At 37.7% G+C, this 132221-nt stretch overlaps 7 protein-coding genes and 2 pseudogenes across 12 annotated transcripts; 4 read left to right on the forward strand and 5 right to left on the reverse strand.

Moving 5' to 3' along the window:
- The first annotated feature begins 9662 nt into the window (after window positions 1–9662).
- On the forward strand, window positions 9663–12679 carry LOC137739795 (pto-interacting protein 1-like). The gene is made up of 8 exons (XM_068479507.1): window positions 9663–9913; window positions 10253–10341; window positions 10490–10740; window positions 10824–10950; window positions 11198–11471; window positions 11711–11843; window positions 11983–12069; window positions 12282–12679. The coding sequence occupies exons 2-8, from the start codon at window positions 10257–10259 to the stop codon at window positions 12411–12413; spliced, it is 1089 nt and encodes a 362-aa protein (XP_068335608.1). The 5' UTR covers window positions 9663–9913; window positions 10253–10256; the 3' UTR covers window positions 12414–12679.
- A 2001-nt stretch (window positions 12680–14680) lies between these two features.
- LOC137739828 (uncharacterized) lies at window positions 14681–19323 on the forward strand. Of its 2 annotated transcripts, XR_011069120.1 has the most exons (4): window positions 14681–15278; window positions 15959–17447; window positions 17539–18514; window positions 19026–19323. XR_011069120.1 is itself a non-coding variant. In XM_068479548.1 (3 exons), exons 1-3 carry the CDS (start codon window positions 14987–14989, stop codon window positions 17723–17725), a joined length of 1968 nt encoding a protein of 655 aa, XP_068335649.1. In that variant the 5' UTR covers window positions 14681–14986; the 3' UTR covers window positions 17726–18844. The 2 variants fall into 2 exon arrangements, 1 of the variants encoding a protein (XP_068335649.1); XM_068479548.1 differs by lacking the exon at window positions 19026–19323 and having other exon boundaries at window positions 17539–18844.
- A 5906-nt stretch (window positions 19324–25229) lies between these two features.
- On the reverse strand, window positions 25230–33601 carry LOC137739694 (uncharacterized). 5 transcript variants are annotated; one of them, XM_068479361.1, is made up of 14 exons: window positions 33455–33601; window positions 32869–33151; window positions 32352–32468; window positions 31515–31579; window positions 31186–31303; window positions 30590–30661; window positions 29887–29946; window positions 29630–29759; window positions 29348–29541; window positions 29010–29194; window positions 28193–28320; window positions 27397–27692; window positions 26712–26952; window positions 25232–26308 (listed from the first exon to the last, which is right to left on the reverse strand). In XM_068479361.1, the coding sequence occupies exons 2-14, from the start codon at window positions 33130–33132 to the stop codon at window positions 25533–25535; spliced, it is 2646 nt and encodes an 881-aa protein (XP_068335462.1). In that variant the 5' UTR covers window positions 33133–33151; window positions 33455–33601; the 3' UTR covers window positions 25232–25532. The 5 variants fall into 5 exon arrangements, with proteins under 5 accessions (XP_068335464.1, XP_068335462.1, XP_068335461.1 ...); XM_068479360.1 differs by having other exon boundaries at window positions 33298–33601; XM_068479363.1 differs by having other exon boundaries at window positions 25230–26308; window positions 29348–29499; window positions 32869–33601.
- Window positions 33602–35174: 1573 nt separating this feature from the next.
- Window positions 35175–37640, reverse strand: LOC137740789 (uncharacterized; annotated as a pseudogene).
- Window positions 37641–42064: 4424 nt separating this feature from the next.
- Window positions 42065–44618, reverse strand: LOC137740087 (two-pore potassium channel 5). Its single transcript, XM_068479886.1, has 2 exons — window positions 43379–44618; window positions 42065–42721 (listed from the first exon to the last, which is right to left on the reverse strand). The coding sequence occupies exons 1-2, from the start codon at window positions 44443–44445 to the stop codon at window positions 42574–42576; spliced, it is 1215 nt and encodes a 404-aa protein (XP_068335987.1). The 5' UTR covers window positions 44446–44618; the 3' UTR covers window positions 42065–42573.
- An 815-nt stretch (window positions 44619–45433) lies between these two features.
- LOC137740790 (L-type lectin-domain containing receptor kinase IX.1-like) lies at window positions 45434–46841 on the reverse strand (annotated as a pseudogene).
- A 25696-nt stretch (window positions 46842–72537) lies between these two features.
- Window positions 72538–72999, reverse strand: LOC137740792 (uncharacterized). Its single transcript, XM_068480592.1, has one exon. The coding sequence runs from the start codon at window positions 72997–72999 to the stop codon at window positions 72538–72540; it is 462 nt and encodes a 153-aa protein (XP_068336693.1).
- Window positions 73000–75525: 2526 nt separating this feature from the next.
- Window positions 75526–82461, forward strand: LOC137739940 (ABC transporter B family member 21-like). The gene is made up of 13 exons (XM_068479696.1): window positions 75526–75789; window positions 76544–76939; window positions 77241–77295; window positions 77411–77586; window positions 77704–77925; window positions 78012–78250; window positions 78450–78975; window positions 79070–79343; window positions 79707–80590; window positions 80685–80951; window positions 81067–81330; window positions 81455–81748; window positions 81832–82461. The coding sequence occupies exons 2-13, from the start codon at window positions 76607–76609 to the stop codon at window positions 82186–82188; spliced, it is 3891 nt and encodes a 1296-aa protein (XP_068335797.1). The 5' UTR covers window positions 75526–75789; window positions 76544–76606; the 3' UTR covers window positions 82189–82461.
- Window positions 82462–111728: 29267 nt separating this feature from the next.
- On the forward strand, window positions 111729–117776 carry LOC137739732 (protein transport protein SEC23 A-like). The gene is made up of 6 exons (XM_068479417.1): window positions 111729–111911; window positions 112079–113002; window positions 113307–115127; window positions 116730–116846; window positions 116952–117023; window positions 117158–117776. The coding sequence occupies exons 2-6, from the start codon at window positions 112529–112531 to the stop codon at window positions 117293–117295; spliced, it is 2622 nt and encodes an 873-aa protein (XP_068335518.1). The 5' UTR covers window positions 111729–111911; window positions 112079–112528; the 3' UTR covers window positions 117296–117776.
- Window positions 117777–132221: the final 14445 nt, after the last annotated feature.

Raw genomic sequence — 132221 nt, forward strand, 5'->3', positions numbered from 1 at the left:
CCCACCTAGTCACCTACCTAATTTGCAACTCACTTAGACAGAAAATAAATGACTTTCATTTTGTATGTTATTTTTTTTTTTCAATAAATTGTAAGAGACTTGTTCAATACTTAGATGAAACACACATTATATGTTTGTTCCCCATTTTTTCATTATGTTTCAATACTTTATAATGTATATGTCATTCTATTTTGCAGTTTATAATGAATTATATATTTTTTAAGTATAAGCAGACATTTATTTGTACAATATATAATAAATTTATTTAAATCCGCCTAAGTCCACTTTTCCAACAAGCCAGAAGTTTTGCTGGGCTTTTTCCCAACGGTCTGCTTACCTGCAGCATGGGCTGCCTGCAGCAGCTTTGCTGCAGGGTCGTGTCTTGCATAGCAGCTAACACAATATTGTTAGGCTGCCACGTTCTTGACCCAATCCAATTTTTAGCCTCTGTTGCTTCGCAACTACACCCAATTACGTTGGGGTGTCCTTAGCTAAACCTTATATCCTATTAGGCTATATATTCTTACTCGTTTGGCCTGAAGACATCCAAAGATGACCTGAACAACATTATTATTATTTTTGCTTCCACGATCGACCTCATATGATTCCGATCTATTGAATTAAATTAAATGACCAGCAGTCTATTAATTCGACATATTATTGGCCCGCATTCCACTATTTAAAAGTTAACGATTCAATAATTTATTTCTTTTCCTTAAATCGTTGACATCCTTTTGTAGTCTCGAAGCTACTTATACTTGGGTTACTAAAGCAACCCAAATTCACTACACTTGAGGAGGCTACAGACGTACCATAGGCAAAGCTGAAAAGCTACTGCCATGATTTTCATCTGAATACACATGCATGATGCATTGCAAATAGAATACCTAGCTGAAGAGGATCTATGCACTCTCTGGCTCGCTCTGGTAGAGCACTTCAATCACCAAAAATATATATTCTTGCCTGAAGTAAGACATGACTGACAGCACTTACGCTTACAAAATTTTGAGTTTGTGAATGAATACAACTTTGAAGTTTTTCAAATTTGATAATTGTCAAGTTTTGTATTGAGAACTTGACCAAACAGGATCTCGTGGAGAAGACTTATTTGACCTACCATGGCACAAATATTGTCTTGCAGTAACAATATCGAGCACATAAGTTCACCAAAAATTTTGGATTTGATCTATGTTTACTTCACGTTGAAAATTTGAACTAACTATTGATAAAAATTACCAAGCTCGACCCATTGACTTGAACACTACGCCTGAAGCGCAAGTGACTATTTCTCAAGGCTGAAAAAGACGTGAAAGGCGTCATGGCCGTGGAAAGGGACAAAATTTCCAGTCATGGGCCTAAGGTCTACAGAGCAGATGCTCGTGATTGGAAAATTATGTCTCTTTCCATGGTCATGTCGCCTTCCGTGTCGTTTATGACCTCGAGAAATAGTCGTTTGCGCTTCAGGTGTAGCGTTCAAGCCAGTAGGTCGAGTTTGGTGATTTTTCATCAACAATTAGTTTTGCTTTTAAGTGAGAAGTAAGATAAAGATCAAATCCAAAAATTTGGTAAACTTATGTGCCCGATATGTTGTTGCAGGACAATAATGGTGGCATGGAAAGTCAAATAGGTCTTTTCCAGGAGATCCTGTTTAGTCAAGTCCTCATTACAGAACTTAAGCAATGATCAGATTTGACAAACTTCAAAGTTGTATTCATTCATAGACTTAAAGTCATGGAAGCGTAAGTGCTACCAGTCATATCTTGCTACAAGGATGAATATATCTTTCTGGTGATTGAAGCACTCTGTCAGAGTGAGCTCGGAGTGTGGATCATCTTCAACGAGGTATTCAGTTTGCAGTGCCTCATGCATGTGTCTTCGAATAAAGATCATGGTGGTAGCTTTGTCAGCTTCACCTACCGATACATCCGTAGGCCCTTCAATAGCGGCTCTGAAACTTTTAGAGGTAAGGTGGAGCTTCACTTCTTGAACTCACTTCAAGTAGTTACTTCTGGAGACTTCCAGAACGGTACAATCAAGCTACTTATGGAAAATCAAAGATCCATAAACACCTAGTTAGAACATTTGAGTTTTATGGACATGTATTGGTTTAATTTAACATGAAAACTTCAGGTTTCATGTTGTATGTTTTGATTGAAAACTTCGCGTTTCGAAGGCACTAAATTCAAATTTACAAGTTCGAGTTTAGTATGAACTTTAGATTCGTAAAAGAGGTACCTACAAGAACACGGAATAAAATATATAATTCAAGTGTAGTGAATTTGGGGTTGCTTCATGAACCTAAGTTTGAGTAGCTTCGAGACTACGAAAGGGTGTCAATGGTTCAAAGAAAAAAAAAATATTGAAATGGACTGTGGGCCAATAATTTTGGATTTTTGTCGAATTTATGGACTGATGGTCACTTAAATTAATTTAATAGATCGGGATCATACAAGGTTGGTCGCAGAAGCAAAAATAATAATAACGATGTTTAGGTCATGGTAGCTTTGGATGACTTCGGGCCAAGCGATTAAGAAGATATAGCCTAATAGGGCTTTAGCCGAGGACACGCCCAACATAATAGGTGTGGCTACGAAGCAACGGGGGCTAAAAATTAGCTTGGGTCGAGAAAATGTGATTCTGGCTGCTGTGCAAGACACGACCCTACGACAAAGCTGCATGCATTGGGCTTGGGCAAGGCTGCTAGTGACAGCCCATTAGCATGCAAGGAAGCTGCAGGTAAGCGGGCAGAGGGTAAAAAACCCAGCAAAGCTTTTGGCTTGCGGGAAAAGTTGGACGAGGGGCTTAAGGTATAGAGCAAGCTCTAGGCTTGGTAAAAAAAGATCTAGAGGTGCTGGACTGGGCTCGAGGCGCATCAAGGCAGCAAAACTAACTAGGGCCACATAACCTAAATGTCCAACAACATCGTTTTGCGTGCGAGATGCTCGAGCAGTCAGCTCGGCTTGACACGGCTGCAAGCTAGCGCAGTGGTTCGCGACTCGGCATGGTTTCTAGCTAGCAAATGTGACTCGATTTGGCGCCACGGCTCGACCGTGTTTCTTATTCTTTTTTTGTTTTTCTCAGTTTTAAGGTTTTCAAAACCCTGATTTGTGCTTCTATTTTTTTTCGGTTTATTTGACTCACAAAATTCACACATAACAATTTCATCACAATAAGCAAATATCAATTGCGTATGCATAGACATGCTTATATATATATTGGAAAATATATGCAATATACAATATATATATATAGTGAAATTATGAAATATTAAGTTGAAGGTTCATGCATCATCGGGAATACTTTCATGCAAGCAGGGGCATATAAATATCAAGTTTATGTTTTATGGGAACCTAATTGGCAGAAAATGAAATTGAGCCCTTCAATTTGTAGAAGAATCTCTTCCACGAACCTTCAGTTCCTTAGCATCTAGTTCTTTATCGTCAGCAAGAGCGTACATGTTATAGGCCGTCAGCAAGAGCGTACATGTTATATGCCTATTTAACTGAGAAATTATAAGAGGGAGAGAGGGGTGCGGCAACAAAGAGAGAGAAACTTTGGTGAATTCTGAGGTGTGTGTTATTTCACCTCGCCTTTATGTAGGGAAGGAAAATCCCTTTCCTTTTAGGTATTACAACTGAACTAGGACACCATCTAAAAGAAATCATAAATTACGATTTCCACAATCACATTCCTAACCTAATTAGGATGACAACAGTCATCTAGTTGTTGTGATTTGTGCATAAAAATAAGGCTTAAATATTAAAAAGGTCTCTGTATTTTAGTCATTAGGTCAATTTAGTCACTGTGTTTTCAATTTGATCAATTTGGTCCTTGTGTTTATCTTCGTTAGCTAATTAAGGACATTTCCATCTAATTTATGTAAAAAATTTATAAATTATTATAAACTTATTTATAAAATTATTTATTTGATTTATAATATCCAAAAATGAAATAAAATAATTTGTTTTAGGTCATCAAAATTTTAAAAATTAAGATTGAGTTAATTAACATTTTGTGCTTTGAATGACATATCAATAAATATAATTATTATTTCCATTCAAAAAAATAAAAAATGAAGATAATTATTAGCAAGGGGTATTGACATTAGTTGAAAAGATTCTTTTGCATTGATCTTAATTGAAGAAAATAATAGGTTCAATTAACCTGTGCTAGAGAAATGAAGATTAACTTGTACCGAAATAAGAAATTTGTTGATGTACAGAAGGTTTTTTTTTTTTTTTTTGGGTCAAACGAGATTTTTGTTAGATTAGATGATAAATTAGTTACCAGCGGGATTTGAACTCACATCGTCATGTAAGGGCTCAACACCTTTCTACTGTGGTAAATGGCTACTTGCATTGATGTACACAAGTTGGTTCAACGTACATTACGATGAAGTTAACCTTTGCAAGAATGAATAACTGTGACTTGCCACCAATTGCCTTTTTTTTTCTTTTATAAAATAAAAAATAAAAGATAGAGAGACTAGATGGCCTGCAAGGAGAAGTGAATAAGTATCGAAGGGCATTGATGTGGGACCAATCGAAGGGCCTGTTTGGAATTGAGGTGATTAAAAAAAAAGCTACTACGAAAAAAAGCTATGAAATTTTTTGGTGTTTGGTAAACTTTGAAAAACAGCTTTGTTTCAAAGTTGAGGGTGAAAAAAAGCCCAAAACCAGGAGATGACAAGAAGCTGCAATTTGCAGCTTCCAAAAGCAGCTTATTTTCACCCACACACGGGTGAACAGTGTACACGTTTAATGAAATATGAATAACCCAAGACTGCCCTCCCTTTCCCTTCACCTACGCTCTAACCTTTCCAGAGCTCTCTCGCACGCTCTTCACCTCAGAGCTCTCTCGCATAACCCGAACCAGAGCGATCTCTCTCGTTCTCTCGTTCTCTCGTTCCAAAAACTAGCGAACTCGTTCTCTCGTTCTCCAGGTTTCTCCAGGTAAGCTTCTCATTTATTTGTTTGGATTTTTCAAATTAGGGATGGGGAGATTAGGGAAAGAGGGGTGGGAAGAGCAAAGGGATGAGGGTATGGGTGTCGGGAAAAACAATTGGGGATGGAGGGTGGGGAAAAATTAATTGGGGAAGGTGATATGGTTTGTGGAAAAAATTAATTGGGGAAAAAATTAGGGTTTGTGGAGGAAACAAAAAAAAATTGAGAGAGAAGTTTGATTACTTGTGATATTTGTGATATTTGATTTGTGCTATTTGATTATTTGTGATATTTGATTCTTTGGCGGAGATTGTAAGACATGTGTTAATTATTTGTGATATTTGATTTGTTTCTGTCCATTGTTCCATGATTGCTTGGTTTCTGGTTTTTCTCAGTGTGTTCTCATGCTGTCTGCATTATCTTTTTTGTGGTACGGTCTAAATTCTGAGTAGAGTTTCCTACTTTCAGTAGTTTGTGCACTCCTGAAGGCCGTCTTTTGGTGCAATCAGATTTTAATAAACAAAGTGAACAACATAATGCTAATTGAAAAAAAAAAACATGAAAACAAGAAAGAAAGGAACGGATTTAATCTAACCTGGTAACGTTTCAGGTAATGCTATTACTGTTAAAAGTATGGTCATACTGTTAAAAGTATGATCACAAGGCTTCACACATTCTGACTTGTTAGCTAATGCATTGTTAGCTCATTAATTAACAGTTTAATCTTTTGGGGTTCATTGGTTGTCTATTATTGACCAATAAAACACACACACCACTCACACTCTCATTCACGTGTAAATGCTCTGTGAATAAAATCTATAGAGACGGTTACAAGGAGTTTGATTCAATAAGAAGGAAGAAATACCAAGGATGAAGAGCAACATTGTGTACTTGCATGCTTCAGTTAATGCTGATTTTTTGGTTCTTCCGTCTCAGAGTTTTATCATTCTAATGATCAAACTGATGCCTTTCTGTTGCCTTTGTATGAAGTTCTTTTTTGAGCTGACATTTTGAGATACAATATACAATGGATTGTTTGTAATAGTTTGCGTTCTGTATTGACTTGCATTGCAGAGTGGGATCCATGGGGTGTTCCTGATGATTACGAATGTGAGGTGATCGAGAACGATGCTCCAGTTCCCAAACATGTTCCTCTGCACCGACCTGGTCCTCTTCCTGAGGAGTTTTACAAAACGCTGGAAGGACTTACTACAAACCAACCAAAGTTGGATGAGGCTAAAGTCACCTCTATTGGTTCAGAAGCAAAGGAGTAAACCATCCATCGGCATATGCTTCTAGGTACTCTGGATTCCAGATTTGAATTGAAGTCTTTTTTCTTGTATTCTCTCCTGTTTATTGCTAGTGACAATACCTGTTTGCTGGGCTGTATAAATTTTAATCATGGGAGGAACGCTTGAATTTTTCGATTTCTGCACTTGATACCATTTTGATGTTGTTTACTTAAGTTCCGTCCTTGATTCCCATTGAGAATGAATAATGTAACACAGTTTTAGCTCTTCGAGTATTGGCATTGGGATTGTTCGTGGTTCTGGCGTTATGTACGATCTCTGGTTCTTGATTTGGATCACACAATTGCATAGTTATAAACTCTTTGTTGTGGCTTTCTGAATTCTTGTAATTTTACATATTAAAACAACCAGAAAGCTCCTCTGCTGCATATACGTATATACTTAGATGCGCGTATGGAGGCGTTACACAGTGTATTGAGAAGATCGAATGCCACAGCTAACTTCTCACTATGCCGGATGGGAAGGCACTGCACATGATACAAGGGTTTTTCTATCCGTGTTGCGGAATCCAAATTTAAACTTTTCTAACCCTCCATTTATACTAATGAATCCAAATCCAAATTTATACTAATGAATCATAGCTATTCACTCTAAAATATTTCTATTAAAGTAGTTTGTCATACTAATTAATATTTAAGATAAAGTTTATAAATATTTTTCTTCTAAAAATAAAATATATTTAGTAATTCACTTTTATTTGTTAAGAAAATTAAATTAATAGCACATCTAGTAATATACCCTTTTTGGTCATTTCACACAGGCACAGCTGTTTTACAAAAAAATTTACCAAACAATATCATACTGCTTTTTTTTTTCCAAAAGCACTTTTACAAAAAAGTTTACCAAACACTTTGCTGCTTTATTTCACAGCCGTTTATTCTCACAGCACAGCCGCTTATTCTCACAGCAATTTTTTTGTAAATCACATCAATACCAAACCAGCCCGAAGAGTTTGTGGTGCTTAAGATCATTCCAAAAAAGATGTCAAATTAAATACGTTTTCTTAATTTTTAATTCATTATTAAATACGTTTTGCTAATTTTTATTGTTTTAAAACATTTATTGTAATTAATTAGTGATTGGTGCGACGCTTCCATCTTAAAATTACAATTAAACCACTCACCGGAAAACACAAACCATGGCTGCTGCCAGGACCACGACGTCGAGCCCAGCCTCCGTCGACCTAAGTCTGGCAGTTCTTCCTCCCCGCTCGCCGGCGTTGAACTTCTTCCCAACCATGACCACCATGTGGGTTCCGTAGGCTCGACCTCTCTGTCTTCGACACCACTGTAAATACGAGTCACCCCACTTCTTCCTTTTCTTTGCTCCACCAACCACCACTGTAACATCCAATAATCCACTTTTCAAACAATAGCAGTGCAAAATTGCAAACCCACAACCCAAGGCTCTTAATTTCCAACAAATTATAATAATTTGTTACTTTTATTCATTTCTAAGAAAAAAGCGGAAGCTTTGAACTAAGAAAAATGGGGATTTGAGATTTCTTCTCTGGGACAACCATTTTGTTGAAACGATATCTATCTAGACCCGCCCAGGGAGCCCAGAATTAACAACGGACTCTCGATGGCCACAACTTCTTTTAGATCGGAGCTTCCAGTGCCATCTCTTCCTGAATCGGGCATCGCGGCGGGACATCCAATCCCCACCTACCCCTTCCACCTGATGTTAACCTTCCCCTTCCCTCTGTTCCCTTCGATCTCGACGAGCTCCGCCGCTAAATGGCTATGCAACTGATTGCACCGTAGTGACATCGCCGGAGCCGACGGTGGCGAGGCTTCTGAGGACGAGGAGGGCGGCGTGCAAGCTCTAATCGGACCGCGGTGGTGCTAAGGGGTTTAGAATCGAGAAAAATGAGAATTACTCGCCGTTGAAGAGTGAGGGTAACAATGGTGTCACGTCGCCGAAGCTGGTGAGAGGGGCCGGAGACGTCAGCGGACACGATCTACTCCTCGTTAGGTGAAAACCTGACGACGATGACGGGTAACGACGACGTCAAAAGGGGAGAGATGGTGGTGTTGGAAGAACGATGACAGGACAACAGGAACAAATTTGGGTGGGGTCCACTATATTTTAATTTTGTTTTGTTTTTAAATTATACAATAACAATTATGAAAAGAAAATAGTGTAATAAAATAATAGTTTAATTTGACATATTGGGTGAAGAGCAAAATTTTAAAAAATGTCACATAAGTTGTTAAATTCAAATTTTATGTTTAAAATTTGATATCTTCTTTGAAGATGATCGGAAGGTGCTGTCAAATTTGACAGCAAGGGACAGAGCTGTCATTCCATGTCATGTCACATCAGATTTGGCTTTTTGGTTGGAAACCATTGTTGCTGCCTTTTATGACTATTAATGCTGATTTGGACAATTTAGCATCTCCAAAGGAGATGCTCTAAGTTAGCAAATTGTGTTTGGGGTGCCACGTTGACGTGTTTTATGATAATTAACCATTATCTTTAAAAGAGTGGAGGTTATCCTTTCATAGAGATGAAGTTGGAGGAACTTTGTTGTGTTGGCTAATGGATATCAATATGTTTAATATGATGTTTCCATTTGTCGCGCGTTGTGATTAATCTCCAAGTTGGAGAAAAACTTCCTTTGATTATGAAGATAGCCAATAAGTGGTTGCCACATGTTGTGGCCCCCATATTTTTTCTATAGGTTTATGATACATTCCCTTACAAACAAAATTACTTGTTGGTCTAAACTAAATTTCTTATATAATAATAAAAAATGCTATGAATACCACATTTTCAAACTATAATTAACATATACATATGATATGAGAAATGATATGTATATGTTATGTTAATTAATGAGTTTAGAACCTAAAAGAGCAGGCAACACAAAAGTATCAGTAAATATAATTAGCTCATATATAAAATGGTAACATAAATTTAAGTGTTTGAATAATTATCTAGTAATTTACGTACGTACCATTTAAGGGGAAGAAGAAGAATTCTTCCATCCATGTCATGGGAGTTGAGTTGTTCCGCGCGGATGGAAGCGATCGAACTCGAAGGAAGGAATGAAGGGGTCAATGGTCTCATTCACATTTTCTCATTCTCCGTAACCAGTCAAGTCTGGCCAACACCAATTTTTTCTTTTCTTTTTTTTTAATTTTTGTATGAGTACGTCAATATTTTTATACTAAGAGAATGAGGAGTTCGGGTAAGCCACATAATAAACAACCTAACTTGATATCGATTTCGCCATCAACGAGATTTGAACTTAAAATCTCTTACTTCTAAAAAATACCACTAGACCGTAGTACTGAATAACTGAGTGACTAGCTAACATCAAATTAAAACAAAATAAATACACATTCTAAAATTCTAAATACAAAACAAAATATCTGCTCACCCATTTAATCCTAAAATAATAGTGCAAAAGACTTCACCCTCGCTGGGCCCTCCTCTCCTTCCCTCTTTCGCTGTGTCCTACTTATCCTGCGCACCCTCCTCCCGCTTATCCTGCGCTGCGCTTCCTCCGCCGGATTTGGTGCTCTCAGATCTCTCTCTACACACAGCCACCCACCCCAACGGACAAGACTAGTCCCTTCCCTTGTAATTAGTTTACAACAAAGAGCAAGCAGCACCGACTTGTCCTTTTCCCCTAATTTTTCTTTCTTTCAGGTACCATCTCTCTGTGTTTCGCACTCTCTTTTTCCCTGTCACTACTCTAATTCTCAGCTGCTGATACCGATCTATGCATTTTTCACCTTTTTTATTTTAATTCTTTTTCTAAACAAACAAAATTCGAATTTTGCTTTTGTTTTTGGTGGCGATTTGCTTGATCTCCGTGTTCAGTGGCTGAACTGAATTTGATTACTGGTTACATAATACGTACTGAAACTTGTATATTAATATTTTATCTGGGCTAAATTTCAATCTCATTTATTCAATTTAAATCTTAAAGGTGTTTTATTTTATAATTTTAATTTTGTTTTTGCTTTTGTTTTTGTGTGGGTAAAGAATCATGAGCTGCTTTGGCTGTTGCGAAGACGATGATATGCATAAAGCGACCGACCATGGAGGTCAATACATGATGAAAAATCCAGCAGGTATTAATCCAATCCACTCTCTTATATCTGCGGCTTTGTGTCTGTCTATTTTCGGAAAGTTTGTATCTTTTACTTCATTTCTTCTTGTATCTTTTGTTCCGTCGTCAATTTTATCAATTTTCGACCGAGTTGAATTTCATCTCCACAGGAAATGAGGGTAGCCATCATGCCCCAGGAACTGCACCCAGAGGTGCTCAACCCGTGAGGGTCCAGCCTATCGAAGTTCCTACCATACCATTTGACGAACTAAAGGAGATTACTGAAGGCTTTGGGACCAGTGCTTTGATCGGAGAGGGTTCATATGGAAGAGTATACTATGGGTTTCTTAAAAGTGGGCAGCCTGCAGCGATCAAGAAGTTGGATGCCAGTAAACAACCTGATGAGGAATTTCTAGCCCAGGTTTAGACAAGAGAACCCGTTATTTATTTTTGTTATTGAAACAAGTTTAAATTCATTTCTAAATTGACGAATGACGGATTCAGGTTTCTATGGTATCAAGGCTGAAACATGACCACTTTGTTCAACTGCTTGGTTACTGCGTTGATGGGGTTTCACGTGTTCTTGCCTACGAGTTTGCATCTAATGGATCTCTTCATGACATTCTACACGGTATGTAAGAGTAAGATAAAAGTGAAGCCTTAAAGATGGGATTGAGTTTAATGATTCTAATCTGGCTGCGCAATCTTGGTCGATGCATTGTTTGTGCAAGGAAATCAACTATTCTGCTTTTTATTGTTTAATCTTATTTCTCGCAAAAGCAGTTTCTTTCATTGAGTGAGACTAGACTACTTGAGAGCTGTTGTCTTAGCTGTTTCTCGAAACTACAGTATTTGACCTGATAATTTTGCTAATGCAGGAAGGAAAGGTGTTAAAGGGGCGCAACCTGGTCCAGTTTTGTCATGGGTGCAACGTGTTAAAATTGCGGTGGGTGCTGCAAAAGGGCTTGAATATTTGCACGAAAAGGCTGATCCCCACATTATTCATCGCGACATCAAGTCTAGCAATGTACTCATATTTGATGATGATGTTGCTAAGATTGCAGACTTTGATTTGTCCAATCAAGCTCCAGATAATGCAGCACGTCTTCACTCCACTCGTGTGCTAGGAACTTTTGGCTATCATGCCCCTGAGTAAGCTTTTAATAGGTCCTTCAAAGAACACATTTAGCAACGATGTAGCGCATTTGCTATTCTAAGCTAAAAATCAAACAGCCCCCTTCTTGATTGCTGAGAATCCTTTACATTACCTACTTAAGTGTTAAAGGCCAGGCAATAACCTACCTAATTTACCAATAGTGCTCCCTAAAAGTTTGGTATTAGGGTGCATGCAATGATCCCCAATATTCATTAATTTTATTTGTGGTTTGCAGATATGCAATGACTGGACAGTTGAACGCCAAGAGTGATGTTTACAGTTTTGGTGTTGTCCTGCTTGAGCTTTTGACTGGACGAAAACCAGTTGATCATACGTTACCACGGGGACAGCAGAGTCTAGTAACATGGGTACTATACCTGTGCTCTGTACACGTAGCACGTGCCATCTGTTTTTGAAATTATAGACATAAGAATATGTTCTTGTTCTTATATTGTAAATTTTTTTTAGTCAACCAAACTGATTTTTGAAGTATTTGGGTTGTCTTAGGCTACTCCAAAGCTTAGTGAAGACAAAGTTAGGCAGTGTATTGATTCAAGACTAGGAGGAGAGTACCCACCAAAGGCAGTTGCAAAGGTAATCACCATATCATTCCATGCATATATGCACACAAGCATACACCCATAAATATGCAATTCTGGTAATTTCTTGTTTCTGTTGGCACAAGGGTGGTGTTGCTGAACATGCATCTATTCCGTTTTCCCCCATACATTTGCATGTGGACAGTGCTTTTGCTTACCAAACATCTAAAACTTAATGCTATATTCTGTCTTGAATCTTGATTATAGATGGCTGCTGTTGCTGCCTTGTGCGTGCAATATGAGGCTGATTTCCGCCCGAACATGAGCATTGTTGTTAAAGCCCTCCAACCCCTGTTAAATGCTCGTCATGGACCTGCCGGTGAATCACCAAACTTGTGAATCTCTCAATCTCCCTCTCTGTCTCTCTCCCATTGCCTCTGAAGGTGTGTCGTGTGTGCATGTATGAGTAATTCAGCATGCAATTATTGTAACAAAGGGGATAGAGTTGTGAGGGTGGTCTGGTGGTATATTGTTTGCACAATGTTCTATATGCTTCTTTTTCTTCTTCTTTTTGTCCTCTTTTCGAAAGAGATGTACTATATTGCTTCATTATTTGCGGTGTATTTGATTTGTTCATAATGCAAGGTGGTATTTCATGTTTTTAAGAGCATCTCCAATTTATGCGATAAAATAACCAAAACTTTATTTTAAAGAGCCAAATCTATAAAAACAAACATTCAACAGATTCTACAAAAGAGTTTATGTTATAGCAAAATGCACTGTCATCTTTTAAATTTAAAGAGCAATGATTCATCAACTAAAATTAATAAAATTTAGGGTGGACGTTTGAGGAAGATGAAAAGGAAGATAATATTAAAAAAAATTAATAAAATTTAGGGTGGACGTTTGAGGAAGATGAAAAGGAAGAGAGAACGTTGACTTGAAAAATGTGTGGGTTGAGTTTGAATGGTAAAAAATACACTGTTCAAAGATTGTTAAAATTGAGAGTGCTATTGGACATGAAAATTTATATTGAGTTGCTAAAATAATATTTTAACATTGTTTACCTTTTAATTTAGCGTTAATTTTTGTACTAATATTATAAAACAGGTGATAGAGATTTATAGAGAGTTCTAGATTTGATAGTCTCCTTAACAAAAGAATGTTAGTACACGTGTACTCAGTTACGTGAGGCCATTTGGTCAATGGCAATAATTCAAAGCTTGATTTAGTAGTCAAACTGATTAGTATGAATCAGCATTAGCATTGAAAAAAAATAAGTCTTAAAAAATATATTAAAAAAAAGGAAAATAAATGTGTTGTTTTTTTTTGGTTAGTTGTTGGTGTGAAACCAATGGCTGAGGCCAAGAGTTGGTAGGTGAATTGCACATCAAAATCTAGTCACTTGTAGACAACTACATTTCCACCGTAATTTTTGACAATTGAATTATGATGATTGTGGCCTCATCAATCTAAGGGATGAGTTTAATTTCACAATAGGTTAACAATAATGTAGTTCAAGTTTGTCTTTGACAAGAATCGAATCTAAGACCTCTCACTTACAAATAAAGAGGAATATCACTAAATCGTAATAACAAATGACGGTTTAGTATGATTTTGACCAAATAAAGAAAAAACAAAAATCAAATGCTTCAAAATCAAACCCAAGCCGTTGGTTTTGGTTTTGAGCTTTTGTAAACTGCCCCAAATAAAATTATACCGACCATTTTACATCTTTGTTTTTATATTATTTTATTTTTATATGTTTAATACTCTTAGGCGTTGCTTGTTAGAAAGATTAATTTGGATATGATTATTCACTATATTTAAGACATTTTGAAGGAAGAAATAAATGATAGCTTCTCTATTTTGTCTAAGTTGAAGGTGGTTTTTTTATTTTTACTTAGATATGACATGGGGTGAGGTTTTAAAAGAACAACAAAATGTGGTTTGTGCCAAATTACATTATTACTCGTGATTTTATTTTTTGATAAAAATTTAAATTGTCTTTTCACCTCCTTTTTGTTGATAAAAAAGATTTTATGCATATGTAGTTTAAATTAAATGTAAAAACCTATTTCAGTAATTGAAGTTTTATAATAATAACTTGAAAAAAATAAACTTATGTCAAGTTTTGTCTAAGTTAATATCATCGCTACAATCCGAAAAGAAAATATAAGCGGTGAAAGACAAAAGTTTCCCTCCTCGACTCGCATACCGTAATACCGTTAGGCCTGCTTGCATAAAGCAAATTAATAAAGAAAATTAATAAAAATAATTTGAAAATTTTGAGTTTTAATTAAAAAAATAAAAGGTGTTGTAAGTGAATAGTAGCATAAGTGATTTTTTAGAATAAAAATATTATTTTTCGTTAAAATAAACAGTACCGAAAATGTTTCGTTAAAACTTCTAAATGAATAACTTGTGCCCCCACGAAGGTGGTGGGAGAAAATTTTCATTATGACATGAGCATTGGTGGTACATCATATGTGTTTTTATATATATGGTAGAAAATTGTATTTTTTAAGTTATTAATATTTTAACATACAATTTTTTTTATTAGTATAATAACACGTGGTATACCATTTTTGTTCCAGTCGCATTTAAAATCCTCTCGGGGGAGGCGAAGGATATTATTTGAGTAAGCGAGTGAAAGAGAATAAAAATAAAGGCAAAAGAAAAGAAAAGAATAAAGAAAGACGGAGGAACGGCTGGAGTCCAAACACTCCAACCCAGAAGTCCATCTACCAACAAAATTGACAAGGCAGGCGCCAGACAGATCAATCTGCAATTCCTAGAAAGGAATCACCCATACAACAAGAAAAAGAAGAAGAAGAAGGAGGAGGAGAAGTAGGAGGAGTAGCGAATCAATCAGTCGGATTTCGATTCTAATTTGGTGTGTTGATGTTTTGAAGAACCGATCGTCTTCGTTCGTCGGTAATCGTTAGATCTCGAGCTTTTAGAGGGTGACAATGCGTGGGGATGTGAACGGAAGCACCACTGCGGCGGGGGCGCCCTCCATGGGTATGGCGGAGGCACAGTACGTGAACGCCAAAACGTCGGTGTGGTGGGACATAGAGAACTGCCAGGTCCCTAAAGTCTGCGATGTCCACGCCATCGCCCAGAACATCAGTTCCGCCCTCGTGAAGATGAATTATTGTGGGGCCGTCTCCATCTCCGCCTACGGCGACACCAACGGCATCCCTGCTTCTGTTCAGCAGGCCCTCTCCAGCACCGGCATCTCCCTCAACCACGTCCCTGCCGGTACTTTCTTTTTTAATTTTATGAATAATTAAATTGAAGACCTCGCCCACAAGATCGTGGCCAACCGTTTCTGGTTGTTGTTTTGCTTGGCCTGCTGCTGTTTTTTAATTTTTCCGATTCGATAATATCAAAATTTTCTTTTCTTTTCTTTGGTTTATTTTTTGAATTTTTTTTTATTTGATGAGTGAAATTGTGTGTGAAGTGTAACTTGATGGTAGTATTAGTATAGTGACCTATTGGTTTGCTTTGTCAATGATTTTGGTTAATCTTGTCAGTCCTTAATTCATAAAAAATACCCATTTTTACCTCCCACACACCCTTGTTAATTTTCTGCCATTGATCTTCTTCAATTCATTCAAGCCGACGGCCGATATTTGATAGAGGTGTGTGAAAAGTAAAAATGGGTGTGTGGATAGCACTACCCATTCATAAATTGCTTCAGTTTAACAATTAATTGTTTTGTTTATACCGTAAGTGCTCGAATTTATGTCACAACTATGTTTTTCATAGCAAATTGATCATTTCTCTTCTCGTATTCATTCTTGTTAATATGTTGTGATTATTGAATGTTTTGTTCTTATAATTGGTATTTTTCTATGGTATTTATCTTCAAAATATTTATTTTAGTTAAATTGTCATCAGCGTTATCATCTTCGTTGACCGCTCATTGTCTGAAACAGGTGTGAAAGATGCAAGTGATAAGAAGATTCTAGTCGATATGTTGTTCTGGGCAGTAGATAACCCTGCCCCAGCAAACTACCTGCTTATTTCTGGAGACAGGGATTTCTCCAATGCTCTACACCAGTTGCGCATGAGAAGATACAACATTCTTCTGGCACAACCACAAAAAGCTTCCGCAGCCCTCGTCGCTGCAGCAAAGAGTGTATGGCTTTGGACGAGCCTCTCAGCTGGAGGGCCCCCACTTTCAAGTGGGGAATCATCTCAGCTTGCAAATGGTAACAATTCTTATAACCCTGAAATGACACAGCATTCAATGCCTGAAACGTTCAATATAAACCCGCCTCCAGTTTATTATGAACATCCTTTGGGAAATCAAAAGCCTTCCACCAGCGGAAGGGTTGGTGATACTAAAAACAAGGGGAAATTCAATCGGAAAAACTCAAATCAACCCAACATATCAAGAGTCTCAAGTATGCCAGTTGGGAACCAAGATGACAAGAATACTGATTACTCTTACCAGTCAGAACATACACATGCAAAGCAGTTCAAGAAAGCTCCACACGAATTCTTTGGTTCTGGTGACACTCCAGTCTCCAATAGTAGGTCCACTCCCAATTTCTTCCATGGAAATTCTGATCCTTCAGGCAGTGATGGAAATAGTTTCCTAGGTCAACCAAACCAGTATCCTTCTCCTCAGAGGCCGAACAACTTCCACATGCAACTGAATTTTGGACCAGATAGTATGCTCCCTCCTAATTCCCATAGTTATGGTTTACGACCTATGCCTCCCAGACCTGGTGGCCCTAGATTTACTTCAGCCCCACCTACAAATGTGCCTGATATGAGTAAGTTAAATATCTCTGAGTACAACAATTATGCTCAAAATCCACAAAGGTTCCCTCATCGAAATGGGGAAGAGTCTAGTAGACCAAGGTCTAGCGATTCACTGAATTCAGCTAGCTTAAATGTGCCTTATAAAGGCCATAATATGCAGAGTGGCCAGGCGTTTCATCATGATTCTATGAACAACAGGTATCCTCGTGGTTCCGAGTACCGGCCTCCTCAATCCTCCCCTGCTGCTGGAAACAACATACCTAGCAATGGTACTTGGGGAGCTCACGGCTGCACACCACCATCTGAATATGTTCAAGGCCTTATTGGCGTTATTTTACTAGCTTTGAACACCCTGAAAGTTGAAAAAATTATGCCGACTGAAGCAAACATTACCGATTGCATTCGTTATGGTGATCTGAAACACCGCAATACCGATGTAAGGAAGGCCTTGGATTACGCAATAGAGCAACAGATGGTGGTCAAGCAGACCCTGGGTGCACTTCAGTTGTATGTTGGTAAGAATGAGAAATTATGGAAGTGTGTGAACCCTATAGGGGGTAATCTTAATCAGTACACTAAAGCAACATGGGAACGAATACAGAATTTTCTGAGTTCCTCATATGGACGATCGGCAATAATGGCCTCTCAATGCAGGTAAATGTTTATGGTGTATTATTCAGCTACTTTTGTTTCCTGGAGTGTTGAGTTTTGACAATGAGCTTTGATCATCTTTTTTCCTCTACAGATATGAAGCAGCTATTATTTTGAGGAAAGCATGCTCTGAAGAGCTTGCTTTGGGCAATGTACTTCAGATCTTGAATATGATAGTCAGCATGAAGAAATGGATCATTCATCATCAATCTGGATGGCAACCGATTACTTTTACCCTTGAAGAGACTAACGCTGAAACAGCTGCCGAAACTGGTACTTGATTTAGTCAACAACACTATAAATGCAGAGAGTGGCTTTAAAATGGCTACATCTGCAAAATATTATCAGTTTATCGGACTTTGATCAACTGGGTTTACTTTTGAAACAAAATACTGTTACTAGAAAACTAAAGGGGATGGAAACTTTTACATGTGATCCAAGTAGGATTAGATGTCCTTCCCCCTCCCCCCCCACACACAAAACCACCCCCCTCTCCTCCCCACCTCGCCGACTCCCTTTTTTTATTTGTTTTTCTTTTTCTTATGTCTTCTCTGGCTCTGGGGTGCTTGAGTAGCTTCTAAGGAATAGGTAAAAATGCTGCTAACGCAAGACCTATTATGCTATCAAAGTTCTTGCGAGCTGCCTTTTTTAGAAGTTGATTGTACCTGCATTATGAGGCTTTTTGTCCATTACAAATCAATGGATCGTTCTGCCCCAAGTGACAAAGTATGTCAGGAACAGCATCTGGAAGTGGTAATATCATGTTTCAGCATATGTTTGCATATGGAAGATTATATAGCTGTGGGCAAGTTTCAGCATGTTTTACACGGATCAGGGATTACATGATTATGTTGTTCTGGACATTATTATTCAACTGTCCTTGCGGATGAGCTCCATTGAAGACTATTTCATTATCAGGTTGTAAGACCAGTGGATGTGGTTCTATGTTGGTTCAATGTAGGGCTTGGTATTTTACTTAGTTGATGCAAAGAACGTTGGCAGAGGAAAAAGATTGAAGCAACTTCAGACATTGGAACAGCAATTGGAAGTATGCACAGAAGGATGCCAAGGTAAGCCATACTGTACCTGCAATTGCATGCACGTAGGAGGGATGTGATTTCTGGAACCTGGTATGGCTATAATAGTATATGCTTGGATGTTGCAGAGAAGACAAAATTTCGATCAAGCTTTTCGTATCCTATGTGACACTGTTTGTTTTGAGTATATCTGGGAGAATATAGTTGTATAATAACACCTAGTCTTTTATTCATCCTTTATATTTGTTGTCTGCTACTGGAGCTTTCATTTGTTGGGGTTCGGATGAACCGTTCAATTTGGATTGCTCCTGGAACTAAACTGAGAAATGATGCTATGTTAAATGTTTTCTAAGCTCCCCTTGATTTCGATTGGGTTCCCTTTGTAGATTTGATCATATAAACTGATTTTTCTCCTGAAAATTGCTAACTAAACTGAGAAATGATGCTGTGTTAAATGTTTTCTAAGCTCCCCATGATTTCGATTGGGTTCCCTTTGTAGATTTGATGATATAAACTGATTTTTCTCCGGAAAATTGCTATGCAGGTAGCTTAGCCTTGTGTCTTTAAACCTAAGATTGTGGCTCAAATTAGGGGATTTTGGTCTCTCCTGGCTTCGTCCTGCACGAGTCATATGAATGTTGGAGAAATTGTGTGGTATAATATTTTAGTGACATGGCGACAGGTTAATGTGTAGTAAGAAGGTGATGCATCAAGGTTAAGTGAGATTGGTAATTTGAGTGGAGTGATGATAGGACAGAGATTGGTATGTGAAGTGAGAAGCTTGTGTATGTGCTGACAGTGTTATGATGGGAATGATGCTCTACTAAATTAGGGACATTCAATTCATGCTGTCTCCAGTTTCTCTCGTACAGTTGACACCTGCAAGTTACGGCCATGTTTTTACTTTAAACTCAAAATAGATGATTAAAATGAAAAGATTACCCCCATAAATTCAAGGCACACTCAAGGTAGAGGAGGAGGAGTTTTTCATTTTGAAAAGCGATTAGACATGAAGGAAACTATTCTCTTCGAATCCTATCAGTTTGCCAAGGATTAGAATAAATGAGTTTTCTTCGTAAGTAATCTTCTGTCTCCAATAGTGTCATCCCTTTCACTTCAATCTTTTATACCGAATAGAGGAGTTTTCTTCTTAAGTAATCTTAACATAACCATATAAAATACTTTTGACCATCGACATAAAAAATAAAAAAATACTTTTGACCATAGCAGCAGCCATGTGAGAGAGCATTCGTTTGAAAAAACAATGAAACCCGAAATGACTTTCGAGTAAACAAAGTACCACTCCAAATTTCCAATTACGCCTCATCCAATCCGACACAATACCATTTCGCTTTTTTACCAATTCCAATTTTCTCATAGACTATCCCAATTCCCATCCCCGCCCCACCGAACCATCGAAGCCCACCACCAATTCCAGTTTTCTTCTGACTATCTCCATTCCATTTTCTAATCAATTGTTAAATGATAGCTTAGTCTTTTACATTGAGAGATGTTTTTTCTTGTAATGACAATGAAATTATCTTGACATATTTTTAGAGTATGAAACCTCATCCTGGACAAATTTAATCTTTGGAGCCTGTAAAGTTATTTATACAAAGGTTATGAATGATTTTTGTCCCCTTTTTTTTTTTTAATTTTTATTTTAGGACCACCTGATGTTAAAATCCTAGATGCGCCATTGGTACAAGTAATAATATAAGTCGAGAGTTTTAGTTTTCCTGCACTTGTATTATGACATGTAATGGATTGAGCTCATATGTATTAGAAAATGTTAATTTTGTGTGTCTAAATAACATAATTGCTTACTAATTCTTTCACGGAAGACTCTTTCTTGTAACTAAATAGCATCACTCATCAATGAATGCAAGAGTAAACTAGTTATACTGAACCACGCAACTTTGTGTGTTTTGCTTATCTTGATAGAAAATATCTGGTTAAGCAGTTCGATAAGTGATTTGTGCGATCTTTGTTGGACTTTTCAGAACATGAAGAGTAACTTATAGCTTGCAAGGAATAATGGAGTAAATGAGAGAAACTTGTTAATGCTTCGAATTGGTAATCTTCCAAGTCAAGTCCAGACGTTTGGTTCTTGGCAATTGACTTGAAAGAAACAAAGATTAAAAACTGATCTTTCGCGAGTCGGTCTGATAAGTCGCCCCACTAATTATCATTCATTATCTTCTCGATCTTCCCATCCAACTCCAAGCCAACAAACAAACAAGTGGATTTCCTTAACATGTTATCTCTTTAACCCAAACAAAAACAAAGATAAAACCACCACCACTGATTTCTCTCTCTCTCTCTCTCTCTCTCTCTCTCTCTCTCTCTCTCTCTCTCTCTCTCTCTCTCTCTCTCTCTCTAACCAATTAAACGCTAAGACCCTCCACTTGAAACAGAGACGCTCCCTTTCGAAAAAATTTTCAATGTACCAAGAATATAACTCGGTACACTAAATATCATAATACAAGTTGGTTTAATATTTTTATTCAAATATGAGATTTAAATTAAGTGCTTAATTTAACAAAGTGGTGACTGGATGCCAAATCACCATTGGTGTCTTTGACAACAATTTAAATTTTAGGATATGTTTTTGTCTTTTGACTTTCACTTTTTGTGTTTGAAATGTGAGGAAAGTATACAAAGGAAAGAATGATGATGAGAGAAAGAAGGGAAAAATTATAAAGAATAAATGAAAACAAAATCTTGAAAGTAACATAACATATATAAATTTTTTTGTATTTAGTTTTGTGTCTTCCCTTCATCCATTTGTCATCCTTAATTTCTCTCACGTACTTATTCCCTATAAATAATTAAAAAAAATTGAAAATAAAAAACAAAAGAACAAAATGATTATCAAACGAACCTTTAAGAGCAATTCACCCGTTTTGTGTCGTTGAAATGATAAAATCAATAGTTATGTGTGCACGAGATAAATATGTGATGGTGAAATACACAAGGCTATGAGCAAAACCTAGAAGATAAGGTGCAAAAGGCAAATCCTCTGGGTCCAGAAGTGTCTGGACTGAAGGGGACAGATAAACATATTTAACAAAAAGCTAACCTTTACCGCAATTAACAAGAACCTCCATATTCAAATTCAATCCGGAGATTAAATTTGATTAATAAAGGAAATTGAGGAGGAATTTGGAGTGTTTGATTCATCTCTCTTTACCTTAATTGGCTGCTTAATTAGTCGGTCTTTTTACCCATTGAAAAGTCTATGAAAGTGATGCACATGTAGAAAGATGAGGCATTGTTTTGTTTCATGATCCCAACCACACAGGTCTCTTTCTTTTATTGCAAGCTACTAACGTAGCCATTTAAAATACAATCTATTTTCCCCATTAATTATTGGGTTTAAATAGTCATCCCGTCCCGAGGTTGAGTAAACTCTAAATTATGTGTTGCCGTAGTGCAGGATCTAACACATTTGGCATCCAATGCTATAGTTTATAATTGGAAACCCACAAAAAGTTAAAATAAAATTTTGATTGGAATTCTTGGTTTGCAAGAAATGGTTTATTACTTTTTTTTTTTTTTGTCTGTTTTTTATCATTGGTTTTCCAGTTTTGACCAAAACAGATTAAAATATTTGTTCCTATGATGTCTTATTAACTTCTATTTCGGAACCACCGGATCATGGTTTAGATTTGAGTTAAGGAGGACCCAAATATATTCCCTCACACAAACTCCCTCCTATAAATTAGGGACTGGAATCATTTTTGGCAAGATAACCAGATACTCCAGACAGACACACCACACCCATCAGAAGAGAGAGAGAGAGAGGTGGTCAGAAAAGAATCTAACCCTATTTTTTCTTCTTCACTGGATGAAAGCAAGTAGCAACAATAAGTGAATGAATTGTTTTGTTGGCTCACCCTTGTTTTCTCCCTTTTTTTTATAAAAAAATCTGGTTCTGCTGCTGACATGGACGTGAATGTTTTTCCAACGCTTGTGTGTGGGTGGACTTGGGAGGAGAACAAGTTGTTCGAGCTGGCTTTGGCAGTGGTTGACGAGGAAGATCCACAGCGCTGGGACGTAGTTGCATCCTTGGTCGGAGGGAAAAAGAGTGCAGAGGATGTCCAGAAACATTATGTCATTCTTTTGGAGGATTTGCAGGTCATAGAATCTGGTAAATTGGATCACAAACTCGGACAGCAGCCGCAGCAGAATTATGTTCAAGTGGATCATTGTACTCACTCCGTGTGCTGGACTGACGAAACTAACAAGTATGTGAAATCTTTGTGGATTAAGGTCCTTGATTGCTGCAAAAAATGCTTTTATTTGCTTTTCATTCATTGGTTTTCACATGTTAATTGGACAGCTACTAGAACTCGTTCCTACCTTCCTGTTAGATAGCTAGTTTAGTCTTGATCATGTTTATTCAGTTCCATGGGAGATTTTAGTTTTTTCTGATGTTTAGAAAATGTCGTGCAACAGTTTGCTTGTTCAGTTGGACTTGAATTAAATCTCTCCGGCAAATTGCTATCTGTCGAAGCTTTCTCGTTCAAGCGTGTACCCAAAATAGGATGAAGTGAAGCTGCTGGTCATGCAAAGTGTATCAGTTTGAAAGCTCTGTCAGCAGCTTGCAAAATATTCACCCTTCTCTTCTTGTAAAACACAAGTTCAGTGAAATGCAACTCAGATAGATCGACACTCCAAACCCTACATAGGCTACTATTTTCTGATTCATCTCATATAATATATAATCACTCACTTAGTTTCTAGCTACTTAAAAATATATTTACAAATGATCTGCATCTTTATACAGTGGTATAATTTCATACCAATGATCGATCCATCTACTTCGTCTTTGATGAGATTTCTGCTATGCAAAGATGTCTGGGAACACAGCTCATTGTAGGAAATTGTATAAGACATTTACTTATTTATTTGTTTGCTTTTGTTTTGCGATCTGCTCTGTTTAAGATACATTTTCCTTTGTGAACAAGATTGCGCCATAAATGACAAGAACATTACGAAAAGAAACTATATTTGAATATTGGGACAACGGAAACAGAATTCACAATCAACCGAAAAGATAGAGACAATCATTTTATTCAGAAACCATAATTTTGCTGTTTCTTGGGGCCTAAGCCTTGTTGTATTGCAGTGCCTATGAAACGCATTCTCAACCTCCAAACTTGTGCCGAGCAGAAAAGGTAACGAAGCCTGCAAACAGTCACTTGCATATAGGCATATATGGCATTGATTCACATAGCAATCAATTCAAAGTATATGAGTAGCTGATGACAAACGGGCAGTGAGCATCTGCCGATGAATGACATATACCTAACAACGCAGTTAATGAGAGGGCCGTAAAGTTTGTTTAGGGTAATGATCCATTTTCAGACACGTAATATGTCATGTTTCGGATGGTGAATCTACATTTAACCTCAATGATAAGGAATCAGTTAAAGAGGATGAGAAAAAGGAAGGAGAGGGAGGTAAAGCCAGGGAAGAGGCAGTGCATGAGTAGAGCCACAAGAGCTCTATTTTGCTCTTGAGAACTCCATCCATGCTCTACCTCTTCCCTGTCTTATTAACTCTCCTTCCACATTACCCAAATACCTGAGTAAATTTACAGTCTAACCAACATGTAATAATATATATACTTATACCTCTTGGTTGGCATTTGAGACTGATATTTGCCTCATCTCCATCTGCTTCTTTCCAACTTGTGTGTGGGTATAATATTTGTCCCTTACTGGTGTTTGTATATAAACCACATATAGATATACAGTACACAACACACATGTACTACCAAAACCCAGTTCAATCACCAGCATTACCTACCATGTACTGCTAAGTATACGCACTAGTTGTAGTATTACAGTAGTACGTGCCTCTTTCTTCTGTCCTATCCTATGTACTACTAAGTATTAACTAACTGGATTAATTATTACAAAAAAGAAACAATGTGAAAGAGCTTTTCAAAAGATGAACGAATGAGGTACAAGTGACAACATGTACTACACTCCCTTCTTGTACTCGCAACCCCATCATCACTAATATCACTTTTAATAAACTATTACAAAAAAGAGACAAATTAGTAAACTCACATTTAGAGTAGTTCATTATTCACCTTGTTAATTTCTTTTGGGGTATTTTTTTAATTGATACCATTTTGTTTTTTTTTTGTTTTTGTTTCACTTTTTACAAAATTGAAAAACTTAAATATTGTTTGGTTACTACTTTCAGTTTTCAGTTTTTAAAAAATAAAAATAAAAACTAAAATCTACTTCCTTGGGTTTTCAAAATTTGGCCTCGAGTTTTTATTTTTTTGATTTTTAGTTAGACAAATTCGTGCATAGAACAAAAAATCAAGAGCCTCGAGCCAATGAAGACTGAAAAATTACCCAACAAGATTTCAATGTTCGGCTAAAAAACAAAAAAAACAAAAAAACAAAACAAAAAAACAGAAATATAAAATGGTATCAAACCGCCCTAAAATTGTTGTTGTTGGAAGTACTTTTCAAAACCACAAATTAGTAGTACCTAAAGTGTAATTTCAATGATGGAAGGGGCCCACAACAATTGACAAATATGGTTGCATTGCATGTGACGATTGAGCTACCTTCATCACCAAACTCATCTAAACCCCACCGCCACGCCAGACCAAACTCATCTAAACCCCACCGCCACGCCAGGTTGATGTTTGCCTTGCCTGTTTATCTGCAGAAGCCTCTTGTTTTTTCACTGTTTGTTTTTAACTAAAATTGTCAAGCTGATTTTTTGGGTAATGCAAGATTTTGTTGCCTACAGATCAAACTTCAAGAGATAAACATTACGTAACCGATTGACATTTTGGCAAACCTTCCATAAAAGGTTAGGAATAGCTTCTTTAAAATCTCAATAAACATCCTGAGTGTGTAAAAGTAAAACTTTGTTTCAAAAGGATGACCAGACACTTGAGCCAATTTCTGACTAAGACGTCTAACAACACGACCAAACAATGTAAACCAACTCCCTGATTCCTCCAAACCCAAGACGAATTCTACAAACTCAATAAACCAAAAACTCTTACACATCATTCAGAATCAGAATCTGGATCCACAATATCAGGAAATGAATCCGCATCTGAATCATTACCCAGTTCATATGCAATTCCCTTGCCCTTCTCAGGATTTGAAGCAGACGCCGAATTACTCTCTCTGCCAAGAAACCCATCACCTTTAGCCACCACCACATCATGGCTTGTAACCGTAGTGCTACCTGCTTGATCTGATGGACCATTTCCCAGCGAAACCCTCCCAAAGACTTCTTCAGCAACTGTAGTTCGAGACACTGAGGCACCTTTTGAAGACAGATCATTCTCAAGTTGCATTGCGGATTCTTGAAATTGGCAGGATTCAACCATATTTTCAGTCCCATTGACTCTCATCTCCACATCCTCAATGGGTACTTCCAGTTCCCGTGCACTTCCTCCTAGAATCTCTTTACCAAATGAACCATCTACAGCAAGTTTTTTATCCCGATGAATTGTTAGAGCTTTGGATGGCTCTCCAGCCTGCATAGTCTTGTCTAGGTCACTCCTCGGTGCTTCCATTTCTTTACCAGTTGCAAGCCAGCTATTATATAGGTCGTCACAATCTGAATCAGAAGCATCATACACCATTCCCTGTAAGTCACTTGAAAACGGTGTTCGGTGCTTTACACTACTAGAGTACATGTTTTCTGGGAGCTTGTGGCTAACTCCATCAGAGAAACCTGCCAGTGGGAGTGCCCTGGGATGTATAAGGACCTCTAAGTTCAAAAGAGCATGAGCACAAAATCCAGCAACTTTGGTTCCAGTTGCTTGCTTGCCTGCAGAAAACCACTTTCATGTGTTTACAATAACTAAGGAAATACACACAAGAAATACAAAATTCATCCATAGCCGTTTCACTCATGCATATTGCATAAAAATATATTATTCTAATTAAAGTAAAATTATTGAGATGGTTATTATCATTTCATTACGTGTCTGTTTCTTTTTCGGAAAGATGTATCATGCTTGTCATTGAGTTTTTAATTTGTAGATTCAGACCGTAGTCAGTCTCTTACTCCGTCAGTAGTTTTCCCTTATGAGTAATTAAATGTTATTAAAGAGGTGCAATTCCTTCCTGGACGTCAGTAATTAGTTGTAATACATGTCTATTTGTTGTTGATACATCCATGAGATAATCAAAATGAAATACGAGATTTCACTTATTTTTTAAGAACTTACCTCTACGGAAAAGATCAAGACCCTCAGCTAAATAAGGGGGGCGGACACAAGAAGAAAGTAATGATGCCAAAAGTGCACGTAGAGCAGCAAGCTGAAAATCACCCCGAATATCAACAGGTTCATTCAGCTGGTAAATGTTTTTGTTATTACCAGCCTGTCCCCCTTTCATAGAATTTGTAGCTATGTTCATCAGAAGAAGATCAACATCAGATCGCCATCCTTCAGATTTCAATGCACCACCCTGAGCAAAAGAAATAGAACCTCTCACTCATTAGTAGACCTTTGAGATCAGAAAGAATGATCCACAAGCATTTTAAGTTTTACGTACACAAGTAGATCGGGAACACATGAATAAAGACATCACCAAAGAAAAAAAAAAATGAACTCAACAAAATCAGCAAGGTGGGGGGATGATTATATAGTTGCTAAAATTAAGATTTGAACACTCCATTTTGAAATCTAGGATCCAACAGTCAAGCATCACTAGTCTTCTACTTGTGCAAGAGGGACTTCACTATTTTATGTTTACATTAACTATTTACCGAAACCGGATCCAAGACCTTGGATTGACATATATATCATACACAAAGATGCATTGAATCAACATTCTATTCAAGGACATACGGTGTACACTCTCTCCACAAAAGGGAAAAGGAAGGAAAAAAAAGGCATGGACTACACATACCACAGTGACAAGAGCTTCTAATGCCTCAAGTGCAGCGATTCTCACAGGAATAGGAGATATCGTATGGTTCTTGGGGTTCCCCTCTTCCAAACTACTAGTCTTACGCCACTCAAGAGATCCGCTTGAAGCTCCATGCTTCCTCTTTCTATGGCTAGATTGCGGTGTTTGAAGCAATTCTTCAGTAGAAGGCTTTGACGAGATTCCACTAGAAGGTGCACCACCACTCTCATTCACAATGGGACTCAGATCAATCAATGCGTTGTTAGCAACTTCCCGTGCCAGGCTTACTGTCATCCCTGATAAGCATAAAGTTCCCAATTAACAAAACCAAAAAATGATTTCCAGAAGAAAGGCACTAAATGGCAACCAAAATAAAGGGTATTGGGAGAAAGCTTTATGCAGATTTCCTAAACACTAGCTATCTTAAACAAATGAGGATCATGGACTGAAGCATCACAAGACCATGGCAATTTATCAGAAGTACAGAACACAGTTGAAGGGTGGTTACTTACTGAATTTGACTTTTCAATGCAAATTCAGGATGGAAGTAGCCATCTCTCGCACAAGATAGCAAGATCAATGCATATACTTTATTTCTAGGTTTTCTCAAAGGAATGGCTTTGTTTAGTAATAAGGCTACACAGATTAGTTCCTTTCTAGAGGGATTAGTCTTTCTGTGGTGGTCAACATATCTTGCTCCATCCCTGTCTATGTAATGTGACAGTATTTAACAGGCATGTTTCTATTCAGCCCAACAAAATCTAGAATAAATATATTTTCTGAAATTACTGCATACCAACACCCATGGATATCAGCAACATTCTTGTGATTAAGTAGACCTTTATCCTCAATTCTGGCAATGCACATCTCTTTAAATACACTGAAAGCAGATGCACTAAATAAGCAGCATGTGGTAAAAGTTGACTGCAAGGAAGACAACAAGATTATCAGAAAGTTTGCATTCTAACTACTCAAGAACTAGGAAACAAAGTAAAGAAGGAAATATCTTTAAGACATATAATAGCTGAGAGAAATAGAGCCTAAAAGAAACATCTCTAGCATTCCTAAGTTCAGAAGGACTTGGCACATTGAACTCACATTGTAGTTGGGATATCAAGTAAGCATCCCCCCGAGTATCACAAGTTCAAGAATTAATGTTTCACCTATTACCCAAACGTTCTATTGAACAAAACTTTATGTTGTTCTAAGATATTCATTGACGAATGCCACTAGAGAGAATTTATTATATTTCAAGCTTTTATATCAATAAATTGTCAGCTCAAAGGAAAAACCATTTGTTCTCTCATTGTTTCCTTCCTTTTTTTTTTTCTTTCTGGTTTTTTTTTTTTTTTTTTTTTTTTTTTGGGGGGGGTGGGTGGTGGGGTAGAGTTGGGTTTTGCAATTAGACAGAAAATGAGGGTTAGATTATCCACACGCACAATATCGGGCAAAAGCCAACAATAGCAGGTCCCTGTTAACAAAATTTCCAGGTAAGTATTCAACTATGTCGAAGTTAAAACCCATACCAAAAAATAACAATTAAATGGGCAACCTTCAAATTATATCAGTAAGACACATCTGGTAAATAATGGAGGAAGACATTCTAGATTTACCTGCGCACACCCTCTATAATAGCAGTGAGGAATTCTAAACCATACAGGTGCAGAAGTGGTAGTTCTGAACAAATGAACTCTTGCTGTGTGGCAGTCATAAAGGGAAGCAGAGATTGTGGCAGGGAACCATCCACAATCAGCACTCTCTCAATAAGGGCAAATAAGGACCGAATAGGAACAGTCACCTATTAGTACAAATACATTAGATACTTGTGGACCACCAAAATTCATTTACATTGTGCATAAAACATGGAAAGATAAGTGGAACCTATGGAAAATATTATAGTGACATTCAGTTATCTGTTTTTCTTTTTTTCCTCTTTTTCATAGAAACGCACCTGAACAGGGTACGGAGTTGTTATCATTGTAGAGCAGCAAACCATCAGTGCAGAGATACTGGACATTGTCAAACGCTGAGAACTCTTTCTTCCCTTCGTTGAATCTTTTCCTGACACTTTACTTCCTCCCAACCGAGGAGGGGGTTCTTTCCCTGGGGGAACCAAAAATCTAATAATTGCATGGCGTTTTGTTTCTACAATACAAATTAATACGAATATCAGTTATTTACCTTAACGCCAACACCAACATAAAAATTATCAATAGTAGTATCATAACTGTACCTTCCTCAAACCCATGAAAAACATCATTCAGGTGACCATTAATCAACAATAAAATCTTTTGAATCATTAAGGACCAGCTATCCTCATCCCCTCTTGACTTTGGTAGTAATGCCAGACAGTAAGCAAGTTTCTGAACGTTGAAACCAGACAGAAGTTATTGCAGATGCCATAATTTGGTTCATTACTAATCACTATTGTGCCAGAATATTAACACTACATTTTCCTACATAATTTGGTCCAAGCAAACAGGACTTTACCTTCAGCATATTATCACTTCCTTTTCCTGACAAAATTGTTGAAGCAATAACATCTTCAACCTGCATGAACGTACATATAGAATTCATTAGCAAGCAAGGTCTAGTGTTTAGGTGAGAAAGTCATTTCTGGTGTTTGTCCAATTAACATGGGGTCCTGAGAGGAGGGATTTAATGTTCTTGAGCATTCTTTTGAGCAACAAGAAAATCTTCTAGGTTTTTCATGTAAAGTGGATCAAATAAGGTTTACCTCTATGGTATCATTAACCAGGCTTAACATACTTATGGTATGGTGAATATGCCTCTAGAACAATTCATGAGGACATATGTCCAGCCAACCATTATTAGGTTTCTATGCATTACCTACGATGAGATTGTATGACCCTGTACAATGAGGTACTAAAGCAGTATTAATATCATTTTTCTGCTTCTAGCAGGCCACATCTCACAAAGAGAAGTGTGTAGTTGATAATTTTGTAACTTAATGTTGACAACTTAGAACTGATCATGCCCACACAATAAGAAATTAGATAGTTGTCTGATCCAATTTGGTATTTTCGGCATTTGATTGCTTTAAGAAAAGGCAAACAAGTCTCAATAACTGGAATAACACAAATAAACTGCCATCCACCAAAAAGCAACTTATTTGATAATATTTACTGTACTTCGCAAAGGGAAATTCTGCAATGGAGGACAAGGAACTTACACTATCATAATGACGATTGATGCTCAATGGAAAGAAAGATATAATTGTGCATAACAGTTGAACTGCTTCTTCCTGCATGTAACATGAAAACCATATCATACATAACTAACTAACATCAGTTTAATTAAAAAGAATAATATTATCTTACTGTATTATATATTCTACTTTAGACAAATGTAATACATTCACAAGGCTATACTAGGAAAGATAAGTCTGCAAAAACCATGATAAGCCTACTTCTTAAAGTAATTTTAATCAATCTTTAACACCTGTAAATGAAAGTTATTGGATTCATGATGCTATTTTAGCAATGAATACTGACTATACACCAGTGTTTTAAAAAAGGCACGCCTAGGCGACTTTGGAGGCGGGACGATGATGAAAACACCTCTTCTCACCTAGACGTGGTTGAGGTGCGCCTGAGGAGTTCCATTTTTTTTTTTTTTTTATGGACGTTGCCTTACCACTGCCTTCAATGATGGTCTCTATTTATTCAAAAATTCATTGAAGAAAAAATTGGCCAGAAAAAAAAACGCTTCTTTCACAGTTATATAACATTAGTAATATATTGTTAAAGACAAGATTAAGTAGCTTACCCAAACAACCTCCGAATGATCATCATCTAACAACTTCAAAAGTGGTTGAATAACTTGTTGAACGAGTTTCCCGGCATGTGCAGTTCCATCCCTTTTTGCATTTAGAGATCCACCCAACCTAAAAAAAAAAAGAAAATAGCTTCACACTTGAGGACTTGCAGAGTACTAATTTATATAGCCTTCAAATACAATGGATAAGGAATATAAATTCCAGTGCAGAATTGCTGATGTCATTTATCAACATTAAATCTTAACTTGGTATTATAGCAAGAAGACAGATATGAGTAGCAATGAAAATTCAAGGAATTGCTTCAGATATAATATACAACCTTGTGACGAGATCTGACATCGAGGCACAAGAGACCACCTTCACAAATTGAGAAGTTGTAGACTGCTAAATGAAACACAGAATAAGATTTAAGTTAAAGATTCTTAAGAGGGTGAAAGAGGAATAGTTCATTTATTATTCAGTTTACTCACAACAAAACCAAAAGTTCAAAGGACAGAATCCACACAGAATCTAAACCTATATAAATGCAGTCTGAGCTATATCAAAACTCCAAAAACAAATCGCAACAGAGGATCACGTGATTCGAAAGGACAGAGTGCAATGAATGAAATGCTTAGGCAGCCGTCCAAAAATATCTAAGAAACATATAATATAATCCCAAACCTTAGTATTTTATAGATCGTTAGGATATTAGGATTAATGTAATTTATGTCTGGCATCTCTTTGTTTTTATAATTAATTAAGATCTATAATTCGAAAATGAGCCAAAATTGTGAGCGTGGGTCTTGCTACATCAGCAGTCCTGTGAATTCTTAGATATTGATTGTTGAACATGAGAATAATTTGTTTAGTAAAGGCATGGAAGCCAAGTGGAGCGCAATTGGGCACCAGGGCCATGTTTATCATCGCAACCATACCATCAATATAAGTGCACCATAGTTTTCCTTAAAGTAGCCGGAGGTCTCATGTGTTAATCAATAATATTAATATTCATAGGAAGACTAACAAACCTAATATTGTGTTTGTTCAGGTGAATCAAAACCACAGTTGGCAATGCATTTGACGTGTTATTGTAAAAGCAATGATTTCTCCAATGAAAACAAGTATAACTACCACATAATGAATGTTTAATTTAAATAAGCATTCATCTCGGTACCTGAATATGTGATAGGAATATCTGGAACCAACCAGAGTATGATTCCATGAACCGCTCAGAGCTGCATTCCCGACAAGTCACCCCCATCAAACAAATTCCTTCCCAACATTTATCTGGCTACAACAGAAAGTGATCAAAAGAATTCACAAGGAAGACAAAGAAAACTCTCGGTAGAATGAAAACAGATAGTTCTTTCTTTGCCTCGTCGTAGCATGGTGTAAAACTGTTACTTATGCCTCTAGTTGCAACTACTAATATAAAAGGTGACTCATCCCACGACAATTATACTGGTTTGGCTTCCTCCACAAAGTGGAATTCAGGGTGCATTTTGCTAGCCTACCATTGATAGCTAAAACTGAAAGTTTGACATTCAAAATGAACATAATGGACTTTCCTATAGTACTAAACCCAATTGTTTCAGTAGACTAAGGAAAATCAAATTTATAGTTTTCAAAAATAATAAACAAACAAGTAAGTTCAGATAAACTGTAACTGTAAAAAACTAATTTGTACATACCATGTCACTGGAAACAAGCTGCGCCAAGCGACGGACCCAGGAATCAGCAGCGGATTTCCAAGTAGTGATTAGCTTTTGGTCAGTCACATCTTGTGCAGGCTCACAAAGGAGGTTGTGGGTTTTGATCGCGTAGACTACCTTCGACAGCTCCAACGGACTCCCAGACGGGTGTTTATCATCAGGGAGTTCTCTTACGAGCATTTGCAACAGACGAGGCCTTAGAGCAACATCGTACATGTCCTTGACGTGGTCGAAGGCCGCCATTGGAGCCCAAGCTTAAGCTCTGAAATAGAACATAAAAGGGAAAAACAGAGGGCCTTAGGGTTTATGAATTTGGTAGTTAAACCCTAATGGGAGGAGCTTTAGGCTATGTTACAGTTTCAAAACTCAACCCAAGTCAATAGCTTTCAGTGTTAGGAAATTTCCTACATTGCTTTCCTTCCCAAAAGTCCTAAATAGTTCTCTGCAACTCTTTCCTCCTCCTCCAGTCCAGAGAATGCCATGAATGGTTAACTCTCAAAGAAATACCCAAATTTACACTCTGCAGAATAGGAAGGAAAAAAAGGGAAATCCAGAAGAAACCTACCAAATAGCCGAGCAGGGTTCTTGGAGAAGGAGATGGAGGTCTGTAACTATGACTGAGAAGAGAATTAAGACTGATAGAGGAAAATATTTGGGAGAAAGACGGAGAGCTGCGTATACTACGACAAGTGAAGAACAAGGGTGTTGGGGGAGCCGCATGTTTAGGGGCGCCAAGCGGGATAAACTGGCGTTCGGATGGGCTTTAGATCCTTTTGGACAACAGCCCAGTCAGTGTGGTGAGCCCCTCATAAAGTTGTAACTTGATTGGCCCAATAATAGCAAATATGGAAGAAGACCTAAAACATCCACATCATCCTTCTTTTGAACAAAGTAATTATCATTGTTGTAAGTAGTAACCATGATTTTGTTGAACAAATGTAGTCATATCCTAAATTTTCTTTTTAAATAATCTTTCAGGTACAAAGTATTTGTAATAAAATACTCTTTCAATAGATTCTCACCTCGATTTCCCCTGCGTCGATTAAGGTTTAGCGCACGGCCAACTCTTGAACCACTTGTTTTTTGGTTGTGTTGATTGATTGCTTCTATCGCTTGCACCACCTGATGGGTTGTTGTTTCTCTACGCTTATGGTGTTGAGCATGTTTCATTCTTTGTTCCTCATCTTCTCCCTCATTTTCTTGCTCTTGACTCTCTTGCAACCTCCTCAAGTTAGACATTGTTGAAAGAACTTTCTATTATGAAAATCTATGGATTGAGATAGGTAGGAGGATGGAAGAGGGTTGGTGTGAGTAGATGTGGTGATTTGAAGGGGTTTAATGGAGAAATATGAGAAAATCAAAAGATTGGATACGAACACGGGACACTACGCAAATGGTTGAGAATTTTATAAAAAAAGACTAAGCGATTATTGTTAATGGATAAGGACACGTGACACTACGTAAATGGTTGAGAATTAAAAAAAAAAAATTGAGCGGATATTATTAATGGATGATGAGACGTGGATGGTTGGGAAAGCAAAGTCACGCTTATTGATCCTCGAACACATTTCACTTCTTTCAATCGGTCTAAACCCTACAACACCCACGGCCGACTTCGATAAATTGGGGTCCCTAGTCAAGCTTTCGAAGTGGGGTAGTTCTTTGATTTCTAACCCTTTGTACATTGATATGTATAAAAAAAAAAAATTGCTAAATACATGAAGAAAAAAAAATATTTCTACATCAAATATCATTAAAAAATAATATTCAAAGAAGAAAGTTATACAAACATTACTTAATTATTACACGTCTAGTGTTTTTAGACACAAATGTACTAATTAAGTTTACATAATCTAATTTTTCAACTAATTTTTTTTCAATTGATAAAATAGCTACCCCAATCAATCTTTCTTGTCACATAATTGATCGAAGATAAAATTTGAAGTTTAATTTCAAAAAACTTCTAACTGGTATGGTCAACAAATTTCTATAAGCAAAAAACCCAAGCACTCTGAAGACACAAAATTTGTATATTAATTTACATACATATATATATATATGTATATGTATATATATGTGATAAAATAAAAATTGGGAGCCCCTCAGGAGTGAGACCTAGGCAGCCCGCCCTCTGGCCGGCCCTGACAACACCTAGCTCTAAATATATTTGAAAAAACAATTGGAAAGATGAAAAGGTTTGATAAAAAATGCTAGCATGGATGTGGAGTTATGAATTATATTTGGAGGGGTGTATAAATAACGTCGAAGTCGCTTAATCCTTGTCACTAACAAAAATTTAGAGTCCACTCTGCAACTTCATCCTTGTCACTAACAAAAATTATCAATTGATGCCCATATCCTTCTTGCAGGAGTGGTGCCGGGATCCTACAAAACCACAAACAGAAAATGTAAATCAATCGCATGAAGTTATAAATGGTTTAAATTGAACACAAAATAGTTACCAAACACGACATTTTAATTTAATTAATTACCTGGTAGTGGTAGAGTTTACTGGATAGGACTCCAACATCAAGCTCCCAAGTTCTAGCATCCCCAATCCAACCCTGCCCTTGTTTAGTTGGATAGCCGTACTCGGCCCAGATGGGGTGAGGGAGCAACTGAACTATCTCTTGTGCCTGGGGATTACTGTAAGCATCACATACCCTTACAGGTTTCTCCAAATATTGAGCATTTCCCGGAGCACAGTAGAAGTGATGAGCCCCATACGGGAAGTTGGCGGTGTCGGTTCTATAAATTTTTCTGTTATCCGGAGTGATATGGTATGGCGGGCAATTGACTAAATTTGTGGGGCTGCACCAAGCAGGAGTTTCCGGGTTTATGATCATCTCCGTGTATCTGGTCACGTCCGTGAGCGCATCCCCGTCACAGGGTTTGCCATTGTTCTTCCAACACCAACAGCCACCAATGTCAAAGAGGTAAAACTGGCTCTTGGGTCCTCCTCCTTTTTTGATGTCCAAAGTCAGCCTTACTTTAAAATTAGGTGATTCTGGAGGCTGAAAATTGACTTTCAATTGTAAGTTATGTGATAAAATGGACTAATAATCCTTTTCTTCTCAAATAATCGAGAAGCAAAATTTATTAGAAAACACTGGCAGATCCAACTTCAAACAAAGATGATTTTACTTATAATTTGACACAAGTTAGTCTTCTCTACTTAATTAAATTAGATGCAGAGCCAGGTGTCATGGAACTTGCGAGTTGCGGCTTTAGGCAAAAATTCAGACTTAGCTGCTTGATTCAGTGGCCTTGTGACCTTCACTGGAAGAACATCTCCTGGGTTAGCCTAATAGTACCATTAACAGTTAAAAAAGGTCAAGAACTTGAAGTTTATAACACCGTTGACCATGGTTTGGTATGAAATGCTATCTAACAGTAACAGAATTGAATAATTAATCTATTCATGCAAAAAGGACTGAGACAGATACAAGATTAATAATTCATGAAAATCCTAAGCTGAATAAATTGACACCTGAAAAATCCAATTAGCTTAACAGATTCTCAGCCGTCCATTTGTGTCCTTGTTTTGTGAATTGGTAGTTTGTTATTTGTCATATGATGCAAGGAAAGCATATATCCTGTTTGCCAGTCACCACATTACATATTTTCTTAATCACCAAGACGAGCAATAAGACTAAACTTTGCGTATGCAATTACAAGTGTAAGTAACATAATTAGATTCGAGTGCTCAAAATTATATTCGGATGAATCGACTATTCTACTTACTGTTTTGAGCATTCCTCTTGTATCATAGTGATAGCCACCAGAATATCCTTGGGTTGCATCAGCTCTGAGGTAGAACATCAGCCATGGATAATTCTTTGAAGTCTTGAGTATGTGTCTGAACTGCCAGCTTCCAGCATCACGTTTCTTCTCCCATTCCACCTGGTAGAAAGATATCAAATCGAGCCCATCACTAGGGTTGGATCCCAGATCGTAAGTCCCACTAAAACCTCCTCTCAATGTAGTATTACCATCCAGCAGCTGAGTCTTCTGGTGGACCACAGTGGGTTGATTCATACAGCCCTTCCCAAAGCAAGGGAACCTTCCGGGATCGCTAAAAGGCGGTGTCTTTTTCCCATTGGAAGGGCACAGCCCAGCCATAGTGTCAAAGTTTCCATTTTTAGTATAATCATCCAGAACTGCCATGGTTTTGGAGAGTCTGGGACTTGACACAGAACCCAGATACAGGTCCTTCTCCACTGCATAGAGGTCTACATTGTTCAAAGCTCTCTGGCTTATCCCTGGGAATGGTGTCCCCACCTCAAGCAAGTTATCTTTTTCGCTCACCTTGTGTTTTAAGGAAGTACCTAAGTTTAACAGATCAATTAACAGAATTAATTGAGAATTACGTAGTGACCAACATTGTCAAGAAATTGGAACATTTATCAAACAAATGGTGAGCAAGTAAATAAATGATTGAAGTGAATTTTCCTCAGTTTCTTTGTTGGTTGATGGTGGTTGGGCTTACTTGTGAGATTAAAGCAATCAGCAGCTCTGGGGCTGCCCATATCAGGTGCTTCTGCTCCAACTTCATTGCAGAAGTTCCAAGCTTCCAAGGCTACTCTTAGTTCATCCCTTCTCATTCCTGGGTCTCCAACTGCTGAGACATAATCATTTTCGCCAGAGACATAATCACTTTCGCCAGAAACAAAAGCACCATCAAGGACAGTAATAATACAGAGCAGCAGAAGAATCAGACGTGACAAGAACAATGACACATGCATCATCATCTTTTTCTAAAACTTTGACATCTTCGTCTTCATGTTTTCCATATCATTACTTTTGCATTGAATTTGATGGTGTGACACCAACTGGAAGCAACTATGGATCGAAGTGCTGGAAGTGGAAGAGGGTCTGTAGTTGGTTACGAGTCGAGTGGGACCTTTTATGGTCAAGGAGGCGCTAAATTAGATTTTTCGTTTGTCTGGATGAACAACCCCGGAATAACAACCAAAACTGCAAATGTCATTATCAATATCATACATTAGGAAATGTGTGATGATGTAAATCCTAGTTAACTTGAGTTTTAGATTACTCATTATTCTAGTGATTATTTCTTGTTACACTTTGTATTTAGTTAGAGGATAAGTTACTATTTTCTCATGGTTTACTATAAATAAAAGCACATGCACAGGGAGAATTACATCATCCCTAAACATTCTACAATTTCTCTCTACTCTCTCCTCACATTTGTTTTTATACATTTTAGTCAGGTTTCATATTGTATGTTCTGCAAATGAATTTGTGTTTGTATATTAGTTTTTTGTTAAAAGATATTAAGTAATTTATTGAAATATTAATTTATCTCTAATATTAAAAAAAATATAATATAAAATATAAACGTGAAGAAAAGATAATATTGGGCTTAATCTAATAAACATGTTGTCACTTATAAATACGGTTTAGTGATATTCCTCTTCACTTGTAAGTGAGAGGTCTTATGTTCGATTTTCGCCAAATGCAAATTTGAACATTATTGCTAATCTATATCGAGGCTAAGCTCATCCCTTCTTTGTGTAGATAATATCTTTTGTTCAAAAGAAAGAAAAAAAAATAATCATGTTGTTTTTCGGGCACAGAACTAAGGTACCGTTTGGTACGTGGGATGGGACGGAACGGAATGCAGTGGGATGGGATGCACTCGTCCCACGTTTGGTGTGCCAATTTGCCTGGGACGCCCTGTCCCGTGGAACGGATTTTAGTTAATTTTTCGTGCCACCCTCCCCCTAGAACGACTTGTTCTAGCCCATGGAACACAAAATTATAACTTTTTGGACAACAATACCCCTCCTCTTTTTCATTATTTTCACTTCAAAAATTAAACAAAATTAATCAAAATTCCAAATATCTCTCCATTTCTACACAATTGGCATAAAATATTCATTAAAAATCGAAATTTACCTCAACAAATCAACTCAAAAACTGAGTTCTCTTGTTTTTTTTTGGAAAATCAAGCTTCTTTAATCGCACTTCAAATTTCCCGGGAAATTGAGTGACAAAAACCTAACAAAAAGCAATTTTCTTTGTGTTTGATTTCTATATTCAAAGAAGAAAAACAACAAAACAAAGAAAACCCAGATCTGATTAAGAGTTCCTGAGAAAGCCAAAGAGAGAATTTTTTGGGAAAAATAGGAAGAACATAAGGGTATCAGGGAAAGTTGGTGAAAGGACGTGACTGACACCGTCTCTCGAGGGATGGGACGGCGAGGATTAGACGGAAGATGTGAGGGATGACATTGAACTCGTCGACGGTGGCTCATATAAGGTCGAACTCGTCAAAGTGGATGGGTACAATTGTCATTTAATCTTTCGTTCCATTCCGGCCTGAGTGTACAACAAACGTAACATGGAACCTCTGTTCCGTTCTGTCTGCATCCCACACGGTACCTGAATGCCCCAAAAAAACCCTTAGCCGACCGTCTATAGAGAAAAGCAAAAGACTTACCTTTGACAAGACGTGAAATTTGTTGAGTTTGCGTCGGAAGGTCCGAATTAAAACATGAAAATTGAGATAAAGTCAGTTTTTAAAATTACGATAAATCGAATATTTCGAAATTGAAACAAAAATTTGATACTGAAACTGTTTTTTAGTAGACATTCGAATCACCCCTTACAATATCAACTGATAAAATATAATAAAGATTGTTTAGACTATCTGCAAATGATATGTCAAATTCTAAGTAGAATGACATGTAATTAAAATTAAAAATATAAAGAAGCTCCAACCAATAAGTTAATTCTACCTGATGGATTGACATGAGTCTTTTGGAGTCAAATTTGACGGAAAAGGATCCTCGCCGGATCCTTTTCCTGGGGATCTCGTAATAGTATCCGTTCATCGTATATCGTACGGTCAGTTTTCTTTAAGTACAATTTATATTTAATTTTAAATTTTAAATGATTTCTGACCGTACGATGTACGATGAACAAATACGATCACGAGATCCTTCGGTCTCCAGGAAAAGGATTCGGCGAGGATCCTTTTCCAAATTTGACTTATGAAAATGGTGTTGTCAATTAATTATGTGGATCCCATTAATGAACCATTTGTAAATCTTAAAAATTTATTTGAATTGATTTCTTTTTAAAAATGAATCCTACAAATATTATTTATAACAAAAAAAAAAAAAAAAAAAAAAACATATGGGTGGGAGGAAAAGAAAATTTGATATTGTCACGACAACCATTAAATTAATATTTGACATTTCCATTGGAAATACTCTTATAGGCAGGAAGTCAAGAGCGGTAATGTAAGATCCCACATCGCCTAGGAGAGTGATCCTTATATGTATATTCCCATCCCTACATAGCACGAGGCCTTTTGGGAGCTCATTGGTTTCGGGTTCTATCGGAACTCCGAAGTTAAGCGAGTAGCACACGAGAGCACTCCCAGGATGGGTGACCCACTGAGAAGTTCTCGTGTGAGTTCTCAAAAACAAAACCGTGAGGGTGTGCTGGGGGCCCAAAGCGGACAATATCGTGCTACGGTGGAATCGGGCCCGGGAAGTGGTCCCGCCCGGGTCGGGATGTGACAATTTGGTATCAGAGCCTAACCCTGACCGTGGTGTGCCGACGAGGACGTCGGGCCCCTAAGGGGGGTGGATTGTAAGATCTCACATCGCCCAGGGGAGTGATCCTTATATGTATATTCCCATTCTTACTTAGCACGAGGCCTTTTGGGAGCTCACTGGCTTCGGGTTCTATCGGAACTCCGAAGTTAAGCGAGTAGCGCACGAGAGCACTCCCAGGATGGGTGACCCACTGGGAAGTTCTCGTGTGAGTTCCCAAAAACAAAACCGTGAGGGTGTGCTGGGGGCCCAAAGCGGACAATATCGTACTACGGTGGAATCAGGCCCGGGAAGTGGTCCTGCCCGGGCCGAGACGTGACAGGTAATCCCAATGATTATTATTATTTTGACATAAGTACAAGATTAATGGGTAAAGGGGTTTTTTAACTTTAATTTTTCAAGATGATTGAAATTTAAAATAAATCTAGCGTAGATTACATATTGATTATGGTCTTTTGATGTGTTCTTAATTCAAAATAATTAATGTGTATTTTATTTAATGTCTCCCATTAAATATTTAAATTTATTAATATACAAATTTTAATTTATTTTTTGACAAAAAAAGTTTTTTTAATTTGTTAATTTTATTTAACATTCTTCAAATTTGAAGGATTCAATTAATGTACCTAAATGTAAGTACCAAAATATTAGCACTGAAATGTATTATATTAAATTAATGTACCTAAATGTGTGTACCGAAATGTATGCACCGAAATGTTAGTACCAAAATGTATCTACCAAAATGTATTATATTGAATTAATGTACCTAAATGTTTGTACCAAAATGTATGTACAAAAATGCGTGTACCTAAATGTATGCACCAAAATGTATTATCATGAAGGGTATGAATTTAATGTACCTAAAGGAAGAAGGCAAAGTACATTAAAATATATTGTATAACAAAAATTAGTTTATCTAAATGTTTACAACAAAATATATTACGATTAATGAAATGAAAATGAAAATTATAATGAAATAAAATTAATACATCAAAATTAAGAAGTAAAAGATAAATAATTATAACATCAAAATATAATTAATAAATAAGATGATTAATGTATCAAGGGACCAAAATTAGATTTTGATCTTACTCATAGTTTTAGTCTAAAAGTCATATTTGACAAGGACTAGGATAAAGTTTTCTACTATTTATTTCTTATTACTGGAGCCGACATTCGGATTAGTGAGATGTTTTAATTTAATACAAGAGTGACCAGACATAATTATGTGGTATAAATACTTAATCCTCAGAACAAGAACATGCCTGCCTGCCTTGTGCCTGCTGCAATCGGATCGAGCTTCAATACGTATATGTCGTCAATTTTCGCACACACCAGTGAAAGTGAAACCAATCACCAGAACGAAAACTAAAATATATATCAGCAATTAAGGAACCGGTGATGCCAGTTAGGTGGTGGATACAAATTTGATCAAATCATATGTATGGTTTAGACTTGGATTTGTCAGTAATTTTATAATCTAAAAACCTTCAAAAGCGGTAAGTTTTGCTTAAGTCGGCCTACACTAAAATACAAGGCTGTTAAGTGAAACACAGGTATGAACCAGGAAACTATATCATCTGCAATTCAGCAAACTACCAAAAAAATAGGATTATAGTATCAAAACAAGAAATGAAACATGAATAAGGAAAGAAAGTATATCAGACTACTTAATGAATTCAGGAGAGTATATGTATCTCCGATTACACGATGCAAGTACAGGGAACCCGTGTGCGTGCCAATGCCATCGCATGGCCTTCGTTTTTTCTCGATTCCTTTTTGTTTCAATTACAGTATCATAAGGGAAAATAGAAATAAAAGGAAGAGATTCTAACTTACTTTGGACAAATTGTCTATGCACTTCACGTTCTTCTATAATCCTCGTACAGCAGCTCGGTGCAGAATAATGTCTATCCACTTCATCTTTTGCAAGGCAAAGCTTATATGCAATGCATAAATCTTCAAAGAATAGTTTGTTAGGAATATACAACGCAAGGGCCTTTGTCTTCAACATTCCCATGCTTTCACCAGAATGAGAAAAGGAGTCTGTTTCTTTGAACGAAAAGAGCAGAATCCAGACTTAACCTTATCAAGTCTACAAGCGATGCGCCAACAGGTCAGGCAGCGTTATCTTCCCAGAGTGGTTCTGGTCAAGCTTACTGAACTGATCACAGATTTGCAGTATATCTTTCTCCCCTATCTTTCCCATCTCTTTAAGCTTGTAAATAACATACTCTGACTTGCTGAAATAAGCAAGCGAATAACATGTACGTGAGACTAATATGCAAATTGAATAACTTTCAGAATTGCTCCTGTTGATCAATACAAAGACTAAAAGGAGGATCCATATAAATCAATCTTATTACTCACATTTCTGTACCAGGATTCTGGTGTCCACTACAATAGCTAAGCATCTTCATTAGATCGATGTAGCTAGACGTTACATATTCGACTAATTTCATACCAAAATTAGAAGATTGAATCTTCAATTGCCAACTCAATTCACTCCAAACAATTTTGTCTTTTGGAGGCTCTAATTTGAATTTAGTACATTTGGTAAGTTCACAGTACATGCTCATAATGTTACATGGCAAGGCTTACACTTAATTTGCAGGATATCATTATCATTCCATCATCATACTAACAATCCTCCAGAGCAACGGTGAATACAATACTTACGCTAAACCGTCACTGTTATTCGCATCAGAATTGTTAGAGTTTGCTAGATTTGTTAGGTGAGCAGGCAGCTAATAGTTAACCGTGATGAGAAAACCATTCATCTACTCTTGTCATTCTTTACTAAATAAGCAATGATATTGTAGGTTACTTCATCAGTAACATCTAAAACAGATGACTATTAAAAAGTAGATGAAGATAGGATGGATGCAATGGAAACTCACCTGATGAAACCATGGTTATTGATGTCAGCAGCAAGCAGATCCTGGACAGTGATATCCCTATGCAAAACCCAATTCATAATCCTCCTGTGCCTCTTGTCGACCCTAGCCTCCGCTAAATACATAAACGCCCGAGCCACCGCCAATGTCGAAAACAGAAGCCACACGGCGGCAAAGAGCCTTCCTTGGAGAGTCTTGAAGGCCCTGTCTCCATAACCAACCGTTGTAACCGACATAACAGACAAGTAAACAGAATCAATCCAGTCCAAATTCTCCACAAAACACAAGACCAAAGCCCCAATGCCGACGCACAAAACCACCACTCCAAGCGCCAGGCCAACCTTGAGTCGGATCCTCATCCTGCCCTTTGCCACATCGACGATATAGTTCCTGGCGGAAAAACGATGATTCCGGGAAGTCTGACCCATTTGAATTCCAGTCAGGATCATATTTTCTTGCAAGTCGAGGACAAAATTGACAACCCCACTCAGCAAAATGTCGATGAAACCAAACCCGAAGAGCACAAAGACGCAGGCGAAAATCTTGGTGAGGGGAGTGGTAGGAGCAATGTCACCGTACCCGATGGTGCACATGGTGACTATACAGAAGTAGAGAGCGTCGACGACCGGGTGGGTTTCGACACCGGAGAATTTGTCCCGGTTGAAGGAGTAAATTACAACGCCGAGGGAGAGGTAGACGAGTAGCAAGAAGACGGCTTGCCTGATGATGGAGGTGGAGTCGGATTGTGGTTTGGGGACCTGGGTTGTTGGGTGTGGATTGAGGTCTCTCATGACGGCCATAGCGGGGGCCGTCCTGCAGCGGTGGAGAGTGCCGGGTCTCTTCTGATGGCGGGCATTCGGGGCTCCTGACGAAGAGGGCTGCGGGTCTGGTTGGTGGACATGGTGATGGTGGGGTTGTTGGAGGTGGTGGAGATTAGGCTCGCTGTGGGAGGGAGAGATTTTGAAAGAGAAATCATCAGAGTCAGGGACTTGAACAGTGGGGGTGGGGGTGGGTTGGAGGAGTTGGTGTTGGGGCCCTGTTTGGGAGCCGAGAAAAGGCTCCCTTTCCATCGGGAAAAATAAGGGAATAGATTCTCTCTCTCGGTTTGGACCTTGGACTTTGGAGTTTGGAGTTTGGATGGTGGAGGGAGAGTGGCAGTAAGTAGATAAGACGGTGGTTAAAACTCATAAACTTGCTTCAAACGTATGCTTATTTTTGCCTATTTCGATCAGAGTTCGGGACTTTGAGCATGGGCTTAGAGGAGCCCCCTCTTCCATTGAAGGGCCAAGTGACTCGTTCTACTGTTGAAAAATGAATTTCAAATCATAAATATGAATGAGTGAACTATAATTCATAATGATTTTACTATTAATTGCATTAACGTATTTTATAATGAAATCCAACATGCGTACCGTGCATGAATCTTGAAAACTGAAACAAAAACAAAAAAGAGTGCACAAACGACTTACAGAGTTAGCTATCATAAGAGATACAGTAAATTAGACACTTTAAAAATCTTTAGGATATCAAATTGTAATGAATAAAATATACGAACATTGTATTCCAAGAAAACAAAAAACTATATTACAAATCCATATAGTTGAGTGGTTAAATAATTTTGTGTTTGATTTGAGGGAAGACCAAAATAGTGGTATCTTGGCACCATGCAATAAAATTTGCAGTTTTTTTTTTTTGTTGCAATTTTTTATCGGGTGATTTTGTATGCAATTTTTTTGTCAGTATAGCAACTAGTCGTCAAAGTGGGTTTAGTGTTTCATATCATCAATAAAGAGCTAGCTAGGAATGAGAAATCGCTTTCGAAGCAATTCGCAGGGAAAGTTGAGGACGAGTCGGATATCTTGTTTGCAGCATATATGTTGACTAGAAGATGATTCGCTAATACTCAATAAGCTAGGTCATAGCTTTCACTACCTACCCTCTAGCATTGTGATTGTTACCTGGTTTACACTTACACTAGTAATGCACGATTCTTCTTGCTTTCTTGAGTATGAATTGCCCTCAATGTCGCCTCCTTTAGCTTCGGAAGCACTAAAATGATCACGTGGGGACGGGCATCTTCGCTGGAAGAAGGGGCATATTGTAATCTGGATGAGCACACCATAATCCAACAATCGTTATACACTCCATTTGCTTCTTGTCAAAATTTCCACACAATCTTGAGTCAGCTGCTTCAATCACTTTCTCTTTCCCCACTCCACCACGTTCTCTTCATTATTACTACTTGTTTCCAAAGCTGTACACGTCTGACTCCTTACTAGCCTTTCCTGTGATAACATATTCGGGACCCATGTACCCCACTGTTCCCGCTAGAGCTGTTGTTTTCGGCTCTTTTCCATGATCTACAAGTCGTGCTAGCCCGAACTTCCCCAATTTTGCATTGAAATTTGAATCCAACATAAGAATGCTGGATTTGATATCCCTGTGAAGCACTCATTGCTCCCATTCTTGGTGGAGATAAAGCAACCCGGATGCTAAGCCTTGAGCAATTTTGTACCTCACCACCCAACTCAACATGCTTTTTTCTTTGAACAAATGACAATCTAAGCTGCTTTTGGGCATCAACTCATAAACAAGTAGGAGTTTTTTTTCCATGGCACCAACCAATGAGTTGCACCAGATTCGGATGCTTAAGTCGACTAATGATCCTTGCTTCCGCTGCATATTCCTTCAATCCTTGTTTAGACCGTCTCGATATCCTCTTAACGGCAACAAATGAGTTCAAGTGTTCTATGAAGCCTCTCTAAACACCACCAAACCCTCCCTCTCCAAGCTTTTCTTCTTCCAAAAAATCATTTGTGGCACGAGCCAACTCACCATAGGAAAACTTCCTCGGGCGAGTCCCATTTCCAAATTCATCATCAATCAAGTCGCAAACCATAGCATCTTCTTCATCACTATTTTCCCCTGCGTTCCTCCTCTTGCACAAGATGAACCAAATCACAATCCCACCGACCAAGAATGAAAATCCCCCAACACCTATCCCTACTGCGATTCCTATATTTTTTCCCTTTCCTGACTTAGGTAGAGGAGAAAAGGGATGTGGAGCTTCAATGTCAACCAGCTGTGAAGTTGAGTTGAAACTCCAGGAGTTGATCCGGTGTAGGGCAGCGATATTATCGCCGGTTGCAGCGGAGAAGCCCGCAATGACCCTATCCCGCAAGTAGTCATTCACATTAACACTGTAATCAAGATACCTCATCACTTGAATTCCATTCACATAACTAGTGAAAGCCACGCTGAGATTTTTTGCCGTGGAATCATAATTAACCCTAGCACTGTTGATTTTTCCATCCACAATGCTACCATTCCATGGCATGGTAATTTTAGGCATGACAGAGTTGATGTCGATACCTTCATGTTCGCCCACGGGATCGTTGATGTCTGACTGATTATTCTGGTAGATGTCGAACTCAACCTCCACGTATGGTGGGTAGGGGAGGCCCATCCTAACAGCTTTGTCCTTGCGTTCGGTTGTAGGTGAATGGATATCCTCACCTCATGATCATTCATGGTACATCGCATTGTTAGTTTTTGTTAGATATTATTTGTATTTAATTTTAAATAAAAAAATTCAAGATAATTTCTGACCGTACGTATAATAAACGATTAGGATGTGAGATTCTCACAATTTAAATCCGGATGGGATGCAAATCCCATATGAATGACATCATCAAGTGGTAACTTTGACAGAAAGAAGATTGTTGACCTTCTCAAGTCTCACGTTGGAAAAACTGCCAATGCGGGGACATTCAATTCAAATGTATTGGTCTCTTAGAAGGGTACATACATAGAAACTCTCTTGTGACAATTTCTAACACATGAGATCTGCTAATTGGACAATTGGTTCACATTCTAGACACTTGTCGTTGTTTATTAGACGAGTGATGCCCTTAAATAGAGCATTAGTTGCGAATTCTTTTTTCCCGTCTATGTGACAAATATTGGCTTTAGCAATAATGTAATTTGTGAGAGTGGGTAAAAGCTTGAATAATTATTATCACAACAATCGACATGTCTGGTGGTTCCATATCTATAAGTCAGTGGAATATAATGAAGAGGAAAGGTTTTGTCCGAGCATGGAAAATGCCGCGAAATTTTTGGCTAAGAAAATATCTCTCTTTATTTTCTGGTCAAAGGTTAAAAAAAGATGGAGATTAATCGGGGATTCATGTCATGTACACAGTTTCATGGGCCTCCTCAACGTTAAAAGTGAGGAAGTGACAAAAATGATTTATTTCTTGTTATATATTCAATATGCAGCATGTGTGAGTGTGCAGGTGACTGGTGCGTTTATATACATTTACAAGAACATACTGAGGAAATTGGTTAGGAACTTAAGCTTAGTGTTATGTGGCTTAAATTTTTATGATTGTGTAGAGGGAAGTCTTCTATATGAGCTGTGTATGTGGAGCTGCATACTGTAAGAATAATCTGACCTTTTTGAACCCGAAAATGAAATCATTGGCGACTTCAATATATAGTAGGTTTTTGCTCTATTACAAAAATAATATGCTCAATTTACAACACGTCTAAGTTCAATAATGAACGTCATTTTCTGTGATAGTAGCGACCAGTATTTATAGAGACAAATATGATTCTCCTATTAGAATTCACATAGAACACCAATAATCTCATTATCAAACTTTAAGTGGTAAAAACCAGTTTACATACTAAGTCTCATTCCATGTAAATTAGGACAAAGTAACCTTCTTCTCATAAGACTTTTCTACACTAATTTGGATAAACTGGCTATAGCAATCACTTGCATACTCATATTCGTACATTCTCCCACTTGAGTATGAACCATGTTTCTAGCACAACTTTCAAATTATAACATAAGTGCTAATTTTTACCACCTGCAAAAATATGATTAAAAACACCTAAAAGTACTTGTAAGAGAACAAAATAATTGTAGTATAAGCGGCTCAAGTAAGATTGTTATCTACAACGATTGAGATGAATAATTTGTATATAAAATAAACTCATAGTTAACTACGTCAAACAAAATTTTGAAAAGATTTGAAGTTGTGAATTGAAATAAAATAACAAAAAGTATAATAATTGAAATTGCGTTTTGTGAAACTAGGCAACACAGAGAAAACAAATTAATTTTAGAAAAACAAATGTAAAAAGCAATAGTATTCAGCCCTCGCCATTAACTATCCTATGCAATTCTATCAATCACTTATGAATTACAAGTACATGTTTTGAAGGTTAGATTTTTCTAATGCATATTCTCTTCGTGATATTCAAGTATGAGCGTATATCTATTATACAATTGTATGTGATATTTGGATTAAATATAAACATGTAAGACTCATTAAGTTTTGTGAAAACCTTTTGAAAAATCACAAAAATGTAATAATCATGACCACAATTTCTTTTTCGGAACTCAAAATTCATCTTCCTGTAGAAATTTGTTCTCACAAACAAATCATATATCCATAAGTTGTCTCACCTCTCTACCGTATTTAGTTTAAGAAATAGTCAGTTGTGTTCAATTTCAGAAATATTGTTTGTGCTCAGTTTCAAAAATAGTGTAGCTATGAAATCCCGTTCTTATATTTCACTGTTATAATCTACGTATTGGTATTATTGAGATTTTATATTATTTTTTGGGAATTTAATTAATTTAATTGAATTTAGATTTTAATTAAACTAGTTACAAAGTTTGAAGTTTGGAAATTAGTTATTTAAAATCTGTAGGCCTTTTGAGGTCATAATTTATGTTTTCGAATATAGCTCGATCTCATGAATGCGTAAACTCAAATCGTTCGTGAAACGGAGCTATAATGAAGGAGTTATTAAAGTTTAAAGTTAAGGACATTTTGGTAATTTTCCTTCACTTTAGAAGGCTCTAGATTTTTTGGAGCAATGTGATGTGCCACGTGTGTGGCTAAGATGAAAGGAAAAGAAGAGAAAGGAGAGAGATGGACAACTGGGAAGAAAAGGAGAGGAGAGAAAATGGGGGCTACCCAATCAGAAACAAGAGAAGGGAGGGGAAAAGAGAGAAAAGAAAAAGAGGGAATCAGATCCCTTTAAAGACCCGCGACCTGACCCGAGTTCCAGCGACATTCTTGATGGTTTTTTGTAAATTTTTTTAGCGATTCACGGCTTACCACTCCTACCAAACACCTGCCCAACCTCCCCTCTACCATTTCCACCTAAAATCAGAAGAAATTTAGTTGTAGTTTAGTGCAAAACCCACTGTGGGTGCCACGAGAAACCTTGCCTGAGATCCTCCACTTGTGAAACAATTTTCTTCAATCACCACCACCATAACACTTCTCTTGAGGCCTAGAACTAAGCCCAAACATCCATAGGGTAGTGGAACACTGGAGGTGACGGATCAAAGCCACCCATTTCTAGGGTTTCCAGCAGGTTCGAGGAAAATTGGAGCTTTTCCCGGCTAAATTGGACTTGGCCACAGGTATAAAACTTTCTTTACTCATTAAGATCTACATTTCTATGAAATTTGGTAATTTTTAGAAATAGTTGAATTTTCCGGCATGTCGAGGCGGCTAGCTGCTGCGTACGGCAGCACGTGGGCTGAGGCCCCACCTGACCATTCTAGGATAATTTTGATGCCCTGATTCCATATTTGACATTCGTTTAGTGAAATGCTAATGATTTACTATAGTTTCGTAGTTGATTGCATTTTCAGCCGCCATTTGGTTATTATATGAATTGACGATCCAACTGTTAGATCGTTACCAAACCTTATAAATTATAATACATAATATTTGAGGACCAGAGGAACTGACGGATTGGGAATCTGACGTATGGATCTTCCCAAATTGAATTATCAAATGTTGACCGACACTTAATTTTAGAGATTGGCGGAGATCCAACTGAGGGATCGTAATAAAATATTAGTATGTTGTTCTAGAATAGTAGTGAGACTCTTGGGAAGTTACGGATCATAAATCTGATTGGCGGATCTTCTGGTTTAGAATTCTATGGTTATGGACCCTATTCTCGATCTTGATCGACGGTTGACTTTTTAGTCAATTTGTCTGTGTTATTCTAAGGTGTCGTTTATCTTAGAGTGTTGTTGAGAACTCATGGAGTTTAGTGGGCTCATCGCGTTGACATGTGTCTCGATTTACGTACTGGTGACTTTAATATATGTGATTTTTATTGAACTGTTATTTTTATACTTAGCCATCATTCTATGATCCTTAATTGTGATTTGATTGTGGATTGGAAACATTTATGAAATGTAATTTGATGTGCATGTTTAAAATGTGGTTGCATTGTATGATTGACATGATGTGATGAATTGTGAGGGCTAGTAGTGGACCGTTAACCCATTATCATAGGGTTTGTTGCTTCGACACTTGTTTCACATATTGTTTCCTTATTTCACTTCTTGTTATGTTCAACCCTTCTAAATTGAGTACTTGGTTCTTGTATTGTTTCTTTGAGCCATTGATATATTCCTTGGCCTTTCGCTCGGTTTCGTTGAGTGATCTGGGATTGGGTTTCCGTTGGGGTTCCTTTAAGTGATGGTCTGATTCCCTGCTCCATATGGATTCCGTTGAGTGATGGTCCGGTATCTCTTCTACTCCGCGATTCCATTAAGTGATGGTTCAGAATTGTATCCACTCGGATTCCGTTGAGTGATGGTTTAGAATCGTATCTACTCGGATTCCGTTGAGTGATGGTCCGGAATCGTATCCACTCAGATTCCATTAAGTGATGGTCCAGAATCTCTTTTACTTTGCGATTCCGTTGAGTGATGGTTCGGAATCGTATCCACTCAAATTCCATTGAGTGATGGTCAGGAATCGTATCCACTCGAATTTTGTTGAGAGGTCTGGAATCCCTTGTACTCTGTGATTCCATTGAGTGATGATCCGGAATCCATTATACTCCACGATTCCGTTGAGTGATGGTCCGGAATCATATCTACTCGAATTCCGTTAAGTGATGGTCCGGAATCGTATCCACTCAGATTCCGTTGAGAGGTTTGAAATCCCTTTTACTCCACGATTCTATTGAGTGGTTCGAAATCCCACTTGGTGTTTTAGTTCCGTTAAGTGGTCCAGAACTTGATGTTGATGGATATCGTTGAGTGGTCTGAAATCGTATCATTTGACTTGTTGGCTCCGTGGATTCAATTTCAGCTTCAGAGATGTAGGCTTTGGCTGAACTGTGTCACTCTAGCCCTGCATTTCGATGTATTGTATGTGTTATTGATTGCTATGATTATCGAATGGTGTTTGAAAGCATAGGTGTGTGTGAATGGCAAGATAACTAGAGAATATTATTGTACTTCGTTGAATGTTCCTTGAGGTGCTACATGCTTGAATTGTGTTATTATGTTGAGACATAATGGTTTATGCGATGGATGTTCGAGAGTAGTGAATGATGAACTACGAGTGACTTGATCTCTGTTTAGGGTACGTAGGCAATCTAACGAGGAGGTTAGATGCAGCCATAAAGTGTACGAAAAATTACTACGCGGTTTGATTCTTGAGTTGTGCTTTGCCCATATCCCAGAGGCGGGGTATGTTAGAGATACGGGTATTTGGTGACGTCACGTGTCGATCTTGGACATATGTCAGGATCGGGGCGTGACAATAGTACCCGTGTTCAATTTCTAAAATAATGTAGTACTCGTATTTAGTTTCAGAAATAATTAGTGATCAGTTTTCAAAAATAGTGTTCAGTTTCAGAGATAGTTTAATACCTTTGGTTTCAGAATAGTGTAGTACCATTTAGTTTCAAAAATAGTGTAGTACCATTCAGTTTCAAAAATAATGTGTGTGACTAGAGCGCAGGGTCTTGCGCATTAATTTATTTATTTTTATTATATTAAAGTTTTGTCATTTTTTTTAAATTTAAGTCATTTTCAGTAAAGTTTAAGCCTTGAGGAATTTGTACTAGAAATGATAGTTGTTTTGGGGTGATAGAGGAGGCTTGGGATACACCTGTCTCCGACGTTCCTATGTTCTAGGTTGCACAAAAAATTAAAATTACACGGATAGCTTTGATAAAATGGTAGTATGTGGAGTTCAAGTCCTACAAGGTGGAGAACTCTTAGACTTGAGCCAAACTGGGTGCAATCCTTGGCCTCCCTCTAACTAGTTCGTCTTTGGCGGATCATGATTTGCTCGAGCAAAGGCTAGAAACCCTGGTAGGGGAGGAAGAATGTTACTGGTGTCAACGCTCTCAAGTGTTGTGGATGAAGGAAGGAGACCGGAACACCTGTTTTTTCCACTAGAGGGCAAATAGTCGACGATCAAAGAACTGGATCCTGAGAATTAAGGACTCCCGAGGACACTGGCAAGATACGGATGCGGGTGTTGAAGGGGTGGTTTTGGACTATTTTCAGGACCTTTTCAAAACATCATACTCTGGTGATGATTATGAGGTAATTGATTGTATGCAGCCCAAAATCACAGCTTAGATGGAACCCATTCTGCTCCGTGATGTCACTATGGAAAGTCAAAATGGCCCTATTCCAGATGAAACCCTCCACTGCTTCTAAACCTGATGGAATACCTTAAGTTTTCTTCCAAAAATATTGGGAAATAGAGGGTCATGATATTGCGGCTGCCATCACCTCATCCTTTTCAACTGGGAAGATTTTAAAGTAGATCAACTTTACTCAGGTTTGCCTTATCCTGAAAGTGAAAATATCGACTAAGATGGCCCAACTATGAACAATAAGCTTGTGCTTGTTATATTTAAGGTTGTGGCAAACCGCCTTAAACTTATTCTACCTAGCATCATCTCGCCTCAGCAATCGGTTTTTGTGCCGGGACTCAACATATTGGATAACTCAATCATTGCATCGGAAGTGGCCAACTTACTTTCAAAACATAGGCGGGGGAAAAATGGATTGCTCTCACTCAAACTGGACATGAGTAAGGCATATGACCGTATTGAATTGTCGTATTTGAAGTGGGTACTGACTAAATTGGGCTTCCCTATTATCTGGATCAATTTGGTGATGACTTTGGTTTCCACTGTATCGTTCTCTTTTCTGGTCAATGGGCGTCCTAAAAGTTATATTTTAGCATCTTGGGGCCTAAGGCAGGGCGACTCATTGTCACCCTACCTATTCCTTCTATTTGCTGAAGGATTCTCAGCCATTATTGCGGCCAAAGAACAGACATGTCTTATCAGAGGAATATCAATTGGTAATGGGTCCCCAGAGGTGAACCACCTCATTTTTGCCGACAATAGCTTCATCTTCGCACGTGCCTCTATGACTGATTGCTACTAGATTTCTAATATCATATCTGTCTATGAGCGGGCCTCGGGACAAAAAGTCAACCTCCACAATAGTGAGGTGTGTTTCAGTCGGAATGTCTGCAGCACCTACAAGGCCCACCTGGCTTCCGCCCTTGGTGTGAAAGTTGTGATCTTCTATGAAAAGTAATTGGGGCAGCCTACATTGGTTGGTTGAAACCGAGGACTTTGTTTCGATTATATTAAGGAACGCCTATGAAAACGCCTCCAAGGCTGGAATGGGCGCCTGTTGAGTGCAGCACGTAAGGATTTACTCGTAAAATCGGTGGCCCATTATATTCCTCTATATCTCATGAGCAGCTTTCTATTGCCCAAATACTTTTGTGACGAACTAAACAACTTAATTGCGACTTTTTGGTGGAATAGGCCAGGCGGATAGAACAAAATACACTGGCTTTTCTGGGACAAACTTTGCCAACCCAAGTCCGAAGGCGATTTGGTATTTCAAAATTTCCATGCTTTTAACTTGGTGTTTCTCTCTAAGCAAGTTTAGCGCCTAATTTTTTAGCCTGATTCTTTGGTGGGTAAAATCCTCAAGGCAAAATACTACCCCATGTGTACAATTTTGGAGCTAAGCTTAAGCCAAATTGTTCATTTGTTTGGCGTAGTATCTGTGCCTCAAGGGGTGTTATCAATCGCGAGGTAAAATAGCTTGTTGGCTCCAGATTAAAGGTGCGAATCTAAGATGATTCATGGATCCCCCTGCCTTACTCATTCAGGCCATTCTCCCCAAAGCCGATGGGGAACACTTTGTCTTTAGTGTCGGACCTGATTGTCTTAGCTTCGCCGAATTGGGATCACAACCTGCTTGTTGCCACTTTCTTGACCATTGAGGTGAATGTAATCAAGTCCATCCCTTTGAGCATTTGCAACGGTGAAGAATGTCTCTCATGGAATTTTGACTCTAAGGGAAGATTTTCTATTAAATCGGCTTACCATATAGCTCGGGAATGGCTCATATCCTTTGTGCAATGTCAACATGGATCTTCGTCGGGGTCTACCTCCTCTTCTCTTTGGACTGCTTCGTAGAAGGCCAATGTTCCCCCAATGGTTCGAATGATGTTCTGGAGATTGTGCAGGAATATTGTTCATATCAAATCCAACCTATCTTCAAAATGAATCCCAAACAATATGTTGAGTACTTTCTGCAATGCCTTTGGCGAGACCACATCCCACATTATCCAAGATTGCCATTTTGTCCATTGTGCATAGCTTTCCTCAGTTCTTGGTCTCCTTCATCATGAACGTCACTCTATTTCCTTTCATGATTAGGCTTCAGATTTCGATGCCTCTCTCCCACATGACAAGTTTGAATTATTCATGGTTATCTGCTGGGCAATTTGGAATTGCAGAAATGCAAAGCTATGGTGCGACTTACCAGAAGTGGCGGCCTCTCGTGCAACAACATGGTGGCAGGACTTTGTTCGAGTGAATGCGAATCATCCATCCCTCAGTGCTGCAATTTCATCCCCTCCCGATGGATCATCCCCACCCTGGTCAGGACGCCTGAAACTCAACTTTGATGGGGCTTGGAATCGGGACAACTTGATTGGAGGTGTTAGGATCATTGTTCATGATGACAATGGTAACTTTGTGGCTGCTCTCAGTAAGAACTACCCTAACGTTTTATCCCCTCTACAAGCAGAGGCTATTGCAGCTAAAGAGTGCGTGGTATGGGCGACGAACAGGGGTTTACATAATTTATTAATTGAAGGTGATTCTTTTTAGATTATTGGAGCGCTACGTAATCCCTTGACTAATCTGTCACCTCTGGGGTAGATTATCGAAGACACTAAGGCTTTGCTCCCTTCAATCACTGAAGATCTTTGTACCCATATCCATTGTCAGGTCAACAATGTGTCACATCGACTAGCTTGTTACAGTTTGCCTTTAGGTAGCGTGTCGGAATGGCTATCATATCCCTCTCCCTTTATACTGGATCTTCTTGTAGAGGAAAGTTTATAAGGGGAGGGGGTGTATGTGCTATTTTTTCCCTATTTGATGTCTTGATGTACTATATATTTCTGGGTTTGAGGTTTTTCTTTGGAACCTTTGCTAGCTATCTAATAAACTATCGATTTCCACAAAAAAAAAAAAAAGGCTTTAATATAAAGGGATTGGGCTAAGTCCTTGTAAAAGATGATAATTTAAAGGGAAAAAAAAAAACCTAGTACTAGATTACATATTCAATTTAATACCTTAAAGTGTTGTTTTATTAAAATTTATATTCTATTTTTGTTATTTAATGTGTATTTTTATTTAATGTCTCCACATTTAATTTTATTAATATGCACATATTAGTTATTTCAATTATAAATTATTATAAATGAGAAAATATTAAAAGAAACTAGAGACACATAAATATGTAAATACATAAGTGTACCGAAATGTTTGTATCGACATATATTATTATGAACCTAAATGTATGTATTGAAATGTATTATATTGAATTAATGTACTTAAATGTCAATACCGAAATGTATGTACCAAAATGTATTATATTGGATTAATGTACCGAAAAGTATTATATTGAATTAATGTACCTATATATTTGTATCAATTGATATACCGAAATGCAAACATCAAATGAATTAATGTACCTAAATGAAGATTATACAAATTGTATATTCCTATATTATATAAAAAAAAATTAGTTTACCTAAATGCAGACATCAAAATATATTATGATGAACGAAATGTAATTAATACATCAAAAATAGGAAAAAAGAAAGAAATAAAACATCAAAATACAATTAATAAATGAGATGATTAAATGTATCAGGGACTAAAATTAAATTTTAATCTTACACAATGTTATAGTCTAAAACGCATCTTTTTTAAGGATTAAAAATGAAATTTTCTAGTTTTTATTGCTCTTTATTATTTAAGACCAACTTTAATCCTTGAAGTAAGTCCTAAATTTTCCCTTCTATTCCCTTCCCATTTCTCTCAAACCCTTGTTCTAAAATTGGGTTAAGTGTTAAAAAAAAGAAAAAAAAGAAAAACATAAAGCTCAAAGCCCCCAAGATTTAGCCCAAAATTAGTGGTAGAGCCCACATGTGAGAGTGGAATAAGGAAAGTGGACTAAACTAGCCCAGCCTAGATGCGCGCATGGCCCGCACGCACTAGGCTACTCAGCTTTCCTGGCCCACCCGCATGGGCTTGTCTTTTGGTTGTCTAATGGAAGTGATGAGCCTAACGGCTCTTTATGTGATCATGCGGCCATAATCAAATGGGGTTTTGGCTGATCCAACAGTACACATTCAAACCTTTTTTCTTAGTTTTATATTTATATATTTATTAAATCCAACAATTGAGTCGAATATAATTAAAACTAACGATATAAAAAAAAAAAAAGATCTAATGGCTCAAATTTAAATCTAACGGCTAAAATAATTAAAAAAAAATTATTTAACTCAAAATTCACCCAAATATAAATCTCACATTCAAAGTCTTCCATAGATTTTCATGTGACACACCCCGATAGGAGTCAAGACGTGCTGGCCGTCACCCGAAGGTGACGTAACCAAAAGTGTGAGTGATGTAAAAATGTGGATAAATTAAAGGGATTTTTAACAAAAAGCCCGCGGTACTGTTCACTTTAACGGAAAACCACATTTTTACATTAAAAGTCAATACTGGTTGTGACATCCCGTCCCGGAAATATCGAAATGTACATTTGAAATTACAATTTTACCCCTAGTTCGTTACATTTACGTGTAGTGTTGTGTTGTGTAGTGTTGTAGGACCACACACACACTCACACACTCTCTTTCTCTCCCGTGATTCCCTCTCCCTCTGTCTCTTTTCTGTCACTTCTCTCTCTCTCTCCCAAGCTCCGTTCTTCCTTCTTCTTTCTTCAAAAACGTACGGACAACACACAAATCACCCAAACCTTGATGGATCGAAGAAACTAAGGACACCATCGAACTCGTGAAGCTCGTACGAGTGCAACCATACCATTTTCAGGTGAGAAATCCTTCGTTTTCGTGTCGATTCGAGGTATTCCGATTTCGAGTACTGTTCATGAAAGATTAATCTAGTTAGTTTTTGGACTTTTGAAGCTTGTAGATGTGTTAGTGAGGTCCCAAGGAGCCTCGGAGTACTTCGTTGGAGAAGTTTGGACGTCGGGATCGTCGTGTTCAAAGTTGGCCGGAGCTGTCGAGGCTTTTTCCGGCGAAACCACGGCGAGTTAGGGGTCGAGACAGGTATGGATGTGTTCGTCTCGTCAATACCTTCATTTTGATATATAGTACGTCGAAAATGGTTAAGAAATGAAGAAGTTATGACACTTTGAAATTTACCCAGAAATTCCGGCAAAACACCACCGCCGGCGAACCAGTCCGGCGACGCGAGGAAGAAGACGCGCGCGTGGGCAGCGCGTGAACAGTGCGCGTGGGGGCGCGTGAGAGCTCCAAATTGAGTTCTGAAAATTGTCACGCGTTCGTGACGTCGTGTAGATCACCGTGGTATATTCATACACCCAAATTGAGCAACGTATGAGAAAGTTATGGACGAATGTTTGGTGTATGTGCGTTAAATAACGTCAATTTGGTTACTTTTTGTATAGGTGAAAATTATACAAAGGAAGAAGGTAACCAAGCTAGGGGAGGTTCAGGGACCTATGAGACGTCGATGTGATCTGTGAGTGGGCAGTTATTTTTCAGTATATATATATATACGTATGCTTGACGTATTTCCCAGAAACGTATTTTAAAAGAAATACGAATTAATTATCCTGTCATATATGCACCATATTTTAATATGTGCATTACCATAATTATGCATACTGTTGCATGGTGCTGAGGAGGCCCAGGTAAGCTACGATTGAACTACTATCATCACATGCATTGGTAGTAGCATACATTTATATTTATGTGTATTTGGTGCTGTGGACGCACAGGTAAGTACCAGGTAAGTGGTATTCATGGTTGTATTTCATTAGTAGTTTGAGATGCTTAGAGAGCTCATAATCTGCACCCCCGGTGTTAGTGCTCCCGCCCAGAGAGGGGCAGAGTCCTTCACGTGTATGTTCACCAGCACCACACGCTCGCCTTGGATCCAAGTTAGGTGCAAGCCTTGTCGTGGAGACCACATTAGGTGGTTCCGACTCGTAGGTGACCCGCGATTATTCGCACAGTCTTCACGTGATCGTAGCACTAGAGCGTATATATTACACCCAGTCCTGTCGTGCAGACCACGTTAGGTGGCTCCGACTCGTGTGCAGATTCAGATATTGAGTTGAGATTGGAGCTCTATCATTATATGTTATTGATGTGAATTATGCTTGAGCATTTACATTTATTATGAGATTCTAATGTGGCATATTCTCAAGCATGAATGACATATTCTCAAGCATGAATGGCATATTCTTGAGCATGAATGATATACCCTTGAGCATGTTTGGCATATTTATACATACGTATATATGTTTATTTTCTGGGAAATTATACTTGTTTTACGGCGAGGGGTTACAAAGTTTTGAGAAGTGTTTGGATTTGGAAAAGAATTGTTTTGCTGACCCACTCAACTTTGTTTTGCGCCCCTCCAGGTTCAAGAATTGCAAAGGTGTGGTGACTACGAGGAATTTCACGGTGTTCTGACAGAATGGACCAAATGAGGACTCACCTTCGGGTGTTTCATCTTAGAAATTGTGTATCTTTAAAGCTTCCGTACTGTGCAAATGGTTACGTCACTCTCACGTGACGGCCAGCATGCCCTCCTTCGGGACGGGGTGTGTCAGTTGGTATCAGAGCCTAAGTTTCAATCTTGGACATCTTGAGAAGTTCTAGTGAATTCTGTCAGAACTACACCGCCTCGTAGCAAACCACGTAGTTAGAGGAACTTAGTCTCCCTGATTTAGCTATTAGGGGAAACTATTATTTTGGTGATTCAGTATATTATCAAAAAGGGACATTTTAAGATGGGTTATGAGTTGAATTTGAATCACCTTATGAAATGATGAACCTGAGGGAGCAAAGTGATGGATTAACCAATTGGAAAAGATGTTTTAGATTATGCAAGTCAAAGGAATCTTCCTTTTGACAGAAGGGTTGAGACGACTACCTGGTTTGAGTTATGAACTTGTATCCTGGTGGAAACAGGAGTATAATTTGTTGTCACCGGAGGAAACAGCCGGTTGAGAATTGTTTAAGGATTTGTTTAAAGAAAAGAATTATTTCCTTCGACATCTTATGATAGTAGAAAGCAAGAGTTTGCAAATGTGAGACAAGGAAAGATGACGGCGAATAAGTATTATAGAAAGTTTACGGACTTGCCTTATTACCATCCGGATGTTGATGATAATCCGGCAAAGATGTCTCGTCATTTTAGGCTGGGTAATAAGAAGAAGTGGCGTTCTTTGGCGACCACTACCTATTGTAATTATTACAAGGAGTTTTACGAGATTTTATTAAGAATTAAGGACTCTGAGATTATGTCTAGCGATAATGATGAAGAAGAATAAAGGAATAGGAATCAGAGGAATGATGACAAGGATAAAGGCCAGTCATCTCGAGAACCTCGAAAGATTCGGAACTTCAAAAGAAGTGAAGCTAATTCTAGTTCTTTTGGCAAAGGTTTTAATGCCATTGACCAGAGGTGAAGTGATAGATGTATTGGTAATCTCAGATCTCAGAGACAAGGTGATTTTGGTAAAAGAAATGTACCTTTGGGCTGTAGGTACAATAATGGACACCTTTGAGAATGTAGGCGAGAAAGCAGTGGACGCTTTACAAGTGGATAGATGGGACATAGAACTGCAAATTATGTCCAAAGCCAACAGAAGCCTTAGCAGTCTTCTTTGCCACAACTGGTGTCGATCCAGCAAGTTCCTGGATCTATTAATTATGGTCAGTTAGGCCGTGGTGTACATGAAAGAAGTAGTTACACTAATAGAGGTTGTGGGAGACAACAACAAGCCCAGGGATGTGTTAACTACACATCACTGCAAGATACTCAGAATTATTTGGATTTGATTAGGGGTACGATAATTATTCTTAATGACTTAGCTAGAGTCTATTTGTTAATAATGTAGAAATTTTACGTTATTATTGTTATTGCCTAGAAAGTAGTATTTAAACGCGGTTGAGACGTGTGTATGTATTTTCTAATGAGTGGCAAAATAGTAATATTACACCCTCGAGAGTTGTTGCTTACTTATCGAGACAACGATGATTTATCAGTATTGCGGGCTGCAGACCGTAATATTAATAACTTATTCGTGGATTCGTTAAGCAAGTAAACCGGTAGGTTATCTTATGTTAGTATCGTACTTATTTAGAGTGCTCAGTAATAGTAGAGTATATATTGTTGCCAGCTACTTTTGTTTCACTAGATTGTGGATTTCGATGTTATTCTAGAGCATATTATGTTATATACAGTGACGAGTTGCAGACCACGCGAGGTGGTACTGAATGTGTGCAAGATATACAGGATATGATGAGTTAAGTATGAGTTATATATGCAGCCGAGGGCTGAGTTGATTAGAATGAAAGAGTATGAGCTATGTTTATAGCTGAATGTTGAATTGATTATATGTTATTTTCCATCGGTCTGGATGACTAGAGATTACTTTTGTAAGTATGCAAAGTGAAGTGAGGCAGACCGTTAATTATGCTGTGAGAGCAAAGAGATTATTATCAAAAGGCTGCCAAGGATATTTATATCATGTGGTGCTAAGTGATGTCACTCCTAGTAGTGTGGAAGAAGTGGGAGTAGTCAAACATTTAACTGACATTTTCCCTGAGAATTTACCTGGATTGCCGCCAGTCAAAGATGTAAAGTTCACTATTGATTTATCTCCAGGTACAAACCTTATATTATAGAATGTTGCCTTTTGAACTAAGAGAATTGGAAATTGGTTGATAAAGGTTTTTATTCAACCTAGTACATTACGTTGGGGGAACCCCAGTTTATTGGTGAGAAAGAAAATAGACGTTAAGGCTGTGCTTTGATTATAAGCAGTTGAATCGAGTAACAATTGAAAACCGTTATTCGTAACCTCACATTGATGGTTGTTTGATCAGCTTCTAGGTGGTTGTATATTTTCTAAGTTTGATTTGAGGTCTGGATATTATTAGTTGAAGATTATCGGTGAGGATGCCCTTATGATAACTTTCAGGATTCGTTAAGGTCATTTCAAGTTTGGTGATGCCATTCGGAGTGACGAATGCATCTACTACTTTATGAATTTGATGAATAAAGTATTCCAATGATATCTAGACCGATTTGTTGTTGTTGCTATTGAAAAGATTGATAAGACAAGAGCAAAGTATGCTAAACATCTTAAATCGGTATTGCAAAGATTGAGGGAACGTCGATTATATACTAAGTTTAGCAAATGCTAAAGTTAAATGAATCAAGTGGCATTCTAAGATTTGCTATATCTGCTGAAGGTATTCAAGTGAATCCTTAAAAGGCAGCAGGAATTGAGAATTTAGAACAACCACGAATCGTGATTGGGATTTGGAGTTATCCTAGCTTAACAAGCTATCATGGACGGTTCGTGAAAGATTTTTCAGTCATTGCTTTGTCATTGACGAGATTGTTGAGAAAAGAGGTTATGTATGAGTGGGAAGGAAATTGTGAGCAAAGAATTCAACAACTGAAGTATTTCCTCACTCATGCACGTATTTTAGTATTCCCAGAGAATAGTGGTAATCATAAATTTTAGTGATGTTTCTTGAATGGTATTGGATGCATGTTGATGCAAATGTTAGGGTGATTGCATACGTTTCACGACAAAAGGAACCTCATGAAATGAATTACCCTACTGGTGATTTGGAAGTCATGATTACCATTCTTGCTGTGAAGTTATGAAGACATTATATTTGGTAAGAATGCAAGATTTTTACGAATCCAAAAAGTCTCCAATATCCATTACTTGGAAGGATTTTGATATGAGACAGCGAAGATGGATTGAATTGTTTAATGAACATAATTGTACGACCAGGGTGATCGTAAAATTGTTCTAGCTGATGCACTTGGTGAAAAGACTGTGGTAAGAGTTAATGTCTGGCACGCTTGCCAAGATTGTCTTCTTGTGGATTGGAAATCAACTGAAGTAAAGTTGAGAATGGAAGATTGAGAAGAAGTTGTAATTGTTAATTTTCAAGTTAAGTCTTTTTAGTAAGGTCGTACTCAAGACTCAAATGGTTGACGAAGAAAATTAAGAATTAACCAAGGCAAAGAAAGAAGGGAAAAAGAAAGATTGCTGAGTTCGAGAATAGGATGGTTATGATTGAACTTGAAGTGATAGTTGATCAATGTACCAAGTTAGTACATTTACTCCAGTGTTGAGTAACAACCACAGTGCAACAGTACTTATATGTTTTATGGAGAAGAGATTTGGGTTACGGAACTGCTGAGTTTCTTAAGTATGTTAGTTGTGCAGTTTCCGATGTAACGCCATAAGGACCATGAAATGTGTCGATTTTTGTTGATTTGTGGAAGAAATACTTCTGGATAGAGAAGATTCGATCACGAAAGAGTTTTGGTAGGCCCTGAAACTATGGATAAGTCTTCTCAAAGTATTCAGGTGATTAAGTTTAACCTGAGAGTAGCCAGGAATGGCAAAAGAGATTAATAGTTGAACATGTCACTAATCGAGTGTTTAACGTAGATGATCTTATAATTTTGAAGTTTTCACTTTAGAAAAGTATGATTCGGCTGGGAAAGGAAAGCAAATTAAGTCCTAAGTACCTCGGACTTTATGTGATCATCGAAGAGTAGGTGAAGTTGCTTGAATTACTTCCAGAGTTATTGTAAGAGCATGATGTGTTTCATGATTCAACATTCTTAGAAATTTCATTACGAAAAGAAATAGTGAGATTTGGAAAGGAGACAAAATAAGTCTTAAACACATCAGACCGTTTTTGACCACTAAAGGAATCGATGAAGTTGCATACAATTGGTGATGTCTTCAGAATCGGCTAAGGTGCATAATGTATTATATTTCGATGCGTTGTCACTAGGTGGCAGATTCGTCACATGGAGTTCCGGTGCAACTATTGAGAATTAATCTAGATTTGACGTATGACGAGGAACCGTTAACGATCTTAGATTGGAAAGAGAAGGTTCTGAGGAACAAGACGGTGAATTTAGTGAAAGTTTTGTGGAGAAATCAGTCAGTCGAGGAAGTTACATGGGAGACAGAAGATTGGATAAGGGATTTGTATCCTAGATTGTTCTTTGACCACTAGGGGTCGTTGATTGGTTGTTTTGAATTTCGGGACGAAATTCTATTAAGGAGGGTCGGTTGTGACATCCCGTCCCGGAAATATCGAAATGTACATTTGAAATTACAATTTTACCCCTAGTTCGTTACATTTACGTGTAGTGTTGTGTTGTGTAGTGTTGTAGGACCACACACACACTCACACACTCTCTTTCTCTCCCGTGATTCCCTCTCCCTCTGTCTCTTTTCTGTCACTTCTCTCTCTCTCTCCCAAGCTCCGTTCTTCCTTCTTCTTTCTTCAAAAACGTACGGACAACACACAAATCACCCAAACCTTGATGGATCGAAGAAACTAAGGACACCATCGAACTCGTGAAGCTCGTACGAGTGCAACCATACCATTTTCAGGTGAGAAATCCTTCGTTTTCGTGTCGATTCGAGGTATTCCGATTTCGAGTACTGTTCATGAAAGATTAATCTAGTTAGTTTTTGGACTTTTGAAGCTTGTAGATGTGTTAGTGAGGTCCCAAGGAGCCTCGGAGTACTTCGTTGGAGAAGTTTGGACGTCGGGATCGTCGTGTTCAAAGTTGGCCGGAGCTGTCGAGGCTTTTTCCGGCGAAACCACGGCGAGTTAGGGGTCGAGACAGGTATGGATGTGTTCGTCTCGTCAATACCTTCATTTTGATATATAGTACGTCGAAAATGGTTAAGAAATGAAGAAGTTATGACACTTTGAAATTTACCCAGAAATTCCGGCAAAACACCACCGCCGGCGAACCAGTCCGGCGACGCGAGGAAGAAGACGCGCGCGTGGGCAGCGCGTGAACAGTGCGCGTGGGGGCGCGTGAGAGCTCCAAATTGAGTTCTAAAAATTGTCACGCGTTCGTGACGTCGTGTAGATCACCGTGGTATATTCATACACCCAAATTGAGCAACGTATGAGAAAGTTATGGACGAATGTTTGGTGTATGTGCGTTAAATAACGTCAATTTGGTTACTTTTTGTATAGGTGAAAATTATACAAAGGAAGAAGGTAACCAAGCTAGGGGAGGTTCAGGGACCTATGAGACGTCGATGTGATCTGTGAGTGGGCAGTTATTTTTCAGTATATATATATATACGTATGCTTGACGTATTTCCCAGAAACGTATTTTAAAAGAAATACGAATTAATTATCCTGTCATATATGCACCATATTTTAATATGTGCATTACCATAATTATGCATACTGTTGCATGGTGCTGAGGAGGCCCAGGTAAGCTACGATTGAACTACTATCATCACATGCATTGGTAGTAGCATACATTTATATTTATGTGTATTTGGTGCTGTGGACGCACAGGTAAGTACCAGGTAAGTGGTATTCATGGTTGTATTTCATTAGTAGTTTGAGATGCTTAGAGAGCTCATAATCTGCACCCCCGGTGTTAGTGCTCCCGCCCAGAGAGGGGCAGAGTCCTTCACGTGTATGTTCACCAGCACCACACGCTCGCCTTGGATCCAAGTTAGGTGCAAGCCTTGTCGTGGAGACCACATTAGGTGGTTCCGACTCGTAGGTGACCCGCGATTATTCGCACAGTCTTCACGTGATCGTAGCACTAGAGCGTATATATTACACCCAGTCCTGTCGTGCAGACCACGTTAGGTGGCTCCGACTCGTGTGCAGATTCAGATATTGAGTTGAGATTGGAGCTCTATCATTATATGTTATTGATGTGAATTATGCTTGAGCATTTACATTTATTATGAGATTCTAATGTGGCATATTCTCAAGCATGAATGACATATTCTCAAGCATGAATGGCATATTCTTGAGCATGAATGATATACCCTTGAGCATGTTTGGCATATTTATACATACGTATATATGTTTATTTTCTGGGAAATTATACTTGTTTTACGGCGAGGGGTTACAAAGTTTTGAGAAGTGTTTGGATTTGGAAAAGAATTGTTTTGCTGACCCACTCAACTTTGTTTTGCGCCCCTCCAGGTTCAAGAATTGCAAAGGTGTGGTGACTACGAGGAATTTCACGGTGTTCTGACAGAATGGACCAAATGAGGACTCACCTTCGGGTGTTTCATCTTAGAAATTGTGTATCTTTAAAGCTTCCGTACTGTGCAAATGGTTACGTCACTCTCACGTGACGGCCAGCATGCCCTCCTTCGGGACGGGGTGTGTCACTGGTACTATTCACTTTACCCTTTATTTTGTCCTTATTGTTAAAACTCAAAGTTTTCAAGCCCTTTTCATTAGTTTTTCTTAAATTAAAACCAAACTAGAAATTAATTAAACTAGCAAAGTGAGTGCGCAGTAGTGGGTACAACTCATGAACTACAAATATTCAGAGCACATATATCAACAGTAGTGCAGTTGAAACTAAATAAGTGTTTAGTACACAACCGTAAACAGTTCCTACTTTTAATTGGAGTATGTCAGAATCACCAGCTATTCCTCGTACGCCACCAAGAAATTCAAATATCTAAGACCTAGAGGGGCGAAAAACAGAAGGGTGAATGGGCACAAAAATAAAGGTTTATAAAATCCATATGTTTTCTGAACATACTAACCCCTCGATCTAAAACAAGTATAGTTTCCCGAAAATCATACTACGTATAAGTATGAAATCAAATGCATGCCAACAATAAATCTAGAAAATATGCCACCGCAGAATATCTCAAAGGCAATAAGAATATAATCATGTGCTAGATAATCTATACTAGCACGTAAGTCGAAGTCACCTTGATGAAGGATCATCAATGTGACCTGTACGATTGCACCTATGGCTTATCAATCTATGCTAACACACAAGTCGGAGTCACCTAATATGACCTGTACAACAGGCTAGGTGTAATAATATACGCTCTAGTGCTACGATCATGTGAAGGCTAGCACTATGCATGGGTCAACTACGAGTCGAAGTCGCCTAATGCAACCTGTACAACAGGTTAGCACCTAACTTGGATCTAAGGTGGGTGAACGTGCGGTGTGGGAGGTGAACAATCATATAAAGGTTGGCCTTGGTCCGGGGCGGGAGCACTAACACTGGGGTGCAACAATGATGAGCCAACTATATGAATATAAGCATGCCATACAATTCAATTGTTCCAAACAACTAAATAAACTCACCTAAACTTACTTGCACATCCCATAAAATTACTATAGCATTTCACAACAGTCTAATATTTATGAGCAAGTAAAATGCATATGAAATGCCATGACAATATCAAACTCAACCACAAATAGTATTTTTAATTAAGTAAATCATGGCATAATATGCATAAACCACTTTAAAAGAATTTGTGGAAACTATAAAGTTTATATATATATATATATATATATATATATATATATATATATATATATACACACGAAAACAAAATGCCCACTCACTAGTATGTCGAAAGATTGTAGCCCCCTAACCTTGCTTGTCCACATACGTCCTCAGGGTAAGTCTCTCCTATATGCAAAACAACTAATACTAATTAGTTAATAAGGACATACACCAAAAACTAGGAATAACTCCCCATAGTTTGCTCAAACAGAAAGTTTGAATATACGAAAATGTTCTACTCGAAGTCACAAACCCACGTGTATCAACCACTCACCGGCCGAAGGCCGGACGTGCCTTCATGCGTTGTCCAACCCACGGCCACACATGCGGCCACGCGCAAGCACGTGCAAGGTAGAAGTTGACGGAATATTCCGTTAAATGGTAACTGCATTACCTGACGCTGTTAGAATATTTTGTCAATATTTGACGGAATATTCTTCGTCTTCTCCGGTGAGCTTCCCTGTTCGCCGCTGTCAGCTGATGCAGTTCGGTTCGACATAAACTTGGGATTTTTCACTGGTTTCTGGAAAAAATTTCAAACCTTAATAACTTCTTCATTTCTCAACCATTTTTAGCAAACTTTATATGGAAATGAAGCTTATGACAAGGAGAATATACCTATACCTTTTGGAAGTCAAAAAAAGGGATGGAAAATGGCCTTAAAAAACCTCTCAAGTCTCGGCCTAAAACTCACCATCTCGAACTTGCTTGTTTCGACGTCAACGTTCTTCTAAACCTAGTCTAATGAACATGGGGAGTTGAGTAGAAGCTTCCCCACGTCCTAAAACCTTGTAACTCAGCTGGGATCATGACGATGCCAACTCGATCGAGTCAGAGCTTCCGAGTTGCTCTTCGTTGACCACTCAAAACTCAACCAAACTCGTGATCGGCTGGTATGGTTGTGTTCATGAGGACGAGAGGATCACAATGATGGTGTTTTTGGACTTGATATGTGAGTGTTTGTGAAGGTCCTTGTAATTTCAGAGAGAGAAAGAAAGCTCGGTGAGGGAGAGAGAAGGAGATAAGAGAGAGTGTGACAACTTTTCTGATTGGTGGAAAAGTGAGGGAAGTTGTCTGGTTGGGTGAGAGAATTGAGGAGAGTGTTTGATTGGTTGTGAGGGGTTTAAGGGCACAAGTCCAATTTAAAAAGAACAAGGGATCATATTTTCAGATTTGCACAGTAGAAAGGTAATCAGAAATCTATCCAAAACAGTGTTTCTAGCACTGCTAAAATTAACGTACCCTTGTAACAACGAGTACAAATTAATTACAAAAGCGAGAAAAATAATTTAAAGTTGCACAGTCACGTCCACATCACTTGCCAACAGGGGCATAAATGTAAATTCACATACTTGGGGAGAAATTACATAGAGAAATAGGGACGGGTCGTCACATCATGAGTTTCATGTGTCGATTTAGTGATTTTTCAATATTTATTGAAATTTAAATATTTTTAGGTTAAAATGTTCATAAAATTAATTTAGGATGGGCTACATAATTTTTTTGTAAAAAAAAGTTAATTTTAAAAAATAGCCTAAATACATTCTTTAATAATCTTGGACTAAAGTTTTAAGCCAAAAAGGTTGGAACTGGAAAGATGTTTCTAGGTTAAAACCTAAATTTTCTGGGCTAAAAATTTTAGGTCTTACTCTAAGGGTTGGAGATGGTCTAATAATATTGCAGAGATAGGGGACATGGAGGTTGTTCTATCAGGGAGTTAGCCATTTATAATCGCTCTGGGTGAGAAGACAGTAGTTTACTTTGTAGTTGATGACTAAAGCTCAGGGCCTTGGTTCTTTTTTACCTTCTTGTGCGAGTTTAGAAAGTATGACACTATACTAATGATCAAGTCTTATGTGTAGCTCAACTTACATAATCCTCTATCTTCATTATTTTTTTTTATATAAAAAAAATCCCAATTTTCATATATTGGAACAAAACCAAAATTAATTAAACCAAGAGCATACATCTCAGTCTACGATTTCATTCGAAACAAAATAGCGGAAGCAAATATAATAATTAAAATCACAAATATATCAAAAAAGGAACAAAAGCACGAATCTTTGAAAAAAAATATATTTCAACGTAAACTAAATTTAATTCTTTCAAAACTCCAACAATCGTATTCACGCGATATTAACAAAAATTGAATAAATTCACAAAATCGAATTCACAAGACAAGATCTTGAACTCCATGATTTTTGCAATATAATAAAGTGGATCATAAACAATAGTAGGTCAACCAATCTGTCAATTACATGACGAGTCCATTATCATCTATCAAAAACATCTGTAGAAGTCTACTAAACATCCACGTTTGCCCAAAAAATATTAATTTGCACATGCCCTTAAAATATTAGAATCCCCATATGCACATGTCCTTAAAATATTTAGAAAAAATTGTCAATTTAGTTTTTGAATTATTATCTGATTGAAAATTAGGTCTTTAAACTATTTTTTTCTGAAAAATCAATCATTGAATTATAAAAATCTGCCAATTATATCCCTAATATTAGAGTACTATATTTTCAATCAATTTAAGTCATATTACTTGTATGTGATATACATTGGAAGGTAGAAATAGTGTATGGAATTAACTTTGGAAGGTTAATTAGACCTTAATTTCGCAACCTATACAAAAGGCTAAGGGTTTATAGGCGAGAAAATGTCGGTATTGCATTCTAAAGTGAGTCAAGTGACTTAAGTTAACGAAAAATTAGATAAAATAGCTTTGAATATAATAGCAGGGATAAAATTAGCAATTTTTAATGAATTTAGAGACTTATTTTACTAGAAAAATAATTTAGAAACCTAATTTTTACTGAAGTAATAGTTCAATGAGCACATCAGCACTTCGCCCAAATATTTAATTTGTTCATAATTGGTATTACCATATTTAACATATGCAATTCCAACAAAAATTAATTTCATTTACATTCACAAGGCAAAAACCAAACTGACATCATGTATGTGAAAAATTTTAAATCACGCAAACAATGCTAAGATAGACTGCGAACAATTCTTCATTAGGCATGTTATGAAGATCAAATTTGTAAACAAAATTTTAAAAACTAAATAATATAGAAGTTTTTAACTAAATTAAGTATTGATTAACACGTTTATTTCTTATTGGTGACACATTATTTAACTTATAAATTTAGTTTATAAGTTTAGTTTACCTACCATTACTGTCATTCATATAAGTGGCCACTATTTTTAACTCCTCATTCCTGACGCAAGATCTTATGCGTGAAGTGTGGAAGTGGCAAACAAATTTTTAACTTGTGTCAAGTGTCAACCGACATCTTTCAATAAGAATGTCAAACATCACCAAGTTATCCATGTAAGAATATGAATATGGGATTGGATATTTTGACGGTGAATGATTAAGTCCGATTGGAATAGGAAAGTCTTATGAGAAGCTGTGTGCAAAATCCTTGTTTGTGAAGGATTCTGTTATAGTACGTAAACTGATGAGGATTGGAAAACATAAGTTGTTTTCTATAAGGATTTTAATAGGGAATCCTTGTCAAGTTATGAAAAGGATGTATATGTGCTTGTATATATATGTTGTAACCTCTGCTCTTGCAGATGTGCGCTCGATTAAGAACTAAGCCCTATTCTTAATTAGACCTTTAAGCAATCTGATGGGGAGGAGAAGGATTGCATTGCACTGAGCTTGAACAGCAGCAGCCATGGCGTTTTCCAATGGAGGTTCATCAGGTTAGTAAGATTGCAGTGTTCTACATGCAAAAGATATTGTGCTTTCTTAATTGTAATTACTGCGACTTAATCTTGATCTTGGCAATATAAATCTTACAATCCATATATATAATTTTAGAAAAAGGTGAAGTGTAATCCATATTGAACTGTCGTGCCAGAACTATACAAAACGATGCCTTGGCTTGTCCATGTCCACACAAAAGCAATCGCTAATTTAACACCACGTTGGACATTCACAATAACTTGACAAATATATGACACTAGCCACCTTCATGCACTTGCAGAAGACGTTTTTCAAATTGCGACGTGCTATGCACGAGTTACACGTTTTAAATGTATTTATATGCGTGAATTGACAAAAGGAAAGTCAAATATTTAGTAAATGAATAATCTTAGATCATGCTAGAAAAAACCCCTTTCAAACCAATCAAAACAGCTGAATTCACATAATAAAATCGATCTTTCAATTTCCATCTACATTCTATTGAATTTATATTAAGAATAGAGAAAATAATATTTAATAAACAATTGATTGAATTACATTATTGCTAACTCATTGTGAGGCTAAGCCCACCCCCTCCCCTTGGTGTAGATAATATTGTTTGTTAAAAAAAAAAAAAAATAATCATTTAACAACTAATTTAATCACATTATTATCTTTTTTTTAACCAGCATTACACGCCTCTTAAGACGTTTTGAACGTGTTTAAAAATAGAGAAAATAATATTTAATGAACAACTGATTGAATCACATTATTGCTAGTTTATTATGAGATACTAATTAAAAAAACTGTACAAAAATAATTAATTATTTAAAAAACACTATTAAAATGACAAAAATACCCCTGCATTATTTGGTGCATTATTTTGGGTTGCCTTTGAATTATTTTGTATTGGGGGCATTTTTGTCCAAATATTTTTTGTGAAACTTGAGACCCGCAAAAGGGTTGTTGGCTTTATATTTATATATAAAGATACAATCGAACCAAAATCGTATATACATATTGATAAATTCAATCCCATCAACTCGATAAGCATAACCATACACACAAGTAGGCATGCACATAATATATATGATGGCTTATAACCATTAGTGAAGCTAGAAATTATCGAGGGAGTGACAAAATTTAAAGGAGTGCAAGGTTTGGTTGCTCACACCGAAGAGTGCAAGGTTTTGACAATATTCATAGCAAAAAATGTTATCTCCACCAAAGCAATTGCAACCGGTAAGTCAATGTGAGAAATTTATTTTAGCTATGAGTTGAAAATTTTGTTGCTCTTATTTTTTTGTCAATTTGATATGAGTACATTATTCACTGTTGTTATTTATGTAAAGTTGAATTACAACAAGTTCATTGCTGGTGTTTTCAGTGTACCAAGCAGAAACATCCATGAACGTCTTCCCCCAGTTTCGCATGTATCACATTTCTAAATTTTTTACAAGATTGACAATAGTGGATTTGTCAAAGAAATTTTACTATAGCGAAAAGAAAATTGATTTTTTTAATCAGTTTTGCTCACCACTTAGAACTTCAGTTGCATTGTTTTTATTTTTTATTTTTTATTTTTTTATGTTTTTTTGAAACGATACTATGGTAGGTTTTATTTTATCAACATAGTCACACTACATTGGTTTCCAACCATTTCCTAGAGACTGGAATGCGATTCCTCAACCAGTAGATCGATAATGATACTCGGAGGGGAATCCAAGCATTCACTACAATGACCTAGAGCTAGACCATTTTTGTTGAGACGGTGAGCAGCAACATTTACTTGGTGACAAGTGTGGGAAATAGTGGCTTCAGTAATTATGGCAAGAAGCTCTTTACAATCCTCCACAATTTGTCCAATGATGGACAGATTGAGGCATGAATCCATAAGTGCCTCCAGAATCTGAAGAGTATCAGTTTCAACCAAAAGAAAAGAGAATCCCCTATCAACTGCCCAAAGCAAACCCGCCTGTACCGCCATGGCCTCCAATTGGATTGGAGAGAAAACATGTTCAAAGCTTCCGTAATGTGCTGCCACGAACACCCCGTCACTACCACGGATAACGGCCCCAAAACCCACAACCTTTCTTTTAGCATTCCAAGATCCATCAAGGTTCATTTAGAGGTGTCCCAAGGGAGGTGCAACCCACCTGGGTATGGTGACATGGCCACAGCTGCCAGGATTGCATAATCAATTAGAGTTTCGTTAAGAGAAGTTGTATCTTAGTTTTGTTTAGAGATGTAACCGTCTCAAATTCGACAAATGCTTAAATGAGCTCGAGTGGAGGGTTCTTTATGGGTTTAATGTTTAATTCCTGATACTGTAGTAAGGTGGTATTCTGGCTATCGCGATGAGAATCCTTTATAGATGCAGAGTTCGCAAAGTTTAGGAGGTAATGTTTCTCTGAATCAATGTTACCTCGGGTGTTTCTTAAAGTTTTGTCCTAGACCCACAAACTTAATCGCATTCAGCTCTATTGCTTATTTTATTCTTTAAAGTTCATTTACTTTGGAAACATTTATCGAATTAGAAATTCTTCATGAAAATGATACACAAGACATAAAGATCTGTTGAATAAGAAGAGTATCCAAGATAACTCTAATGATCCCAAGAAGAAGAAAATAGAGCACACTATTAAAGAAAGCTCACAAAACAAACTAATTAGCAAAGCTTTTCTTATTTAGCTCTAGGCTTTGTTTTTCCTTGGATGATGTACAATGCTTGGAGACTTGGGTATTTATAGCAAACCAAATGAAAGCTACACCACACACTTAATTAAACTAAGATTTCCAACTACCACACCAAACACATTAATTGCACCTAATTATGTTGTTTTCCACACAACCTTACCTAACTTTGCAATTGTAAGCAATTACATCATCAAACTAGATATGGACTTAGGCTTTAGATTGGGTTGTGGATTACTTATTGTTTTGGGTTGACATTGATTCTCAACACTCCCCCTCAATGTCAGCTCTCATTCTTTGCACTGTGCTGAGTAAACAGCGAAAAATTTCGAGCTTGCCTGTACTCAAACTTTTTGTGAACAAGTCCGCAACTTGATCATTCGTCTTGACCTGTCTCATCTCAATCTCTTCTTGCAGAACCTTTTCTCTGATAAAGTGGTAATGTACCTCCACATGCTTAGTTCTTGCATGAAAGACTGGATTTTCCGCCAAGCGAATTGCCGATTGGTTATCACAGTACAATGGTACTGGATAATCTACTGGTTGATGTAGATCATTCATCAACTGTATTAGCCATGCATTCTCTTGAGCTGCCATTGCTGCTGCTCTATACTCTGCTTCAGTGGTTGACAATGATACCGTCGGCTGTCTCTTGCTACACCAAGAGATGGTTCCAGAACCAATCTTAAACACATACCCAGTTGTTGATCTCCTGGTGTCATGATCTCCCGCATAATCAGCATCACAGTAACCAACTAACTTGCAGTCTTCACCTTTCTTGTACAAAAGACCATAGTCAATTGTACTCTTCACATATCTTAGTATTCGTCGAACTGCTTCCAAGTGAGACTTCTTTGGATTTTGCATGTACCGACTCATCACACCAACTGCATAAGAAATGTCAGGTCGAGTCAAGGTTAAGTAGATCAGACTACCTACCAATTGTCTATACATCGTCGCATCTTCCAAATCTTTTCCTTCATGTGCACTCATTTTGACATTTGGCTCCATCGGCGTAGAGATCAGCTTGCATTCGAGCATTCCGAACCTCTTCAATAAATCTTTGGAATACTTCTGTTGACAGAGAAATATTCCTTCTTGTGTGCGATCAACCTCTAGACCAAGGAAATGCTTGAGTTGACCAAGTTCCTTCATCTGGAAACGGACTGATAAATTCTCCTTCGTCTGAAGAATTTCTGCCTCATCATCACCGGTTATGATTAAGTCATCCACATACACTAGCACAATAGCTAGCTTTCCTTCATTGGCTTTGACAAACAAGCTGGAATCTGCAGGTGTTATTGAATAACCACTTTGTGTTAGAAATTCAGCAATCTTACCATACCACGCCCTGGGTGCTTGTTTCAATCCGTAGAGTGTTTTCCGCAGATTACACACATATTCAGGATGATCTTGGTTCTGAAATCCCATTGGTTGGATCATGTAGATCTCCCGATCCAGCTCTCCATGAAGAAAAGCATTCTTCACATCCATCTGCCACAGATTCCAGTCTTTGTTGGCTGCAAGTGTAAGTAAGACTCGTACTGTTGTAAGCTTCGCCACTGGACTAAACGTTTCATTATAGTCTAGTCCGTACTCTAACATAAGGGATTTTGTGAAATAATTTTAAAACGTCAAGGAGGTGTTTATGATATGTGGAAAACTTGAGGGGTTTTGAGAAAACACAAAAATCCTCAAGGGTGTATGCGTAGTTATATGATGCCATATAGTCGATATTATATTACAGAAAAGACAAACAACCAACAAATCCCTACCTAAGACTGGACCCCAACGAAAAATAAAAAATGCTTTCTTCCATGAAGTTATCTATGTATATATAAAATTTAATTTTCTTGGAAAGCGATGTTGGAGTTCATTAGATGCATAATATAACTACACTCGAAAATGGCCACCAAGATTTCGTTGACAAAGCAAAAGTTTGGATGCACAGCTTTTGGCATACATGGCCACATTGGCTTTATCCCCCTCTCCCCATAAGGTAAAGGTGAAACTGCAAGAGAAGGAAAGGGACGGCTTTTGTCATGAATAATATTAATTATAATAATAATAATAATGATTACAATGCTTGCACAAAAAGCAATACCAAACAGCTAAAACACACAGTGCTCCTATAATCTGAAATTAGTCAAAGCAAGCATCCCACAAATCCCAGAAAGCTGTTGAGTGCTGGCGACTTCTTCAAGCTCAAGATACCCTTTTGGTAAGTATCTCATTTCATGCTCTGTGTTTCTGTGTTTTGGCATATCATATGTGTTCTCTTCTGTTCTGCACTGCTTAACTACTTTCTTTTACTGCTACAAATGTTTTGGTTTTGTATTGGGTTTCTCGAGTTGCAGAGATTTGATTCTGGTTCCGTCACTTCTTACTTCTTTGGGGACCCAATCATACCTCAAGAAACATCTTTACAGATCAATTTCCTAGTTTTTCCAGTAAAACGAAAACGAACAAAAACCCTTTTTTTCTTCTTCTGTGGGATCGTTTTGTTTACTTGTGGTTGCATTTTTTCTTCTTTTTTAATCAAAAGAAAGAGAGAAATAAATTACTTACCAGAAGGGGTGTTTGCTTGCAAAAGTAGTGAATTTTGTAGTCTATGGAAACAAATGGTTAAATTCTCTGATGAAATCCTGCCCGAACAGTATACTTGTCTGCTTGCGATCGACATTCCAGTAAATTAACATAAAACTTTTCATCTTGGAATACAAGACAAGTATGTAGTGTTGATTTTTTCTAGATTTAGTTTTTGTTTCGTTTACTTTCTCAAATGAATAGTTGACGAAAGAGATGTGCTGACTCAATTCCCCTATTGTATTTTTTTTTTTAATCTGAGGCCTGCTTGCAGATTTGGAAGTAGTCGTGGCCTGCTTACAGATCTTTAGCTGGTCCTTTCTGCACTGCCAGCTCAAATTCTCTGGCTAGGCTTTTAAGTTTACTATAACAGGACTGTGCTTATGCAGGTGCAGATTGAGGTATAACAAATCAGGTGTCAAGCATCTCAATACTTTCTTGGGGTTGGTAACATGGCCAAAGAAAGTGGCGTGGATGGGGCTATGCCTCAAGAGCATGGGGACATCACTTCAAGAAGCCAAGTAGAAGAAGAGAAAAGCACTGGCACGAATGGGGATCGTCAAGGCTCAGACAAGAGCAGCGAAGATGAGAAACTTGAAAAAGTTCCATTTTCCAAGCTATTTTCATTTGCAGATAAGACTGATATTATATTGATGCTCGTCGGCACAATTGGTGCCATTGGGAATGGCTTGGGGATGCCCCTTATGACGATATTATTGGGGGAGATGATCAATTCTTTTGGATCTAATCAAAACAATACAGACATAGTTAGTGCTGTTTCCAAGGTAAAGTTACATGCTGCAGAAGCCAAAATTTAATCTTTATGTTTGTTGAGACATCGAGTTGAACATTCAATAACGGTTTGAACTGCTCTTATGAGATCAAATATTGGAGTTCCAGAAAATCACATCGATTTTTTTAGCTCAGGTTTTTTGTTCAATTATTCTTACGGGATTCTTTTTTTCCTTTTATTTCTTGTCAGTAAATTTTAGGGGATTCATTTGATAATTATTCTTCCTCTGGCTATTCACTAAGTTGTTAGCCTGAAAATGTTGATAATCACTTTGTTATCTTGGTACATTGTAGGTCTCTCTAAAATATGTCTATTTGGCAATCGGGACAGGTGTGGCCGCAAGTCTTCGTAAGTACATCTCATACCCATAACCACAAAAGTTTTTCATGCATGCCGAGAGAAACTCATACACATGTCAAGCATTTGAATTTTGAACTGATACAGCTGTATTTCTTGTTCACAGAGGTCTCTTGCTGGATGGTAACAGGAGAAAGACAAGCTGCAAGGATAAGGGGTTTGTATTTGAAAACAATTTTGAGACAGGACGTTGCTTTCTTTGATTTGGAAACAAATACTGGAGAGGTCATTGGGAGAATGTCTGGCGACACTGTTCTCATACAAGATGCCATGGGCGAGAAGGTACTACGCTGGCTGCACAATTACAAACCCTAAATTCACCCCAGGAGAATAAAAACCTCGAAATTTTTTTTCTTAAAATGTAACTAAAAGGTCATATTCGTGCACTTGTTTGTGCAGGTTGGAAAATTTTTACAACTATTTTCAACATTCATTGGAGGGTTTATAATAGCATTCATCAAAGGATGGCTTCTTACCCTTGTCATGTTATCCTCGATTCCTCTGCTTGTGGCATCTGGTGCAACTATGTCCATCATTATATCCAAGATGGCAACCCGTGGACAAAGTGCTTATGCAAAAGCAGCAATTGTAGTGGAACAGACGATAGGCTCCATCAGAACTGTAGATCAATCTGGCCTTACAACTATTGGAATAATTTTCGATTGTTTGGCCAAGAGTATGATGTTTCTCATCTGCTTTCTATGTAGGTTGCATCCTTCACTGGAGAAAAGCAAGCAATAACAAATTACAAAAAATGTCTTGCGGATGCTTACAAATCAGGTCTTTACGAAGGTACTGCTGCTGGAGCAGGTTTTGGCATGGTTATGCTAGTTGTGTTCTGCACTTATGCCTTGGCGGTATGGTTTGGTTCAAGAATGGTAAGGAATAATGGATATTCTGGGGGTGACGTGTTGAATGTGATTGTTGCTGTTTTGACTGGATCCATGTAAGCTCCATTTCTTTTTTCTTCTCTTTTTTTGTGGGTTATTATAGTACCTATGTTATCAATTTTTTTTTTTCTCTCTTTATGCTTGATTTTAAATACTTGTACATACATGCAGATACATATATACATGAGTTCCTCTTTTGATTTTTCTTTTTCTCCTCTTTTTGTTTAAATATATTAACTATTTTGGATGAATTAGGTCTCTGGGGCAAGCATCACCTTGCTTGAGTGCATTCGCTGCTGGTCAAGCTGCAGCATTTAAGATGTTTGAGACTATCAGCAGGAAACCAGAGATTGATGCTTCTGACGAAAAAGGAAAGACATTGGATGACATTCGTGGAGATATAGATCTAAGAGAGGTTTACTTCAGTTATCCAGCCAGACCAGATGAACCAATATTTGATGGGTTCTCTCTTCATATCTCTAGTGGCACCACTGCAGCTTTGGTAGGACAAAGTGGAAGTGGGAAGTCAACAATCATCAGTCTGATAGAGAGATTTTATGATCCACGAGCTGGTGAAGTGTTGATAGATGGCATAAACCTAAAGGAATTTCAGGTGAAATGGATTCGGAGTAAAATTGGTCTTGTCAGCCAGGAACCCGTACTGTTCGCATCCAGCATTATGGACAATATTGCCTATGGAAAGGATGGTGCTACCATTGAAGAGATAAAAGCAGCAGCTGAACTTGCAAACGCCTCCAAATTTATCGATAAATTGCCTCAGGTTCCAACTAATTCTATCTAACTGCAGTTTATAATTATGTGTGTGATCATAAGAATATTATTAGTTCATTTGGCCTTTAATTATTCGTGTTCAGGGCATTAACACCATGGTCGGTGAGCATGGAACTCAGCTATCTGGTGGGCAGAAGCAGAGAATTGCTATAGCAAGAGCAATTTTGAAAGATCCAAGAATTTTACTTTTGGATGAAGCTACAAGTGCACTTGATGCAGAATCTGAGAGGATAGTTCAAGAAGCATTGGATCGGATTATGGTCAACAGAACTACTGTTATTGTTGCTCATCGTTTGAGCACGGTGAGGAATGCAGATGTGATTGCTGTCATTCATAAAGGAAAGATGGTTGAAAAAGGTATTCTACCTGATAAAGTTAGCACGTTCTATTTATTAGTTCTTGCATATGTTTCCCTTGGTTGGATATGTTGTATCCAGTTAATGCTGTTTGTCAAGTGTATTTGGCGGTCATACATATGCACTGCTTTCAAGAAATCTACACAATAAACCCTGATTTTGACTTGCTTTCTTCTGCTATAACACGTTGCTTTTCCCACCGAAATTTCTTATAATCTCCAGAGTCCAGGCATAGTGTTTGTACTTCTGGATAGAATTTCGTTTTACTCGTGGCTGCAATTTATTATTAGATCCCAAGTTCCCGCCAGTTTGTCACGTGTATAGGAAGACATATCAGTTAATCATATTTTTGTCCATTGATCAGGCTCGCACTCAGAATTACTCAAGGATCCTGAAGGAGCATACTCTCAACTGATACGCTTGCAAGAAGTAAAGAAGGGTTCAGATCAAACGGGAGAAGTTCAAAACAAATCTGATATAACTGCCGAATCTTTTAGACAATCAAGTCTAAGAAAGTCATTACGAAGATCCATAAGTCGGAATTCCTCTGTAGGAAATAGCAGCCACCATTCATTTTCAGCTGCCTTTGGTTTACCCACAGGACATGCTAGCATGCATGGCACTACATTGGCAGAACCAGATGCCGCTGCCCTGGCATCAGGGCAACCTCCAAAGGTCTCTCTCCTCCGCCTCGCTGCCCTCAACAAGCCCGAGATTCCAGCACTTCTTCTTGGAACTTTAGCTGCAACCGCCAATGGTGTTATACTTCCAATTTTCGGTGTGCTTATTTCCAGGGTAATAAAGACTTTGTATGAACCACCTCGTCAACAAAAGAAAGATTCAGAGTTTTGGGCAATTATTTTTATGGTACTTGGTGTGTCATCATTTCTGGTGATCCCAGCACGAGGATACTTCTTTTCGGTTGCCGGTAGTAAGTTAATTGAACGTATCAGATTGATGTGTTTTGAGAGAGTGGTTCACATGGAAGTTGGGTGGTTTGATGAGCCTGAGAACTCAAGTGGTTCAGTTGGTGCGAGGCTCTCAGCAGATGCAGCAACAGTGCGGGCCCTTGTTGGAGATGCGCTAGCTCAGATTGTTAATAGCATTGCGACCGCAATTGCAGGTTTGGTCATTGCTTTCATTACATGCTGGCAGCTGGCATTTATTATCCTCGCAGTGATTCCTCTGATCGGAGTCAACGGATATGTTCAAGCAAAGTTCATGAAAGGATTCAGTGCCGACGCAAAGGTATGATCAGAAGATCCATGAACTAATAGCATATTTCGTATCCAAATTCTTTTGTTCTGAGGTCTTACGAAGTTGTATAATTATACGTCTGCAGATGATGTATGAAGAAGCAAGCCAAGTTGCTAATGACGCAGTTGGGAGCATACGAACAGTTGCTTCTTTCTGTGCTGAAGAGAAGGTAATGGAACTGTACAGAAGGAAATGTGAAGGCCCTACAGCTGCAGGGAAAAGACAAGGCTTGATCAGTGGAATAGGATTTGGAATGTCTTCCTTCTTTCTATTTTGTGTGTATGCAACCAGCTTCTATGCGGGAGCTAAACTCGTCAAGGCTGGCAAAGCAACATTTAGCGACGTTTTCCAAGTAACTATTCTCTCCATATTTATCTACCAGTTCTATTCAGAAAGTGTTGAAAACATACATGATATACATTCAGACCAAGTATACGGCTGATTTTAAGATTTGTATTTGATTGCAGGTTTTCTTTGCTTTGACCATGGCAGCCACGGGAATATCTCAGACGAGCAGCTTTGGTCCTGATTCTAGTAAAGCCAGGAGTGCTGCTGCTTCTATATTTGCAATTATAGACAGGAAGTCTAAGATAGACCCTAGTGACGAGTCTGGCGTGAAAATGGATAATGTAAAGGGAGAGATTGAGCTTCATCATATAAGCTTTAAATATCCATCCAGGCCAGATACACAGATTTTCCGAGACCTCAATTTAACCATACACTGTGGCAAGGTAAAGATTGCGTCAATTGAGTTGGATTGCAATTCTTCGTTTATTTTGTTTTCATTTCATGACATGTTGATGAAGCTTAAGCCATATTACAGTGTTTTCTTTTATTTGTGAATATCGTTTGCAGACAGTTGCCCTGGTTGGAGAAAGTGGGAGTGGAAAATCGACAGTTGTTGCGTTGTTGCAACGATTTTATGATCCTGATTCAGGTCATATCACACTTGATGGAACTGAACTTGGAAAGTTCAACTTGAAATGGTTGAGGCAGCAGATGGGGCTTGTGGGGCAAGAACCTGTCTTATTTAACGACACAATCCGTGCCAACATTGCATATGGAAAGGATGGTGATGCAACTGAGGCAGAAATCATAGCTGCGTCGGAGTTGGCCAATGCACACAAATTCATTAGTAGCTTGAATCAGGTTAGAACATTTAATAAGTTATTATTTTTTTTGGGTAGTTTATAACAAGATTGTTTCAAAACTAATCCGAATGCGTTGTGCAGGGGTATGACACGGTAGTAGGAGAACGAGGAATACAATTATCTGGGGGGCAGAAGCAACGCGTAGCCATTGCACGTGCAATAATCAAGAGCCCCAAGATATTACTGTTGGACGAAGCTACAAGTGCACTTGATGCTGAATCTGAGAGAGTGGTTCAAGATGCATTAGACAGGGTGATGGTAAACCGGACAACAGTAGTGGTTGCTCATCGACTATCGACAATCAAGAATGCTGATGTGATCGCGGTGGTTAAAAACGGAGTGATTGTAGAAAAAGGAAAGCATGATAAGCTGATCAATATTACTGATGGATTTTATGCATCCTTGGTTGCTCTGCACATGAGCGCTTCAACTGAATGAGCTGCTTTCTTGTACACTTTTCTTCTTCTTTCTTCTACTTTTTTCTCACCAAACACTAAAGAGAAAAATGGCATTGCCACGCCACCTATCCGAATGGGCAAATAGTACAGAAATGCGTAATGGTTGTATTTATTTCTCGTTCTTTCCTTTCTGCCTTCTTGTTTTTATTTCATTTTTTTATGGTTCCAATCCTTCATGTAGTAGTCAATGTTAGTCGATGAATAAGAAAGTACTTTTAGCTCGTAGAAGATGGCTTTCATTTTGTTGGTGAGCTTGTCATACCACAATTTTTTTACATTATTTCAATTCTAAGTGTGTATTTTCATCTCAAATTCTTACAATATAATTTGAGAGGAATTTCAAGTTAGTTCGACGAATTCAACATATGTACCGAGAAGCAAACTTTGTTGTCAATGCTCAACTAAGCTAAATAGTAGCCCTACTTTTGCATTTAATTTTGTAATTTTATTAGAATTGTGATGGATGTTCATATTATTGCATTACAATAGCTGCATAAAAAAATTGTTTTTTTTTGTCCTAAAATAATAAATATGCAAGTGAAGTTTTGTAAATATCCTGCCCACGTACGTAATTGAGTATTTCTTTATGCAATGATGCAATGTATGTTAGTATCTTCGTAAGGATCCAAGTTTTACATTACTTAATCACCTAATCAGCTTGTCTAGGTCAAACATTTTGGTAATCTTTGAAGATTCAACTCCGGAAACTTGCATGCAATCCGTGGTCAATATAAAATGGGGCATCGTCACCCGTGACGACTTCAAACAATGATTATTTCTAATTAATTAATTCACTCGTGTCCTGGTCGTCATGATTAGACAATTATCCACCCAATGTTGGTGAGACCGTGTGAGGATGATCTTGACAAATTTTTATTATTTCTTTTTTATATAATATATGGATAAACTATACAAAATTATCATAATTAGGGTCGTATCACAATTTCTTATTTTATGTTTTAAATATTACAATATTATACTGTAATTTATAAATTGTTACAATATCAAACGTCCATTAATTACCCTTTCAAATCTTGACTTCGTTCGCATCGAGATAATTAATTTTATTTATAGCACTTGCACCTCATTATATAACAAGGGTTACATAAGTTTGTAAGTCTTATGAGGTCTAATTCATTAATTAAACATCATTTAGGTCACTGACTGTTAAGTAATGATTTTACCAACTTAAGTGATCAAGTTACTAAAATTAAATGATGATGTAGACAAATATTAAAATTAGTTTTTACTAATTGTATTAAAATATAAACAATTAAAATTATTAAAATACATTACGAAATGAGCTTTAAAAAATATTTATCAAGATATGCGTCAAAAAGGTGGGTCCCAAATCACAACCCACCCATATATATGTCTTGGCAAGATTCTTGGTCACATAATCAATCCATTGTTTAATTGCACCAATACATTTTAAAAACTAAGTTAGATTTACGCTTCAAAATAGTCTTCATGCGCTTCTCAGGATCCTCTTATGTTGAAAATAGGAGATAGTACAAGATGACTTTTAACTTTGGAGTGGTACTATGAATAAAATATACTTTTAAAATCAGCACAAGCTGCAACAATAGCATCCAGTCCTTGCCAAAGGTATGTATATACTGAACAAAGGGGCACAGGAACACAAAGTTTAACTAAAACATATGTATGATCAATCCTTTTTTCAAAGATCAAAACAGACAGAAACCCTTCTACCAAATATGACCCGAAAGAAGAAACATATCTACACCTATCCTTGTAACGCAGTAGAGAAAAGTAGCATTCTTGTTTTAATATCGTAATACAAGTCATTCTTCATCAAGCGAACGTCTGTCCAAATAAACTCCAAAACGGAAAGAATCATATTGCGAACATTCCCGAATAGAAGAAAGCTTCCATAGTTTAGTCCGACGCTTGTCACTTCCCTACAATCTCTCATAGCCATTTGCTAGGGATCATAAATTCTGGAGGAGCACCCACGCCACCATGTTTAAATGGGTTACCATAGACCAGCACAAATATCCTAGAATCTCTATGCTCTTCTTGCATTTTTAGCAGCAACAGTAATATTTAAGCAACATAATTAAACTTTTATATCATATCATTTTCTATGGATAAATAGCTAATTAATTCAACCCTATGGTAAGGTAAGACTATCAATTCTAGGGTTGGGCAAACGGGTCCTGGGCCCGCGGGTAGGGGCGGGTATAGGCGGGTCGGGGCGGGTACGGGGCGGGTCCTGTTTTTAAATAGGGGAAACGGGGCGGGGCGGGCCTAGGTAATGGCATTCTAGGGTCGGGCCGGTTCCAGATTTATAGAAAAACGGGGCCCCGAACCGGCCCGTTTGTAATTGAAATGGACGGCCCAGATTGAAAATAAACATACCTTCCAATCATGACCGTTGGTTTTACCCTAATTGATTCAGTGAGATGTGAGAGTCTTTGCAGTCTCTCGATCGACCTCGACCTCTCCGTCTCTGACCTCGACCTATCCGTCTCTGAACTCTGAACTCTGAAGTACGTCTCTGATGTGAGAGTCTTTCTTCTTGATTGTTCTCCTCGACCTCTCTGTCTCTGAAGTCCGACCTCACCTCGACCTCGACCTCTCCGTCTTTACTCTCTCTCGACCTCGACCTCGATCTTCTTCTTGATTGTTCTCCTCGACATCTCATCCTAGACCCAGGCACCCGCACAACCCATCTTCCCGATTCTTGCCCAAGTCAATCAAATCCCCAAGAAATTTCCAAGATGGGGTTGTTGGGCTTGGAATAGTGGCTGCCATGACTGATTTGGGCAGCCCCAATGAAGTGGCTTTGTCTGAAAAGTCACCAAGGTCGAGCCCAATCCCCATAGTCTCTGCAGCTAATTTCAAAGGTGGGTTTTGCGAGGAGAGGGCTGGGGCTGTGGTGGATGAATTGTCTGAGAGCTATACATGTGTGATTTCGCATTTCGGAAACAATTTGACATCGAAGCGGGTTTATTTCGATGATAAGCTGAGTTGGGTTGTGGATGATCCTAATGCTGGTATGGTGGTGGCCCCTGGGGTGTTCTCTACTTCTCCATGGAGTATTGGTGAAGTGGGAAGAGAGTTTTGGGCTTCCGATTTTCTCAGTTGTTGTTATCTTTGCAAGAAGCAGCTTCATGGACTGGACATTTTCATGTACAGGTAAAAACAAAAGTTATATATACATACATTATATACACACACACAGACATATGTATATATGTTCTCTTGATGTATAGTTACGAGTTAATCACTTTTGATGATTGATGTTGGTGAAGCGTGATTTAGGAAATCATGCATTTTGAACCACGTTGTTGATTTTGAATATGGGATTAGTTTTTGCTTATTGATTATGTTGTGCAAACTGGTCAATTTGTAACATAATTTTTGGTCTTTGGTAAGTTGTCGGTCTAGGCAGGAGGATGTGACTCATGGATCTGCATCAGTAGCTATAGTATTTCTCCTCGTATTTGTAATTTTTTGTTTCAAGTAGAGGGTTACCTTTCGTGGCATCATTTTCTCGTAGAGGTTCAACTGTTTAGGTTATTGTTCGTGATTGAATGGTACTTGAATGACTTCATTCCCGTATTAGGTCATCTCCTTTGGTCCTCTTTGTTGTGCTCTAGCATCAATAAGTAGCTTGTCGATTGGTTTTCACACTTAAATCCTTAACTTAGGTTCTCATTTAATTTATTTTCATTGCCATATTTGTTAAAGGTTTCAAATTAGGATCTGAGAAGCATACTGATACAACAGAGGTTTCAAATTATTTTCATTGCCATATTTGTTCACTCTGTTTAATTGTGCTGCGGCTGCTGCCTGCCTGTCCAATTTTACCTTGTACTTTTTGTTTAAGGGTGGAATTCTCGGGGCATTAGACTTAATGTGTAGATTATTTGCTATCAATCAGAAAGCATTTTGGTAAAATGTCATGAATGGTGAGTGCATGCATGTTGCTGCGTGTTACTGGCCTGCACACGATTGGTTATTTGGATGGTTATTTTTCTTCTCTCTCGGCATATAATTATGTTCCATGTCAAAGGTTATATGATATTTTTTCTTTTCTTTTTGTTATTACAAGCGATATTACTACTCTAAGTTAAACTAGGAAAAGATGAAGAATTTAAACCCGAAACACAGTTAGACTGAAGAGAAAGATACCCTATTTATTAGGACAATCCATCACTTGCAAGATTATACGATTTTTGTTTCCTCTTATAGGTAGAACTGCTTTTCCTCTTATAAGTAAGGTACCATATAATAATTTTTTGGAGATATCAGAATGATTGGATAAATGTGGATGGGAAACCAGAATATTATTTTCATCTTTGAAGTGTTTGTTTCTCATTTATACTGTCATGACTCATGTCATTTTCTTCTGGTGCAATTCCGCGCAGCTATTCAGTTGCAGTTTGATTTCCATCGAGCAATTTACAATCTTGGAACCGTATTGGTTAATTTGTTACTTATCTTAATAATTTTAGGATAATGTGATACTCCATTCATAATTTAAATGGACTCTCAGTTTCCTCTATAGTGGATAACAAGAAACCACTGGTTCTCTTATCTAATAATCCCCCGTAACTTGAATTACCAAACCTTGGTCTTTTTCTTACTTGCAGTACGGATTGGCTGAGGACACACTAAGAACTGGGGGATCTGGACACCCCAAAGAAGTTTCACCTAATGAGTTGTATAGTCAATCAGCTATCTACATTGCAGCTGCTCATGCTTTGAAACCAAATTACAATGTAAGGTTCCCATAGTTTTCTTTCTCAACCAATTTGATTTGATATTTATATGGAGAAAAGGATATCCCTTTAGTGAGAGAGACTTAATTTTCCTAATTCTTTCAGTGGTCATACCTTGATGTCTGCTTAATCTCGTTGGTTGAGAGATTATATTTTTGGTTTGCTGACATGATAATTTCTAATCTTCACAGCTTCCTTTACCATATCTTAAAGTTGGATATCTTACTGATCGTGATCGTGATCTGACTTTACCACCTGGTGTTGGTGAATCTGTAGTTCTGTACAATTTTTTTTTTCTTTCAAACAACCAAAAAAACAAAAAAAAAACAAAAAAGGGACCCGTGGACCCGGCCCGAACCGGCCCGTTTCAACCGGGCCGGGTAATGTCCGGTTCTTATATTAAAAAATGTAATCCCCGGCCCGGCCCGCCCCGTTCCCTTTGAACTTAGGTCCGGTCCGGTCCCTTCAAAATTGTGCCCGGCCCGGCCCGTGCCCAGCCCTAATCAATTCTACTTTGAAAAAAATTATTTACGCAACAGTAAAAAGTATAATCCATACTGTTATCCAAGCAATCCATACATTTTAAGCTTAAAAAACCATCACGCAATTTCACAATAATTTCACTTGAATGGAGGGACTCTATTTGAGGTTTAAGCAAACATCAAATTTTTTTCCCTCAGATTCCTTTAGGTGGCATTCTTTTTTCTCTTTTCCGCCCAAAGGTAGCATAGGGTTAAATGTAATGGGAGCCATCTCCAAACTAAAATATTATTGGGTCCAAGGAAATCATCTCACAAGACCCCTCCCCTCCTTAATAAGTGCTGGCCCTGCAATTATTTCACTTATAAAGCATTGAACTAGATAGCTGATCATGCCGTATCACAGATGATATTATAAAACAATATTGTTCAAATCATAACGTGACCAAGAGATGCATGGTCATGTACCTTTAGATTTGATATCAAGGGTTGAGTTTTTTTTTGGTTCAAATATCAAGGGTTGAGTTTAGAGCATCTCCAACGGAAATATCAAATTTTGAACATAAAATTTAAGTTTGACAGCCTACGTGGCATTTTGACATTTTTTTTTTAAGTTTTACTTTCTACCCTATATGTCAAATTTAATTATTATTTTATTATATTACAAAATAAATTATTAAACCAATAAAAAATTAATTAAAGACATTTAATACTTGTTAAATCAGACCGTTCATCAAATGCACCAAAGAGACATGAATGCATTGGTCAACACCAGCATTCATTATAATAGTGATTAAATCCATAAAAAAACTAATAAAAACAATTAATAATTAATTTTGAAGCTGTTGTCAAATTTGACTGCAACCTTACTGCCAATTCATATCATCGTCACATAGGAATTGATATTTCAGTTGGAGAAAATTAGTGTGATTTTTTTTTACTATTATAACTTATGTGGACATATCAATCCAAAAATAGGTGACCCTTCCTCAGTCCCCAGTAGATCAAGAGAATACAACTCTGATATATACATTGAGGACTCCAAATGCAATAGAAGACCGTGTTTTGAGGATTTTTATAGACCATGTCCGGGATCATGTCCTATCCAAACTTTTATAATTTCTTTTTCTCCTATGCCGCAATACAAACTTATAAATTTGTTATGAAACTGATTACCCTAAACCATGCTTCTTCTACTGAGTCTATTAGAGATCAAAAGAGATTAAAAGAAAAAAAAAACTTAATCAACATTAACTTCTCCTAGACAAAGCTACTAGTAATCTTCACTGTCATCGCTACAGGAAACAAGACCTGTCTTGGCAACAACACTGGACTTATCAATACCACCATCAAGCGTCTTCATTACCGCTAAAGTATTTTGTGTATCTACATGTGGGGTTTTCGTTGTGTTTGTACGTTCTTCACTACCTCCCTGATGGATTTTAGCTTTCTTTGCTTGTGGCTGCACCTTAATAATCATACCTAGTCAACGAGGAGGTGGATTCTTCTTCTCAGCTGATTTTTGTTCCTGCAAGCAAAACTATCACTTCCAACTAGTGGAGGATGGCATATCTCCTCTGGCACTCTCATATTCCTTATACTTATGTACCAACCTGGATTATAGGAACCGAAGATGCTTGCTTAAGCTCTTGCACAGTGCTAGACTTCGCTGCCAACGCAGCCTGATAAGAACAACTGCTGTAAAAATTGCCACACAAGAATAGTGAAATATGTTGGAATTCATGTTTGGCCTATTTATACTAATCCTTATCATACTTTTTCATACCCATCAATAAGGATATGATATACAAAAATAGAAAAAATAGGCCTACATTCAATTAATTTTACTTTTAATCGGTAGAGCTGAAAAACCACATGACCCTTCACTCTTTTTGTCAAACCAGGAGAGCAGGTGGGTACTAAAGCATTATTTCAAAATTGAACTTTGAACGTTTTTAAATTTAAAGCTTACCTATATAAGAAATTCTAAAATTCCCCAGTTATATCTTTCACTGTACGTATCACATTTCCCAGTCATATCCAAACTGAAATTCAACAAAAAGAAGAATTCAACTGGTACTTCAACTTTCATATCGGATACGTACGTATCTCACCATAAGAAAGCCATATCCTATTAGATACTCACCCTATCCTAAAAGTAGAGCACCTGTGCTCATAACATAGAGGTAAGCAGAAAGAGAGGTCTAACCTAAAGTTTCATTTGACTAAACTTCCAAAAATCTAGATAGAAAAATGTAATACATATATATCTTAAAAGCATTTAGAACTAAAAAATTGAATCCTTTTCATGATCAAATGCATCCTTGATATGACCTTATTCCAATCATTAAGGGTACATTTGTTTGGGCTCACTAACTCTTGTTGGATTGGACTGGATTAGCTATTATTGTAGTCCCATGTTTGTTAGGCTGAAGGATTAGGTTTAATGGGATTAAGTCGGACTCGCTCCAACTAACTCTCTCACTAAAAGTTCTTAGCTAGACCGCCCCCAAATATCCTAGGACTGCTAAGACCCCCGCGCTGCTTTGTTTGGCTCGTCCAAACCTTGTGCCTCGTTTGAAATTACAAGATCTCAATCCTCGAAAATAAGGATTTTTTTTTTTTCATCTGGGTTAGTCATTTGGGGTCTTCCACCATCTGGGTCTTTTGGCATCTCAGATCTCACACACACACACATCGCTCTCTTTCTCAGAAACACCCTTAATTTTCTCACTTACCAACCACCCTGCTTCCACTGATTCTTCCCCCTCCGGTCGCGTTCCGTTGTTGGAATTCAATTTTCGACTCTGTCGTTTTCAGTAGACCATGATCTGAATCCGGTATACTAGACAAGGTGAGCAATTATTTGGAATTGGGGATTTTGAAAGGTGTTTGGTTGGTGAGAAAATTGAGAGAAATAAACAAAAGAAAATGGAATGGCAATTATTAAGAATTGGGAATTGCATGAAAGGAGATAGGGTTTTGAAAGATGTTTCGTTGGTTGATTTTTTGCAAACGGATTCCTTGAAAGCAACAGATGTTCAGGCCAAGCTTGATGAAGGAAACAATCAAGAGGCAGAGAAGATTGAGGTTACGGATCTAGAAAAAAGGGGGAGTGGAGTGGCAGAGAAGACAAAGCATTCTAGAAAAAGGGTTTTTAGAAGAAGAAAAAAAGGAATAATTAATTATAAAAAAATTCTAGATATGCATTAAAATAATATAATTTTAGAATTTGTTAATTATCCTGTTTCTTAGTCCAACATTGTAACAAACGCTTCATTAAATCAATCCAGCTTAATTTAGTATAAGCCAGTCCAACTTAGTCTCTAAAGTTAGTCTAGTCCGAAATAGTCTGGTGCAACATACCCTAAGAGGTCAACTGTAAGAAATTATAGATGTATGTCCTTTACTAAATTCAAGACAGAGCTTCAAGACAATATGAAAAGCTTTACAACAACAATAACAATAAAGCCTTTTATCACTAAGTGAGGTCGGCTATATGAATCCTAGAACGCCATTGCGCTCGATTCTGTGTCATATCTTCCGTTAGATCCAAGTACTCTAAGTCTTTTCTCAAAGTCTCTTTCAAAGTCTTACTAGGCCTTCCTCTACCCTTTCGGCCCTGAACCTCTATCCCGTAATAACATCTTCTAACCAGAGTGTCAGTAGTTCTTCATTTCACATGTCCAAACCACCGTAACTGATTTTCTCTCATCTTTCCTTCAATTTTGGCTACTCCTACTTTACCTTGGATATCTTCATTCCTGATCTTATCCTTTCTCGTATGCCCACACATCCAACTAAGCATTCTCATCTCCATTACACCTATTTTATGTACGTGTTGATCCTTCACCACCCAACATTTTGTGCCATAAAGCATTGTCGGCCTTATTGTCGTCCTATAAAAATTTCCCTTAAGCTTCAGTGGCATATAATGGTAACACAACAGGCCAGATGCACTCTTCCACTACATCCATCCAGTTTGTATTCTATGGTTCATGTCTCCATCCAATTCTTCATTCTTTTGCAAGATAGATCCTAGGTAGCGAAAACGGTTGCTCTTTGGTACTTCCTGGTCTCTAATCCTCACCCTAACTCATTTGATCCTCCGTTTGCATTGAACTTGCACTCCATATACTCTGTCTTTGACCGACTTAGGCGAAGACCTTTAGATTCCAACACTTCTCTCCAAAGGTTATGTCACGCCCCAATCCTGACATACGTCTAGAATTGACACGTGACGTCACCAAAAATCCGTATCTATCATATCTCACCTCCGAGATATAGGCAAGCACAACTCAATAATCGAATCACATAGTTATTTTTTGTATGCTTTATGGTTGCATCTAACCTCCCCGTTAGACTGCCTACGTACCCTAAACAGGGATCAAGCCATTCGTAGTTCGTCATGCACAATAATTGACATATAACACAACCCGATTAAGTCGCAAGGTATAACATTTCTCAATCAATCAATAGAACTTGACAAGCATGAAAATACTAGACTCAGGGTTACATAAGAACCCATCTGAAATTCATGATTTCCCCTCCATCAATATATAGGCCATTATGTCACAACATGATACCGCAATTCACAACATATATCATTTCAAAGAACCAACAATGTACAATACCATTCTCGAGCCACATTTATCAACAAGTCTAATCATAACAATAACAATGATACCCAACATAACAATCCCACATGACGATTAACATTTCCACTTCATCCATCACATAAATCATCATGTTTCCCACATAAATTCGCATTTCATAGCGTGTAACATATTTAAGAATTAACAAAGTACATACTATTCTCTAGAGATATTAATCAACTAAAATACTCATGATAACTCCACTCATATCCAACGTCATTCCATAATCACATCAATCAATAACACATACAACAAGTCGAAACTCAAGGCTAGAGCAACACAATTCAGTTGAAGACTACATCTTTGGAAAAAGGGGATTTTGGACCACCCAACGGACCAAGGCTCCAAAGGGGATTCCGGACCATTACTCAACGGAATCCAAATAGAACTCAGTTCCAATCCACCCAACCGAATTGAACGGAAGTCCAAGAAACATAACAACGGCTCGAAGGAACAAGACATGATTCAAGTTACTCAATTCCCTAGAACTCAACGAAACGAAACAATATCGAGCAACAAATCCACATCACAATGGGTTATCGGCCAATTACTAGACCTCACATCTCCCAAGCAATTCAATATGCATTTCAATCACATGTCACAACCATTTCCAATACACAAGTCAAATCACATTTCACTTCATCATACCAATCACTATACTTCCAACATTATATTTCAATACATAGCTTGTAACATATCAAGGAATCACGAAGTACAATATTAACATTTAATTACGTTAATCAATCAGTGAGATAACATATCATTTCACGAATTTAATTAAAGAACTCTACATAATTCCTAATTTGGGTTAAGAATAATAACATGGTAATTCTAATTTATTTTCACAATATCTATGGTGGGTAATTCCCATCTACTCGAATTTAGGATTCTAAATCACCTTACGGAATGAACAAGAGTAAGGATTCCGGACCACTCAACGGAATCCAACAACATTAGGTTCCGAACCACTCAACGGAACCAAAATATCAAGCGGTTTCTCATAATCTACCCAGACCTGTCATATGTAAAGTCAATGCCAATATTATGGAATTGGTGCACTGGCAATTCCGGCACTCAGATAAGCTGAGAGGCTCGGGTGAGGGACAATAAAATAAGCATGTGATACAATAATAAACCCAGCCATCAATCATAATTTATAAATCTTGAATATAAATCTTTCATAGGAAATCAATACCAAACTTTTGAAAACTCCGAGGGAGGCACCCAGACATCCAAAAGTTCATTCCAAACAACCATAACATCTCACACCCATATTAACATACACACAATGAAAGTAGAATTAGGCGACACTGTTCATCCAAAGCCTACACTTTGCAACCATCTCAAACTAAACTCCATGAACTAATGTGGATACAATCCCGGACCATCACTTAACGGAATCGCGGAGTAAGAGGGATTCCAGACCATCACTCAACGGAACCCAAACCAATATACGATTCCTGACCATCACTTAACGGAATCGCGGAGTACATTGCATAACCACCAACCAATGAAACAACACATAGCTCAAGTTACTCCAGTTATAAAGGCTCAACGAAACAAGATATGAAATAATGAAACGAGCATTGACACATGTTTCAAAACAACAAACCCCATGACAATGGGTTAACGGTCCACCACTAGCCCTCACCACATCATATCAAGCCAATCATACAAAACAAACCATATTTCCTATATGCACGTCAAATCCCACTTCATATAACTATATCATTGGCTAAATATGAAAATTAACAATTTATAGGAAAAATGATTATAAAACCATTTCATATTCAAATATCTTAAAGTCACTCACATTTCATCATATCATACCATCTATGTAAATCAACCACCTTTCGAATATGCATGTCAAATCACATATCACGATCATCATTAGTACACAAGCCAAATCATGTTTAATAAACTTAGGTCTATGGCTAAATATATATAAATATATATATATATATATATATATATATATATATATATATATATATATATATATAATCACATTTCAATAGAATCGCATTATAAGACCAAGTAAAATTCACAGATGATACCAATATAAGGAATCAAGATAATAACCATACCACATATGTTCAAGTCACTCTCTAACCAATGTAGGCCCATTAGACTTCACTCAAGTCTCCCCTAGTACTAATTTTATTATTTAGAATGTTTCAAGACATGTTGACCACAATTCAACTCTTGGTCAACGATGGGGTCCACAACAATCCGCAAATCAGATTTATGATCCATAACTTCCCAAAGTCCACATTATACTTCGAGGATAACATACTAAAATTTCATTATAATCCAATGGTCGAATTGTCGTCAATCACACAAACAAGTGGCGGTCCAAATTGATCACCACACCCAACAATTGAATCTTTGGCAACCAAGCTAGACATAGGTTCACATGATCACTAGAAGGTATTTGAAACCTAGACAACACTCGTGAACGATCCCACGCACCGCCACACGCGGTGGAAGTCAAGGTGGGGGGTTTACAAACCCCAAATTTCAACATTAACTAGATGAGCTCAAATTTACGTGGTAGCTAGAGCTCAACAAGGGAAACACTTTTCACAACTAGGCCGACGATAAATTCTAACCGGAAACCATCCAATTTCACCGGAGAAAACCGGATTTCTAGGTGTTCTAAACACCCAACTCTAAAATGAATACGAAAGCACAAACTAAGCATACCCACTTGAAGATTAGAAAGAGTAGATGAAGTTTCATACCTCACTCGAAGGAAATCGTTGCCAGAATCGCCGGAAAAATGATAAAATCGCCGGAAAAGTCGTGGATTTTGCGACCTCGAGCTGCAAAGATGGAAAACAAATGGGGAAATCTAAAATCACAGAAATGTAGGGCTCGTCAAGAGCTTTCCATGGACACCAAGATCATCCAAAACGGAGCTCGGATGAAAAAGATACAAGCGGGTCAAGTTTGGTGGTTTAATGGGTCAATTACCCCCTAAAACGGGTTAGGCAGCACCCCATTTCCATTTTCTTAAACCCCCCCCCCCCCCCCCCCTCCAATCTCTGGACGTTTCCTCCCAATTTATAGCATTTTGGTAATATTACCAAAATGCCACCAACTTCAAAAGACTCTAACTACTCCGTTCGGACTCGGAAATAAGATTTGTTTACGCCTACGCACTCATGGAATCGAACTCTACCTAACCAATTCAAGAGTTGACCTAAAAGGTCGAGAAAATTAGAAATGACTAAATTACCCCTCACTTCGTTTTCTTAAATTTGGAGAAATAAAGAACTAGTTCCAATCAAATCTTCAAAATACGTCAAGAATAAAATAAAATAATAATTTTGGGGACGGGATATCACAGGTTAAGCTTCACATTTACTCATTCTTGAGTTTCGTCTACCAATACTATATCGTCTGTGAAAAGCATACACCAAGAAATTTCATCTTAAATATGTCTCATTAACTCATCCATTATGTAACGACCCATCCTCAAATATTAATTTTAAAATGTGAATTTATGAAAATGCCCTTCGAGGCAAAATCGTTGACTTTTTTTTTACCACCTTGTCGTGTCATGTAAGATTCGTTTCCTTGACATATTCTTGTAGTACTCGTTGTTACGAACGCATGGGCATAAACAAAATGTAATTCGGAGTTATAACGAAGAAGTTATTAGCGAGCAAGGATAGGGGCGAAATGGCCATTTGACCATCATCTAGAAGGCTCCAGATTTGCTGGAGCAGTGAGATGGTGCCACGTTTGTGGTTGTGGCCATAATGGAAGAATGAGATGAGAAAGAAGGGAAATGAGAGAGATAGATGGAGGAGAGAAAGGGTAAATGAGAGAAAGGTGGGGAAATGAGGGAGGAGAGAATGAGATGAATCGGTCAAATCCCTTTGACATGTTTCTAGACGCAACCTGACCCGGTTTCATTCGAAGGTTTTTGACGATTTTCATGGATATTTTTGGCAAATCGCAGAAATCCATCACTACCACACGACTTACCGACCACCCCTTTACATATTTCACCTTGGTTCGATGAGATTACGTCCTCGTTTCGTGATGAATGGCGACGTCGGGTCTGACTGTGCCAAGGTGGCAATCCACCATTTTTTTAAGGTGATTCCTTCGACCACCACCGCCATTAGCCTTCTCTTGAACCCAGGAACAAACCCCAAATAAGTTTGGAGGCGGCGGAGTAGCAGAGAAGACGAATCGAAGTTCACCCATTTTTGGGTTTCCGGATGATCGAAGTGGTTTTCAGGTGTTTTCCGACCGAATTGGACTTCGGCCTAAGTATGAAAGTTCTTCTCCTTGATGAGCTCTACATTCATGTAAAATTTGGTAACTTTTGAAATTGGTCAGAAAATTGGGTTTTCGTCGTCGGAAACCGCCACTTCCGGCGGCACGTAGCGTTCCGGGACGCCGCCTTATGGTGGCTCGTGTGGCGGTGCATGGGGGGAACACGAGGTCCTTCCTTCAGTTTCTCAACATGCCAAATTCGAATCCGCCGTCTGTTTTCCTAAATTCTATCATATTAGTAGAGTTTTATTAAGTGACCTCAATTTGTGTTTTGGTGCGTCGATGGAAGTGACCCCGTCTTCTCTAGTTTGAGTGGCTCTCAGCAAAAAAAAAAAAATATTTGTGAGTGGACCCTTTCTTAAATTGCATGTTTTTTTATTTTTATTTTTTTTATTTATAAAACATTAGGTTTGCATACATTACATATTTCATGAATCAATTATGTTTTACAATATGTTTTACGGAATTCTATATTTATGGTTTACGGAGAATTTATGATTTATTTAAATTACTTTTGCGAAATATTTATGATTTATCGAATTTACATTTTACGAAATGTTATGAATTATTGGATTTTCGTATATGAAATTCTATGGATTTACTGTCACATCCCGGCCCGGGGCGGATCACTTCCCGGGCCCGCTCCACTACCGTAGCACGATATTGTCCGCTTTGGGCTTACCATTCCCTTACGGTTTTGTTTTTGGGAACTCACGAGCAACTTCCCAGTGGGTCACCCATCATGGGATTGCTCTAGCCCTCTTCTCGCTTAACTTCGGAGTTCCTACGGAACCCGAAGCCAGTGAGCTCCCAAAAGGCCTCGTGCTAGGTAGGGATGGAAATATACATTTAAGGATCACTCCCCTGGGCGATGTGGGATGTCACAATCCACCCCCCTTAGGGGCCTGACGTCCTCGTCGGCACATTTTCGGCCAGGGATTGGCTCTGATACCAAATTGTCACATCTCGGCCCGGGGCGGATCACTTCCCGGGCCCGCTCCACTACCGTAGCACGATATTGTCCGCTTTGGGCTTACCATTCCCTCACGGTTTTGTTTTTGGGAACTCACGAGCAACTTCCCAGTGGGTCACCCATCATGGGATTGCTCTAGCCCTCTTCTCGCTTAACTTCGGAGTTCCTACGGAACCCAAAGCCAGTGAGCTCCCAAAAGGCCTCGTGCTAGGTAGGGATGGAAATATACATTTAAGGATCACTCCCCTGGGCGATGTGGGATGTCACATTTACGAATATGTTTTATTATGGATTTATGAGATTATGCTTTGAGTTTTTGAGCTTCAGTGATTTGATATGAGATTTTGAGATATGTTTTCGGTGCTTATCTAGTGGGTTATCATACAACACATCCACACAACATGGGTATTTAGACATCTATGGCCATAGGACACAGTTGAGGATATTTATGCCATACCCTTTGGTTCACTGGCGAAACTAGTGTCGGAGAGCTTCACTAGCCACGGTTAGTTTCGGTGTGTGATGTTATGTGTTTCTTCTCTGGCGTAACCTATAGTTGTACAGCTTCACCTTTGAGTGATAGGGCCTATCATGTTTCTTCACTGGCATAACCTAGTGTCGTACAACTTCATTTTCGGGTGATGAAAAGGTACTGCCTTCGGGCGACTATGATAGCCCTAGTTGAGTACATCATTGATGTGATTTACGGAGGTTTTATAGATTTGCCTTCGGGCGATGATATTACCATTGTTTTGATTTATGAGGCTCTTGGGTTTTGCCTTCGGGCAGCTATATTACTGTTATGGAGCACTAGTTTACACGTACATGTTTTATGAATGTTTTTCATGGCATGCTAGAGTTTTCAGAAAACCTATTATGTAGTACTATATAGATGTTTTCAAAATAGGGGGTTAGTATGTTCAGAAAGAAAATGGTTGTTCTTATTATTAGTATTACTATTATAAACTTTGGTCTACTCACCCTTTTGGTTTTGCGCCCCCTCAGGAGTTAGAATCGAGGCATTTGATCCCGGCGTTAGGACACATCCACATAGGTATCTTCGAGTCTTTTCATAGTAGAACCCACTCCTTTGTTCGTATCATTTTATGTTAATTCTTTCACATTATTCTTAATTAGTTGTATGCTCTGAATACGTTCCTACAATTGCATACTTTATTATATTCAAATTTACACATTTTGTTTACGTTCGTTCTTTCTTTATATGTTGCATGCATGTTTAAATAGCTTCGTCACCCTCGGGTGTCAGCTAACACGTGCCTATCCTGATATTTGGTGATGTCAGGTCTTGTCACATTACCAATGCAAAAAGGTAAAGACTTAAAGATGAGCCTTGATGCAACCCTACAGTTATAGGGAAGCTTTCGGTTTGTCCTTCATGAGTTCTTATGGCAATCCTTGCTCTATCATACATATCCTTTATAGCTTGGATATATGCTACTCGTACTTCTTTCTTCTTTAAAATCCTCCAAAGAATGTCTCTTGGGACACTATTATACGCTTTTTCCAAATCTATAAAGGCCATGTACAAATCCTTTTTCATATCTCTATATCTTTCCATCGATCTTTGTAAGAGATAGATTGCTTCCATAGTTAAGCGCCCTGGCATGAACTTGAATTGGTTGTTCCAGACCCGTGTCTTTTGCCTCAATCTATGCTCAATTACTCTCTCCCAGAGCTTCATTGTATGACTCATTAACTTAATACCCCTATAGTTCATGCAATTTTGTACGTCGCCCTTATTCTTGTAGATAGGCACCAAAGTGCTCTTTCGCCACTCGTTTGGCACCTTCTTCGTTTTCAAAATCCTATTGAAAATGTCTATGAACCATGCTATACCCGTCTACAATATGAAAAGCTTTGAAAGTGCAAAATTCTAGCATAAAGGAAATCAAAATAAAGTAAATCCTCAAAATTTTCTTTGTTTGTGAAAAGAAGTCAATGTAGTGTTATTCTGATGTAAGTCTTTCTTTGTTTTGGGCCTTGAGCCCTGGTTTTTCATCAAAAAAAGAATTGAAAGAAGTGAACCTCAAATACGATATCTCCATTAAATAGGATTATTATTCCAATGTCATTGAAAACATACCTGGAAACTCAGAAGATGTTGAGCTTCCTCATATGCAATTTTTCGCTCATATTCCTTCCTTGACTGGAAAAGAATGTAAAGAAAATAACACGCATGATAATATTAGTATCTCAGTTGTGTTGATAGTCTAACTGCTTCATCCAGCAGCAGTGATAAATGTTTTGAAATTAAGAAGAAAAAACTAAGATTGCAGTGGATAATATCCTATTTAACTACTCTACAAACTAAAACAAGTCTTATTAGAAATTGATATCCATTGACACTTGATATGCAAAAAGTAAATGCTACAAATGAAGTGTGAGTAACACCGATAACATGAATGAATAAGAAAACATAGAGCCTTGTTTGATAGTCTCTAAATTATCAAGGAACTCAGTCACGTCGTCATCCAATGCTTTGGGCGGTCCTGTAAAGAGAAAATGAGTGAGCATGAGTATCAAGCACATAGAAGTATCAAAATTCTTTGACTAATTTTTTTTCATAAAAAAAAAAAAGTGAATGAAATTGAGAAATTGGAAGTAAAGATGAAGATGCCATGTCATAACAAATGTAGTTATTAGTTTGTTATAGGTTTGTTGTAATGTATTCTGTTTTTGGTTAGTTAGAGTGTAAATAGTCAAAGACTATATATTAGTGGTTGTATTCTTCATTTGTTGAATTAATGAGAATTATACTTTTCTTAGTGTCTAAGAAAAGCTTTCAAAGAAAGCCTTGAGCTTCTATATGATATCAACCGTTTCTTGCCTTCCAGCCTCTTTGATCCTCATCGTCTTTGCTTCGTATCTTTGATTTCATGCTTGTTTTCAAGGATTTCATCTCCGTTGTCATGGCTTCTCCCTCCTATTCATCATCTCAGCATGAATAGCTTCAAAATCCAAAACCAAATTCCTTTTCTCTAAACCCTAATTTTACTAATTCGTCGAATTCGTATGTATCTCTTACGATTCAGAACATTGGAAGCATGGTTTCGATCAAGCTCAAACGATCCAACTCTCTTCCATGGTGTGCACTGTTTGCATCACTTATCCTCCATTACAAGCTTTTTGGAATCGTTGATATCACCTAGTTGTGTCCACCATCTTTTCTCCCAGATCGCTCCATCAATCCTACTTTTGAGATCTAGTATGAGAAAGATCAGAATCTTCTGATCTGGTTGAACTCAACATTGTCTGGGGATGTAATTCCCTTTACTGTTAGTGTATCTTCTTCTCGAGATCTCTGGATCAAGCTTGAGCAACACTTTGGTGGTGTTTCTGATGATCATATTCACCACCTTTCTCGTCTCCAAGCTATACAAAAAGGCTCTCAATCTATGTCAGATTATCTGCAACAGTTGAAAGAAATCTCTGATTCTCTCTCTGCTGCCAGAGCACCGATCTCCGATCTCGATTTAATGGCAGCAACACTAGCTAATCTCCCAAATGAGTTCGAATCGTTCATTGATTCACTTATGCTTCACTTTTCATCCACCTATTTGGATGAAATTCATAGACTTTTTCTTACCAAAGAACTCTCCACGTCTCGTCACAAGAAGATCTCATCTAATACTAAACCGTTTCAGGCATTCTTTGTGCAATCATAAACACTTCTGCTTTCCACTCCACTGCCTCAAGCATTTGCTGCTTAAAAGCAACATTCACATTTCTCTGGAAATTTTATCATCTGTTAGATTTGTGGCTCAATCAGTCATGAAGCCATTGATTGCTTTAATCGTATGAATCCTGACATTTTTAGAAGAATTCTAATTGCAAAACTTGTAGCTATGTGTGCTCATTACAACTCCAAACCATCTCCTTCTTGGTTCATTGATTCTGAAGCCACTTCTCACATCACAAATGACATTGCCAACATAAACTCACCAACACCATACATTGGAGAGCACAAAGTCTATGTTGGTGATAGTAAAGGTCTGTCCATACACCATATTAGTTCTTATTCATTGCATACTTCTCATGCTGCTTTTAAATTGAGCAATGTTCTTCATGTTCCAAAAATAAAGAATAATCTGTTATCTATTTGTCAGTTCTTAAAGATAATCACTATGCATTGACTCTTAATTCTAATGGGTCCATTGTAAATGATCATTCTAATGGGAATACGCTTTTGTAGGGTCCAGTCAATGATGGTTTTTTATCATTTGCAAAGCTTTTCTCCCCCTGGTTTATCCTCTTCCAGCTTCTCTCATGCTCTTGTAAGTGTTCAAGCTCATTTCATGCTCTGGCATAATAGGCTAGGTCATCCCTCTTCTTCTATATTTCGTAGACTATTATCTACTAATAAACTTGAAGTCAAATCATTTGGGGATTTCTTTTGCTTTGACTGTGCTATAGCAAAGAATCACAAGTTACCCTTTGGTTCTTCCACTTCATCAACTATTCATAGCTTAGAATTGTTACATTGTGATTTATAGGGTCATGCTCTTGTAACTTCAGTGAGTGGATTTAAGTACTATCTACTTATAGTTGGCTCTTTCCTTTAAAGGTCAAATCTCAAGTGTATTATACTTTTGTAATCTTCAAAAACTATGTAGAAAACACAATTGGCAATAAAATTAAAAATGTACGTTCTGATTCAGTGGGTTTGCTTATGAGTTCATCTTTTAAATCTTATCTTCATACTCATGGAATTTTTCATCAATTGAGTTGTCTACACACACCAGAACAAAATGGTTGTGTAGAAAGGAAACATTGCCATCTAGTTGAGACATCTAGAACTCTATTGGTGCAATCACATGTTCCTCATCAATACTAGGTTGAAGCTTTCACTACTGCATTGTATCTTATCAACAGATTGCCTATCTCTAGGATTACAAAATCACCTTGGGAGTTATTATTTCATACTGTTCCAGATTACTCCAGGCTCAAGGTCTTTGGTTGTTTGTGTTTTCCATGGTTAAAGCCTTATGTGTTATCCAAGCTTGATGGAAAAAGTAAAAGATGTGTTTTCTTAGGATATAGCTTACAACATAAGAGATATAGATGTCTGGATCCAGCAACACAAAAGGTTTATATTTCAAGACTTGTACTTTTTAATGAGACTACATTCCCTTTTCATGGTTCTCCTCACTTTGTGTCTTTTGTTCCCTCATCTATTTCCTATTTTGCTCAAGCTTACACTTCACCCACTACTTCAGTTTGTCCTACATCTTCCTCATATGCTTCAATTTTGCCAAGTGTCACCACATACTCCAATCACTTTCTGAGCAGCACATTACACATATGTAGCAAATTAAGAATGTACATCCCATGATCACAAGATCTAAGAATGGTATTTCTAAACCAAAGGCATTCAATGCAACTAAACACCCTCTTCCTCATTTCATTGAGGTGATTCTTACTACATATCTATAAGCTTCAAAATTTGCAAATTGGAGATTGGCAATGCAAAATGAGTTCAATGCACTTCAATCCATAGGTACTTAGGTTCTTGTACTTCCTACATATTCTCAAAATGTTGTTGGATGTAAATGGGTATTCCGACTTAAGAACCCTGATGGTTCCATTGAAATATATAAAGTCAGGCTTGTTGCCAAAGGTTTTCATCAAAAAGAAGGTTTGGATTATCAAGAGACTTTCAGCCTTGTAGCTAAACCTGTCACCATCAAAATCTTGTTAACTTTTGCTGTTCAGTTCAACTGGTTTCTTAATCAATTAGACATTAGCAATGCTTTTCTTCATGGGAATTTGAACGAAGAAGTGTTCATGGTATAACCTCATGGGTTTCAAGATCCGTCTCTTCCCAATCATGTGTGTAAGCTCAAGAAATCTTTATATGGTCTTAAATAAGCCTTTGGGGTATGGTTTGATAAGTTGTTTTAGGCTTTTAAATCTCTTGGCTTTACTTAATCATCTTCATATGCTTCTCTGTTTGTTCTTAAAGTTCTATCCATGGTCATTGTACTGGTTTATGTAGATGATATACTCATCAGTGGTCCCAATGCTTCTCTCTGCCAACACTTCATTCAACAGTTGAGTACCTTATTTCCAATTAAAGATTTAGGACCCTTGCACCATTTTTTGCGTTTGGAAGTTCACAGAACCAATGATAGTTTTTTTTTTTCTACACCAAGGCAAGTATTTACTTGATCTTTTGCAAAAAACCAATATGGCTGAAGCTAAACCCTGTTGTATACCCCTCAGTTCTACAAAATTAGATCACAGTGGTGAACTGTTATCTAATCCCACTGAACATCGCTCTATAGTTGGTGGCTTCCAATACCTTACCTGGACTAGACATAATATTTCATTTGTTGTAAATCAGGTGTGTTAGTTTATGCATGCAACCACAATTACTCATATGCAAGCAGCAAAGCGAATTTTAAGATTTCTCAAGGGTACTATATCTCACGGTCTTATGATTAAACAAGGTCCTTTACATTTTCTACCTACTCAGATGCATATTAGGCTGACTGCACATTTGATTGAAGATCTAGTAGTGGTTTTTGTGTATTTTTGGGTTCTAACTTGATTAGCTGGTGTGCAAAGAAACAAACAACAGTGGCTCGTTCATCCACTAAGGCAAAATATAAGTCTTTGGCTCAAACTGTTGCAGAAATTACTTGGATATGCAAAATACTGAGAGATTTTGATTTTCCTATGTCTACTAAAACCATTCTCTGGTGTGATAACATTTCAACCATATCTCTTACTTCTAATCCTATTTTTCATGCTCGCACTAAACATGTTGGAATCGATTATCACTATATCCAGGAATTGGTTCTTGCCAATTTAATCAAGGTTCAATATGTGTGTAGCCAAGATCATATTGCTGACATTCATACAAAGTCATAGTCCAAAAACAAGTTTCAATTTCTACAATCCAAGCTCTCACTTGGAACTCTCCCTTCTTCCAAGTTTGGCTTGAGGGGGTGTAAAGATGAAGATGCCATGTCATAACAAATGTAGTTATTAGTTTGTTATGGGTTTGTTGTAAAGTATTTTGTTTTTGGTTAGTTAGAGTGTAAATAGTCAAATACTATATATTAGTGGTTGTATTCTTCATTTGTTGGATTAATGAGAATTATACTTTTCTTAGTGTCTAAGAAAAGCTTTCAAAGAAAGCCTTGAGTTTCTATAGGAAGAAGAAGAAGAATAAGAAGAAGGGAAACGCACCTCGAAAAAGGGTTTCTCTCTAGGTAGTGTTATCCTCAACTTGTTTGCCCCTTGGTCTCTTGGCTTCATCCAACTGCAAAACAACATCAAAAGGCAGCGTTAATGCATCAAAATTACATTAGGACTTTTTGATTTAAAGGATAATTATGGCTTTTAGGGTTTTTAGAGAGATAATAGAACCTGTTCCTCGGAGACGAAGCTTATAAGCCAGGCTAGGCGTGTGAAATTGTCTTCGACCATCTTTACGACTCTAAATACTTCAATCCTTCCTTCAACCTTTTGTCTTTTGCTCTCACACAGTTCTTCGCGTCTTTTGCTTCCACAGGCTCCGTGCCCATAATTTGACAAACAAACGACAATTTTATTTAGAGGTTACTACATTTCACACCTTAAGACTTCGGTGATTTCCAAACAGGCCAATAAAGTTTTAATTTTTTTTTTAAATTTTGTACCATAAAGTTTTGAAATTTTATCAATTTACGTCTTTAGCTATATTGATTGTTTAATCTTTTGTTAAACTGATAACAGGGCACGTGATACTATTATACTAGCTGAAATGTGCCACATTTGCACCACGTTAATAAAAAAAACCTCATCATTTTAATAGAAGATTAGATGTTCTAAGACACAAAAAATGTAACTCAATTCAATTTCAAAACTTTAGGATGCTGTCACATCCCGGCCCGGGGGGGATCACTTCCCGGGCCCGCTCCATCACGTTAGCACGATATTGTCCGCTTTGGGCTCCGACCATGCCCTCATGGTTTTGTTTTTGGGAACTCACACGAGAACTTCCCGATGGGTCACCCATCCTGGGAATGCTCTCACGCGCTACTCGCTTAACTTCGGAGTTCCCATGGAACCCGAAGCCAGTGAGCTCCCAAAAGGCCTCGTGCTAGGTAGGGATGGGAATATACATTTAAGGATCACTCCCCTGGGCGATGTGAGATGTCACAGATGCAATGTGATAAACCATTTTAAAAAGTGCGCCAAACCCGAAGGGTGTAAAATGTAGTTAGCCCTTTATTTTTTTTTTTCCTTAAAAAAAATATTTATTCTACTCAATAATTGGTGAAGTGATTTTTTATTTTTTATTTTGGTAATTCACCAATCACATAATACATCCCAAGTTAATTGTACAGAGAACTGATGAAACGTAACTCTCCACAAGGGCAACGTCAAACGGAAGGTCACGCCCACAAGGGTGACGTTAAAGTCTATGCGAACCAAAAGGGGCAAAAGAAGAAGATAAAAGTGGTTCGCCATATGACGTTAACCTTTGACATCACAAAGTGCCCAAAATCACGTCAGCGAGCCCAATGAGGATGTTATGCAAAGAGAAACATTAATTAAAGCCATTGACAGAAACTGTGTGGTTGAGGTGATGAATTATTTCTATCACTTCAATAAGTTGAAGTAGAATGAGAAGAAGTAAGTTACTCATTAACATTTGAATTTTATGTATACCTACAAAAATTGATTAAATGAATACAATGATGAGCCTTACTGTTTTTTTTTCTTCTTCTTACATTGTTGATCTGGTTACCCAATTGGAGATTATAATGATTGGAGATATCGATTTCTAGAGGCGGCTTTTGGACCAGGAAAGGTGGTTGTCAGCCATTGTAAGTGACTAAACCCTATGTGATATGGAGTGATTCAAATGTGTTGGGATTGCGTCGGAGTGAAAGTTAAATTAAAATTTGTATATTACAACACATTTACTGTAACTTTATCTTCTGTGGAAGCATTAGGATGAGGTTCGGAGGGTACTAAAAGTGTTGACGACCAACATAATGAACTGATTTTTGGTAATGTATCCCACTTATATTGAAAAGTTTGGAAATTGTGATGTTGATTGTGTTTTCAGATCGATGAAGTGTTGTACATGTTTTTTATTTATTTTACACTTGTGGATAGTCCTACTTTGAGCGCTGCCATGATGCGAGTGGTATAACTACATGTTTGTTAGAACACAAATGTTTGTAGAATGTCTATAACATTGGATGTGGGAGTTGGATGAGTGCATGTTTTTTTTGTTCTCAAATGTCCATAGAATGTGTAAAATTGGATGTGGGAGTGGTGGTATGTTTTTGTGTACTACTGAGATTTTGTCTCACTTCTCATTATCAAAATTTATTTTGTGCTTTTGGAAGGACCAAACTAACAAGATTGCAACATAACAGACACAACTTTTCATAAGTTTTCATAAATACACACACATGCTAAATTGTCAATTGTCAAGCTTATTAAATGTGATTGTATACGAACTGAGAAATTTATAGCTACCACAACACATTCTTAATATAATTAAAGAAAAAGGTTAAGAATTTGAACGGAATAATGGGAACCAACTGGTTGTAAACTGACTATCTGACAACTTTACACAACTATTCACAATCCATCATATATCTACAATACACCGGCATACATCTGTGTTTTCCATACATCTTTTGTTTGTTTGACATTTAATGACATCTAAATAGATCATCTGTAAATGAAAGCCAACAACAATTAAGTAGCCAACACTTACTTCGGCCACAACACATTCTTAATTAGGGATGGTTCTGTATGGAATTCCAAACTGAAAACGGGATTGCGAATCTCAAACCAAAAAATTTCGGAACGGGAATTTGAAAATCCCAAAGTGAAATTTCAGTTTTCCCAATTTTCGGTATTTCAGGATGAATCGAGACTAGATTTTGGGTTTTGGACTTTAGGCTGAAATTTGATATTTTTGGATTGTGGGTTAAAATTGGGCTTTTGGCCTGAGATTTTGTGGGCTAATTTCATATCAATTGAAATTTAGGTTTTTCACCTCATACCAATTTGAAATTTCATACCAAATGAAATACAAATTCATTCATATCAAGTCAAATTGACGTTCCAAAGTTCCAAACTACTTGATTTCATACTTCTATTTCTAATATAGTCTACTATCAAATTACTTAAATTCAACATTCAACATGCATGCAACCTAAATAAATATATATGTTTTCAGTTTGGTTCAGGATTTCCGAACCATTGAATATATATTCTCGATTCCTGTACCAACAGGTTTGTGATCGATTTGGTATGGATCTCGAAAATTTCGATAATATCGGTTTAGGAAATTTTCGGTATGGGATTGAGAATTTTTTGGTTTGGTTTGGGATTTTTGGGAAAAATTTCCAACCCCATTCTTAATGTATTTAGAGGAAAAGATTAAGGATTTGTACAGAATAATAGGAACCAAGTGACAACCCGTCCCGAATTTTACGAAATGGAAAGGTATTCTTGGTAAATTCTTTTGGGTTGTGGGATATTTGGTTTACAATCTTGTTATTAGGGCCTTAATAGTTGTGCCCATGCGGGCCACCTTTGGATTTTTTCCTCCTGATCCATTCTTCTTTCTTTCTCTCTCTGTCTCTTTCTTCCTCACTTCCTTTCTTTTTCTCAACTCTCCCGTGCTCTCTCTCTCTTGGATCCCTGAGCCCTCTCCCTTCCTTGAGGACCAGTACCCACCTATTACACACCTGCAACAGGCAACCACATGCTCATCAAAACGCTTGGCAACGACAGAACCACCATTTTCCCCGACAACGTAACTTAGGACTAGAGGAACCTAGTTTTTTCGGCGAGTCCGACGTCTTTCAAGCTGATTTTCGGCCAACTCTGGCCACTACTTAGGAAACCAAAGGTGCCATTCTCTTCATCTTGTCAAGTACCACAACTTTAGTTTTTGAATCACTTGATTTCGTTGAGTATTGAAGAAGTTATAACCTTTTAAAGTTTACTTTGTTTTCGGTGACCTCTGCCACTTTCGAGGTAATTTCCAGCCAAATTAAGATGAGCTGGCTGTTGTGCAAGGTACCATTCTCTTCCTCTCATTAAGTACTACAATTTTCATTTTTAGATCACTTGATTTGGTTGAGTAACGAAGAAGTTATGGGTGTTTGAAGTGGTGCCCATAAACCAGCCAATTCATTGGCCTGAAAACGGATCAACCCGACCCGATTGACCTGGTTGAATCGACCCGCTAACCTGGACCCATTGACCTGGTCTGACCGTTGACTTTGACCGGTTAACGTTGACTTTTTAAGGTTTTGGTTAGGACCCTCCTAGGCTAATATCGACGTTCCAGATCCATTTATGACGTTTATTTTCCCAAAATCAATCGTTTGAATAGAGTTTTATTAATTGGACCCTTATGTGCTTAGGTGCATTTATTGTGGCGTTTCTGTCTTCGCTAGTTTGCTTGGCTTTTCGACAGTGAAGTATATGTGAGTGGATCCCTTCTAAAATGCATGTTTAATAGTAGAAATGCAACATGAAAAGCATGATTTTAATGATTACGTTTTATGAGATATTATGCTTACTGAGAATATTTTGGAATACCATATTTTATTGAAATGATGTTCTTTGTAGTATATATGATGGATGACTGTATACTATTTATGAACATGCTTTTGCACACTTCTTTGTAGTATATATGATGGATGACTATATGCTATGAAGATGTTTTGAGATATATGTATCTATGTTTGGAAAGACTATGTTCAATGATTTTGTGCGTATCTAGTGGTCACTGTTCTGCCTACGGGCGAGGGAGATATATGGTTGAGGGAGATATATGGCTTAGGGAGACATATGTAGATGGGTTCGGGTTGAAAGATATATGTACTGGCTTCGGGCCCAGAGATACTGATACTAATACCACTAGTTAGCACATTACATACAAGATATGTTTCATGAAAGGTTTTATAGCATGCTAGGGTTTTCGAAAAACCTATTACATATTATACTATTGAGTTTTCATAAAACTTTGGGGGTTAGTATGATAACTGTTTCAGTATTATATATATATATATATATATCAACTTGGTCCACTCATGTTTGTTTTGCGCCCTCTCAGGACTTAGAATCGAGGCGTACAATCTCAACGACAATGTACTTCCGCATTGGCATCTTCGAGTCCTCTCGGTGTAGGACCCATCCTTTTATTCGTTCAATTTTATGTTATTTCTTTTCTAGTGTATAGAATTAGTTGTATGCTCTGAACACGTTCCTCATTTGCATATTCATTGTATTTAAATTCATAACTTTTATTTACATTCGTTACTTCTCATGCATGTTAGTATGGCTTCGTCACCTTCAGATGTCGCCCAGCACGTGCCTACCCTAGTGTTCGGGGAATATCAGGGTCGGACGTGTCAAACCAACTAGTTGTAAATTGACTATCTAATAACTTTACACAACTATTCACAAGCCACCATACACCTACAATAGACCGTCATGTATCCGTCATTTCCATACATTTTTTGTTGATGTGACATTTAATGAAATCTCAATTGATCATCTATAAATGGAAGCCAAGGACAATTCAGTATCCAACACTTACTTCTTCCACAACCATGGCAACTATAGATGTGATGGCTCTGTCGAGGAGTGATGCTTATTCTGATGATTCGACCAATCAAATTGCATAAGCGAAGATCAAATTTTGTGCAAACTCACGCTCCATCATTCCGTGGCATCAAAAGTGCGTCGAACAAGAATCCACCTTGGTTGCGTTACTACAATAGCTGAACGAGGCGTTGTACAAAGCAGACAAAAACAAACGCCAAATACATAGCTGAAAGCATAAGTATGATGAACTAATTCTAAAAAAGGAGGAAGATGTACATCGTATGTCAATCACTCCATTAGCAATGAAGCAGCTCCAACAAGAGTGTGACTTCACCTTCTATGATGGGTTTGAGAAATTTCATTCGCATCTTCATCATAACTGTAAGAGATATGATTGGGACTATATTTTGACCTTGCACGTGGATGACATCGTCAAAGATGGTGGATGACCTCGTGCGAGAAACATGAGTACATAAAGGCGGCTCACAAAAGCACCCAAGGATCCTTAGGTTGAAATTTGCCTTCTTATACATTTATGACTTGTTATCCTGTACATTTTTCGCACTTTTTTTTAACTATATCGTAATTTTAAACTTCAGTAAATAACTCAAGTGTTATTTTCATAAACCTTCATAATGACACACATAAACATTCTAAAACAACCAACTATGGCCACAACAAAATAATAATTCATTCCCCTGGAAACTTAACACTTCTTGTATAAAAAATGACTCACGGCAAATTACTTTTCAAACTCTGCTTAATGGGTCATTCAATATATATTCGTTAAAATCGTCTAGTACTCCCATATTTCCAACGGTCATATGACTGTTACTATTTTGGGTTAGGATTGAATTACGCACAGGGCCACCATCATTTGCCTTAGTAACGTCACCAGTAGCGGTGCTCAGTGTGGCATGTGTGTGTTCTTCGGATTGGGTTGGGTAATACCTAGACAATTACAAAACAACCCAAGGTTTTAAATATTACTACCACTTATATATTGTGAGGCAAAGCGTAAAGGGACAATTAATTTTGTTGCGTATACACTGCCCAACCAATAAACACCTAACTCATGACAAATTGAGTCCAAAATGTGGAATTTGAATCCTTGCCGAATCCTCTTTGTTGAGGATCTCGAAGATTCGCGAATCGTGTTCATTCATCATATATCGTGCGGTCAAAAATTATTTTAAATATTTTTATTTAAAATTAAACACAAACAGTACCTAACAAAAACTAACTGCACGATGTACAATAAACGTACATGATTCACGGATCTTCAGGATCCTCACCAAAAGAATCCGAAGAGGATCCTGTTGGCAAAATGTGTACATGGCCACATAAGAAAACACTGTTGGCAATATATCTATGGGTCGTTTCCAATCAAGGAAAGAGATTATCTTCAGATCCCTTCCTCTTAATCCACAAAATCAAGAAATTTGTGCCGTTGAAAACTAATCCAACGGTTGAAGTTATTATAACTTTTAAAGTGAGCCCCTATTTGTAGCCGTTTGATTAATTTTAATGGTATGAATCTCCTGATTTAGTGGATTAGGAGAACATGATCTAGAGGGGTTCCTCTCCTCCAATCAAAACAAGAAACAGTGCCAATTGTGCAAGGCGGTGACAAAAAGCGTAAGGTGAAAATCTTTACCGCACATTTGCCCAAAATGTCAAAATTCACAGTTTTCCATTTCCCTCCCCAAATGCACCTAAAACGTAAATATTTATATAAAAAGAAAAGAAAGAAAGAAAAAAAAAAAAAAAAAAAATGAAGAACACACGGTTGGCAAAGGCGAAGGAGGACAGGAGAGAAGAGAAAGCTCCTTCAAGTCAAGAGGGGGTCTTTGATTTTTCTGCGTTTCAGAAAAAAAAAAAACCCACAGATTCTCTGTCTCATCAAATCATCCTCAATCGAGTCTTCGCCAATTAGCTCTCAGCCTAAGGTACGCAAAATTTCCGATTTTCTTTTTAATTTCTTATCGATTTGATTCCAGCTGAATTCCGATTCTCAATGTAATAGAATCCCTAGATCCTTTTCTTGATTGCATTTCCGTTCATAGTTCGATTGAATTAATTCAATATTGTGAATTGCATGATTTCCCTGTCTTAGATTTGATTGAGTTGTGTGTACAAGTACAAGAGCGGATTTCTAAGCAGCGAGAAGAAGAAGAAGCTTCAATTGTGAAATGTTGGGGACCCAGTAGGGTTTTGCCCTTGATTCCATTCCGTTCGATTCATTCTTTTTTATCTCCATTTTGGACTCTGGGGTTTTGGGAGGTTTTTGTTCATCAAAGGCCTCCTATCAGTTCATTCTTTTTTTCGAAATCTTTTGGGTTTCAATAAGATCCTTGTGTGAACCTACTTATCACACTGTTTCTTATCATCCTTCAGTTCAATTTATATGAATAACTCGTTCAGTTTGCCTTCCAACTTGAAGCCCTCGCTTTCTACAACTGGGTTTCGACATAATTTATTTCTACTTTGCCATTATAAATTTTGATTCTCAATCCCGGATTCTTGAGCTTCTGTTGTTTTCTATAGAGAGATTTCAAAATTTTCGATGTCAAATCCACCGCAGCCTCCCATTGGATACTCTGTCAGTATCACTCCCTCACGCCCAGACACACCATATTCTGACCCTGAGAAAATTTCTATTCCTCCACCACCTTTAATTGCTCCGAGATTCCCTCCACCGAAGTTTCAACAAGATCAAACTACTTCTCCATCCATCAAAACCCCAAATGCACCATCACCAGCTAATGGGTTGAAAACTGGCAGCCCTATTCCTCATTTGAGTACACCCCCTGGACCTCCTGTTTTTACTTCCCCTGTGCGTCCTGCTGCTGTGCCTTTTCGTGCTTCACCTGCAACTCCTCAGCCAGTTGCTTTCACCCCGGGCACATTTTTGCCAACATCTTCGCCTCCCAATTTTTCGAATGGCTCGCATGAACTACATCACCAACTTTCTAATGATACAGAGGATGATGCTGTGCCTGTTGGAGAATCACCATATGTCCTATTCTCAGCTCATAAGGTATCTATCTTGTTCTCTTGGTTTTCAACCTTTATGGTTGTACTATTTGTTTGTACATATGTAACTTTGGGTTGATTTTTTTACTTTTTTAGAACTTATAGCTGCCTCTATATTTCTTTAACTACACACTTTACGTAAGAACATGTTAGATTTCGTTTTTGGTTGATATAAATACACTTTAAGTAACCACACACTTTATATATACACACACACACACATATTCTATTATGTTTGTAAGAAAGTATGTTTCCCTAGATAGTTAAAAATTTAATTGAACCTCTTGCCCACGCATGTTGTTATATAGGTGTTGAAACAAAAGAAACAAGCAAATGCACCCAGTTTGGGTTTTGGGGCCTTGGTTTCACCTGGAAGGGGAATTTCACCTGGTCCCCAGATAATACAACGTGATCCTCATCGCTGCCACAGCTGTGGAGCTTATGCAAATATTTTTTGCAACATCTTATTGGGCTCAGGTCAGTGGCAATGTGTAATTTGCCGAGAACTGAATGGAAGTGAGGGAGAATACATAGTTCCTGGCAAGGAAGATCTTTGTAATTTTCCAGAGTTGTCATCTCCTATGGTTGATTATGTTCAAACTGGGAACAATAGACCTGGCTTTGTTCCTCTTTCTGACTCAAGAATGTCTGCACCTATAGTTCTTGTCATAGATGAGTGTTTAGACGAACCACATCTGTGGGACTTACAGAGCTCCTTGCATGCATTTGTTGATTCACTTCCCCTGACAACAAGAATTGGAATAATACTGTATGGTCGGACAGTATCAGTTTATGACTTTTCAGAGGAATCAATTGCATCTGCTGATGTGCTTCCAGGAGATAAATCACCAAGTCAGGATGCCTTGAAAGCATTGATATATGGAACTGGTATATACTTGTCTCCAATGCATGCTTCCTTACCAGTAGCACATGCCATATTCTCATCATTGAGGCCATACAAAAAGAAAACTCCAGAAACTTCTAGAGATCGGTGCCTGGGGACGGCAGTTGAGGTTGCTCTTGCTATAGTTCAAGGGCCATCAGGAGAAATGTCTCGAGGGGTAATTAAAAGGTCTGGAGGTAATAGCAGAGTCATTGTTTGTGCTGGTGGGCCTAATACATATGGTCCTGGATCTGTTCCCCATTCTTTCAGTCACCCAAATTATCCTCATATGGAAAAGACTGCATTGAAATGGATGGAACATCTGGGTCAAGAGGCACACCGACAAAATACAGTGGTTGACATTTTGTGCGCTGGGCAATGCCCTGTAAGAGTTCCTGTTTTGCAGCCTCTTGCAAAAGCTTCTGGAGGCATTTTTGTTCTCCATGACGACTTTGGGGAAGCCTTTGGTGTGAACTTACAAAGGGCATCTACCAGGGCTGCAGGCTCCCGTGGGTTCTTGGCAATACGCTGTTCCGATGACATTCTCATAACTCAAGTTGTGGGTCCTGGTGAAGAGGCACATATTGACACTCATGAAACCTTCAAAAATGACACTTCTCTTTACATACAAATGCTTAGTGTTGAAGAGACACAGAGCTTCTCACTCTCCTTGGAAAATAAGAGGGACGTTAGGACTGAGTATGTGTATTTCCAGTTTACAATTCAGTATTTAAATGTGTATCAAGCTGATATATCAAGAGTAATTACTGTTAGATTGCCAACAGTTGATAGTGTTTCAGCATATCTTGCAAGTGTACAAGATGAAGTTGCAGCCGTTCTTATTGCAAAAAGGACTCTCTTGCGAGCTAAAAACTTTTCAGATGCAATTGATATGCGAGGAACAATAGATGAAAGAATTAAAGAGATTGCTCTGAAATTTGGGTCTCAAGTACCAAAGTCAAAGCTTTATCGGTTTCCAAAAGAGATCCCTTTATTGCCAGAGCTCCTGTTTCATCTAAGAAGGGGCCCACTGCTGGGAAGCATTGTTGGCCATGAAGATGAGAGATCTGTAATACGAAACTTGTTTCTGAATGCATCCTTTGATCTCTCACTCCGAATGGTAGCACCTCGTTGTTTAATGCATCGGGAAGGGGGAACATTTGAGGAACTACCAGCTTATGACCTTGCCATGCAGTCAGATGCCGCAGTTCTTCTTGATCATGGCACAGATGTCTTCATTTGGTTGGTATGTGCTTTGGTTCATACATTTGTCAATTTTTATTTATTCTAAATGTTGCATGCCATCTATCTTGCCAGAAGGGCCATAACCTTGTCATTTCTGACATTGATTGGACTTAAATTGAAAAGCATTTAAGACTTGCTATTGTTATCCCCCAAAAAAATCAGAAATACTATTCCTGCCTCTGATGTATTAAGTTTTATATGTGTAAGTGCAGAATCTAAATGGAATCACTTGAAGCGACCGTTGTAGTATCACTATTCACAGTTCTGGAATTTTCTCTCGTAATCATTTTTTCACTCATTAGAAAATCTTGATGTATAATCTGGAGGCTCGGATGCCTATTAAGGAGCAGAACTTTACTTGGTTTCTTCCCCCTGGAAATGATAGTACTTGTGATATACTCTAGGGAAGAACTATGCATGTTTATCTCTAGTTCTCTTTATTGTCATTCTTTATGTAAAGGTAATGATGATAATATTCATCATATTTTCTTTCCAATGCTCTTTCACTGAATTATTGCAATTGTTATAAGTGATGGGGGTTCGGTCTAGAAACTGCCACTTTTTTTTGGTCAAGGATTTTTTTGGGAAAGCTGATAAGAAGATGATTACCCTTGTGGTGATCTGCATTCATGGTTGTTTCTTGGACTGTACTAGAGAGAAATAGCAGAATCTTTCAAGACTAGAGAGAGGAAGTGTCACCCTTCAAACCTATTTGCACAGGCTTTTATTAAACACTTTACTTAAATGTTTATCCTCACATAAAATTACTGAAGGGGCAATTTAAACTAAAAACCTCAATTATCGATGGTGATGATGTGTATGATTGTAAGATTTCCATGATTTTGTAACAGTTATCCACAGTGATGAAGTGGATATCGTGAGTAATTCTAGCAGATTTCATCAGTTGATGAAGTGGATGATACTCTTTGGATTGGATGCTTTGAAGAGTAATATAGTGATTTGCTACATGTTGATAATGGTGTGACTATTGTGACAACCTTAAAATTCATATGTTTGGGCTTAAGCATGGGTTAACGGAAGCCTCTAGAAATATATAGGGAAATGCCAGATTTTTAAGCATTATTAACTTGAGTTTTAGAGTTAGGCTTAGCAGAGGAAGGTGGATGGAAATGGTAATATAGGAAATAAGAGGGGGTGAAATGAGTGGATTAGGATCTTGCAGAAACAAAATTGATGGGGGTGAGTATTGGTGGTGGTGGTAACATCGTCAATGTCGTTATAAACCTGAATACCAAAGCTTTTTAGGGATGTTCCTTGTTTCAATTAATTCTTTATTGGTTGGGAGTTAGCTTTTGAAGCTCCATGGCAAATCCTATTGCACAAAACTAATTTATAATCATTGAAATAATAACTGTATAAAATATGGTTGTGCTGAGCTCTTGAGCAGTCTACAAATTCATATGATAACATCCACAAGCAGGAAACGGAGTATTACTTAGAGCAGTCTCTGGTCTTAAACTCAAAGTTTGGTTTCTCTTTGTTGCTCAAGTTTTTCTCCGTTCAGAAATATCATTGATTTTTTCATCTCTTATTGTTTCCATATCTTTTAGTTGAACAGATTTCTTTTGAATGGTGTATTCAGGGTGCTGAACTGGCTGCTGATGAAGGAAAAAGTGCAGCTGCTTTAGCGGCTTGCAGAACATTAGCTGAAGAGCTCACTGAACTGAGATTTCCAGCTCCTCGGATCCTGTCATTCAAGGTTATTCCCGTGTATATTCTTTCATTGTTCTGTACTCTGTAGTAGCGTTTGCGCTTTGTAATGTCTAGAAATGAAGATGAACCTAATGGTCTGGTTGTTAAACAGGAAGGAAGTTCTCAGGCACGATATTTTGTATCGCGGCTCATACCCGCACACAAGGATCCTCCTTATGAGCAGGTGAGAGTGAAGACAATAAACAGTGGCGAATATGGCTAATTGTCTTTCTAATCCTAAACGGTTTCCTGTTTACTTTGGTATCATTCTGTTTACGTTGGTGTGAATGACATATCGAATTGTTGCATATACTGCAGGAGGCAAGATTCCCACAGCTACGAACATTGAGAACAGAAGAGCGGACGAAGCTGAAAAACAGTTTTATTAGTTTTGATGAACCTAGTTTTTGCGAGTGGGTACGAAGCTTGAAAGTGGTGCCTCCGGAACCAAGCTAGAGGAACTTGGCTTTGTTAAACAAACTTGTTGGCTAATGTCGCTTCAAAAAGGCAGAGAAAATTGTGTCAAAGGGATTTTTCTTCCCTTTCATTTTTCACTGTGAAGAGGAAATTAAAGTTGTTTCTGTTGTTTTTGGTCAAAATAGGAAATTGTAGTTAAAGACGTGTCTGGACAGGTAACGGTATGAGTGTGCATGAGCTCCCATCCCATCCGATGATCAATATGATGGATAACGTTGCTGCTTTTTATTATTTTTAATGAGGACGATAATGTTGCTTTATTACGCCTGTAAAATGAGGCAAACAAGAGGACTCGGGAGGGGTTAATAGTGAATAATTGACTAGCGGACTCAGGTCAGGTTAATTTGATTTCTCATCTGAAGTTGGCTAGGGGACCAGGGGACTAGCGATGTGTGTTTTCCTCCTGCACCTATGTTTTAGTCATCTTTTTGTAATTCACGGGGAAAGAAACATGATACTTGTATATTTGTTATTGGAATTCCCAACTTCAAGCAAATATTTGTGATTTAAAATATTCTAACTAAAAGTAAGTGGTGGATTCTTCAGGTGAATAAGGTTTCTCTCTTTTAACCTATTGCATTCTATGTTTATACTTTCTTCCTTCTTAAGGTTAATTAGAAAGAAAATTATATTTCTGAGAAGTATAGAATGAGATTTTTAGAGTGCTAATAACAGTTCTCTAAAAAAGAATGTTCTAACTAAATATTTCTCATTTCATAAATCAATCCCAAATTCAGGTACGGATTCTAGATTGAATTCTAATTCCTTCCCTAAATATACTAGACTCTCCTAAAGAAAGCAAGCTCAAGCCTTGATCAACCAAAACATCCCCCTACCCAAAGCAAATACCAAGATTCTCGTGTTCTTCATTAAAGTCGTGGAGAGTCACCAAAACATAACACGTATGTGCCGATGTCTCCACAACCAAAGCTAAGGACCACCCACATTATGTGACACTTCTCACGGTTCTTATTTGAACAAGATCAAGCATCAACGATTTTGATCAAATCACACTCCTGTCCAAGATCAAGTTTTCGTTTCTCCAAATTAGTGTTCGTCACCTTTGGTTCAAACTTGACGTGCAAATCGAGCCAGACTAAGTTCTTTACTCTAAAAAATTACCCACAAAAACTGTAATCCTAAGCATTATCAATACAAATATTATTTTATAAATGTATTTTTGTTTCATAGGTTACAAAAACTTGTGTTTATTGTCCAATTTTCTATTTATTTTTTTACAAAGCAGTCACATGACCTAGTAAAAGTTACTTATTGGAAAGTGAAGGTGAGGTCGACGTACCTTGTGAAGGGCTAAAATACCCCTCCATATGAGTGTTATGTGATTGGTTCATAAAAAAATGGACAAAAAGTTTCAATTGTCTTTGAATTACAACATTTGATAAAATTATAAGATTAAAATTAACAAAATTCAAACTATAAAGAGTAAAGTGAACATGGAGTAAAGTACAAGGAACAAAAGTGAATTTTAGCATAAAATAGTGTATTTCTGTGAACAAATAATAAAAAATCTCTTTTGTTTTCATTTTTCATGGTTATTTTCTGTTATTATTTTGGGTAACAAGAAGAGAAATTTTATTTGAACCCATATAACTTCTTTTTACACCCAACTTACACTTTAAATTTGAAATATCTTTACTATCCTATTGTACAATTACTATTAAATACAAGATGAAATTAACAATATAAATAAAATTTATCAATAAACCCACCCAATAAGCAAACCCTAACTATCACGTAATTTTTCTCTTACATTCTTTCCTAGCAAAAATTCTAAGACACTCTCATGGACCTTTATCATCATTATCATCACTACCACCACCAACCCCACCTCCACCATCACCATCTCCAACACTACTCATCTTTTCTAGCAAAAATTCTAAGACGCTCTCATAGACCTTTATCATCATTATCACCATCTCCAACACTACTCATCACCTGCAGGAAACCTGTTTTTACTTCTGCTACTACTGCTGTAACATCCCACATCGTCCAGGGGAGTGGATCCTGTAAACCTTATATGTATATTTCCATATCTACCTAGCACGAGACCTTTTGGGAGCTCACTGGTTTCAAAGTTCATCGGAACTTCAAAGTTAAGCGAGTTCACGCGAGAGCAATCCCAAGATGGGTGACCCATTGGGAAATTCTCGTGTGAGTTCTCAGAAACAAAACCGTGAGGGCATGGTCGGGGCCCAAAACGAACAATATCGTGCTACGGTGGAGTCGAGCTCGGGATGTGGTGGGGGGCCCGGGTTGGGATGTGACATACTACGTCCATCAGCTGCATATCCAGTTTTTTGAAGACTACCAAACTGATAAGGTAACAAAAAGTAATCACATCCATAACGGGTAAATAAGTTTTGTCATAGTCAATCCCGGGGCGTTGTGAGAAACCTTGTTCAACAAAAAGAGCTTTGTAATGCACAATTTTGTTCTTCTCATTACGCTTCCGAACGAAAACCCACTTGTAGCCAACGAGCTTCACATGTGGAGGAGTAGGAGCTACAGGTCCAAACACCTTACCTTTTTTTTTATTATTCATGTTTTTCTTAGTAGTCATTTGATAACCATTTCGTTTTCAGTTTTTTATTTTTATTTTCATCTTGTTTTTAAACTGAAAAAAACTATTTGGTAATACTTTGCATTGACCTGCAAAGTGTGACCAAAATATCAAAGTCATGCAATTACTTTATCTACTTTGTGGTAAAACTTTGCGTGTAACCAAAATATCATAATATATAAATGTAAAGTAATCAAAAGTTCAAAATAACTTAACGTCATTATAGATACATTTAACATGCATTTCTCTATTCTAAATTTCCAATCCTTGGTTAGTGAGACACGGTTGAACATAGTCTCTACCTGGTTATCACTTTCCTTGCTTCATGTTGCGTGCTTGCTTGATGCCTTTCTATGGTCTGGATCATGCTCAGAAGAGTGCCGACTCTCCATTTCCACCAGCACAAGAAGTTTCCAAGGGAGCAAAGACTTTTGAGTGAGGAAATAACATGTGAGCGTGATACATAAAAAGACTCCTTGATTGGGTATGTGGACTCATACTTTTTATATGAAGACAGAAGACCCTTTTTTAGTCCTAGTGAAATGCAGTTACGTGCTGGGATGGAGAAGATGGAATTATCCAATTAAGCCACAACAACATGTTCTTAGCTTCCTTCTCTAGACTCGATGATCACAACCAGTGCCAACATTTGAGTCCATATCAACCTCGACAACACTTGTTGCAACGAGTTATGCATAGACGATTGATATGATAATTTGTGGACTTTTATTTGATTGATTATATATAACTTACTATAATTTGGATCTAGTGCCCTTGATTATGACTTTTGTTTGTTTGTTTGTTTTGCTCTTGGATCTAGAGTGTTTGTGTATTTATATTGAAGGAATATGACATGAATTTCATAGATAGCATGAAAACTCAATAACACCTCAAGGCAGGCAGGCAAATTGCAATAGATACAGGCAACGGTGTATGATCTAGGCAAGCATACGTGATATACACATGTAAGAAGCACAAAGTTAAGTTCCTAATGAATGTGAGGTAACCAAGGTCAGATATTGGCCTGGCAAGGGCATTCAATAGCCTCATCTCTGACTTCTTTGTAAATAGATTGGAGGAGATTTTCATCGGCACGACATGGCAAGGTCCATGATAGCAGCCGAGCCAGGTTGATTCATTGTTCGGTGAAAATGATACATGTTTGAAGTTGATTGTGTCGTAAATTTTGTTATGACATGTAACTCACTCACTATATGACTCTATGATTGAAAAGGTTGACCAATATTTACCAAGATCTAGTAAAGCAAAACTTGGGATGCCTCTCGATAAGGCGGGATGTTCAAGATAATTACTATGGGGGTTCATTCTTTGGATTTTGAGATCATCCAATGGTAAGAAATCAAGAATTTAGAATTTATACTAAAATTTATTTGTATTTTTTTTTATTGACTAAAAAGGTATTCCATGTACATGTCCAACAAAATTGACACTGTATCGGGATTAAAACACCAAAATGTGGTGCAACATTACACTTCTTGGAGTGATTCGACTTTTTCTCGTGAGAAAAGAAAACTTGAATCGGAAGAAATCTTGGAGATGGATGGTGATGGAAGTAATGTTTCACTTGAAAGACCTAGAAATTACTTTAGTCTAAAGAAAGGTTTGAAATTGGCACTGTAGAAATGAGCAGTGTTTCGATCCAAATTTTAGATTAATTACAACCTTGCCATTGATTTTTCTGTTGGTTTTGGGTCAGCAGCCCGGCCCTCAGTGAGACCCAAATTATTTAATTACATTTTTGCCTATCTAAGATAACAATCCGATGGTGGGGATGGTCTATTACGAAGGGCAATTTTGTCCTCTCCGTTTTGGGTGAGATAGGGGGTCACCAGGTAGGTATCATTTACTGTTGTTTAATTAGGGTTTCGAGGAAGGTTTGCGAGAGAGACAGACAGAGAGACAGAGAGACAGAGAGAGCGAGCGAGTGAGAGAGACACAAAGACAGAGACAGAGAGATCTAATATGTGATCTTGTCATGTGCGCTAGATCAGTGAAAGCATCTGGCATGCTCTGAGCTATGCTCTGGAGATCTAATATGCCCTACACTTCAGTTTCAGACTGAGCGGTGTGGGGATCTAAATGAGACAAAGTGGGGGTCGTCCAAGATAATTCGTGTCGTTCTTCAGGAACATTGACGTGGTTATCTCCCCCTAACGACGAGAAGACTATCTCGTAGAAGTGACAATCCACGAAACGAGTGATAAATAGATCGCTTGTCAAAGGTTCTAAGTAATGAATAATCGAAGGAGAATCATATCCGACATAAATTCTCATCCTTCGTTGAGGCCCCATTTTTGTATGTAAGGGCGGCAAGATCAGCACATATACAGCACAACCAAAATACCGCAGATACGATATGTCGGGTTCGTATCCGGTAACCAACTGAATAGCGCTATATGGTTATGTCGCAACAGGCCTCAGGCGGACCAACTTTGCTGCGTGCAATATTGCATGGCCTCAAGCAGCGATCGGGAGCTTGGTATGTATGACCAACGATCGAGCAATCATTTGTAAGCGCTTAATGAAAGCCTCTGCTAGGCCATTCTAGGTGTGAACATAGGGTACATGATGTTCAACTTCAACCCTAACCGACATACAACAGTTATCAAAAGTTTTAGATGTGAATTCTCCAGCATTATCTAATCGAATAGATTTGATTAAATAATCAGGGTGGTAAGCCCTGAGCTTAATAACCTGAGCCAATAACTTGGAGAATGCAACGTTCTTTGTGGACAACAAGCACACGTGTGACCCAACGTGTGGAAGCATCAACCAAAACCATAAAGTATCTAAATGGTCCGTATGGAGGGTGAATCGGCCCACAAATGTCCCCCTGATTCCGTTGTAGAAAAATGGGAGGATTCGAACGAATCTTGTCGTAAGAAGGCTTAGTAATAAACTTTCCCATGGAACATGTTTGACATGTGATTCCTTGGATCGAACCTAAACTTCGAGTTAGTGGATGCTCGTGTGATGATTTGAGGATACGGCGCATCGCTATTCGTCCAGGATGTCCCAAACGATTATGCCAAAGTGTAATTTCGTGCGTGGTCTCAGTAGTGAATCTGGCCACATAGTGGCATTCTATGGGGCGTATGGTTGTAGTATACAGACAACTCGGGATACACTCCATCTTCTCTAGAATAAGCTTCTGGCCATATTCGTAGGAAGTTATGCATATAAATTCAACTCTGTTTTCTACATGGGTTTCAGCATGGGAATTGTTATCTCTAATGTCCTTGAAACTCAACAACATTCTTCCGGAACGTGGAGAATAAAATGCCTCAGAAATGGTCAAGATTGTATCATTGGACAACATTATACGTGTCTTACCGTATCCTTCTATCAGGTTGGATAAGCCTAAGAGAGTTGTCAGAGGTGCATTCTTAGGTATGAAGTTAGTGAAATAGATGCGTTCACGCAAAATTGTGTGCGTGGTTGCACTATCTGCCAGACAACTAACTTCCCCATTAGTCATACCTAGAATGAAAATTTAATTTGAATCGGTCACATGCATAAAAGTTCCAAAAAAAAATATCAATTCAAAATAATTTCATTTATTCAAGGATGGTAATTAATTAAAACTTAATATCCAAAAACAAATCACCAACAAATAATCCAAACATAAAGGAAAATTGTTCAAAAATCAACCAAAAACAAAGGAGGGGTTCGGCCACTAGGTGGAATTCGGCCCCATTGTCTTATTTCAACTAAAAAAATATAAGTCTATGTCTAAGATTCTAATCTTCCATAGGGGTGGTATCCTCTTGAAAGTCAGAAACCTCCATCTTTGTAGTCTCCGGTTCGTCCACTTGCATGGAGTTTGATTCAAACTTCTTACGACGAGAATGATATTCATTTACAACCTTCTTGGGAGCTTAGCAAACACGGGTGCAATGGTCATTTGAACCACAGCGATAACACATATCCTCATCCATGGTTTCAGGTGCTTTGCCTTTATTTATTGAAGTTTGGGGCCTTGGGAGCGAGGTTTGAGCGCTTCTGGGCTTTGTTTCCTCCTTTGGATGGGCATTGACTCTGTTTACCTTTGTGGGATGGCTTCTGGCTGCCCCTACCACACCGTTTTTGGCGTTTTGGTGTTGGTTTGTGCTATAATGTGCTTTAGGCACAATAGTCACCCCAGTAGGTCGAGCTTAATGATTCTTCATCAATAACTAGTTCTGTTTTACAGCGAGAAGTAAAACAAAGATCAAATATGAGAACTTAGTGAACTTCTAAGCTCTATATTGTTGCTAAAGGAAAATACTAGAAGCATATAAGGTCGAATAAATCTTCTACATGAGATCCTCTTCAGTCAAAGTTTCGTTACAAAATTTGAGAAGTGATTGGATTCGATAAACTTTAGAATTATATTCATTCATAGACTTAAAGTCTTGGAAGCGCAAATGTTGCCAGTCATGTCTTGCTTCAGGTAAGAATATGTCCTTTTGGTGATCAAAACAATCAGCCAAAGCGACCTATAAAGCACGTGAATCCTCCTCAGCAAGGTATTCAGTTTACAAGGCGTCATGGATGTCTTCGGATGAAGATCATAGCAGTGGCTTTTTAAGCTTTGCCAACAGGGTTGTCCATCTCTTCTTCAATAGCGGGACACAAGTTCTTTGCAGTGAGGTGGAGCTTTATATCTTGGACCCACTTGAGGTAGTTCCTTCCAGAGACCTCTAAAGCAGTGAAGTTGAGTTTGTTCAAATTCGACATGTTCCTATCACAAAATCGATGGACAAGATGTAGTTAGTTTAATGGAGAAAAAAATCAATCCATTCACATAAGAGTAGAACATACAGGTTCTAATATACGTGTATTGGTTTAATTTTGCGTGAAAAAAACTTCAAGTTTTCATGGGTGATGTTTTTAAATAAAAACTTCAGGTTTTCAAACAAGGCATGTTTATAAGAAACTTCAGGTTTCAAAATAATTATGAACTTCAGGTTCATATATTCCTACAGGCAAGCACAAATATATACACAAAAATATACAAAATAGAACTTTAGGTCTATAATTATAATTGAATTAACTATTTGGATTTCGGGCAAATTAAAGTGTGGGTGAAAAAAATATAAAACCCATTGGACCTAAAATAATTAGGCAAATAAAACTCGGGGCCCAAAGGAAAAACCTAAGCCCACGGGTAGCTTAAGAAAATGTGGTTCGTGTGGGGTTTCTCGGGTGCAGGTTTCAGGCCTACGGGGAGGAAAGGAATGAAATAGGCCGCAACAAGCGAGCCCCAAAAAATCCACAAAGGCCAAGGAGATAAGCTGTTGCAGGCAAGCCCAAAAAAAAAAAAGTAAAAAAAAAATAAAAAAATTCATACGGGCTGTTTCAGGCAAGCCCAAAAACAAAATTTTGTTTTTTTTATCTTTGTAGGCCGAGGAAATAGTTGGGCCCAGGGGAGGACACGATCCAGTGCGTCACATTGTTTGGGGACACCATAGCCTTCGGGCTGGTGTCTCACGTTGGTTAAGCCAAAAGGGTTTTAGGTCACTGCAGGGGAGCCCAAAAAAGAAAATATTTTTTTGTTTGGTTTAATGGTTGAATTGGGCTTGGAAAAACAAGCCCAAAGAGAAAAAAATTCTTGCCCGAGATTATACTTGGCCTAGATTGGGGTCAGGATATGGACCAAGAAACCTAGCAAAGTTAGGGAGTGTCGCCGGGGAAGAACACCAGCACCGTCACTGTGGGTGGCCAAATCTTGGACAGGAGGAACTCGGGACACCTGTGTTGGGTGTTATTGACCATAATTACGAATCAGAGATTGGAAATCTCAACGATTCAACCAAAACCTTAAAAATTAGAATCAGAATTTCGAAAAATTTGATGGGAGTAGAAGGAATCTTCAACCAAGGGACACCATGGATGCTCTTCAGGTGGACAAGGGTAGCCGAGGTGGTTGGGCATGGTTGCAGGCCATGCAGTATGGTGGCTGAAAGGTGGCGACACCTTCTGGGTGTCAAGTTCGAGGTTTTAGGCCAGGAGCAAAAGCTTCAGCTGGGTTCTTGGCTTGAGAAGGAGGCCCATCTTCATGGATGATAGAGGTCACGGGTTCGAAAGAACCCTAGGTTTCCCAATTTTTATTTATTTTTAATTCAATTCATATATGATTTAATTTGATGCATGCAATTCATTAATTTGATGCATGTACACATGGTTCTAAAAAACGCTAAGCGCTAGTCGGGCGGCGAGATAGGGCCTTGCGTCTAGGCGGATTTGGATAATTTTTTTTTTATATATATTATTTATTTTATCTACATAATTTGATGGTCTAAGGAAAAAAAACATAATCCAAAAAATTCATATAACAAATATATATATATATATATATATATATATATATATATAGTTTTATCTTATACTATATATAATTCTAAACCTTATATATATATAATGTAAAAATCTCAAACTTTTGAAAAGACAAAAATGCCACATAGTGGGTGGTTTCATAATTCAAAACCGTGTGCCACTCCACTTCTTTCACATTCCCAAGGGTGGAGTCCCCATATCATCATACTTTTTTACCCTTTGAAAATTGAAAAAACCTTTTCTATTCTACCTTTTCGTTTCTTCTTCTTCTTTAGCCCTTTCAGAGCCCTTCCTCAAACTAAATCAGGGAATCTGCAGCTCGCCCACTTCAACTTAAATGTCAAATACCCTCTCTCTCTCTCTCTCTCTCTCTCTCTCTCTCTCTCTCATAGATGGCAAGCTGTAGAAGATTGTCGAGTTTTTACTGCTACGAACAACATCAAAAGTTTCAGATTTGTTGCGAGAGTTGCAGCAAGTTTGGGATTTGCAGCCGCCTAGACTGCCGCCTAGCACTGCCTAGACCACCTAGAATGCCTAGCGAGTGCCTAGGTGGCCGCCTAAATCCTCCCCGCCTTAAGTAAACGCCTTGGCCTAAATCGAGTTGGGGCTCCGCCGCCCAGCGCTTAGGCGTCGCCTAGGCCAATTTTTAGAATACTACATGTACATATATTTGATGCAATTCATGGCAAATATCAAATTCACATAATTCAACAATTATGAATATAATGCATACACAATTTATGTAGAATCTACAATTCGAAAAACTTAAAGTTGGGTCATGCATTATGGTTAATGTTCATGCTATCAAGGCTGCAAAAATATCGAGATAAAAATCATTGTTCTGAAATAACCTGATTGCATGATGATATGGATGAACTAATTTGACGCAGAAAAATTCTTAAAGGTCAGATTCCTAAGCGCAATGGTAGGAGCGTGCTGATAATGTGTTATAGCCTATTTTATCTGACAAAAAGAATAGGGTCGGCAGTAAGGGTAGAGAAATAGAGAGAGATATGTGTTTGTAGAATTGTAGGGGAATGTGTGTGTTATCCCTCCTACATTGTGCCTTTATTTATAGTCGTAAAAGGATATTCCTTCATCCCCAAGGAATACAAGATGTAATAGGAAAGGATAACTAGAATCAAATCTAATCTAAGATTTACACAATCACACTTAAACCAGGAAAGTTTACAACATATATATATATATATATAGATGTAAGTATGTGTGAAGTTATTTTTATGTAATAATTTTATTGGGTTCCTTATATACACTATGAGTACAAAAAACTCGTATGTTTAGCATGTGAATTTGTAGAGATTCTTTTACTACAAGAATATATTTAAGCCTAGCTAGTACTTTTAAACTCAAATTTCTCAAACTAGAAAGGTTTCTAGTGTTTGCCATCCTCATTGTAGTTTTGCAATTTTGTACATAACTTATATATGTATTAGATTGTTTTTGGTAGGCCTTAAAGTTGTTTTTATTTGCTAATGGCAATTATCATTGCTATAGCTAAGCTTCAGGTGGGATTATTTGAGTAGTTTTTGCTTGATTCATTTTTCTCCCAAGGATGAGGCGGAAGTTGGAAATTAATATAAGTTAATGATTAGGGTGAAGAGGTGGAAGTCTACTTAAGGGTGAGTTGGCAAATTTGTAATCATTAGGAATGTAGAAGTTAATGATTGGTGATGATTCATCCCCCAAAATTGGAGAGGTGTGAGTCTATATAGGGCCATATACTATGTACGTGTATCTATTGGCATGCAGGTGGCAATCTGTTGTTGTTGTTGTTGTTGTTTTAGAGTGCTTACTCACTAGCCTAGGGGAATTTCAATTATTTGTCTACATTCTCTCTTCAATGCTTCAATCTATTATTCCAAATGCTCCAATGAGATAACCATATGTGGACTTGAAATGCAAAAGTAGACATAAGTGAAGATCTTTAACATCCAATAGCACAGCTTCTTTGATCAGATTTACTCTCTATAAGTGAAGAGAAGAATGAAGGGAAGAAGGGGGGAAAACAGCAACACCACCACACCAGCAAGAAGAATGTCTTCTTTCTTAGACCACTCCCTCCTTCACTATCCATTTCTTTCATATTATGTAAAGGCTCAAAACCATCTCCATTGTACTTTGTAAATCTTCTTACATAGTGAAAACACAAATGCATATGCAACTCTAGTGGACGTAGCCGATTTGGTGAACCACTTAAATCTATGTGTTCATTATTACAAGTTGTAAGAAGAAAAGAAAGAAAAGAAAAAGAGTGAGAAGCAAAAGCAAGAGTGAAAATGAAGGAGAGAATAAGTAAGGAGAGTTGGGGGTCGGTTTATAGAAAAGAGAGGAGAAGAATTTCAAAGGAAAAAGGTTAAGCTAGCAGTGGTTATTGAGGAAAATGAAAATGAGAAAAAAGATGATAAAAATACATTAGAAGGGTAAAGTGTTGTGTGGAAGGAAAATGAGAGTCGAGTGAAAGACAGTGATCAAGTTTGTGAGTTAGAACATAAGGGAAGTGAGATGAGAAGAAGTAGAAGTGGTGGGCTAAAATAAAAATAAAAGATGATGTTTGGAAAGGGAAAAGCTAGAGACATGATTTCATGCCTTGTGGCCTTTGAGACACATATTTCACTCTAACGATTCTCTTCTCTAACATGGATGTCTATTCCTTTCTAATAAAAACAGGTTGCCCGACCAAGATGGACGAGACGATGGAAAAATATATAGAGTGGTCAATGAGCAACACTTTATATGATGGATTATAAATTATTACTTTGTTGTTAATATTATGATTATATTACTCTTGTTACTAATCAAATTGATTTATGTTGAAGCTTGCAGACTTGTTAGATAAAATGTAAAAATTGATATTTATATGAACATGACACATACATATGCATTGCAAAGCAAGAGAGAGAGTCTAGTTGTGTTGAGTTGTATAAAGTGTTTGAGTTGTGAGAATATTCAAGGGCTGAAGTTTGCCTTGAATATAAAATAATGAAACTTGTATATTTCAGGCATAGGGTGTAGGGCTTGAGTATACAAATTGGTTGATTATAAAAATAATGAAATCTTGTATATGTCAGGCGTCAGGGGAAGGGGGGCTTGAATATACAATTGGGCGTCGGGGGAAGTGCCAGTATAACAAAGTGGAAACTGAGAATTTAATTACAAAAAAATGGGTTTAAGGGATGAATGGGAGTTAACTCATATTCTAATAGGGGTGGGTTCAGTTCAAAACGGTTCGGTTTTTTTGCCAAAACCGAAACCAAACCAAAATTTCGGTTCGGTTCGGTTCGGTTCTTTTTTTTTTCGGTTTTTTTTCGGTTCAATTTTTTTCGGTTTCGGTTTTTTCCGGTTCGGTTTCGGTTTTTTTTCAGTTTTTTATTTTTATTTTTAAATGATGTAAATGGAAGGAACCTACCTATCAACCTCCCAGTTCTCATATATCAGAGAATTGAGAGCCTCAAAATCCTGAATATATTCAAGTAATTCAACTACTTGTGATCAAGCAGAACGAATTCAAAATTTCAAAAGTTAAGCAAATACATAAACATATATTCTTCAAGGAAATGTACATCGCCAGGATTCAAAATTCAAAAACTTTAAAATTTACAAAATCATGAAATAACTCAACAAATTAACTGATCGATGCAAATCGAAAAAAAAAAGAAGCAATTGGGTTCTTCTAAATACCATAATCGGACTTCAATAGCGCATGCCCAGTGCCCACATTCAAATTCATAGTCAAGTCCACAATAGATCTAGAAAATTCCAAAACATATTTAGAGAAAAATACAAACTTTTTCACCTTAAATTACATAAATTTCAAATGGGTAACCATACAATTAAAAACCTATGAACTGACAAATAAATAAAACCACAACCTTTGTTGCAGCGATATAGCCATGATCGTCACAAACTCTTTCAATTCCTCTTTTTGTCGGATCTCGAAAAGGGCGAGGGAAAATCATGGTTTGGAAGAAGGAATCCGCGAGGAGGACAGGAGAAGATTGGAGAGAGAGTGATTTGGAGGAAGAGAGGAAGGAGAGGGAGAGGGAGGGAGAGAGAGAGAGAGAAAGAGAGGAAGCAAGGGCAAAGAGGAAGCAATGGACGGAAGAGAGAGGTGTTTGAGATCTGAAATGAAATGGGAGTGAGACAGCTAGGGTTTGTAAAGTTAAGAAATTTTATAAAGCATTAAACATAAGAAACCTATAAATAAATTACTGGTACAATTATAACAACATAAAGCCTACAGTCAAGTTGGCTTGCAACAACCAACCCCAACCCGTAGGGAAAGGGTTCAAACCCCGACGGCAACATGTATTTTTTAGTATTTATATATGATTTTTTTTTCGGTTCGGTTCAATTCGTTTCGGTTTCCAAACCTCAAAAACCGAAACCGAACCAACCAAATTCGGTTCGGTTCGGTTTTGTAGTTTCGGTTCGGTTTTTTTTTCGGTTCGGTTTTTTCGGCCTCGGTTCGGTTTGGTTTTCGGTTTTTTGAACCCACCCCTATATTCTAAGGTATTCGGAGCCAAATGGTATAAGTATCGTATGAGACGTGCAAGCTTGGGTGCCTTAAGTATGTGCTGACGAGATTAGAAGTGAGTGAGTACAATGATGCATCTCATTGAATACATTTTATGTATTTGCAATAGTTACTCATTTCAATTATTATTTTAGTTGGTACTTTTGTTATGAATGAACTTTGTATACTAATATTTGATTTCCACTGCGTAGTCAATAAATTTTATGTAGTAAACTCAAGCGTTTAATATGTAAAAGTTGTTAACTAGTGTTATAGGATGTATTGCGTAATTAGCTCCAAATAATTTTATTTTAATTTTTCTACCATATCTTGGTTGTAGAATTTATTTCTATAGCTAAGATATGGCTCACACCCTATCTCTTGAATAGTCTTTATTCGCAGGTCAGGACGTGATTGATAATTTGTCTTTATTTCAAATGAATGGTTAAAATTTACAGTGACGGAAGAAATTTATGAGTTTTAACAAATTTGTAAATTATTCGTATACATTTTATTGAGGGATATGGGGATCTAATCGATTTCTCTCTTCAGTGGGATTGAAAATTGGGACTTTGTGGTGCTCTCTCTCCCTCCCTCCCTCCCTTTCTCTCTCTCTCTCTCTCTCTCTCTCTCTCTCTCTCTCTCCCTTTCTCCCTCTCTCCTATGTGTATGAATTGAGTTCTGAAGTGTGTGTGCAGGTGGGCGCGTTCACTAACTAAGCTTTCAATGATAGCCCATCAGCAGTTTGCTTGCTAGGGGAATACAGAGACTACCATTGTATGATTTGGTTATCTTTTTTTTTATTATTATTTAAATTTATCCATATATACTGTGGGTATATTTATAATAAAGAATTGTGATAAGCCAGTATGCCATGTGGAGCTTAAAATAATCCCGGAAATTCTAGAAGCGACACGTGAACTTTTATTTGAGAAAGACAATATTGCCCTCAATAAATGGTCAGGCTTCTCAGATACTCCCACGCGCAGCTCACATCCCTGGAGGACTTAGCAGCTGCCCACAACTCACCTGCCATTAATCCTATCTTTAATACATTCCTAATTGAAGATTGACTCCAATCAAGTAAGTAATCCTAATTTAAATAAATTACGAATTATTACCCTATTATCTCAAGATATTATCTCCTATTAAATATCTTGGGAATATTTAGAGAAGATTTCTCCATTAAACCCTATATGGTCGGCCCTAACCCTATAAATAACCCCATATTCTACCAATTTTAGAGAGCTTTTGCAACCCTAAAAACTAACATAGGCGGAGATCCGTTGACCTAACCCCTCCCCCCCCCCCCCAACCTTGTGGGCACGTGAGGCTTAGGTCTTTGGTCAAAGGTGTTGATTGTTTTGTAGGTGCATTTTCGTCAAGACTGAAGATGGCGGAAATTTGCATCGACAAATTGGTGCTTTCATTGTGAGCTGATTCAAAACACT

Source organism: Pyrus communis, chromosome 7 (assembly GCF_963583255.1).
Source record: "Pyrus communis chromosome 7, drPyrComm1.1, whole genome shotgun sequence".
NCBI lineage: Eukaryota > Viridiplantae > Streptophyta > Magnoliopsida > Rosales > Rosaceae > Pyrus > Pyrus communis.

Coding starts and splice junctions, on each gene's coding strand:
- LOC137740792 (XM_068480592.1), bottom strand. CDS start 72,999: ATGAACCTTGATGGATCTTGGAATGCTAAAAGAAAGGTTGTGGGTTTT.
- LOC137739694 (XM_068479361.1), bottom strand. CDS start 33,132: ATGGCGGCCTTCGACCACGTCAAGGACATGTACGATGTTGCTCTAAGG. Junction 32,469..32,868: donor AGCTTGTTTCCAGTGACATG/GTATGTACAAAT, acceptor TTTCTGTTGTAG/CCAGATAAATGTTGGGAAGG. Junction 26,309..26,711: donor TCTTGATCTTTTCCGTAGAG/GTAAGTTCTTAA, acceptor GGTTTTCTGCAG/GCAAGCAAGCAACTGGAACC.
- LOC137739828 (XM_068479548.1), top strand. CDS start 14,987: ATGCGTGGGGATGTGAACGGAAGCACCACTGCGGCGGGGGCGCCCTCC. Junction 15,279..15,958: donor CCTCAACCACGTCCCTGCCG/GTACTTTCTTTT, acceptor TGTCTGAAACAG/GTGTGAAAGATGCAAGTGAT. Junction 17,448..17,538: donor ATAATGGCCTCTCAATGCAG/GTAAATGTTTAT, acceptor TTTCCTCTACAG/ATATGAAGCAGCTATTATTT.
- LOC137739732 (XM_068479417.1), top strand. CDS start 112,529: ATGTCAAATCCACCGCAGCCTCCCATTGGATACTCTGTCAGTATCACT. Junction 115,128..116,729: donor CAGATGTCTTCATTTGGTTG/GTATGTGCTTTG, acceptor TGGTGTATTCAG/GGTGCTGAACTGGCTGCTGA. Junction 117,024..117,157: donor AGGATCCTCCTTATGAGCAG/GTGAGAGTGAAG, acceptor CATATACTGCAG/GAGGCAAGATTCCCACAGCT.
- LOC137740087 (XM_068479886.1), bottom strand. CDS start 44,445: ATGGAAAGGGAGCCTTTTCTCGGCTCCCAAACAGGGCCCCAACACCAA. Junction 42,722..43,378: donor AATAACCATGGTTTCATCAG/GTGAGTTTCCAT, acceptor TGCTTATTTCAG/CAAGTCAGAGTATGTTATTT.
- LOC137739795 (XM_068479507.1), top strand. CDS start 10,257: ATGAGCTGCTTTGGCTGTTGCGAAGACGATGATATGCATAAAGCGACC. Junction 10,741..10,823: donor ATGAGGAATTTCTAGCCCAG/GTTTAGACAAGA, acceptor TGACGGATTCAG/GTTTCTATGGTATCAAGGCT. Junction 11,844..11,982: donor AGCAGAGTCTAGTAACATGG/GTACTATACCTG, acceptor GGGTTGTCTTAG/GCTACTCCAAAGCTTAGTGA.
- LOC137739940 (XM_068479696.1), top strand. CDS start 76,607: ATGGCCAAAGAAAGTGGCGTGGATGGGGCTATGCCTCAAGAGCATGGG. Junction 78,251..78,449: donor GCTGTTTTGACTGGATCCAT/GTAAGCTCCATT, acceptor TGGATGAATTAG/GTCTCTGGGGCAAGCATCAC. Junction 81,331..81,454: donor TAACCATACACTGTGGCAAG/GTAAAGATTGCG, acceptor TATCGTTTGCAG/ACAGTTGCCCTGGTTGGAGA.